We start from the raw sequence: 144,179 nt of genomic DNA, 5'->3' as shown, positions 1-144,179 counted from the left end.
GGACAGCACACAGTAGAAGACTGCAAGCAATTAAAGTTAAAAGCAGTCATAAATGCATTTTTACTTAACCTGATTTTTACCTATTGGCTGAGAGCAGATTTTTACATGTTTCTGTAGAGCAGAAAACCTGAGCATTTCACAGTGTTCCTGTTAAGAGCATACTGAGTTACTTAGAGTTTGGGTTTTCTGGTCAGTTACTGAAGAAAAAAGAGAAGGTGAAGAAAGAAGTGTGGCTGTTAGAATAGAGCTTTTCTTTCATGGTCATATCTCTGTGGTTGTGATACAGCATATGTCAGGGTTTGTGTACTTGCCTCTTGCTTTGCATGATGAATGTGTTTTACTTGAGTAATGGCAGTGAAGCTAATTGGTTGTATTTCACTCTTACTTGTAGATTCCAACAAAGTATACTGCTTGGTGTGTGAATGTATTGTAAAAATTTTGGCCCAGGAGCTGAGTCTGTATCAGTGACACAGGCTTTTAGGGACTGCACACAGTTACACGTAATAGAACTTGTCAACATGAGGCTGATTGTGGCTGGCTGACCAGCCAGTGTATGCAAGGATGAGTGATGTTTCATATTGTATCTGTTTGCCCTCATGACATAGCAACTGGTTGCATTTACCTGAGATGAGGCTGAACAAGCAGAGCCTTGGTCTGCATGGACAAATGAAGCCAATGACTGTACAGCTAACTATTTTCAGGGTTTGGTTTGGTTTTGGTTGTGTGTTTTTTTAAGAAATGAGTTGAAAGTCAACTGGTGTAAATAAAACTAGTCTTTGTTGATTTCAGGTGCTAACCGTGTGACCCTGGAGGACTCCAACATCCTTCAGCCGATGGGACTCACTGTGCTGGGGAATCACTTGTATTGGATTGATCGTCAGCAGCAGATGATTGAAAGAGTGGAGAAAATGAATGGGTACAAAAGGACTAGAATTCAAGGCCGAATTGCTCACCTGACAGGCATTCATGCTGTGGAAGAGCTTGATATGGAGGAATTTTGTGAGTTTTTTTCAATATCTGATATCTGTCACTCTTGGTCACTGTCTCTCAAAGTCCTCATCCAGCTGAATATTGTAATAACATTGCCCAGTGGGCTTCAAGTAAGCCATGGAGTGCTTTCAACTTGGCCAGTCGGGATTCTAGAAGAGGAAGAGAAACAAGTTCCTCGTTCTTGTCCAGAGGAGTATTTCTGTACAGCCAGAATATGTGATTTCATGGCACTTAGTTATCTGCTTTGCACACAGTCACATGATACTGAATTCACTCTAAAAGCTACTTATAATTATGGTTGTTAATTTTTTGAGTACAACCAAGTAATAAGACTTGGAAAAACCTTTAAAAGGAAAGAAAAGGATTGTACTTGCCTTTTCTCCAGGGGTTTCAGACCCCTGTGTAAAGCATGACTGGTTTGACTCAGCACATCGATGATGTAAAAGCCTCGAGGGAGGGAGGGAGAATGGGCAGGAAGCTCCTACAATGAATTATTGTGGATGTGGAAATTCTCTCCCATCAGAGGTGGAGCCATTTTAGGTGCTCCCTTCTGAAAGGGCTCATGCATGCAGGACTTTCTTTTTCTGGACTGGTGGCCCAAGTTCCTGTGGTCTGAGGGAGAGTGCAGAAACCTCTTAAAGTAGTCAGTCCTCAAAGTGACAACCTACAGCTCCTGCTTAACAGGAATATAAAAGAGAATATAAGAGCACAAACAAGATGTGGGAAACAGCTAATCACAGTGGCCTCTTTAAACTTTGTTGCCTGTGATGAGCTGTCTTTTATAGGGAGGGTACATTTCTGTATAATGCTTTAATTTTCAGAAGAAATTATTCCATTTTGCAACCCTCTGTGCCACTTACATTAGTTTCTGTGATAGCTGGAAGTATTTTCAAACTTGCCTATGTGGGTAAGCTGTTACAAATAAGGGAGCGTAAGTATTTAAAATGTAGTAGGTTCTATGTGCTAATCCTCATCCAGATGTTTGTTTTTTTCTTTCACAACAGCCAGTTTTTCTTCTGTGCCATTTCTCATATTTTTAGTATATTTCAAACATAATACTAAATAATGGAAAAAGAATTTTTTAATTCTCAGCACTGTTAAAAAAAAAGATTACTTTATATCCCATGTGTTTTTTAAAAATGTTTATTTTTTATGGTAAGAGTACTGTTCTAAGTCACACTGAAAGGAATCACCTTTTGCAGCAGAAAACTATCCTACGTAGGTGACTTCTGATAAAACAGGCGAGTAAAAACATATATGCACATGTGAATGCCCACACAAGTATACATGCATGCACTTTTTCTGCTAGCAACCCATGCCTCAAACAGTAGTGTCTCCAACACTGTATTAAATTAATGAATTTGTTAAAGCTGAAAGCAGGTCGCTGAGAAGCCTGGACAGATACTGTTTCTTCCCTGTGGAAATTCTTCGTCCTTCCTAGTAGTAAAGAATGCACTGATCAGCAGGATCACAAATAACCCAGGCTATAGCCCCATAGATCACTCCAGCAGATGCTCAGCTGTCAGCTGGAATAAGCAGACAGGAGACTGGGTCTCTTCTTGTTGGGCTGGGGTCCTCAGACAGTGACCTCACTTCTCTGTGCCTGTTTCTTATCCACCTAATGTTCATTTAGAGTGATTCTATTAGGAGCACTCAGGTATTCAGTGCTTCTGGGTAACTGATTTGGGAACACAACCATGTAGCTTCCTGTCTTTTAAAAAAAAAAATCAACTCTGTGTGCTTATATTGCAGTTTTGTGAGTAACAGGGAAGTGGAGGGGCTACATATTAGCTCTGTAAGATTAAAGGAGAATTCCTGAGGATTTTGGGTGTTGGTATTCTTCAGCAACATATGTTAAGGAATGCGGGTGGGATGTCTAGGTATGCTGTAAATGCAACCTTCTCAAATCTGCCTTCTCATTCCTCTTCACCTGAGCTCCCAAATTATTTTTAGAAGTCCTTTAAAGGTCTCCATATCACTGTAACTGGGAGAAACATAGTCCTCATGAAGTAGTAAATCAGCTTTTGAGCACTGAACTGAAAATCCTGCATTTATCTTCATATTAATTTGTAGTGAAATCTTGTTTACTCAAACAGAAGTGGTTTGTGAGTAGTTTTGTGAGTTTGCCCTAGCTAGGAGTAGTTACGATTTCTTTTATGCTGTCTAATACTCTTTTCTGTGTGTTTCTCCAGCTGTCCATCCATGCTCCCGTGACAATGGTGGGTGTTCACACATATGCATTGCCAAAGGGGATGGGACTCCAAGATGTTCGTGCCCCGAGCACCTTGTGCTTCTACAGAATCTCTTAACATGTGGAGGTGTGTGAAGTTTAACAGTACTGCTAAGCAGTTTACATCAAAAAAGATGGGGGTTGAGGTTGCATTCTAATCCAAAATGTGGATTTACACACAGTGTTTTCCTACACATGGTGTGTTGCATCATGTGTTAAATTGACCTTTGATTCTTCTACCAGCTGTTTGCTGCTTCAGTTTTGGGACGTATGTGACTTTCATTTTGAGCAGAATATTCTTGTTTGACCTTAAAATACTTGCATCTTCTACTGAGATTTTTATAAATGTATGATGTGACAGGTTTGTGCTTTAAACAAATGCTTATAAGATGATGTTGCATCAATTTGTGGTGACCTAGCAGCAGAAATTGTGCATATGATTCCCACAGTGTGATACCGCAGTCTTTTAAATGAAATTGGCCTCATAACATTAAACACTGTACTGTCTAGTTATGAAATGTAGGCCAAAAGCTCCATTGCAATCCTTTTTAATTAAGGTAGCTCTCCTCTTTCCACATGGTAGACTTTTTCTTTAGAATTCTCTTTCACAATCCCAGGATTTTTGAAAATTGTTACATTAAACTTGCAGAGGGGATTAAAAACAAAACAAAAAAACATTGTTTCTTTTTGGGAGGCATCATGTCTTAAATCGTTTGGCTCTGTTGGTCCTCTTGACTTCTTTTTATGTATTCATTTTGCTGTGGATTTCATTTTCTGGCTGAACTCTGACCTCCCATGGGACAGTCATTTCCATGATAAACTGTTTTCTTTCCCATGACCACAACATGCTATGTGGTTTTAGAATAGCAGTGGTTACATCTGCAGGGGGGGGAAGGAAATCAATCTACTTATATTTCTTGCTGTACTGTTGTTGCACAACATGGCCAACAAGAGATTATTACGTCCCACTCCTTTGTTATCTTCAGCTATAAATCTAAAAATTAAGAGGCTTCCATTTTAGTGTCTCTTTTTATTATTCTAATCCTTCACAGAGCCTGCAACAGCATTTTAACCTATCTTGTCTGCCATAGTAGCAGCCAATAGCCAGTATTTCAAAATAGATTAATAGGTATTTTGGCTGGAGAACATTTGTCCATGTACCCTTATGAATGCTCTTGACAAGCTTTTAAATGCAAGCTTGTGCCTGCCAAGTGCAACCATAATGCAACATTAAATGTGGCTCTAAATGCAGAAGTAGTAATCTGTCTGTTGAATTATCTAAACAGCACACTAACATCAAAATTTAATTCAAGAATTATCTTAATGTGTCTATCTGGCATCTTTATCTTACCTACAGCTGTCAGGTCACTGGCTACATTTTTAATTCTCATATTGCTACACCAAATAATCATAAGTCAGAAACTTAAAAATTATAAAAATTTGAAAAATTGGATTCATTTAGATTTTTATTTACATTTTGCTTTCCAAGCTCTTGACTATACTTGAGTCTTGTTCTTGAACATTTCTCCCTAATGAAGGAAGGACAGCAGCACTTTAAAAATGGTTTGCATGTAATTGCATAGCTCTAGGATCTGTAACACCTCCCTCAGGAGAAAAATACTCATACAAAAGTCTTGTTATTGGTTACAACTGAGAAGCTTTCCTTATACTGGGTTCTTTGCGAAGTCCATTCCTGAGCCTGAATGTTAATAAAAGCTCATTGGATTTCCAGAGGGGTGTTACCATCCAGCGTCAGAGCACACCTCCAGCTTGCTCAATATTGTTGTCATAGACAGGGTATGATGTGGTACTCTGTTAATCCAAGTGGTAAAGCATCTCAGAGCATTAGCTGGCAACAGCAGCTGTGGGGATTAGTGACTGTCTGTGTTAACTGATTTAACTACATCACAGGGATTTGACCCAGCAACTTTTGAAATCAGTGGAAATGTATGTTTGCTGCAGCAGTGTTTTGAGATGGCCCCCTCATTTTGAACATAACTAACTGCTACTGATAACACCTGAAGGGACTTATACATTGACTGTTTCTTTCATTGATACTAATGGTGAAAAAGTGTGTGCTAATTTGCTGTATTTAGCAATTGGGAGCATTTTTTTCAGTAGATTCTTGATCTGGATTGTCTTTGTCTTTTGACATTCTGAAGAAAGCAACTGTGAATGCCTTATTACAGCATAATTGTTGCATCTCTACATGAGGTTCTAGCTGCTGCTTAATGCTATCAGTGTGTGATTGCAACTTGAGCAATAGTGTGGATGTGGAATGGATTGATGCCAGGATCTTGGGGTCCGTGAAAAGTCAAATTTGAAGGAAGTCCCAGCATTCTTAGGTCCAACAAATATAAAAATGGCTGTGCAGAAGGTCCAGTGTTATGTCTCTGACTGTAGTGAAAGAATATAAGATCAGGGCAGGCCTACAGTGCTCCTCAGACTGCTTTCTGAACCTCCACTAACCTGCAGCCCAGAGACTTTCCAGCAAGAGGACTTAGCTTAATGTTGAACAGGCCTTTACAGATACTTTTTCTCCATTCATATTTTTCAATTCATATCTGACTCGGAAATTTGTTTGTGGAGAAACTACTAGAAAAATAGAGAAACAGATATTGTAGAAGCCAATGTTACATGTTTTAGGTGTACTCATTGCCAATGAACCCAATGCGCCAGTTGTTTTAATGAAGAATTGTTCCAGGCTAATATAATTGCAGGAATTAGAATTGTGTAGAATGTGGTTTGCAATCAGAAATTGAGTATTCATTTGAATTTATGTGTATGACAGTGTCTTCCGAAAGGTGGCTGTTAGAGCTAAAGTATTTGTAGTTCCTGTCCTTAGTTCAGTGCTTGCCTGCTAGAGTATGCTTCTTCAATTAGCATGCATCCACGTTTTGTTTTGAAGTTGGCAAAATTTCATTCCCTATGCAAAATCATGTTTTCCTCTTTGCTGGAATCTTAATATTGTCACAGAAGAACTACAGTCCAGACATGTGTGTTTTTCTTGAAAAAGTCTGTCACATTTTTACTCTGTTGTAAGAGCTAAAATTCAATATACAAATGTGATTTGTTTTCTCTTTCTCCAGAACCTCCAACTTGTTCCCCAGACCAGTTTACCTGTGCAACTGGAGAGATTGACTGTATCCCAATGGCATGGCGGTGTGATGGATTTCCAGAGTGTGATGACCAGAGTGATGAAGATAGTTGTCCCATATGCTCTGCATCCCAGTTCCAGTGTGAGAAAGGACAGTGTATCGATGCACACTTGCGGTGTAATGGAGAAATTGACTGCCAAGATAAATCTGATGAAGTGGACTGTGATAGTAAGATTAGTTTTCCTGAACTCATGGTTCTAACATAAGCATCCATTTTTTATTCTAACTGTTCTAGATATATATATATGATTTTTAATTTCAAATGGGGAAAAACAGCCTTAACCATAAGCCTAACTAATCTATCCACTGATGCTGTTTTTCTTTCCCTCTTTCTTGCTCAAATTAAACTTCTCTGTAGCTACATAAATTGTTAACCATGTAACTATAGATGTGGGGGAGGTTGGGGAGAGTATCTTTATTCCATATTCAGAATGAAAACAGGAAAGAAACTGGCAGAGCTTACCACATGCTTTTTTTTCCTGCATAATTACCATTTTGGCTTGCACTGTTTCCACGGTGTTCACTTCACCTTCGGACAGTGCTCACTGCAAGGTGACACAGGGAGGAAGAGACGGATTACTCCTGCGGCTGAATTGGCTGTTCTGAGAGTTCACTCTTAGCAAGCTGATGCTTATAATCCTGGATGTACCTTTCTGTGAAAAATCTGGAATGATGTCCAAGGAACTCTTGCTGCTGCAGCTGCTTTGTATGCAGTCAGCCGTAGGATCTGGGTCCAAGAGAGAAGCATGGATGGGCGCATTTGCATCATCCTTTGGGTGATGGGAAAACTTGCATAGTCTGTGTCTAGTGTCAAGGCATAGCTGAAACAAGACACTTTACTATGATCTGGCACCACGGCTTCTTATTGCTGTACAAAATTTCAGGAGCTTATTCAGTAGGGTGGCTCTTGTCTGTGAAGCCTCAGGACCCTTGGCTCTACCCACTTAGTGGCTAACCATTGCCACTGGACCAGCAGGGTAGATTTTTGTGGACATTTCAATGAGCAATTTTGTGGATTTGCAATGTCTTCTGTAACTCTGAGCCTGGACACCAGAACACCAGTACCTTCTCTGCAAACAAGAAGAGCATCAGCCATGTCTAACTTCCTGTCTTTCTTGTGGGAGATGGTACTTACTACCTGTACTGCTTCCTTAAAAGGCTCTGCTTTGCCCACCGCGCAGCCCATGTGCAGTGTAATGGTGCCGTTACCATTCCACAGAGTCAAAGTGGAACGTGCATTTGGTCATCTCCATGTGAAATGGTGTGCACTGCTAAGCAAACAGTCACAATGTTCTTGGCCTCGTACGAACTGTAGGCACCTGTACTGCCCTGCACAGCCCCTTTGAGGGCACAGATGTGCCTTCCCGTCTGGTCTAGAATAGTTGAAGACACGTTTCTTCAGCAGTTGAATGCTCAGTGGTTGTATGCCTAGTCCTCTGCAAGAACTTGGGCCATCCAAGACTAGACTTTTGTCCAGGATGCTGTCTGACACTTCCCTAGAAGGGCTACAAACATACTCAGTGTCCAGGCTTAGACTGAGGGAGATGTGGCAAATGTGGCCTCTATTCCTCAGGAATCTTTACAGGCCAAGGCCTGAGTGGGTTCCTAAGAAAAATAAAACCAATAGGCCTTTCTTATCCCTTAGCATGTGCCAGCCTATAACCCACTGTGTTTTGGGAAGAGAAGGTGGCATATAGTACATTCTTGTTCTTTATGTGAGGTTTATTAAGGTGGTGAGGCTAACTGGGCTTAACAGAACTTTCCTACTATACCTCATGCATCAGAGGAATTGCCTTCTGGTCAGAGCAGTGGTAATCACTGCCTTTCCACAGGTCTGAGTTCAATGCCTTGATTCTGTCAGAAGCTGTTTCTCCTGTCTCCTGGTTTTCCAAGGCATGCTTTTGGAGAGTTGAATCTGAAGCATTGGCACAGGGGTCGCAGACTATGACTGGAAGTGGCCAAAGAAATGTCCCTGGATATGTTCGTGGTTCTTGTCCCACATCTTCAATCAAGACTGTGCCTTTCATCTTCTTGAATTTATTGTGGCATTGCTAGCTGGTCCTCTCATACCCAGTGGAAGTCACAAGGTTAACAGTCTTGATATTGCAACTGGATTACCATGCCACTGAAGAAACTTCATCTCCTGTACAATACAGGTTCAGTTCTCCAAGTTGTCCGTTGCTGCATCAAGAAGAAACAAGGAGGCCAGCAAGGCAGGACAGCAACAGAAGATACGGCATGTAAGAAGGGAAAGGATATTAAGACAGAAGTCTTGATGGAAAACAAAGGAGCAGCAGACAGTTGCAAGAATAACTAGAGGGCTGGTAGTCATTGGCAAATAGAAAGGTGCACACAGAACTTGGCCCTTCTCATAGTGCAAGAACGTAAGTGGTATGGTGGGAGCTCTAGATGCTGTCTGTGTTTTGTATGCACTGCAGGACCTTGTGGAACTGTATCCAACTTACTGGGGGCATAACAGTCCAAATCAGGAGCTGCTGCATTTGGAGCTTCTAGCTAAGTTTTTTCTCTGTAGAAATAATAATTTATTATATAATTTAGTTCTCTTACACAAGAACTGCTCTGCAAACTGGACCATGGCAAAGTAAGTATGGCTATTCAGAAGGTCCACTTCACAACACCACCAGTGCTGTAATCCAAAACATGAATGTGGGTCTTCTCCTCCAGAAGAAAAGAATCTTTCTTCTTTTTGCATTGAATAACCTACACTGTGAACCTTCCAGGATTGATGGTTACTAGTCCTCGTAAGACAGTTTCTTTACTGATAATTTAATATGCTTTGACTTGACAGAGATTCCAAAGTTAATTAACAAGTTGTTTTTGCTGAAACAGAGGCTTCTGAATATAGATAAGAAATTTAGCAGTTATTTGCAAGGTTATATTATACAGGGCTACATAAGATAGTATAGGCTATATAAGGTTTTATAATATGCTGAGTTACTACATTTTGTTAACATGTCAGGTGATCAGCTACACTTTGTTAGTTATTGTAAAAGATTCTTGCTGATTTGATCCTTGGTTTGCCCCAACAGGACTGATTTGACAAAGGATGGGGAGTTACTGGGATCAGAATTTTATTTTAGCCCTACTGGGTAGGATATATAACAAGAAGGAAGAATCAGAGAAATGCAGACTTGCATTTTACCCACAGTAGCAAAGCAGGTGTTCTGGTGCCTACCTGGTCATAATATAAAATGCACAGTGGCTTCATGTTTCACTTCTTTTGGTTTTCTTAAGATGCTCAAATGCTCCCATGCAAGTAGTACTTAATCTTTTCTTTCTTTCTGTGCAGCAATTTGTCTACCCAATCAGTTCCGATGTGCAAGTGGCCAGTGCATCCTCCTGAAGCAACAGTGTGACTCCTTTCCAGATTGCATTGACGGTTCTGATGAGCTTATGTGTGGTGAGACGTCTTTCCTTGAGATTCAAGTGCTGTGTTTAGGAGTAATGTCCTACATCCCTATGCAGATCCCCAGTCTTTGCATAGTAATATTCTTTCAGGGAAGCGCAGTGAATCTTGGCCAAATACTCTCACAGTTGTATTTGGCTGCTAAATATAGTCATGCTTTTCCATTGGTCTGTGCAGCAAAAGAGTGTGAGCTTGCAGCATGTTGTAGCAAGTCTGTAATGCTATTATTCCAGGTCATGCAGGAGCAGCAGTAGTGAAGATGAACTGAAAACCCAATGTTAACTTCAAGCTAGTTCTAAAATGCTGTTTGGGATACAACGCTGCCTTGTTTAGATGGGCGTTCAGACCTATACCCAGGGGGACCTGATTCTACTACGCTCAGAACCTTGGAACTTGCAGAGCTGCTGCTAAGCTTGGGGTGGCTTTTAAAAATGCACAGCCCTATCCACTGCAATTACAGGGTCAAGCGGCGGGGCTAATTATGTGGAGGAACTAAAATGCAATGAGCAAGTTCCACAAAAGACCACAAGCTGGTCTCTTAAAGTGCAGGTAGGAAAAGAATATAAGGAGAGACCTTGATTTTTCTGGGCGAAATGTTACTTTGAATTCTCATGGCAGTAGGTATATGCAAGTTACAGGCATACTGATGGCAGTTGCTGTATTTAGTCCTTAGTGGGTTCTGTTATTTTGCAGTCCAAAGTGGACAGTAACTTACTTGTGCTCTGCTTGCAATTTCCCTCTTTTTGCACCATTGGGGTGACTAGTGCATGAAGTTTTCAGGCAATGGGGCAGATAAAGGGAGCATTTAGTAGCTCACGAGTGGTTTAGCAAAATAGTTGAAACATAGCATTTTAGAACAAAAGCAAATAGATGTGCTGATCTGTCGGTAATTCATTCTGAACAAATACCTTGTGTTGTGTTTGTGTAGAGAAATGCTGCACTTTGCTTAGTAATTGTACCTATAGGACCTTGGCTAATTGCAAGGTGTTTAATATCTTAGAGTCTTGTCAGGTTTTAAAGCACCAGTTGTCAGAAGCTGTGCCACTGATGGGGTGAGAGGAGGGGTCACCAGGTCTGGTCAGGGTAACCTTGTTTCTTCCTTCCATCCTCACGGTGGAAGCAAGTGTATTTCATGAGCAAGAATGGTGAAAGGAACCCAAGTAGTGAATAGAAGAAAAGGCTAAAAGAATGGTGACAACAACTGTTTAGCTGTCCTGGTGGAAATTTCAGACTGAACATGCTTGTCCTGCTTCTTCCACATCTTCCATTTATCTCCCAGCTCTCGCCCAGTTCCCCCAATTCCCTGGATAATGTAAAGCCACTTCTTCCTTTTTTTTTTAGTTTATTTTCTTTGTGCACTTGGCAAACTTTTGTGCTGCCAAGTTAATGCAGCCATTTCCTGTTTGCACTTTGGCTCCAGTCCTGCAATTAGGTCTTCACTGATTTCAGTGTGTCTTTATGTAGATATAAGACATCTCCTCCAGAGTCTCTTTGTGGAACAGAGTATTCTCTGGTTTCTTGCTTGACTGAGGGAAAGAACTGAAGTAGGGAATAAAAATGATTGCTACTTTCTAGATAAGGATCTTGCATTCAAAAGAAGCTAGGTTTAACCAAAATGAGAATTGTGTGTTTTAATTTAGCTGATTTGGGAACATGTTTTAATTTTGGCTTTGCTTTTTTCTGGTATCATATCTGAACTAATCTGACTATTTGAAAGTTAGAGCCTTAGCTGACATAAAAGTTGTCAGGCACTAATAAGTGTGAAAAGTAGATAAAGACTTTAAGACTGAAATGAACTCCTGATGCTAAGATGTTAAGAGTTTATTTCTAGATCTTTGTATTTCATTTATCTTCCCTCTCAAATTTTTGTTGTTTTTCATTCCCTTCCACTGAAGGGAATGAAACCAGAACCACTGGAGAAAAATTTCATGAAGTGAAGGCCATTTCACTTCTTACAACTTCATTAAAGGGGGAAAGGGCTATATAGTTTGATCTGAACATGTAAAATTTATAGGCTTTGGCCAAGATTATTTTGATTTTTTTTTTCAATTTATGAATATATGTATTTGTGTATGTAAAAAAAAATCATAAATGTTGTGTGAATCATGGAAAAATAATTTTCACTGAAGAATGTCATATATGCGAAAAACATAGAGGTGTCAGGTTTATTTGGCAAAAATTTTGAATGCGTTACCCATAATCGGGGAGATGTGATACATAGCTCATCCCAAATACAGCCGCACTTTTTATTATTTAGCATTGGGCTATACAGGGGAAGAAGAAATAAGAAGTAGAAAGTATTTGGGATATTCTGGACTGTGTTTTCTTTCCAATTTGTTAGGGTTTTTTTTTTAGAAAGCAAGTCATATTTTAGGAAGGAAGAGTATTCTGTTTTAGGGCCTATATTAGCTAGGAAGACATCCACTGCTTAATACATATGGTAGCTTCCCTACTGGTAAAACATTTTAATTTTTTAATGTTATTGCTAGCCCAAATGACTTTTGAGGGAGCAGATGCCTCTCTCATTAAGGACTTCATGTTTTCAAGTGTCCTATATCCTTAACCCGTAGACTTTGTGGGGGCAAGAAAAGGAAACTTTCTAGGCTGTTGTTATATCAAGATGATAAGTAATCCTGTTACGAGATGAATTGCTAGACAGAAAGGAGAGTACCTTGCTCATACTGCTTTATGTACACGGGGGGGAAGAGGAGGCATGAAGTCTTGTGCATTGAATCAGAATATATGGAGTTATAGATGCCCTAGTTTGATGCAGATACTTTCAGAGACACTGTGTGAATGACTGTGAGCTGACTGATTTGCTACATAAGCTCCAGAACAGCAACATATATATTGCTCCATGTTTAATGACCTCTATTATTTTCTCCTCTCTTTCCAGAAAAAACAAAGCCAGCCTCAGATGAGTCACAGCCACACAGTAGTGCCATCGGTCCTGTCATTGGTATAATACTGTCACTTTTTGTCATGGGAGGAATGTACTTTGTTTGCCAACGAGTCGTGTGTCAGCGCTATGCCGGGCCCAATAGTCCTTTTCCACATGAGTATGTCAGTGGCACGCCTCACGTCCCTCTTAATTTTATTGCTCCAGGAAGTTCTCAACATGGCACTTTTACTGGTAAGGATGGTAAGAACCTGCATCTAATCAGTACCATTACATTGTCTGGATTTGGAGTTTTACAGGTAATTAAGAGTGCTAGATGCAGAGTTTTCAAAAAGCAGAAATTAGATGTTGTTGAGCTGCTCAGTGTTTTGGTATAAATCTTGTCATTTGGATCAGATATGCAAAAACTGTTAGATGCATTTCATCAGGCATCTTGCCAGATTTTCAAATGCAATTTTCATGCTAGGCTGCATCTGCACAGGTATCTATCTTTTTGATACAAGATCTACAGTATTTTGCCAGTGAAAATATCATCTTTAAATAGTTCATTCTGGTGTATGTAATAAAGCCTGGGTTTTGCATAGTACTTGCAAAACACTATAAATAGTAGTGAACCACATGCAATATTGGAAACTAAGAATGCACATGCCATTCAGTGTTCTAGTAGGAGCTCTGTTGAGTTGTTCTTTGTGTCTTGTACTCAGCTGTCCTTGTGTCTGTCCTGTCCATCAAAGGTCTTTACACAGTTTTGTCCTGTCTGCTCCGGATGGATAAGCTATTCCACAGTGGAAAGAAGCAGAGGAGAGAAGTGAAGCAGCTTAGTTTACTATAATACAAAAAAGCAGGGGATAGACATCCCTTCCCCAAAGTTACAACAGCAAATGTGGAAGAACACAAGCAGTCTGGGTGTGGGTTTGTAGTCTGGCTGCTTGTTGCCTGAAGTGTAATGAAAACATCCCCTTTGGTTTAGCCCATCTCTGAGACAGCTTTCCTGTTTGCTTTTGGACAAAGTATTTATTCTCTCTGTGTCTTAGTCCTTCATCTGTAAAACAGCAAAGTTTCTCTACCTCGCAAAGAACTCAAAGCATCCATTTGGAGAAGTGCATACAGCTACGATGCTGAGATCGAAGGAGGACTTGAAGTATACATAAAAGCTCAGGATATTCAGCTAATAGATAAGAACCCAGAAACCTCATATAGACGTCAAAGTAAACACTTAAGTGATGTACCTCAAATTATTTTACAAATGTAAAATAGACCTGTCATAGAGGAAATAGCAAATTCTTAACTACAAAGCCCTGAGAAGAAAGAATATCTCTTCATGTTGTTCAGGAAGCTGCAAAGTAAATGTGTGCCTGTAAACCTGCCAGACAGGGTCAGAATACAAGAAATCCATACTTCAGAGTGCTTGGAGTCTGTTTTTCATGTTAGCTGAAAATCAGATAGATGATAAACTTAAAGACAAATGAAAAGATGTGGCACTTCTTCGTATTAAACAAGTTTTTGAGATGTGCTAATTGTTGTTTTCTTCTAGCCATGGCTTTGAAGGTAGCCAGATACAACTCAGGTTTAGCCTTTCTTGCACTTTAATGACTGTGGTCAGCTGTTCCTGCTTAAATTACATTTTTATGGTTATCAAGAGGTTTTTGTGGTAGGAAATAAAATTTGAGGATGAAATCATTGCAGGTGAAATCTTTGCAGTGGTGTTTTAAATTGGACTTCACACTAAAGCTTTTTTAATTAAAGCAAGTATCAGTGGTTTTCATCTGTACCTCTGTAGGTGCTAAACTAAGCTGTCATTCCGATTCTCATTCGTATTTGTTGGCTTTTTCTAATCCATACTGCTGTGACAAGTTACAACAGCTGAAAATATTACTATTGATGTCAATTCTAAAGAAAAGACATAGGTTCTTAATACCATGGCATTTCCAAAAAAGATAAATAGTCATGAATGATGATCACAACTAGAGTCATTCTGCTTGTAATAAATATTTCCTGCATCTGAAAAACCTCTGAAAACTTCCCAAACTAAACTCTTCCATTAGCACTGAATAGTCTGACAGGAAGAAACTAAAAATGTATTGTCTGATTTAAGTGTATATTGGAGTAAAACCGATTGGAGAATGTTGTCCTCCCTTTTCCTGTCACCCAGGTTTCCTTCCTTTTGCCTCTGCTGATTTTTATTTTAGGCAGTGATTTTTCAATAAAAATAATTAATTTTTGCTGTTGTTCATATACTTGCAATTGAATTTCTGTGGATGGAAATGAAAAGATTGGAGGTCTCTAGCTTGTTTTTCTTTGGCAATAATATATAATGCTTTTTTTGCAAATGCCTGAGTTTGCTTAATTGGAAAATTTCTCAGTTAACGATTTGGGTGAAAAGTTTGGATCAAATGTTCTGGAGATTCCTTTCTCAGCAGAGTGTGAGAGGAGGTTGTGAGGAATTCAGTGCTGCAGTGAGACAATAGGTGGTCTGGGGATGAGATGTTTTCTTTACAAAATATGTCGTTCCTTGTAATCCTGAAGTTTTTACATAAAACACTGTTCCCAAAGGACAACCAGTAGCGTTGCATGGGTTTGCCAAGCTGTGGATTTGTTTTCTGTTTTGCATTGGTAGATAAAATTGTGGTTTACCTAACCTTGTTTTCCTCTCTGTCTCACTGCAGGCATCTCTTGTGGAAAGTCCATGATTAGCTCCATGAGTCTCATGGGAGGAAGCAGTGGTGCCCCCTTATATGACAGAAACCATGTTACTGGAGCCTCTTCAAGTAGCTCATCCAGCACTAAAGCCACTTTCTACCCACAGGTATGTCTTGAAAATATACCTGTGAGTTAGGTATCTTTTATTTCTGAAGAAAATGAAGATGAAAATTTGTGCTGCTAAATAGAGCGTTAATAACAGTTGTTCTTGGGTGTTACTGCTTATGATAAACAGGCCCAGTCTGACACCCACTGAACTTCACAAAAGGGCTTTGTTGCAGTCCATCAGGATTACACAATGCCATATGGTGTCTAAAATGTTTTGTTATTAGTGATACTCAGCTGGGTTGTTCCTGGGCACTTCTGTTCTTCTGTCTTGACTCCCTTGGAGATGCCACCTCCTTTGTTCTTTGTAAACTCTGATGTCAATGGCCCAATGACATTTTGCACTGTCATGCTGCAGGCACACATGGAATAAAAAGACAAGACGCGACAGGACTGGAATGCAAACACATAAGAAATAAGCTTTGCTTGCTGTTTAGATAAAGTGTCAATTGTTGATTCAGAAAACCAAGTGCATGCACTGGGAGAAAACACTGGTACCAGCAGAAGTTGCTATGCTGGGGTTTTTTAGCTGTAATTTAGCTCCATTTCTGGCTTTTAACTGTTGGAAGTGACAGGATTTTAGATGCCATATCAGAGTTTTATTAATTCAAAGATGTATAGTATGAATGGAAATGATTCTCTAAGAACAGGTAGGAGACACATACAAAGGTTACTGTTTACCAGCATTTTGTCATATGACAGTTTTTTTCCTTAGTGCTTCTCAGCAATACATACATTCACTCTTCTTCACACAAGCTTGCAGAGTCAATCTGCTAGCTATTGACGTGATTCTTCAGCAGTATTTAATCAGGACCCCACCTACTGGGTGGCTGTATGTGCACTTGTGTTTACAGGTAAATTGTTATGCTGTGTATGGGCATTTTGATCGATTGTGTTTTGACCAGTGGCAAATGTGGTCTTTCTCCCCTTTAAGAAGGACAAAGACGGAACAGAGAGGCTTGTGAGTTTATCTTTTGATAAGGTAAAATTGTTCATTTCGCATTACCTTCTCAATGAAGCCATCAAGAAGCTAGACACAGCTAGCAGATGTTTGGAACTCAGCAGCCCTCCTAATTTACCTTGTCTCATGCTTCACCAGTGTCTCTGTAACATGCTGAACAATTTCATGCTAGTACCTGATTGATGTGTCTGTGCCACACTAAAAAGGATGAACAGAAAAAAAATAGCTGAATTTATATTAAAAAATGTATCTAAAAAAAGGAAAGAAGCCGAAGAGCTGATCTGCCTGTGCCATTCTGTGGGATCTGTGTCGGCCAAAAGATCAACTCTTCCGTTGGACTTCTGGCCTAAGCTAATCTGACTGTTACTGAAAATTCTTTAACTTTCCACTCTGGACTATGTCAGCCAGGGCCTGCAGGGATGATATCCTTCAGGAAAGGCAGGCAGGATTCTTAGAAGGAAGCTGTTGCAAGGGCTTTGTTACATTAAAGTTACTGCTTAATCGAAATATTTTGGTCAGTTCTACCTGGTAGCTAATTACCCAGCTTCAGGTTAATAACAAAAAGGAGAGCTCTGAGCATCTAGTTGTCTTGGCTTTTTTGTTTTGTTTTGTTTTAACACATCTTGGTGGTACTGAGAGATGGTGTAGTGAATAGAGACTAGGAAAGAATTTATGTCATTGGAGTTATGCCAGTTTATATACCTGAGAACCTGGCCATGGGCATCCTGACTGACACTCACACTTAATCTCAATGCAAAGTGATGTTGATGCAGCTCAGGGTGCTAGTAGGAGAGAATCCAGAAGTAGCATGCCGTGCTCCTCCAAGGAAGAGGATTTCTGGAAGATACTCTTGGGGCAATTACTCATCACCTGCCACAGCTGGCAATGGGTGATATTCAAGGTTGTCTCCCCTCACATGAATCTGGATGCAGGGCTTGTCAGTATTTGTAATGATGAGCTCGACTCAATGACCAGGAATCATTTTGCTAGATGCTGCACAGTGAAGTCCAAAACAATGATCTCCACTGCAGTGATTTTACAGTATTATTTTAAGAGAAGAGCAGAGGCAGAGGAGGAAGGATGCTATCATGGTCACCGTGGCAGGCCATGGCGTGGCAGAATGCCCAGGACAGGCTATGTACAAGATGCTCACATCAGTAGCAAGGCCCTACCATCAACAGCAATGCTGTAATTTTCCACATTGGAAGGGATGAAGTGCTCTCCTTGTTTTTAGGCCAAAGTCCTGCTGGCCATGTCAGGGGTTCTGCTTCCTGCTGGGGGAAGAATCCTAAAGGATTCTGACGCATAATAAACTGTTTTCCTAGTGTGGGGGTTACCAGCAACCGTGTATATGCACACACAGGCTAGGGCAGACTATAACTATTTTTAGCTCTTAGGCTCTTTGCATTGTGACCTGTGCCAGAATGTTATGTTTACAGAATGGCAGCAAAAAGGAAGTATTTATGGAAGGATGGAGTTGTGTTAGTTATAGTAAAGGAACTTGGCCTCCTGACCCTACTATTGACTGGGAGTATGTTTAGGGGCTGGGAGTGGAACAGACTTTATTTCCCATTAGCATCTGCTGAGGGTGATATCAGTCCTTATATCCAAGGAAGTGCACTGAGATTCAGCAAAACTGGGTCTAATTTCCAGCTTTACCCGAGCTTTCCACCATAATAACAGATGTGGCAAGGAAGGAAATTCCCTGTACTGTGAGAACTTTGAAGGCCTCCAGTGTACCTAAGCCCAGAGTGAAGTCTCATAATGGACTTCTGTCATCTTTAAAAATGCATTAACCCACCCAAGCAGCAAGAGGAGGAATCTAAAATAAGGATGAGTGACAGGGTAAAGGCATAAATAATATTTTCAAAAGAAGTAGAGTTGTATAATTAACCTAAACATTTGCACTGCTTTTTCCTATTCTTCCTAGATCTTGAACCCACCTCCTTCCCCAGCTACCGATCGCTCCCTGTATAATGCAGAGATGTTTTATTCCTCAAACATTCCTTCAACCACGAGATCTTACAGGTACAGCTCAGATAAAAAGGTTTGATAAATCTGCTATTGATCTGTCCTCCAGTTTTGGATCTTAAGCAAAATGTTCTTGTTCAGACTTTACCTTGTTTAAAAAAACCTTTACCTCTCTTAATAAATGACCATTCAAATGGACATTATGCCAGTTTTGATGTTAAACATTGGCTTTGTGTTCTTATTTTGACACAATAGTGTTCAGCACCTTTCAATATACAGTGTTGCTGAGTAATAATGCAATATGTGTGAGTTACATTGCTACGTAACAGTCACTTAGCATCCTGTATAGAGAAGTTTGGTGTTTTCTGTTCAGTTCCTCAAGCTTATCTTAAAACTCTTTGATGAGTCAACCTGTTTGTTAGTGACTGGGCTAAATGGTCATGGTGGTCTCCTCTGGCTGGTCAGGGGCTGGAAGAATGCACTGCTGGCTGAAGGTAGTTGTTGCATTCAAATTTAACACAGTTCAGGTACTTCTTGTTGGGTTCCAATGAAAACCTGAATTAAGGCTCACATAGTATTAATGAGCAGGCATTTTGACTGAGGACACAGAGCTGTTAATTTTCAGTCTCTTTCTTTCTTTTTTTTCCCCAGATTGCAACTAATGCATGTCCTTTTTTTTTTCCTGCAGGCCATACCTTATACGAGGGATAGCTCCACCCACAACTCCATGCAGCACAGATGTTTGTGACAGTGACTATACTACTAGTCGATGGAAGGCCAACAAATACTATATAGATTTAAATTCAGACTCAGACCCTTATCCCCCTCCACCCACACCTCGCAGTCAGTACATGTCGGCAGAAGAAAGTTGCCCTCCGTCTCCTGCCACAGAACGAAGCTATTTTCACCTCTATCCCCCTCCACCTTCTCCTTGTACAGACTCCTCATGACCTCAACAGAAGGAACTTTTCCTGTAAATATTTTAAAATATGAACAGATTTAAAATATATATTTTATGATTTAAAAATAAATCGGGGTGGGAATTTAAAAAAAGAAATGTGAATAAAAATGGGTGGGAGGGATGGGGCTGTGAAAAATTGTACAGAGGAAGAATATTTATAAAATTGATTTTTTTAACTTAATTTCCATTCTTTTGTGCCATATTTGCCTTTTTGAAGTCATGAAAATGACTCAATCTCCAAAGGATTTGGGGAGGGAATGTTGAGCCTTTTTGCAATTTTTAGTCACCTTTTTACATGCAAACTGTAAGTCATTCTTTTTATTAATGTGAGACAAGAAAGCAAAGTGGCTTGTGGGAGCACGAGTCTAAAGAAAGGTGTAAGTTTATTCACAGAGAAGAAAAACACGTTTAAATAAAATTGTCAGTATCTCATCCCTTTACCACCACTAGAGAAAACATGCAAAGATCACAACCCTCAGATGCTCCTGTGTGCAAGTGAGCTGAATGCTTCCCAGCAGAACTTGTATGCTGAGACCTGGATTTCAAACCTCCGTCTCTATTTGCTTAACATCAAACTGGAAGAACACTTCTTTTGGCCAAACCTTCAGCTTAAGTAGGCCCACAGGCATCATGCCCTACCTCATGTCAGTGCCACTCTGCACGTGGCCAATTCTGGAACTGATTCAAGCTAAAAAAGATAACCAGCCCTAAAGAACTTGGTTTAGCTCCAATCAGTTTCCCCCTTGGCTGGGTGAATGGTAGCAGAAGTAGTTGTTTTGACCTGTGGGTGAGAGCAAGGGGCAAGTTTAAAGTGGTATTTAAGCTAAGAAAAATGCCTGACAAAATGCAGATTTGGTCAGACTTACCATCTTAATGTGATGAAACCAAGCTCCTTCATCCTTCCTTGTGAGGCTTTGATGACTGTCTGGCAAGAGGCTGTAACAGTCAGCTGCTTCTCAAAATACAGTGCTAGTTCTCTTTTTCCCAAAAGTCCAGTAATTCACTGTGCCAGGCCTCTGAGATGTTCACCTCTGTTGACTTGATCAGAGAATTGCTTCATCTCTAATGTTCCTTTTCCAAAGTGGAATGATATGGTCACTTGTATTCATTTAAATGAGGAAAGTTGTTTGGTTTTTAACTGGTGTTTGTAGAAAATGGTATTTGCATAGCTCAAAACAAAAACATCTGCCATTCAAACAGTTTAGTCATATCTCATACAAATTTGCCACAAAATAAGTTCAGGTTTAGAAATAGACAGAAAAAGCAGAGGGGAGGAAGGAGAGGAGACAAATACTTTCTAATTGTGTTGAAAAAAAAAAGATAAACTCTCATACAAACTGCTGTAACCTAAGGACATCATGATCAGCAAAGTGCTCATGTTCCCAACTCCTACCAAACCCCCCCCCTTTGGGAATGGCGGGGGGCGGGTTAGGATCAGTCCCTTTCAAAATACAGAACATAATTTTTTGGTTTGATTGCTCTCTTGCTGTAACAAAAGGGATTGGGCATTGTATGGCACTTTATAAATTCAGCTCTGGTGATGACAATGTGAATGCCTAGTTGGGACATCTGAGGGAAGTTCTGAATATGCAGACTCGCACCTGTTTCTGCAGCTGCTGAATAACAGATGTGTTGGGCCTTTGACGGCCTTAATATTGTTGGAAACAATGAAAACTCTTTTCTTGTTTGAACTTAAATTGTACTTGGTTTGGGGTCTTTTTAACAAGTTATTTGAGAGCACATCAGAGGAACCCTACAACTCCGGGACAGAGGTCTTTATTGTGGTGGTAGAGGGGCTGGGACCATAGTGTTCTGATCCAGTTTGTGTTTTCAGATTTATTAGTCCAGATATGTTCTTCCTATCTACATTATTCAAAGATAGGATTTGTGCTGTCACTGGTGTGTTACTAAAACTCTTAAAGTAATTTTTACAACCTTCATGTCTAAATTTTCACTTGAGAGACTGAGCACAAAGAAGATGCCCACCATTTTTCATGGAGAAAAATACAAAATTGGAGAATAGAGCATTGGGATTTTAAGAATGGGTTTTTTCCCCATCCCCTATCAACATTAGTAATTCTGTAGTATGCCAAGAGGGGCAAGGTCAGAGTGTGTTACTCTTAGAGTGACTTGGCAGATCTCTGAACAAGTGTTAATGATTTGGTAAAACAAAGCAATTCTCATGTGATCATGTTTCAGTGAACTAAATTAGGAATATAGATCCACAGGATATTTTATGTACCACATTGATCATGTAAAGGAGTACTTCTGCTGTATTACAGCAGTTAGTAGTCCAGTTTTATATCATATGTAATTTTGTGCAAGATAACTATTCACCATTTATAATGAATTCATTAGTTTAGTTGTTTTGTGTTACAGTTCTAGCTGAGACATACTACATCAATTTTCCTGTATTCCTATGATGACACTGGATGCAACATTACATTGATTTTTTTTTTTCATTAAATCCCTGATCTTTTTAAAGAGCCACAACTGTAACAATCCTAACAACTTCATCTGAAGACTTGTATTCTATTACGAAGTTTGGAATCGAGTCCAAGAAAATTGGCATTCTTGCTGAGAGCTAAACTGTCTTAAGAGTCAAATTCTTTTGGAGCTTAGGTATTCAGAAGTAAGGAAGCACTTGCTGATGGGATGAATTAAGCATGTACATTTTTGTTTCAGTTGGACATTCATAGCCTCTTACTGCTGATGTTTGCTGAAAAATTGCCTCCTCTGAGGCATGTGAATTTTGGTGATCAGAATCTAAGACACACATTGCTCCATAATACTGACTTTAAAAGCCTCTTCTAAAAAGAATTTGTGTAGAAATTTAGCATATTATCATTTAAATATTAAATATTCTTTTTGATTGCTGTAGACTATATATTTTAAAAGGATTAGTGTACTCCTGATGCTAGAAAAGACCAGAAAGAAAATTTGAGTGACAAGAACTACTTCTCTCCACAAATATCTTCAGTGTGCTCTTAGTGGTTTCCATCCTGTGAACTTTCAGGCTAAAATGTAGAAAATAGGTGCTATTTTCTTCTAGATCAGGATGAGAGAAAGAGTTGCAGGGAATTAGTGAATGCATATGGCAAGTTGTGGCAGTTTGGGGCTGAATAGGAAATAAGCGGGGGAAAGTTGTATTTTGGTGAGGTTTAGGCACAGTTTTAATAGTGCAAAAGTTTTCTATGAGAAAGCTGACTGAAATATTGTGAGAGTTCTCCCCTGAGAACCGGAAGGGGTTGTGTGATTGGACTACCTGTGTGAGCTTGTGAGTACTTACTTGAATCAGTGTTTTCAACCACTGTTTCCCAAGCCTGTTATGACTGCATATTAGCACTTGAAACAGCTCAGGGTGTAATATAGAACTGTGTCTGGAGAGCAGCTAGTAACAGGCAAATGATATGGTTGATTCTATGTTACATTTAAAGGACAGATGTCCTAGCAGAAAGCAGCTTACCTGCCTTCCAGTGCAGTCATGAAAGCAGCTACTCAGGTCGTCTTGTCTTTTGTAGAATTTGTCTTATCTACAGGACAGATGTAGCAGCAGTGTGAAGCTGTAAGGTAAATGGACAAGTACATGGCAAGTACATGATCTTTGACAGTGAAGTATTCTTTAATTTCAAGCAAAAGTTTTGTGTAAATTACAGCTTGACTTTACTTCAGCTAGACTGGTCAACAGTCACTGCACCCTGAAATTTGCAGTGGAGCTCATTTGTTCATTATTGCTGGATGATTTTAAGGAAACTTCGTTAGCGCTATCCCAACAGTCTTGCTGGTTCAGTTTTCTTCTGTCTGGACAGATCACTAAAGAGCATTTAGGCCAAGATTAAGCTAAATCTGCATGTATGACAAATAATGTTTTCCTTAGGATAGTGTCATAGTACAAAACGTCCTATGTCTAAAAATGAGACTGTGCCATTATCACATTATCCTCTAAAGAGGAAGGCACAAATGAGTGGAAACAAGTTTCTTCTTTTGGAATAATGGGTTTGATTTTCAGTAATAAACCTTAATGTCTCTGGTTTGCAAAGGGTGCAAGCACTTCCCTAAAAGCTCTGATTCTTTTCAAAATAACAACAAAATGGCCTTTTTCCTCAACACGTGTTCTGCATACCTAGGATAGGCCTTCTGGAAATCTCCAGGCCCTTTTATCCTAGATCTGTTTTCCATCTGATACCTAGGAGGTCATATGCTAGATCTAGGACAATGTTCTCCCCATTTTTATGCCAATTAGTGCCTCTTGGATTCTGGGGCTTTTGAAATTCTGAAGCTCTGTGCACAGCAGTGAAAAAGGATTTGGAAGCAGGAGCATGCAGTAAGGGCTGGTCACACTGGGCTGATGTGCCAGTCAGAAGGACGTTCCTCCATTGCCTGCAGGGTCAGATCCCTTTGCTAGGAAGAGCTCCTGTGCTACCCTTCATCAGAGCCTCTGGAGCATGTTGTACTACTTCATGAGTGTGGTCAGTCAAACTTCAGAAAAGTTGTGTGTCCTGTTTGCTTCAAGCATTTTCAGAAGCAGATCTTCCTGATGTCAGTCATTTTGTTGGGGTATATGTTAAGTCAGTCCAAATGAGTAGCTGTGCTTGTAATTGTACTACAAGTGATATCCATTAATGTCAGGAAATGAAAACAGAAGGCAAGCATGTTCCCAATAATTAGTAACACACAAGAGTGCCTGGCATGGAGCCCTGAATTGCAAGAAACATTTTTTCTGTTACAGTGCTGAAGGACATTTTTTAAATGTCCATGTTTGGACAGAGCCTTAGACAAGCCACAGTCAAAGATGATAGTTGTTTACAGATCAGTTATTCAGTTGTTTCTGTGTTTTTATAATGTCTCCATTATGAATGATGAGTACAGTCCTCACCATAAATTTGGCTTGTCTGTAGAAGATCCAGTAAAGTCTGAATCCTAAATTCTGAGAGGTGTCTGCTGGTTCTGCTGCTGTTCCCTTAGGTACCGCAACACTTTCTGTGCATCACTAAATGTAAAAACCCCTTTCTTCAGCTATTATTGTAAGTTTAGCTAAACAGCTTATGGTATTTACTACATGTTAAAAGACATATTAATATACATAGATATTTTCAATCCTGTCATGTCTTCTAGCTTTCCTTCCTGAGAACACTTACTCTAGTTTTTGTAAAGGGTATTTTTCTTTAATTTGTTTATTTTGAGGTTGGCCAACTATGTTGTGGGCCTTTTTACATAAGATCGTACTCCCTGGAGGGAAAAAAGGAAAAATTGGTTTTAAATCAATGTTAAGCCTGCTGATATGAATGATGAAACCCAGTCTGATACAAATGGCTTCTGCATTCCACAACAAAATCCTTCAAAATGCTATGTCCTGAAATACTAACAGTGCTCCCAGCCACACATGACATCAAGCTGCCACATCCCGGCTGTTCCCAGCATGAGCCACAACCCTTGCTGCAGCCCACCTCTGGAGTCAGGCTGAGTTCTCTCCAGCCAACACAGAATCCTGGTGGATAGAAGACCACAATGGCAATTCCTAAATGGGTCACTTTATATTGACAAAATATGTGCTGAGAATGTGCTTAGAAGGACTTATCAGAAGAGAAAAGCAAGTTTGACAGCTACAGTAAGTGACAGACTAATTCCCCGGCATTCACATCTTTGAAAAGCAAGTAGTCCCGCTGACACACCTTTCTCTAAATAAGAATGACGCTACTCCTGTGTCAGCATTCCCAGGGTAGCTGTGTTTGACTGACAAGGGAAGCAATATTCCAGTTTGATTTGTACAGAGATCCCGCAGTGTGTAAATAAGTATGAAAGTATTTTGGTTGTGACTACAAACACAATAGTTGTAAATGGAATTCATCAGCCTATTGAGATAAAACAAAAGCTGTTGAAAACGGGAGGACTGCTTTGCTGTTATACGTGAAATTTGGAGGGCATCATAAACAAAACTCTTAACCCAGACCGCTTTCTTACTTACCTAATTGTATTGCAATTGCTGCTATTGTAAATGTACATGAATATTAAAAGAGTACCAAGAATTTTTATGATAAAACCCCCACACAGTCTTTTTTATATTTATATTAAAATGTATATTCTGCAAACAGCCTAATAATTACAGCTTTATATGTGTATCAGTTTGTAGCAATTGTTACTACAAAAGACAACCAAACCAATACTTCAGTGCCTTGCATATTTTAAACAGTTCAGCATATTAACTGAGGAAAAAAGTAAAGCCTTAAATCACAAGTGCCCCCAGAATCATACGTAGATTGTACTCCACTGGTTTAACAAAGCTTTGTATCATTGTTAGGGTTCTCGTCAGTTAAAATACATACATCCACAAGTTGTGGAACTAACTGAAACTGACAGCTTCTGAATTTTTTAGAGCGTGCATGTCTTGAATTTGTAATATATTGGAATTTCTCTCATGCATTATTTCAAGTGAACTTTGATTTATATATTCATATCTATTTCAACAGAAATCTTGATACCTGTTGAAAATACCTAACATTAAAAAAAAAAAAAATGCCAGTAACTGACACTTAATGTATTTGGGGATTAAATTTACTCTATTTTCAGATTGTCACTACCATACTTTTCATTAGAGCCATAAAATCTTCGTTGTGTTACAGAAAGTCTTTACCAATTATTTTTCCAAGCATGGCCTTCTAGCATACAAATGAACTTGGTAATACTATCTTAAGAAAAACTTCTTTGAGGCTTTCATCACTTCAGAACATTATACATTAACAATTTTCTGGTCATGAAACTGCAATGTTTCTTTACGTTAACAAAACCAAAGTCTTGTTTGAAGTAACTGGTATTTTGTATAAATATCTGTACAGATAACAGACTCTGCATTTGTACTATAGATTCTGAGGATTTTGTTTTATAATAAATACTTTTAAAAGATTTGATTAGCAGCCCTTTTTATGAGCGAAGCTGTTTTGTCACCTACAGTAGCACAATTGGTTTAGCTACTATTTAAGATAAAGATAGTGTAGCTGTCTCCTTGTTTTTAATTTTATAATGTACAATAACAGCAAGAGCAAGGAGGTGCAGAAGTTGATTGGAAAACTGGTCACCTTTAGAATAACAATTGTTAGCTAGCTATAGAACTTACCACAAATTTGTCAGCATCATGACCTTATAAAAAATGTTACACTCCATAGGAATAATCTGTGTTTTGACCAGATCAGATCTGTATTTCTTTTTTTAATTGTATGGTATCTCTTAAATTGATGCTATAGGATGTCAAAGTAATTAACTAATGACTTCTTTTTAAATGGTGAACATACTTTTTTTTATGGTGAACATACTTGAAAACTCCATTAAGTCTAGTTTGTTCTTGATTTCTGCAGGCAGTATTGGTGGTCTTGGGTTTGTGAATTTACCATCTTAATCTAAAAGTCAAAATAATCTTTAATCAAGATATCCTTTCTCCTGTGTGCTGATTAGATGAGACTCTGAATGAAGGAAATCTTTCTGAGCAGTCATCAAGCAGTCCTGGTGATGTCTAGTTCCATTTCTTTGGATTTTTCCAGGGCAGAAAAAAATCTAGCATACAAACTCAGAGACATGCTTCTGTTTCCTACAAAGTCCTTCCAGGTTTTGTATTGTACTGAACCAGAAAATGTAGACAAATTTTTTCACTTAGCCACATTACCCTTGCTGATAATGCTTAATATAAATGGACCCTGGACCAGCCATGTGATGACTGCCTAACCCTAGTGATTTATTCCATCACTATGATTAAGATACACTTGTAGTTTGAGGGAAAAAACCTGAAGGATCTGGACTTCTGGTGCTGTGCACAGCCTGGAAGCAGCCATCCATGATCTTATTGTGTTAGAAACATTGGACCAAATTACCCAGAAGAACAGAAAACTTTTTAGGATTTTGTATGGCATGAAGCAGAGTGGCCCCACTCTTCTTTCCAGAACTGCTGGCTGTAGCTGGGCTTTCTCACCTGGGAAGATGCACAAGGTCTTCATGTCTTGGAGTGGACCCTGACTGACACAGTGGCTTGTTGCAGGGAGGTGTTTGATATACATATCCCACACAAGGAATACAGATTTCTACATGGCATACCTATTATTCCTATGCCTTAATCCCAGATGTTTCAGGGTCTCTCTTAAAACTGCAGGAGACAGTATTTGCTTTTTGCTCCAGAAAAGCTTGCTCAGCTGTCTGACTGGATCTTTGTAGCCTTACACTCACTCAGCTTACAGATTCCTTAATGCATTAATTGGGAAATACAGCTCTGTTGTATCATTTGTCCCAGTGGAATCTGTATGTGTTACCAGGACCAAACCTGTGGTCACAGGGAGCGATGCCTAATTCTAAATCCACTGGTCTTGATCTTTTACAAAATTGCCCCAGCTGTTATTGTCCATGGCAGGGCAGATCAAGGTGTTCTCCTCAGCAGGACAGGGAGGGCAGAAAATAAGACAGAACAAAAGTTGTGGGTCAAGACAAAGGCAGTTTGATAAAGTGAAAGCAAAGATTGTGTGTGGAAGCAAAGGAATAAAAAAAATTTATTCTCTACTTCCTATCAGCAGGCGATGTCCAGCAACTACCCAGGAAGCAGGGCTTCAGTACAAGCAGTTGCTCCAGAAGACAAACATCATCAATAATGAATGCCCTCCCTTCCTCCTCCTTTCTCTTAGCTTTTATTGCTGAGCAGATACCATACAGTATGGAACATCCCTTTGGTCAGTTTGGGTCAGCTGTTCTGGCTATGTCCCTTCCCAAGACCTTGCCCACCCCAGCCTACTGGTGGGGGAGTGTGAGAATGTTGGAGAGACAGCCTTGATGCTGTGGGCGCACTGCTCAGCAGTAGCCAAAACACTGGTGTGTTATCAACACTTTTCTAGCTACCAGTACAAAGCACAGCACTGTGAGGGCTGCTATGGGGAAAATTTAACTCCATCTCAGCCAGACCCAGTGGCCATGTGCTGCCAAAAAGCCCACACAGCATTATGGGGAGAAAGATCTTCGTGCAAAACTAATGCTTTTTAGGACAGGTATTCCCCAGGTATGTTGCCTTTCACCCACCTGTTCTCTGAGGGGTTTTACATGGGTTGTCCTGTGAGAGGCCAGGGAATGGTGGTGCAGCCTTTTAGGCAGTGCGTACTGCTGTGGAGAGCAGGGTGGAGGGAAGGCAATCGAACACACAGGCTCTGTAGCTTCCACAAGAGTGACTGACCACAGCAGGCTGCCCACAACCCTGCTAACAACACAGAGCACTACGTACCACAAACTTTCTCGGAAGAGTCCAGGTGGTTGCTGGAATTTGCTCAAAAAGCACAGATAGGAAGAGGGTTGGTGTGCACAGGAGCCAATGCTGTTGTAGTTTAGGCAGTACGAAAGGGCCCCTGCCTATAATTAAGATTGCAGACAAAGCTAGTGTTTGGGAAATGAAGGCTTGATGAGCCAGGCTAATTGCTGGAGATTGAATATATTGCAGGAATGAGATGAGGCTAGTAACTGCAAGGGGTATTGCCAGATCAGCTGGCTAAGATCATAGCTACAGTGAAGATTAGGACAAGCACTTTACCTGGGTCTTCCCAGTTTGGATTTTTGATGGATTCCTCATGGTACACAAGAATTGGAAGAGGGATGGCAGGGGCAGGATAAGGTCTTGAATTTCCTCTTACAATTAGTGATTGGTCTCCTGTCTGTAATTAATATGAGTAGTAGGCTTGAGGCTAGCATTGGCTTTTGGGATAGGAAGATACCAACAGCTTACATATATTCTGGACAGCCTGCAAAGACAGGATCTGGGCTTGCCTTAATTGAGGCTAATACCTTCTGTTACACTTTCCCGAAGGGAGAGCTACTTTGGCAGTAAATCTGTTTTAAGGGATAGCAACAGCTTTAATAATCTATTGCTCAGGGAGTAATGTTTGTTACTGAACTTTGCATGGCCTAGAAAGGTATGAGAAGGACTCATGAGAACATGGCCAATGCTTTCTCTTGTATTTTAATTTAGCTCATTAGGCTATCGTTACAAGTTCGATTGGGGCTTAATTCTTAGATGATCTCTTGCTCATAGAGATCTGAATTCCTCCTAGGTTGTAGAGAAATAGATTTAGTGCTTACATTCCCTTTACTGTAGGCATTGTACTATACATAGGCAGTCACTAAAACTGAGAAGCGTTCAAAATAGAATTTGGAAATCTCAGGCTCAAGAAGTTACACTCAGTTGCCATATTATACATAGCCTGCAGCATTAGGAAGGGTTGGTATCCTTAGGTTCTCTTTTCTATTGTAGGTTATGGTACAAAAAGCCCATGTATTGGGAACAATAGAGTGGTAAGAGTTCAGTTGCTGGATTCCCTGGAGCTAGAGTTGGGAGAAATGCTCATCATGTAGGTGAGACTGTGCCCTTAGCTTCTCTTGCACAGAAGGTGTCTATCCTTTGCCTATAGTTACAGGGAAGTGAGCAGGTTTAGGGATTAAAATAGTAAACCTATTGTTTGATTCAGCAGGATCCTGGAGCCAGGAAGGGTGCTGACTGATAGTGGCAAGCAACTGGTCTCTCAAAGCTTTTGGTTCCCTAGCACTACATTAACCTAAATGTTGAGAACTGATCATAGCAAAAAAAAAAAAAAAAGAAGAAGAAAATAGCTCCCATTGAGTTCAATCCTTCTTTTTCACTCCTGATATGCTACAGGAGCCAGCAATAAACTGAAGCCCAGGTGTTTTACATTTCTCAACGTGAACACTAATCCTATCCCTAACAGGAAGGCTGACAAGGGATCCTAGCAGAGAGGTGAGCATCTCATGAGCTCTAGTCCTCACCCTTACCCCTTTTCTCTGCAGTTCTGGCAGGTGTATCCAGGAAATACTGAAGCATAAAGTTAAGGGAGAGGTATGCATGCATTCAGAGGACCTGTTTGTCACACAGTTCTACCCAGTTCCTAGAGAACGTTTCCTGTGTTTGTTCACATACAGCATTCATCCCTCATGTAGAATTAAACAGGGTTAGGGAAAGTTCAAAGTTTGGGAATTCAAAATGTAGAGAGTATACTGCTGTGTCCGTACAGGATCAGGCAGTGCACTTAAAATGAAAGCTCGACTGAATAGGAACTCACTTCTCTTTACTAGTAGACCTGCTTGGAGGATCAGACCTGAAAAAAATCAGGAATTGGTGATGAAAGAGATTGAGGAATATGTGCATTCTGGAGCCCATTCTCCTAACCTGGGCCTTGTGAGAGATAGTGTTCACTGCGACAAGTATTTTGTCTCTTTTATAAATTGGTATCTTTTTTCCACCTACAACTAAGGCTAGGTTTTGTGAATTGAGCACTTGAAGAGTCCAGTTTATTTCCAGATCCTGCTGGATTTCTAGAGATGCAACCAACAAGGAAATGCTTAGAATCCCTAGGACCACCATCTTCAGTCTTGCTCCAGAAGTGCTTCTCAGAGATCAGGCATTGTAAAGACAGCAACAGATGTAGGGACAAATGCTTCTCAGTCTTACAACAGAAGATTAGATTTTGTTGCCATAACCTGAGTAACACTTATGATTGCAGTTAAGATTGGGGAAGGAAGACTTGAAGAGGCATAGGATGGCTTTCCAGCTTGCTCACAAAAAAAGGGAGAGGGCAGGTGTCAAAGGGACAGCATCTCTTCTTCCAATTTTGCTAAAAGGTTATTTTTCCTTATATATTTCCTTATATATTATAAAGAAATAACAGTGACAGTAATTTTAAAAGGAATTTTCCATTCCTTTATATGTTCTGTGTCATTCAAAGTTGTTTCAAACACTTTGAATTACTTCTTTTGAAGATGGATTAGTGGTGGTGTTTTGTTGTGTTTTTTTTTTTTTAATTGGAGTGGCATGTTCTGTCCCACATTCTTGTATCAACCACTTTTGGGTTTAGGAACCTGTTGAATTCTACTTCTTAAGATTTACAACCAGACAGGATGATTCTGCAGTATTTTCTCTGCAGAAGTGGTATTCTGTAGCCTGTAACGTAAGAGATCAGACAATTCATATTTCCCTAACACATGTGTGAACAGAAACACAGAAACATCCATCTTCCAAAAATCAATCCTGTGTGTCTAGAAAGACTGAAATCATCAGTATTACCAACAATTTGTCTCATTTAAGTCAAGCAGTTTAGTTACAATCAGCTTAAATTGTATGTAACAACTGGCCTCTTGCCTTATTGGTCCCCTTTCTTTCTTTGTTACAAAGCCAGTGTCTATCTGTGATGTTTACATAAATGAAAGTGAAGTGGCATTGAAAGTCAGTGGGTCTGATAAGCTTTGACAAGGTAACACTGAGTTCTCAGTATTAAACATCACCTGTTTTCCAAAGGTCCCAGTGCGCCTCTGATTTAATAGAAAATAGATTAAGGATTTATGAGAATAATTAGTTCTGTTTATTTGTTTGTTAGTTTCTAACTGTGGAGTAAGGGAGAACTGACTGTAGAAAAAAGCCTAGGGAGAAGACATAAATCAAAAGGAAAGACCTTGATGTCCATAAGATGGGTACTTCAAAGACCAGTCAGGTAAGTCAACAGCCTGGAGAGAGCAGACAATCCCCCAAGATATGCAAATAACATCCATCTCAGGTCAAGACCTGCAGTTATGGCAGAATCATTCTGCTAAAACAGTCATAACTTCTCCCATTTCAAAGACTGGGATCACACAGCCAAAATTCATACTTAAATCTGCTTACAAGCATTTAACATTTTAGATAATAATGTCAGAGTGTTGCATGTATTTAGATAGTGAGCTTCTTAGTAGAGTGATTTCTTCTTTCTCTTCCTCTTTGAAAGAACTCACAAATTAACATTATTCTGTAGTAAAAATAGCTCATATGCTTTCACAAGTTAATAGTTCTAACAACAAATGACTTATTTGTAAAGTCTCTGAGTGTCAGCAATATTTGGAGTTACAGAGATAAGAATCTGGATTTGGATTTCAAAAAACTCTAGCATGATAGCATATGAAACCCAGGCTTGGAGATAGAAAAGTTACTTAAAAAGCTTGGGGGGGATGAAACATATGAGTAGGAAAGAACAGATTTTTTTTAACAAAAATCAAGTTACAGGGATCAAAAGGGCAAAACCCATCTAGGCCAGGAATCTACAACCAACTGCCCATGGACCAAATGTAGTAGTTCAGCAAGTGTAGGGCTGGCCTGTGCCATGTACAGGTATACAGAGGTTCAATGATTTGCCCAAGATTGGGTAAAAGAGGAAGACCAGGAACAGAATACTTTCTCCAGGGTCCTGATGCAGAAACAAGATTCTCCTTTTGCTTAAAGGCTGTATCAGCCTTGTTAGAAGGACCATTTCATATTGACACAAACAGCAGGTGTAAACTTGTGATCACCACAGAAGGTGTCCACTGGTGGGATTTAAACCCCACAAGTGGTTCCAAGTGATCTTTGATAAAACTTCCAGTGTGGCTTTCAGTCTGGAGAAGGACAGTGGGAAGAAACTAGTTGTGTGAAGCTCCTAGGAGATGTCAATGTGTGTCAGTGGCAGTCTTATTTGAAAGTGGAAATTTTATCAGTAAATTCTGTAAATCTTTAAACATCACAAGACATGAGAGGTTGGAAATACATCACCCTTTAAAGTCTCAGCTGCAGTGGGACAGATACATTCAAACAAAGGTCAGTGCACAGCTTGTCTCCTGACTGGCTGTGACACCTGGTGGCATCTGTTGATGTTGTGGTTTTTTTTTTTTTCTTCCTAAAGTTAGCTAATTAGAATGAAGAAATTCATCCTCCTCTTAGAGAAATGTAGGAGTGATTTTTTTTGGTTTTTGCTGCTCTCACTATCTGTAATCAAAGTTGCCAAGGGCAGCCAAGCCCTCTACTCACTATCTGGCTGCTTAGTTACCTAAACAACAAAAGGAGTTAATGGCAGTTTAATTCCTCCTGCCAATCTTATGTGTCAACACTACTTAGGACAAGCCAGTGGCACATGTCAGAGAGAAGAGATTGGTCTTTGAGTGTTCAGTATCATTTGGTAGCACTGCAAGCCAAGAGATCTTGTGGCTTTTCTTCGTTTTGCAATTGATCTGGATCTGTGACCTTACTTCATGGGTTGCATCACTTCTGTGTTTCTGCTGGCCTTTCCTCCCTTCATCTGACATGGAGATAGGTCAGACTGCCTCTATCCATGCACAAAGTCTGATCCCAGGGACCCTCCTCTTTAAGCTCAAGGCCACCAAAACAGATGCTGGCCTTCTTCTTATAGAGCTCTCCATCTGTGCCCTCCTCAGATGCAGCAGGATCCAGCTGGTGCAGGCAGGCTGGGCATTAAGGATGCATCTGCTTGAGCAAAAGCAGCATAGAGATGATCTGTGACGGTGCCTCTGCTGTCAAGGTACTAGCATTTCAGGTGACTTCTATTAAAAAACAATGGCAGTGACCAAAGGTTATCTAACATTGAAGATTTCAGGTTAAGTACCACCAAGAATAAACTGCCCTGCCTCCAGTGTAGCAGACAACTACTCATTTCAAGTGTTTTCCCCTCCCTTTAGGCTGGTAGGTTGAATTGGGCGTATGGGCAGACTGATATGGGATGGTAGGACCAACAAATGTAAAGTTATTAGAGCTGACTCTTGACTTCTACTGCCTTTCTTGCAGTACTACTGGGCATTTTTTTTTTCTTGCTGTTTCAATAGATCTGGCATTTACAGGGACACATCCATGTCAAAAAACGTAAATAAATACTTTAGAGCTTAGCACTAACCAAAGCCACAAGGTGGCACAGTCATCTGCTGTGAAGCATTGCTCACCAAACTTCATTTCCCAAAGGAAACACAGCTCCAGGGCTGCCCTTTTCAGCAGGGAATTATTCTGTCTCCTTCCCTTGCACTAAGTTTCATAGAGTAAACACTGATGGTGGGTGTAGCTTTTCTCAGAGTGCGATTTTTAGTATAGAATAAATGCTTACCATGGAAATGATTACATGGCAATAAACATTTTGCTGCTATTGCTAATTTTCCTCAGCCCCAGAAAATCTGTAACAGTAGAACCCCCCTTTTTGCTGGTGGAAGCAGCATCTCTGCTAGGCAGCTTTATCTGTGTAGCTATAGCAGCAATTTGTTTGGTGCCTGACTTCAGCTTTAATATCATGAGGCCAATGCAGGTTTTTGGAACAAAGTTAACCAATCTATCTCCTGCCTTCTCTTCTTTGGAGGGAAACATGGAATGTATGGAAATCCAGAGATGAGAATCAGGAAAAGGCAAATGCCCAGAGGGATCAAAGGATCTTTGGGAAAAAAAGAGGCTGTCCTTATATTCCTTGTTTGCAGAGACACCTGCATGGGGCAGGGGGAGGATTTAGCATTGCCAGGAAGAAGCAACACAGTAAAGGGAAGCATCAGCATGTCTATCTTTCCCTCTATTCTTCTCACTGACCATAGGGTAAGTGCAGACACTTGGAGCTACTTTTGTTTGCAGACTGTGTGCTGTTTCACAGCAGGTGGAAATAATTTCTCTCATGTAGACTGTTTTGCTTGTCTCTAATAGGAATACGCCAGTGCCTGACCTACCCACAGACAGCCTGGTCCTTTGGCCTGGAGCAGCCCATGTTTTGCTGTTCACTTCTAACAGAAAGACACCCAGCAATGATGTGTCTCTTGACTAGTGCTTGGTGCTTAAACAGGTGGGACAACTGATCCTTTGGTGTTGTTTAAAACAGATATCTGTCTATACATATATACATACCCATTTGCTTCCCTGTCCCTCACTTCTGTACTGTCACTTTTGTACTGTCCCTTTTTTGAGGTTATATATGTAATATCTCTACATACATTGTATCTCTCTAGATATATATTTAAAATTTCTACATATGCTTAGATGTGATTGCTTGGGAATCCGGGGATTTAACTAACTCCCCTTGACTCTCTCCAATTGAAATCAACTTCTGCGTACACCCCAAGCCAAGCCAGATTCCCAGGAAGAAAATGTACATTTATTCCCCTGTCCCTCACTTCTGTACTGTCCCTTTTTTGAGCTTTGCTCCATGTCACAGGCCTAAATGTTGTGCTGAGCCTCCTGTCCTTTGTGAAGGCTTCATGCATGGGACAGATCAGGTGTGGGGGACACAAGTGTGATTCTGTGAGGACCCAAGACTGCTGAAGGAGCTGGGGAGAGGCAGACTTGGTGCTGGCTGCTTGGAAATCTGACCAAGCTAAGCCTGCCCTAGACTGTGCTCTTTGTCATGCAGTTGCATAAGCCCAGAGTTTATTTCAACAAGAATGAGATCAAATTTCAGGAGCTGCTTTGCTTCTCCTGTCCAGAGGGCAAGGATTTGCTTTGAGTAGCCTTTCTTTTATAATTAATGAAATACCTGGAGAATTCCTCCTCCTTGCATGGGAAATCAGAAGCTTGAAATGTCTGTGAACTCACACTCTGTACACAAGGCATATGGGGATGCAGCATCCAACTCATTACTTAAAAGAGAACAGGTAAGTAATTCGAGCCCAGTGTCCACTCCTGGCCCCTATTGTTATTTCCTTCCATACATTGTGTGGGCTTTCACCATCAACCTCACCAAAAGTCTGGAAGGCAACAGCAGTGCATCAGTATGGGCAAATTCCAATGGCAAAATGGATATATTCTCACTCCATCCCACGAGCTGAGGTGCCTGAGCACCTTCATCTGGGCTGCTGCAAAGGGAAATGCTACCCATCCCCTCCTGTTGGACCATCACTAGAAAAGGAGGCAGGACTGCCCAGCCAGAATTGATCTTTTCAGTGGCAGCTTGAAGTTATTATGAAAAATTAGTGAAAAGGCATCTCTACGGCATTATTTCTTTCCCAATCCCTGTGCACCTTCCTGTGCCCCCAGAGCCTGACAGAACACATACATTCTTGATCCAAACATGCCACCTGCTGTTTGTCAGAAGGGAGACAGTGTATATTCCATAAAACCAGTGCATAAATTAACCAAACTCAAAGCATATTTGCATTGCAAAACCAGTCAAAGGATCTGGGTACCACAGGTTAGAGTCTGCTCTCCACCACTGTGCAAGAATCACCCTGCAACACTACGCTCTTAACCTGCAAATCTGCAAATGCAATGGAGCAGCAAGGCCAGAGCCTGGACAAGGTTACAGACTACCACCATACTATCTAGAGCCAAGGCACAGAATTGGCACTGCCTGAAAAAGCTGCAATGCAAGCAAACACCACTGCTGCCTCCTGCTGAGGGTTTCTAACACAGGGCAGGGAAGGGGCTAGCAAGGACAGGACAAACTGGTGTTGAAGCGGATTGCAAGGCAACACTCAAGGGCTGTTTCCTAAGAGCAGTGATAGCAGAGGAGGCCTCTGGGAAGCAGCAGTGCCTCTGTGAAAGGGAAAATTCTGAATGGAGAGACTTCAAAACATGCTTTAACTTTTGGTCAGCCCTGAAGTGGTCAGGCAGTTGTAGGTCTCATCCAACTGAGCTATTCCATTATATTTATGAGAAGCAGGATGAATATTTGATTTTTACCCCATGGGTGCTGCTGAGCAAACATAGCATCCCTGTTCAGCATAGGGAATAAGTTTGTGGGGGAGCATAAGTCTCTCTCAACACTGGGCCGAGGAACCTCCACTCAGGTGGAGACTGTCTCAGGGTCTGGGGGGCTTATGTGAACCAGGCAAGGAGAGCCTTTCCTTTGTTCCCAGGCTGCAGCCAACCCTGCAGCCCTCTCCTGTTCCCCTGCTACCTCCCCTAACAGGCAGTGGCCTTGGTGTGGAGGGCTCGGCTGGTGAGGGAGGGAGGGAGCAGCGGGGGGCTCCCTACGGTGCTCTCCCAGTGCGGTGGGAAGCCAGGTGTGCCCCAGGCCTCCCACCTCAACACCTCAGCCCCACCACTACTTGCTGCTGAGCCGAGCCTGGGAGGAACTGCCTGCTGCTGATGGGCTGGATCCAGATCCCATGGGAAACTTGTCCAGCAACACCGCAGCGCCAGCAGCAGGAGGCCTGGCTGGGTCACCAGCATGTGAAGAGGAGGTGAGGTGCCCCTGGACTTTCCAGCTGGTACCTGGGCCCAGACAGCTTTGGGGATGCTACTGGGGTGACCTGTGGCACAGAGGCAGAACTGCAACCCTCTGATGTCATGCGTATAACCCCACTTCAGCACTGCCTTCTGGATTATCTGCCTGTCGCTGCAGAGGGATCGCCCCAGTCCTAAAGCAGAGGCAGAGAGGGAGGGAAGAAGGGGTTAAAGGACAGAGGGAGGGATGGGCTACAGTTAGCAGATGTCCAGGGCTGAAAAGTAGGTCACCTATTTCTGCCGGGGGGTGGGGGGGTGGCTTTGAAAATCGACACTACATCAATGCACAAACAAAGCCAAGTAATACAGCAAGGAATAAAACTGAGCCTTAGAAGACTGACAGAAATCCTCCAAGTACACACAGCTTCTCTAACACACCATACACAGCTATTAATTAAGATTGTCTAATTTAAAAAAAATGTATTTTTACCTACATATATATATATATATATATAGCCACACAAGAGGCTAGTGAAATTAAAAAAAAAAACAAACTTCAAAACCTAAAACCCAAGAAAAGCAGAAATTCTCTTATTACCCATGAACAAGGCTTGGACAGATATGCACTTAATTCCAGGTTTTTCTCAGCAGCCTTAGGCACATTATTTAGGCCTAGATTCCCAAGGCTCAGTACTAACTCCTTTTGATGCCTTTGTGAGTCCTTGGAAGACAGACACTTGCAAATATTTCTGAGGTTGTGGTCCTTGGTGTCTCTCAATATAAAAAGGTTTAAATAGCATTGCCCAAGCAGGTCATGAGGTCTCTGCACGGCATTTGCTATCTCAGATGTTGGAACTATGTGAACAGTTAATTGCAATCACACACACTTTTTAGGAACCTAATCCCTTTGACTGACTGGCACCCCTCATGCTTGCATACATGTACCATGCTATAGGGGCACCAGGTCAGGAGAGACTGGAAGAGAGGGAGATGAGATACAGAAAGTTAGGTGCATTTCTCTGGCCAGGTCAGGGTAGAGTCACTCAGTAAGTATTTATAGTCTCTAATTTATTCAGAAAAAATAAATTTGAGGACAAATTCGATTGACATAAAAGCAGCCTCCAGCACATACTAATCTCTCCTGACACCACATTATCACCAAAGGTTGAGAGGTATTTGACTTACTGCAACACAAAAGATCTTTCAGGTAGAAAGAAATGGACTCTTTACTTTGTACAATTTGTTCAGAAAAAAAAGAATATTTCATAACTTCCACAGAGTTTTAAAAGCAGTCTGGGCATTCTGAAATATTTTAAATGCTGCAGAAGGCATGTAGGTGGGTTTTTTTTATTTGTTTGGGGGTATCACAGAACAGTTATCAGGCACTCTTTAGAGCTCTCTCTTGCAGGATGTTCCAAGCCCAGCTTCAAAATATTTATCCATTGATGTGCTTCTATTTCTTTCACACCAACAGCCAAATTACTCTTGGGAGAGAATCTGTTAGATGAAATCCTTAAGCGCAAGGGATTAAATCCGCTACCTAAAGCCCAGACTGGGGGCGGGGGGGGAGGCAGGGGGATGTTTCACATTTGCTACAAGTCAAGTCCTTAGTGAGATCAATTGTGTTTAGAGATATTTGCTCATGAAAGTCTCAAACAGAGGCTGGAAAACTACCCCTTGCATTCTGGTCTCTGTCTTAATCCATCCCAAGGTTAGCTCAAGCCCTGTTTAGCCTGGATATGGCGTCCTTTGTGTGCCTGTGCCTCTTCCTGCACTTAAAAAGCATTAAATAGCATTGCTCAAGTGGGTCATCAGGTCTCCCAAGGCATTTCCTATCTCAGAGGTGGGAACTACCTGCACAGTTAATTCCAATCACTTACACTTTTCAGGAGCCTAATGCCTTTGTCTGGCACTCCTCAAGTTTTGCATACATGTACCATACTATGAAGACAGCAGGTTAGGAGAGATAAGAAGAAAAGGGGGCTGAGATAAAGAAAGCATCTTTGTTTTCCTAGAAGTACTTTGAAGGTAATTTCTCCACCTTGTTTTTCCTGTGCTCATTTAATCATCTTAGCTACCAAAAGATGAGCTAGCTGATAATAGTTGTCCTTTCTGGCCTTCAAACAGGGAAACACCTTGTCTTTCCTCTGTTCCTTCCTATCCAGTGGAACAAGGGGGGTAAAACCAGAGTTTGGCTCTGTATTTCAAGGTTGCAATATTTAAACTCTGTACAGGTTTCCATCTTGACCCATTTGGGGGATGACACAACCTTTTGGTGGTGGAATTGGAGGGGAAGAAAGAGAAGGGAAAGCTTAAAGCAAAAATAAATTGCAACAGTTGCTTATGACATACACCTAATTAGATAGCTATTCCCTGTGCTCACAAGTTTGCCTGGGTGATCCAGCCTGTTTCTATCATCTCTTCCAGTCCTGTGCTACAGTTTGAAAGAAATGTGAACTCAGTAGTTACTAGGCAGCTGTATCTTGGCCGGTTGGGAAATGACATGAGACATGCACTTTGCACGCTTGGAAAGCACCTTAATTTTCCTAGGAGAAGTACCATGAAGGTAATTTCTCTAACTTGTTTTTCCTCTGTGCTAGTTTAATCAGCTTAGCTATTAAAAGATAACATGGGTTTAGGACTATCATTAGTCCAGAGTGGTCATGTGGTTATGCTGGTAATTAGCATTGCTGCTAAACTCGGTGTTACTTTTTTTTTTTTTTAATAGGTAACTACATAACAAAACCACTGCACATCTAAAGAAGTAAAAGAAAAATGAACACTCTCTCTTCCTGAATCTGTATTCAATTATTTGTTTAGCAGCTTTCTTCCCTTTTTTCTCCTCTTTGATATTAGTATCTATAACTAAAGCATTTAACTACTTGAAATGGGATTAAGACACTTCAGTCTAAAATTGCAATCCTGCAATCCTCCCGCTCAGTTGCTATGTAAACTTTAAGGTATCGGGCTTTCAGAGGGCCAAGCAGCTACATCCAAATCATGATGCAGAAACTCTGTCTTGCTTGGCCTGGGTCCCCAGGAGTTCAGTTTGGTCAGCATCCCAAGTCCTAGGCATGCTTCCAGGATGCTGGACTCTCCACAACTCACAGTCCTTGGCTATGTTTTCTTCTGAAGCACAGCCAGAGGGAAAAGAAATGGAGATGGGTGCTCCTTACATACAACAGTCTAGGGCTTAGCCCACTTAATGAGGCTGCAGGCTACCAAGCTCCCATTCTCTTCTTTGCCCATGGGAATTTCAACCTGCACCTCTCAAGTGTACCTATAACCACCAGATTACAAGCTCTCCGAGGATAGGAATGTCTTGCCATCCTCCTGTCAGGCCAGGAACACCAGAGAAAGATGAGCACTGCTGTAGTCCAGTCATTGAAGGCAACTTCTCTCTCTGCTCTGGGTGCTGCAAGTGTATCTTGTCTGGTGAGTGTTTAATGGAAATTTAATTAAGTTTTGCTCACCTTTATCCCTAGACTTAGGGTTTAGCCTCAAATGTTTGTTGGAAACTATACTTCATTATTTCTTCTGCTTACAGTACAACCTGTTTTATTATTAGAACATTATTTGGTTCTGATATTAATAATTGATGTAACCAGATCTTCCCCTGTTCCTCATGATTTCTAATTAACAGTGTTGTGTTTGGATGGGAGATAAACACTAAACATCCAACCCTTTTATCTGGCCAAAAATACACAGGTCATTGCTCAAGGGAAACAACCCTGACATATACACAGAGTCAGTGGTAGCACCAGGGAGCAATGTTCAGGATCATCAGGCTTCCATTTCTGCACCCATTTTACCACGTAATAAGGTACAGGGAGTTTCCAACAAACTACATTAAGTTGCCTTGTGCTGCACAAACAGCTTTTGACCATGCTCTGCCCAGTACATCACTGTTTCACCTGCTTTTTTAGAAAATGAATGGGAAGAAATTTTAAGAGGAATCCACGTTTCCTAGTTGTGTAATAGAGGCAAGAAAGACCACACATACAGATGTATATAGGTGCACACAACACAGCATGGAAACACAAAGATACCTCAGAGAGCTCAAACCATTTAAAAGGACCATATACTACACATGTGGCAATAGGACAGAGTCAAACCTGAGAGAATATTCCTCACAGCTCTTTACTACAGTCAAATTCACTGTTCTTAGCACATTGTGCAGCCCTTACGCTTATCAGATAAAAGACATCATGGTCCCTAATCCTCTGAGAATTTTCTACAGGTGTATAAGACATATTGATACTTGCAGGCATTTATCAATGGCAATGTAATTGCTATTCATCTGAGCACAGCTGGAGAAGGGGAAACATGATTTTGAACAGCCCTTTAGCTCCTGGTAAAGGGGTTTCTTGCCTCTGTGGAGATGACAGTCCTGTTGTAGAGCTCAGTAACTTTTCCTGTATTTTTCACTCTTAACAAACTTTTTATTTGCTTCCTCTCAAGGCAGACTTTCCTCTCCTACAGGGCTCGCTGAAAGACTTTGATGCTAAAACAGGGATATATTTCTCCTGAGACACTTGTGAATCTCTTTACCCTTTCCTGCCAAAGCTACCCGCTTGATCACTGCAATACTTTTGGGGGAGAGAAGACCAGCACCTTCTACTTCCCCGTGTGCTGCTCATCTATGAGAAAGTTCAAATTTCCCCCTCATGTACAATAAATTATTCTTGATGACTTCAGAGCACTTGGAGCCCTAACCAGAGTCTGCCTCAAACTCACTTATGCTCTCAATAAATCGCAGCTGTGAACTTCACCGGTCCTTCATTGATTTCCAACTTTTCCATTTGCAAAACGTCCCAGAGAGAGGGCATACATTCCTATCAATCTCATGTAAGCAACAACCTTGTCCAGTCACATCCCAGACCCAAGCAACCTATAATTCCTGTAGGTTATTATTTCCTTTTTAGCTTCCCTCCATACTCCTTACCAAGCTCTTTACAATTAGGCCTCATTGCCTCAGGAATCTCCTTGCTGCTGCTCCCTTACTTGCTCCCCCAAACTGCCCTTTCCTCCCCTCAGACCAACACCTCCTCCAGCAGGAGCAGCACAGAGGCCATACTAGTGAGCTCAGTTGAGCTTATTAGGAATTTGCTCAGTGCTTTGCCCATACCTCTGGTACACCTTGCCAGCCTCCAACATCCTCTGAGAAAATATGAGAACCATCCTGCCAAGAGGGATGGATCTGGTTAGCCAGGACAGCTGTCCTGTAGGGCCACCCACACTGTGTACCTCACTGGCAGATCACGAAAGCTAAGAAGTTCTCTTTGCTTTTTGCTCCCAGGTGACATGCCATGATTGCTAGTGCTGGGCAGGTGGGAGATAATATGTGAGGAGAGAGGAGGATGACCAGTACTGATATAAGCCTTCCTATGCTGATGGAAGGGGGATGGCTAAAGCACTCAAGGCACAGGTAAAAATCAAGTGGGTTGGTGCCAAAGCTTCCCTCCATGCCTATGCTCTTTCCAGCAGGGCCACAGGGATGGTATGGAGGTCCCATCCTACTACCCAGCAGTTTTGCCTTAGAAATGCTAATAGGATCAGTGCTGGGAATGAGATTAGAAAACTGAATTTGAACATTTTGTTTCAACTAAATGGATTAACTTGTGGGTTTGGTACAGCCAAACATCCATGTTCAGCCTCAGGAGCATAACCATGAAGTCATTGTTTAGAAATGCTCCTTCCCTCTTCTTAAAGCTACTTAGATTTCACAATTTTAATAAGATGTTGGGCTAAACATTAAGCCATTAAAATTCTTTAAAGGGCTTTATTCTCTCATGAACTATGAGGGGGAGAAAGAATTTTGTAAGGACTATGGTTAAATCAGAGGTGGTTTTGTCTCAGCTGACCTTACTCTACAAATATTCATTCAGTGTTAACACAGCTGCGGACTCTCTGGTGCAAGGCACCCAATTGTCCCACTCTTTGTAGTTCTGTTTCCTAACTGTGACTTGTCAGTGCTCAGAAGAGTTAACTACAATCAGATTAAAACCAATTTAGACTATGGCTTCATTTTATGCCTGAGGTGATCAAATGGCCAGATGTTGCCAGTGGGGCAGTTCAGCTCCAGACCTGTATGCAGGTGCTCCCACTGCCTTGCAGGCACTGGCACTTCCCTGTTCCTGCAGGGAAACCCAAGTCTGCAAGCTGGGCAAACTGGAAACAAATAACTCTTCATAGGGTCCCTCAGCTAGTTCCTCCCCTGCCCTGCCTGGATGGGCAAAGGGAAGACAACACGTTGGTAGGGACACGACTATAGTCATCCTGGTGGAGCTGAAGCAGAAGTACACCCCACATGCTCACAGTCTGACATTATGGCTATGAAGCTGCAGCAGCTAGTTGTGAAATGCTGCTGAAAGGGTACAGTCCTGCCTCCCCTTCTCTGGTGTCACATCTAGCAATTGCAGACCCATGGGATGAGCTGGCCTGGCAGGCTATGTCACTGCTTGGGAAGACAAGCTTGTTCTCCAAGGTGTGGCAGAGCTGCTGAGTCACAGCAGCCCCTAGCAAATGCTCCCCCTGGCACTTGTGCAGCGGGGTCCACCAGCCCCCACCAGTTTCAGGAGGTGGTAGCAGCTATGGCTGAGGGGTTAACGGTGCACAGTGAGGAACCACGCTCAGCATTGGCTGATGGGGTGATGGTGACTGAGGCAGGCTGATTTTTTTTTTTTTATTTGCATACCACTTTATGTTGAGGAAGTGGCTGACTCAGAGGAATCCGTCAGAAGTGGCTGTCTCTGGAAGTACCCCAGGCACCAGCCATCACAAAGTTAACATACTAACATTTGTGATACTAGCAACAACCCACTTAGTAAAACACTATCAAGCTTCAGGTCACAGACCATGCCTATAAGTTCTCAGTTTCCCTGCCAGCAATTAAATACTACACCCACCCAAACAGACTAGAGTTTTTTTCAGATTTGCCTGTAATCACAGTATAGGAATAGTGTGCAGGTCTTCAGATTTGCACACAACTCCCAGGGATAAAGCACTGGGATTTCAGTATTTTGCATCTGGTTTAGCTTACTGTGTGACACCGGGCAAACTGCGTAACCTCCTCATTTCCCCTAACTGTTCAGTAGCGCTTTAAGATCCAACTTGTAGACGTGAAGTGTTTCTACCTTGAGGTAGTAGCACCCTAGCATTATCAACTAATATGGTCATGGTAGTATCATCTGGACAGTTGTAGTTTTAAAAAATAATTACACAAAATCAAGATTTAGAAATATATTAACAGGAACTCTATAAGACAAAACCAGTGCCTGTGATGTCCCAAACCTTTCCGGAATTGAGATGGCAGTGATAATGCCCTTGAAAATCAGACGTGTGCCAGTGCAAACATCATTGTGCCCCTTCTGAGTTGAGATCCATCCCTTACATCCAGGGCACATTTGCTCAGGATGTAGGATGTGTCAACAGCAGCACAGTTTAAAATACTTTGTTATGAAGACAAGCTTTATGCTTACAGAAACTATACTAAATAGTTGACTATTTTACTGCTGTAGCTGTTCTACACTCAAACTATTAATTCCCTCTCCACATACTGCCTCTGGTGCTTGCTAAAGCTTATAATCTCATCATCCTTTTAACAACTTAGTTCCTTGTCCTGAGAATGCCATTTAACATTGTACTCTCATTTATCCATTATTTAAACCCATAGATGATTCTTTCTTATTATCTCCCTGCTCACAGTTTCCAGTGCAATGTCTTTCCTACAGACTGTCATTGACAACTGACAATACAACCAGAACTGCCTCTGTACACTTTATATTGTGAAATCTCCATTTGCTGTAGTCAGTGCAGGTACTCACTGCCAGAACATGCAAGTGGCATGACATAAACAAAACAAAACAAAAACCAGACACAGTGAAAGAAAAGAAAGAGGAGACAGCTAAAACAAATGTAAGACAAATACAGTCTAGAGAGCTTTCTGGACTGAGCACCAGCTGAAATACTGAAAAAAGAAACAATGTCCCATTTTATGTTGATTGTTTTGAGGATAAACATTTTCTTTTGCACATTTTACTAAATAAATCTGCTTGCATGAAAAAGAAAACAAAACCAGGCTCTACACTCAGAGACGTCACCGTGCAACTCTGTGGATCAGCAAATACATTTCATGCTGCTGTGTTTTTACCATGTGTTTGCGACACATTAAGATCACATGCATCCATAATTGCTGCAACTCTACTAACTTATTCAGGCAGAAAAAGATGATCATGTGTCTGAGCTGGCAGCCAACAATCTCCTCCTAATGGAAGCAACCCACTGGGCTCACGGCTTGGGGAGGGCTTCTCTTCACAGAGGTTCTGTGAAATAAGGATGTGCAGATACATTATTCAAAGTGAAGTTGCTTTATGCTAGACTGCTGATTCATAACAAAGTCAAAGAAATGCATTGTTTTCCCCTTCCTTTGGTATATGAAATAAACACAGGGATCTGTGCTACCCTTCAGTTTTCATGTGCTCTACAAGCCCGCAAGAACTACCCTATAACTAAACTATCTTTTCAGCTCTGTTGTTTCTTCCCCCATTGTAAATAAATAAATAGGTCCTTGTCTTAATCATAATATACCTGTTTCTCTTAAATGTATTATGACCAGTAACTATCAGAATGAATAGATGTAAATATAAAAAGAATCACCTAATGCATGATTCATAATTACTCATTACAAAACAGAGCTCGCTCTCTGCCACCATTCACAGAAAACACACACTACCCTCAATAATGGGCAAGGCAAATGCTAGCATGATGGAAAATTAGCTTTGGTGAGCCTGGACTGCACCATACCCACTTCAGCTACTTGCTTACACACATTGATGAAGACCTGCTAATGCCATGCTGTCATGGTATGCAAATGATGTCCCCACAGAGCAAGCCTCTGAGAAAGGGAGTGTTTTACAAGTCCATGATGTCAGTTGATAAGGAGAACAACAGGCTTTCCTGGCTCTGTTACTACATTGGGAAGAGACACCAAGAAGACGGAGGTACGGGACCTGAGACAGGCGGTCTCCCTTTGCTCTAGGAGGTGACTCCCCCCTCTGCACCTTCATTCACAGATAGGCAGACATTTTATATATACAAACAGCATTGGCAACTCTAAACTTTTTTTAAAAACCCCAAACACACAAAATGTAAACGGCAGAACTGTCATGCTGGGTCAGGCATGGTGGCTCGGGCTCAGCAGAGCCCCCTTCAGCTGCACCTTGCCTCCCAGGAAAACCGAGGTGGGTGCAGGGACGGGGGTACCAAAACCAGTTGCAGGTGGTGACCGGGCCAGTACTGCTGCCCCAGGGTGCAACCAGCCATTTTTGGCACCATCCGCCTTGCTGGTGCCACCTCCAATCAGCAGACCCTCCCCAGTTCTTCAAGAGCCATGCACAGCAGAAACCAGTCAAAACCACATTGAAACCAGGCAAAAGGCCACCAAGACCAGACAAAACCTGTTGAAACTAGGCAAGGCGGTTACCTGATGGCAGCTCTGCTGCTCACAGGCAAAGTGCTGTTGACTACAGCCAGGTGGTCTCCTCCAGGGACTCCTGCCAAGTGACATTTCAAAACCTGGAGGGCTGCCCTGAGGGGTGAAGGGGAGCAGCCAGAGGGGTCACTGCCATTTTGGGCGAAGGTAATTCAGGAGGCTTTGTGAGGGAAGGCCGCAGGCACCCTGGCTAGCCAGAATGTGTTCGTGCCTTTAAGACACAGGCTGTGAACACCCCATCGTAGGTGGTTTTTTTGCCAGTTGTGGGGCACACGAGGCCGCCTGTTCAGCTGTCACCTGAGCTTTCAAGCAGAGGTCCTTGTCATTGGGGTTTGGCCAAGCAGCTTTGCAAAGTTGCCACCTCCGCCAGCAGCACTGCAGGTGATGTGCAGGCAGGGTTACCAGGGCCAGGGCACAGTGCTCCCCCTGGTTTTCACACACGTTTATTCTGCTGCACTTTGGTTAAAAAATACTGCCAGTTCTTAGGTAGAATTGGAGGTCCCACGGGCGCCCGCCCGGAAGCTCAGAAAAAAATTAAACCCCGCTCGTCAAAGCTACAGGCATCGATCCCACAACCTTTCGCACACGAAGCGACCACTCTACCGCCCGAGCCAATTCCCTTCTCAGCGGTGCCTCCCCTCCTCTCCTCTGTAGGCTGCCATATCGCACACCCTCCGCGCGCGCCACCGACTTGTTGTCAGGCAGTTTGGCGCCCGCACCGCGCCCTGAGGGGCGTGACTACCCGCGCTGGCCAATGGCGAGGCGTAAGGGGCAAGGCTATGGTGAGATCGCCACCACTGGCGCCCACACCTCCCGCCGTGGCCTCCTGCCGGGTCTGAACACCTCAGCTCTGGATTGGACGGAAAGGGTTTATTTTTAAAAGGAACCTGCTCTTTCTACTGGGCGAGGGAAACGCCTGTCAGGGTGACGTTTCCTTGTTGCTACGTCGGGAAGGCGGGAAGCGAGATGTACCCGCCCCATCCGTTGACTGGCCAACAGGAAGCCGTTCGACCCTGTTGCAGTCCCATACCTGAGTAACTGGCACCCGCCAGACTGCCAGTGAGAGGCCGAGCTCCGCACACCGCCCAATAGAAAGGCGCGAACCGAGGAGGAAGGTGGTGCCGGGGCAGTATGATTGGCAGGCGGGGCGGAGGGAGAGGAGGGCTCGCAGGAGCTGATATGTCCGCCATCTTGGAGAGTCGGTGATGGTGGCAAGTGGTGGCTTTCCCGCCTGAGCGGAGGCAGCCTGGGGCCTGTGGCGGGGGGACGCGCTTGCTGAGGTACGGGCGGGATAGTGGTGAGCTCTCCACTGCCGCCGCTTCGAGCGGGCCGGCGCTCCGGTAGCGGCTCTTCTGCGGCGGCGCGGGTCTAGTGCCTGCTGCCCTCCGCGCAGGGGTCTCCGGGCGCTTCTCAAGCGCCGCCGGTTCGGGGCACGGCGGGGCTGTTGGGGCCTGTCGTGTGCCCCCACCCCTCCCCACCCCCTCACACGCACCACTAAGCCCGGAGCGCCCGGGCCAGGCGCGGCGGGCGACGGCGCGGCCGCAGGGCGCCGCGGGGAAGGCCTGGGCCGCGCTGGACGGAGCCCTGCCCGCCCGCTGCCTCTTTCTTCCCGTGGCCGTGACGGTGGGTTCTTCGGCAGCTGCCCAAAGCTTCTTCCTGGCGTCCCTGGCTGTTCATCTCGGGTGGGGAGCCGGCTGGCAGGCGCGGAGGGGCGACGCCGCCGCGGCCGTTCCACGGCAGCTTTTGGGCTCGGAGCGTTGGCGGCCTGGTGCGGTGCGGAGTGGGTCGCGGCTGGGTTGGGTGCGGTGGGCGGCGCATTGTTCCCGGTAGACCGGTGGCGCTCTGAACTGGGTGAAGTGTTTGTGGAAATAGGGGAAGCTGTCTGCACTGCTCCCTCCCCCGGCAGTCACTTGTGTTGTTGCTGTAACTTACAGAAGTTTACTGTGGCTTCACTGATATCTCTCGGATAATAAAACAGATAAGCCTTGCTGATAGCTAATTTTACATTCACTTCCTTTCTTTAAAATCAGTGCCTCAGTATTTCTGCGAGGACGCTGCCCTTTTGGGGGGGATTGGGGGTTGGTGTTTAGGGGGGGTTCTTTTTTTTTGTTTGTTTTTAACAAGGCAGCTTCTCTCAATTATTTTTTTAAGAGCATAGCAGTGTTTGGGTAAGCTTTAACTGCTGTTAAATACATTTGGCAAAATCTGACTTTTAAGCCACCAGTTCTTTTGGTTAGTTCTGCGTTATTTGCCAAGAACTTCTCAATGTGTAAGAGGGAATTAGTGTTGTAGTCTTGTGTCTTGTATGACATAAATACAACTGAGGCTAAAGATCGTCTCTGTCAGGATAAATGTTATTTAAGATAGAGCAGTAGGATAGTTTGAATAGGTGTGTTGCTATTTTAAAAAACTATTCTGAGTGGAAGAGTATGGAAAACTTGTGACTGGGATAGCTTTAGGAAGTGTTCCTTGTGAGATGTTGACAACTTAAAAATGAAAAGTTGTGTCACTGCTAGTGATACTACTTAGGTTTAAAATCTCCTTCAGTGGAAGGAATCTAAATGTACTCTAATAGTGCAGTGTGTGTTTGGTTTGGGTTTGTTGGTTTGTTTTTTTGGTTTTTTTTTTTGTTGTTGTTGTTATTTGATGCATATTTAGCTGGTTTGAAATTTTCAGGTAGTATATAAAGTAGCTTGTGAACTGCACAAATAACGTGTGCTTTTTTTTTTTCTGGAATGCTGAAAGATAGGAAGTCTCCCTGTTTCAGTGTTCCAAATGATGGAACTGCAGTTATGTGAACTGCAGTGTGTATTTTCAGTACAACATACATTCTATTAAGAGTCTGTGATTACTTAGTTCTGGGCTATTTATGTTTTCAGTAGTGAGGCATCGACTAACTGTAACTTGCAAGAATCTTTATTATACAAATATAAAAGAACACTGCAGAACTATCTTTTGGTATATAACTTGTTAATGAGACTTCATGCAAATGTGGTATCCAGTCTGCATTGTGTATTTCTTGACAGTTTGTAGTTCTAAGTGCTTGTTTAAGTTCACTTAAGTGATTTGTTTCCTTCATCTGTGATATTGCTTGAACATAGGTGATACTTCTATTTACTTTCTGTGTGAAAAGCAGAATGTGTATGCAGTACTGAATCCTGCACTGTCTGAGTTAGTAAAGGAATTTATCTTCTAACACTGTTACAAGATTTTATTTTGGCCAGAAGAACTGCTGAAGAGGTCTGTTTACAACGAGCTTAAGGAAAACACTGAGTTAAAGTGAAAGTTGTACTTTAGAAATTCAGGAAAAGCAGCCTGTTTAACAGGAATGTCTTTAAGTAGGGTAGTGCATTATAGTATCTTTGCAGGCAAGTTAGATTTATATGTAAACTGCTCTGACTCCAATATCTTTGCATTCTTTTAAATATAAATCAACTAGCCATTATTATTCCCTTATGGAATTAATGATACTAAATAGTTTGTGTGTCTCTTCACAATACTGCCTGCAAACTGTTCACTCTACTTCTGTTGACTTCCTAAAGTGAGAAAAATGTGACTGTTTCCTTCAGAACCTTTCTCTCTTGCACTTAACAGAGGTGATGCTATAGCCTGTATACCACTCAGAATGAGGTGATGTTCTAAGAGTGAAATTCAAGTGAATTAATAGAACAGAATCTGAGTTTAGCAGTATTAAAGCAGAAAATTATGTATTTAGTTTTAGTATTAACAGATGGCTAGAGAGTGAACTCTATTGTTATGGCTCAACAGCTTTGCTTCTCTACTCAGCTTTAAGCTTGAAATGCATGTACTATGAAACGCTAAAGAGCTGGCTCAAAAACAACTAGTATGGGATTGAAACTGTCAGAATGGAGAAACACTTTGAAGAACTGTCTGGTCCTCTCTCCTTTCTCTCCATTGATGTCCTCTTTTGTCCAAATGCTTAAAAGGCCTTAAAATATTTACTTAACTGCAGTTAGTTAAGATCACTCTGTATCAGTATATTGCAATAAGACTTTTTCTAGCTTCAGTATTCCAGCATACTATACAACATCTTTGTAGGTAGGAGGCTTGCATATTCACTTCTCACATATGACTGGGTTAATTTATGGCCTTTGGAAGTTATGATGGAAACCATGGCTTTTCTGCTTAGGCAGAAGAGGCACTAGTATGAGCATAGTGATCTGTTTCTGTAGTAAGGTAGGATGTCTTAAGCATATTGTCTTCCATCTAGATTTGGCTCTCATAGTGGCACCTTCATCTATGACCCTTAAGATTGCTCTCTACTCTGTTATTTCATATGCCAGGTTTAGGAATAGTGTGTTATCCCAAAGTAGACACCATATCCAAATTCTAGAAGACCAGATGTCTGGATTATCCTGAGAGCAAGTTGTGAAGCCATTGTTTTTGGCAAAACTTTCCACAATAATAAAACAAGTAGGGATAAATGAGAAATAATATGTTGCTTGTCTCATATTGTCAAGTTGGAGGAAGAGAGCAAAGAACTTGGGAAACTATTTAGTGATCATGTTTGATCCTGGTATTTTTGGGGTGGGAGGCAAGCCTGAAAGATCAATCAGAAAATAGGTAGAGAATATGAACATAATGTTGAAAGCTTTGCATAGCATGTCTAATTGGTTTTGTGGTGTGTCAGGGTGCCAGCACCTGTTTTGGAAACCATATGCTACTAAGCAACTAAAGTAAAATGTTTTTCTACTCTTGGATATTATATGCAGCTCTATAGCAAGCTTGGGACACTTCTCAGGAAATGGGATAGACCAAATAGATAGGATCAGGAAGACATTTGGTATAAACTGTTAACAGCTTGCTTGTTTATGGAATAGTTCTTCACACAGTATCAGGAAAAAATCTGTTACTGTAAAATACAAGACTCTTCATGACCTTTATTTATTTAATAACTTCCATAAAGTGCCAAGAAGCATGTTTGAAGTGGTATATGCAATTTGGAGTCGGTGAAGAAGTTCCTGACTAAACCCTTTGACTGTTCTTTCTTCTTGCTGTTACTCTGTATAGTCATCCTTGAATCCTGTTAAATGGATGTATCTTTTCCTTTTCCATGTGACTTAAAAACTTGGAATGCTCAGTGACAGAACCTATGCAATGTGTTGCATGGCAGCAGTGGAAAAGAATACCAAAAGGACCTCAGTGTATAACTGTATGGAACTGTGAAGCTGTAATACACTTTACTGGAGTGGTGGTATATGTTGTTAGGCATGTTGGCAAAATGGCTAAGAGCACCTATGAAATTGGTAGTGAGGATTTGGTTAAAGATGTGAAGGGAGGCAGAATTGAGTAAAAAACACTCTGCACAAGCAGAAACTGCCTCATAGAGAGACTTGAGGGTTAGTTAGTTTCCTTGGAGGAAGTTTTGAGAACGTTCCTATTTCAGTTTGAATGATTCCAAGCACTTGCACAGAGTCTTAAGTTGCGCATCTACAAGGAGATGGAGTATGTGGCCTAGTGGTCTCCATCCTGTGTCCACTGGGTGTTTTGGAAAATAAGCACTGAAAGACTATAGGCCAGCTCTTGTCAGTTATGCCAAAAAATACTCCTAAATATGAAGAAATCTAAAGTCTTTTTATGATGACCAAGCAGGTCCTGGGTAAGGCTTGTGAAAGGGCCACGTGATTTCCAGTTTGGTAACAAAGCATGGTTGGGATTGAGGATGGAAACTTCCAACTTTTTTTAGTAAAAACCAATGACTTGTTTCTGATTTTATTAAATATGTTCTAGAATATAGCAATTCCAATACTAAAAATATTTTCATTGTTACTATGTATCAAGTGAATCCTAGGCCTCTTATCACTGCTAGTAGTGACATAGTCCCCACCTTCAGTGACCATATGCAAAACATCTAACTGGATCTGAATATATAAAGTTAGGTTCTATTGTGCAAATCTAACTTCTACTAGAGGTTTTTGGAGTGAATCTCATTATTTCCCAAACTAGGAGTAGAGAGAAAGATGCTTTCTGTAAATGTATATTATGCTTCTCTAGAAGAGTGAAGCATAAGATAAGACCCCAGTCCCCAGTTAGGTGATGCACATTTCTCACTTGTAGTAGTGCCCTAATTGATAGATAAATCAAAAGCAAGTTAATAAAATTTCAAGTAGTGCTTTATACAGTGGCTGTAGGCAATGCTAGTAGAGATGTGATTGCATCTTTTTTTTTTTCATTGTACTCTAACTTGTTTGAGCAGTTGAGTTAGCGAAGAAAACAAGGGAGTAATAGACATTTCTAAAGGCATGGCTTGCTACAAATTGATATTACTTCAATGCTACTTGCATTTGTGAAAGGAGTATCAGCCAGTGCCTCCACAGGGTGGATTTTTGCATCTTTGTACCAGAGTGGTTATACAGTTAGTGTTTCTCATATAGAAACTGTAAAAAATACAATGCTATTTGCTTTTATTTTGCATAAGTGTAGTGGAAACCAAGTCATGTGTGGCACTTTTTTTGTTGTTTTGGTTTTTAACTGAGTTACAGTAGGGCAAAATTACAGGTAAGGTCTTGGTGAAAAAACCCTCTTTCTTTGAAACGCACTGTAACTTTACCTTTAAAGCACATCTGGGGTTCTCTTCATAATCTGTTCTTAATTACTGTGTACTAATTTGACCAATCTCCAATCTAAAGAGCCCAGCTGGAAAATTTAGGACTGGTTTGAACTATAGTAATTCACATTATTTCCAGATATCCAAGTATCTTTGGAAGCTAACTTTTCTGGAAAATAGTTAGTAGATTATATTTGTTTGAGAAGTTTAGCTGCTGTCACCAAACATCTTGAGAAAGAATGGAAAGTCTAGAGACTGCTATAACAAAGCTGTAGTAGTGGCAGGAGCAGACCCCCCTCTGGGTTTCATGCTGGTGTTGTAAGTGGCTTGCTTCTATAGGAAACCAACTTCCATTTCATGTTGATATTGGTCAGCATGCATTCCAGATGGAAGTCCGTTTGAAAATTGCAACAGCATAGGGGTTGTATTCCCATCTTCCATGTTTGTCTTTGTGTTCTTTCTGGCTCTTGTGAAGGAGGAGTTTGTCACTGCTCACAGCTGTTCTGAGGGCTAGCATTTTGGTAAGTGTTTTTTTTTTTTTTCCTGCCTGTGGGTGACAGCTGTAGAAGTTAGACTGAACTGGCTATGAAGTAGTCAGTTCTTCCTTTTGGCTGTGACAAGCAAACATTCATCAAAGGATCCTTGTGTGTGTACTTGATGCTGATGATGGGCTCGTTGTTATAGGTTCAAGCCACATTTAATGGCAGAAAGATGTATGCTGAACACTGTATTTAGATGAAATTTGTCTGATAAAGGAGGTGGTACAGATAATGTTAGTGAGGGGTCTGCATTTCTTAATGGTCAGCATAAAAAACTAAATGCATCCTTTCATGCCGCTTGCCTTTACCGTAGTGATCAATGTGCTGTTTTCATTTTAACAAGGTTTTTTTTTTCCCCTTCCTTTCAAAGAATGGAAATTGAGGAAGATTTAAAGGCAATGCAGATAGAAATACATTGATTGGTGATGTAAGATCACTGCATAACTTGAGCTCTGCAGGTTATAAGAAAAGCTAATTGTCATCATGGCTGTGACTTGATAATAGTATTCAGTGCTTAATTTTAATTAACTGTTAGACACTTGTAGAACTTTGCAATTCCTTTTGATATAACTGAGTCCTTCCTGTTGCTTTACTAGTGAGTGTTATGGGATGCCTTTCCCCATTTAAAAGGGATCTACTTTGCCATCAGATTATGAAAGCTGTGTCTGTAATTCTGTAGCTTTATTGTTTTTCAGGCTAAGGCTGTCTTCTAGAGTCACTTATAATCCAAAAGTCTAAAAAGTCTGTTGTGAGACCAGTAATGTGTGACTGGGGACTGAATTTGCAACTTTACTCTTTTTCAACCCATTACAAATGTCTGATTGCTTTTATTTCTCAGTAGTTATGCCAGGTGCAGTTGTCTTAGTATCATTTCAGTCATAGATGGGCACATACTATTTTGTTGTGGTTGTCTGTTCCTGTATGCTTGTCTGCTGTGATTAAGTATTATTTATTTATTTTGAGAGAAAAAAAAAAAAAAAGAACCTTGAGATGGCTGAACTGAGTACCAGCCACACTTGGCTTGGATGCTCTCCTTCGAAAATGCAGTTTATAAATACATATTAATCCCTAACTTTCCAGTTACTGAATAGGGAATTTACAATTCCAATCTGGGCAAATAGAGATGGGAATACTGAAGGCAGACCAAAAAAAAAAAAAAATCTGAATCTCTTATGTATGTGGGTGTCTGTGAAAAAAGATTAATAGTCTGAAAAACCCATAGGTTGTTTGATATCTTTTGTAATATAGGAAACACCTGTGTGTGACTGAGATGTTTTTCATTATAGGAAACCAGCTTCCTTCTAGGGCACAACAGAAAGCAATTATGTTAATGATTGTACAATAGCTTTTTCTCTGAAATACACTGGTCCAATCCTCCCCTTCTCCAGACTCAGGAATTCTGAAGTTTAACTCTCACTCCTCAGAATAATATGGTAGCCATAAGGCTGGAGACTAGAATGCAGTGGGGTTGGTTTTTTCCCTCCCATGTAGCCAAGAATGAAATTATTAATAGATACAATAGAAAATTTATAACTACATTACTGATCTCATCCTCATGAGAGGGAGGGATTATAGACAATCTCAATGTCTATAATTTTTTAAATTTATCGGAGATTGTGAAGATTGAGTGTGAAGATTAAGGTCATATCTGAAATGTGAATTGGTAACTGATGTTACATAGTTACTAAGCAGCAGAATGCAAGTAAAAATGGTAAACCTTTAAATGGGTTTTTGTGGAGAAAAATGTGATCTCAGTTTTTTTTATTATAGGAAAACCTGCAAGCAACAGCCAGTGAATCCATACCCCCCAAAACTAAAAGTAAACTGGCAGTTGAAAATAAAGAAAGAAAAGTTGGAGAGGGAAAGAGATGAAGTTATCTTTCTTTTTTTGGTTGTTTTAATTGCAGCTAAACCACCTATAAAGTTTTGTTTGTAGACTTTCAAGCATTTCAAAGTAAGTTAATTTCTGTGCCACTTGCCACACTAGTGACTTAACTTTATGGAATGGTAATAAGAGTTAACTTGACAAAATCTGTGTGGAACCCTAAATGTTACTTAAAAGGATAGAAGGCTCAAGTTCAGGTCTTAAGTAAATTGACTTCTAAGTTTTGCTCAGCAGGGTATTTCTTTTTAGGGCCATATCATGTAATGCTGTTATAAATAGCAATTTAAGTTCTGAGCTAGCATTTGAAATGGTTTGGTTTCTCTGAAACTTTATTCTTCAAATCCTGTGAGTAGGCATACAGCACAGAGGTATCAGTGTAGTTTTTGGTAACTATTTGTCTTGTATTTGGATTAATTATAACATTGTTATTTCAGTAATTACTAAGTTAGTAAAGTAATGCTTCTTGGTGAGAGTCGAGACCTCTTCTTGCAGTGGGAGAAAACTGCTGACATGTATTGGTAGCTAGAGAAGGGACTTGTAGGAAACAATGGATGCTAGAAATATTTTAGTGAATTACTGTTGTGTAGCCCTGTCTTGAAAAGGCATGAAGAAAAAGAGAGAGGAAACATAGCCAGTTGAAATAAGGGTCACTACAAAACAATTTATCCCTAAACTATGGCATGTTGGTTAAATGCCTTTTTTAAACTCTTTTTGCGTATATATATATTAGTACACTTACAATATTGCACAGATGATGATCACTTCAGTGTAAAGATTTAGAATATGAAAGTAATCTCCCTTTGAAAACAGTTTTCTTAAGAAATGCTACTAAATCTTTGAAGTAGACTTGCCCTGTAGTTTGCTACTTGCAACTATGATTGTTTTGAGAGACACAAATATACTCTGCTGCTGCTCCAGAGAGAAGCATTGAAGTACAGCTTTAAAAGTTTTTTTTGAAGATTACAGAGAAAACAGAGTAGGTTTGGTATTTCCGTATAAAACTTCGGCTTTTTCTTCATAAGTAGGATGTGTGTTGCAGTTGGAAGAAGGTGGTTTATTCTGTTAGGCAATCTTGGTTGTTTTTTTTTTTTCTAGTATGGTCCATCAAAATAGAGGAGTTCCATGGGGAAGGCATACTTCTGTTCAGTGGAGACACCAGAGGCATCTGTGCCTGAAAAATGTGGTGTAACTGCAATGTGTGTGGTTTGTAAAGGCATAGCATGGCAAAACTTGGTTTACTGGAGTGATTTCCTCCATAATATAAATTGCCTGGGAGGTGGGGGAAGGAGGAAGAAAGGTAATGTTACCTTAATAGCCACTTCAAACTCTTACGTGCAAAATGCCTTCTAGTGACCTTTCATTATTTTGCTGGGTTTCTAATTTCTCTTCTAGAACTTGTTTTTGCATATACTCAAATAAAAATGATAGTAGTTCATTAAATTTATGTAGTGAAACTTGGTGAAATGTTCTCATTCAAAACAGTTTTTTTTCTTAGTTTTGTAAGCTGATTCTCTCAGAAAAGTAAAGCCTTTATCTGTAGTTTCACTGTGTAGTGGTAAGTGCTCATTGTTAAATAACATGGGGTAGGGGGTTTTCTAGCACTTCATATTACAAAAAATGGTGGTAAAATGCTTGTGAAGGATATTGAATCTCTCTTCAGTTACCTTATCACTCGAAGGTTAAGACAACCCAACTGTTTGGCTTTCAGTACTTTAATACATATGGAATGTCAAGTATTTTTCTTTTCCAATATCTAACTTCATCCTTAGGATATCTGCAGAGATGGAGAAACAGTTGTATAGACTATTTTCCCGAATATATGAAGTATGTTCTGTGAAGGAAAGGAGGGTGTTCTTACTTGGTTAAAGGCTCAACTAAAACCATAACATTGGCACAAAACTAGGGAAGATTCCAGATGGCACTAAAGCATTTGTCTAAATGCAGATTTAAATAAGCAAGTATGGTAAAGTATCATCACTTCCTTTGTGTTCAGGTGCTGCTGCTGTATTTTATTTTTCTTTCTTGATATTGGAATAACTTTTCTACTTTTGTCCTAGAGGTTGTGTTGATAAACATGAAAATTTAGGGATTGTAGAAATAAGTATAGATGGGGCTTAAGCTTTTTCGTAAATGAAGTCAAATTAGTAATCTTTCCCCAACAGTAAATCAAAATCAAAGACTTATTTTAAACTGCTTAAATTGAAGATATTTGCTCTTTTAATCTTTAATTTTTCTTTTCATGCTGTTGTGGTTTAAGCCCAGCCAAGGCTGCTTGCTCACTCCTCCCCCTGATGGGATGGGGAGGAGAAAATATAAAGAAAAGCTTGTGGGTCGAGACAAGGGCAGGGAGGGATCACTCACCAATTATCGTCATGGGCAAAAAACAGACTCAACTTGAGGAAGAAACAAAATCAATTTAACTTACTACCAATCAAATCAAAACAAGGATAATGACAAGTAAAATGAGAAGTAAAACCCAGATCTTAAAACAACTTCCCCCCACCCCTCCCTCCTTCCTGGGCTCAACTCTACTGATTTCTCCACCTCCTCCCGCCAGTGGCACAGGGGGATGGGGAATGGGGGTTGGGGTCAGTTCATCACATGTCTCTGCTGCTCCTTCCTCCTCAGGGGCAGGACTCCTTGCTTATCCCCTGCTCCAGTGTGGGGTCTCTCCCACGAGAGACAGTTCTCCATGAGCTTCTGCAGCATGAGTCCTTCCTATGGGCTGCAGTTCTTCACGACCTGTTTTAGTGTGGGTCCTTTCCGTGGACTGTAGTTCTTCAGGTACAGGCTGCTGCAGCACAGGTTTTCCCATGGAGTCACGGCCATCTTCGGGGGCATCCCCGTGCTCCGGCGTGGGCTCCTCCCTAGGCTGCAGGTGGGCATCTGCTCCCCTGCTCCCCTCCATGGCCTGCAGGGGGACAGCCTGCCGTCTCCCCATGGGCTGCAGGGGCATCCCTCCTCCAGCGCACCTCTTCCCCCTCCTTCTTCACTGACCTTGCTGTCTGCACAGGGCTTTCTCTCACATCCCACTGCTCTCCTCCACTGCAGGTTTCCCCTTCCTAAATGCGTTATTGCAGAGGTGCTACCACTCTTGCTGATGGGCTTGGGCTTGGCCTTGGCCAGAGGTGGGTTTGACTTGGAGCCAGGGAAGCTTCTAGCAGCTTCTCACAAGAGCTGCCCCTGTAGCCCCTCCCCTGCTACCAAAACCCTGCCACACAAACCCAAAACATGCTATTGGACCTGCACACTCTTTGAAGAGTGTTAAGGATTCCAACTTCCAGTTTGAAAAGCAAAACATGTTTTTGCGATACTGTCATGTTAGGGGAGTATTAGGCTGTATATGCATGCAGGGTGGGTTGATCAGTTCTGTCAGTTTTCACAGGATATGGTAACACAGAAATAATAGGTAGTATATTTAGTGGCTCAGTTTTTTATCCCCTAAATAAAAGGGCAGTCCTGCCTGACATGTTGAAAATGTGTAGCTGTCAAAACTTATTTTAATAGTTCTGTAAACCTTAGTATGAAGAAAAGCAGGAAGATAATCTTGCCCACAGCCTTTAACTATTGCAGTTCAGGTAACATGCAATGAAAATGCATGTTACCTGAACAACAGGTCCAAGGAACCTTTGATGAAAGTGAAGAGTGACAGACAGCTTTAGATTAAATTTTGAAGTTGCTATCTTGATGTAAGAGTCCACTCTAATTCTGGCAGCAGCTATAGCTGACTGGAGCTTCAGGAGGCAAAACATTGGCAGGCTCCTAGAGGCTGCCGACATCCACTTCTGAACTGCAAAAGATCTTAAGTATTCCTTTTAACAAGACTAAGATTTTGCATAAATAAAAAAAAAAGCTTGTAAGACTTGAATGCACTGTCTATACAGAAAGCACTCTGGTGTCCTGGTTAGAAGTTGCTGAAGTAAGCAGCTTTCTTCTGTCTCCATGTATTTTCATGTGTCTCAGCATTTGATTTGCATCCAACTTTCAAGGTTTAATCAACAAGGTGAAAAGGAGGATGAACTTGTTTATTTGAACAGTTAAAGGTTCTTCAGAGAAAATGGGTGTGTTTACATGATACCCTACAATGCCTTGCTAGAAATGTCCAAGCCAGTTATGCATATGCTTTTGTTTAGTGTGCCATGCCAAGCAGTGATTCGGGTTCAAAAGCTGTGTGGCCAGTTAGCATGTTATACTCAGGTTAATTAAGGGAAGTGAGAAACAGCGCTGAGTAGCTTTGGTACAGCAAAGTGTCTGATGCAGCTGTATCGCCTTCTAGTAGCACTGCTTCTGGTACTAGCTTAGGGAACTCTTTATCATACTATTGCCAAATACTGGTAAGCATGTTCAAACAGTAGTCTTATCTCGAGCGTGCTCTTTTTCAGCAGTGTTCCGTCTGGTTGGGGTGGAGTGCGGCAGATTGAGTGAAATGCTGAAAATTGAAGTTGTGGCTGAAGTCGTGCACAGTACCAGTGCAGCCATGGTAACTGTATCCCTGTGATCTGCTGGTAGTGTCTTAGACTTGGGAAAAAAAAAAATCCAAACCCACACACTTTTTGAGTACTGACTGGAACAGAACAGAATAAATGCTTAAGAAAAAGAAATCTCTGCTAAAATTCATACATCTAATCTTAAGGCTGTCTCCTTAAGTTACAATAGTTTTTCCTTAAATGTTCAAACAAAAAAGGAAAAGTGTACTGCTGAAGCAGTCAGCCAGCATTACTGATTTTTACATTTCCAGAGTATTAGTACAGGAATTCAGGACTCATTTATGCTTGCAGATTATCAGGTCGTTGAGACAATAGTAGAACTGATGTTGAATTGTCCAAATACAGCCTTACATGTCTTGTTCTTACTTACCAGATTCGGGAGAACTTTTACTCTGCAGTCGTGCAGCAGGTCTAAGGTGATATAATTTGAGGCAAAGATGGAAGAGACAAATCCTGGTTGCCCTGTCCCTAATGGTGTGTTCCTTCTTCCTTGGCCATGCTGGCCCTGGTTGATTGACAGACCCTTTGAGCTGTGTCACCATGTGGACTTGGCAGAAAAATGCCTTCCCTTCTTCCCCCCCCAACTGCATTTGTCACCTCTTAAAGTATGTTTTTCACTCATAAATGACTTGGCAGAAGTTTGACCAGTGTCAGGAAGCCAACAGAGGGAGACTGCACAGCAAGGGGTAGCGCAGAGCTGCTTTGCATAGCCAGCTTAGCTGCCCTCCTGTAGCCCTCCTGTCAGACTGGATGGAATTGCAATCCTGGTCCTCATTCTGAGCATGGATGGTGACATTTCAGCATACAAATGTGCCTTCTAAGCAAGGTCTTTGAAACTGATAGGCAAAGCATTCAAAGCTTTAAGTCCTAGCATAAGTGAGCCACTTCTTACAGTGTTTAAAAGTTGCCTTGGTCATCGTGCACGTTTTTTATAAATGTCACTGTTCACAAATTAGAATTCTGGACTCAATCAGATGCACTGATTTCTCTGCCCTTCAGCTGTCTCCACCCTACCAAATTCATGGTGGTGGACAACATTTTAAGGCCAAGTTTCTTTTTTTTTTTTAAAGACCATCTGTTCAAGGGGTTGCTTAAACAAAAGTTTTTGGGAAGAGATGTTCCTGATTAACTTCTGTAGTAAGCCCTAAGACATGACTGTTCTAAGGAGGACACATTATTATTTTTAATTTTCCCATCAGACATTTGGAGAGGTGTGGTAAGGAGCAATGATGAGTCTTAAATGATGATTTCACAGTGCTCTGCCTTGAGCATTAATGTTAAACAGTTTTGTATTGGTAGACTAACTTCACTGTGGAATCTTTCTGGGCCAATAAGCCAGTGGAAAAAGGGGAAAAAAATCTGCTATTTCTTACTTAAGCACAGTGTTGTATAAAAACACTTGCACTTTTTCTGAGTACAATATGGTCCAAAGAGGGAATAGAACTAAACCGTGCAGAGGCCTATGTTTCCCATTATTAATTGCAGCCCAGACACCTTCATTCTTCCTGAAGAGATGCTGCTGTTCTGCTAATGGTTTTGTCAAACCGATTGCCCCTGTGATGGTGTGGTGGCTAGAAAATGAAACTTGAATTTTTTCACTGAAGTTTTTTATATCGCAAAAAAATAATCTTATATAACAACTTTATTTCAGATATAGTAGGTTATATAAGTTACTGTTTTGAATGCATGGAATGAATTACTGTAAGAGCAGCACAACTCAGTAGCTTGCAGTTCTTGCACTTTATCAGGATGCATAAATGTTGTGTTGGTTTCTATAAGCAGAGACCTGTCTAGTTGCAGTGTTTGGGCCAATAGAGATGCATGGGAATGGTTCTAGAAGTAGACATATCCCAGTCCATGCAGCATTAATATAATTTGTTTAGTCCTGTTTATGGCAGCTGATTACATAGTGGTTAACTTCTCTAAAAAAGTGTAAAGTTCATCAGATAATACTTTAGAATGGGCTCTACCACGCTGTTGCACTCCACATGAAGATGCATGCTACCCTGGATATTGTGCCTTGCTTTATTTTTCAGGTGTATCAGGCAAACGTGTGAGCGTGGATATATGTTCTAGTGGTGATGAGTTCCATAGTTTTATGTTTGAATGTAATATGTGTATATGACAACGCTTCCATCCTGCCTTTGCATGTTATTTTCAGGTTTAAAGTTCTGATACCTTCCATCATGGCCCCACTGCTCCCTGACAAAAGTACCATGTTAATGTGGCTGAACTATTGCTGGATGCGAGCCATCCCTGGATGTAGGAAAGCCAGATTTAAATAGACTTGAACCTCATCCAGTCAGTTGATTCTTTTCCTTATTATTTTAAGGGAAGAACCCTGTGGTTTTTCTTTTTTTCCTTTATCCATACTGCAGGCCCTTTCAATACCTAATCTGTGCTGTGGAAGGGAACAGTCTGAGCCAATAAACTATCTGTACCGCTGAAAGTCATTCTTTAAACCAAACTCTCTACTCTTGTAGATTCTGAGGTGAACTGAAAAAGTCCTGACTGACCAGAGCAGGCTTCTGGTGGAACACCCTTCCCAGGGTATGCTACAATACTTGCACTGCTAGTATCTTGTTAATTTTGATTACACTAGTGTTTTTATTTTCCTATATAGTCCTACTGTATTTAATTCAGAAGCTGACTGTTCTGGTGCTAAACAATGGTATTTAGACACTGAAGTTTTCTTTTCAAACAGAAAGAGGAATAGAGAAATATCAGAAAGACGTCCTTGTAAGGGGAATAATAATAGTGGTTTTCATTTGGATAGTTTTATTGGCAATTGAAATCTCTGTGGACAATATCTTAAGAATTTGTAAACTCTTCTGAAAGTGCTTTAAGCTAAGCAGGCTTCTTATCTTGCTTCCACATGACATAATTGAGGAAGTTATGTTCTCTCCCTTCTTAGATCTTTACTTCTGAACTTAGGTGTGCATTTGAAATGCAGAAATGATAACGAAGGAAACTTTAGCAGAGCAAATGAAGTCCAGTAAACTTCTTTTCCTGCTCTAGTTAGTCACTTGACTCACGAGGGATTGGCAAATCTACTTGACATGTAGACCTGAAGGTCTACGGATGAAAAACACCTGTGACCTTTGAAAGTATTATGGTCAGTGTATTACACTGGCCTTCAGTTCATGTGTATGTTTGTTATTAAAATAGCCTTAGAGAAAGTTGTGTTTAGTGTTTGTGTATGTTAAGGCTTGGAGTCTTTGTGCTGTTGTGAATAAAAAGCAAATGTGGCTTTTGGTTCCAGAACTGCTGGAGATAACAAACATGGTATTTCAAGCCACAAAACCTACTAGCCCTAACATAGCTAAGAAAAAAACACTTTTATTGCATGATTGTTTAACTAGAATGCAAGAGTTTCTTTTAGTTCAAGAGGAATTTATTTGTAGTATATATCTTTAGGTTGACAGAGGCTATCTAAAAATCACCTGAAAAGATCAAGAAACAGCTTTGGAGACACAGCTGCTTTAACATGGAAGGTGTAAAGTTAAATCATTCTTCTCTTTGGCAGAATACTTGAAATGCTTTTGAGGTGCATAGTTTGGTTGTTTTGGTGTTTTTAGCTGAAGACACATTTGTGACAAACTCTGATAGCAGAGCTTTTCAGCCAAATACTAGGTAGTCACTGACATGAATTAATGAACGTGCTACTATATTTGCTACCCTTCTTAGTTGCTAGTACTTCTGCTTTTTTTTCATGAACAGTATTACCCATGTTCCCAAAAGAAACAAAACTCTTGTCTTGCTCGAAACCTGCATTAAAAAGCAAAATCAAAAAGCCATCTCTAACTGGTAGAAAGGGAAGGTGAATTTTTGTATTAGAAATTCATCTTACAACTGCCAGAAACAGCTACATCAGAAAGAAGCATCAATTGATAGGATGCTTTTTCTTGCCTATTTTGGTGTTGACCAAGGCACAGGCAGGTAAGTGTCACTCTGAAGCCAGTTATGGGTATCTAATTAAGCTCTTTAATGTTACTTTGCTTTACACTGAAAGAATTAAACTGTCAAAAGCAGAGATTGTCTTAGTGATGAATTTTAGGTGACTGAATGCTGTCTTAAAACAGCTGGTTACTTTGTAAGTTTGTATGTGGATTGAATTTTCTTCTAAGTTAAACTGATTTCAAATTGAAACTGGCTGAATTGCTTATATAGACTTATGCCAAAATAACGGGCTTTCTTAATGCTTGTACATTTATTCCTGTGCAGATTTGTGGATAAATCAGATGTTAATATAGTAAGAGAATAGTTATGAGAATAGAAGAGACTGCTGTAAATAACTCTAGTAATGGGTATTTCAGATCTTTTAGATCTGTAGACACTACTTCATATGAAATTGCTAATAGTTTATAAAAAAGAAAAAAGTCTGGATTTGTGTTAGATTGCACAGTCAAGTGCAGATCATACAGGCAGTTTTATTTTAGTGAGGCAATGAATTTTTTTCCTTTGTCTCCCAAAAGTAAAGGGGAATGTTTAATTAAAGTTGATTTAAAAATAAGTAAGTCTTTCAGATGACAAGCTGCTTTTGAATTTATTCTCAGAGTATACTGCACTGAACTGACACTCTTCTTCCTAGCAAGTTGTTTTCTCCTTCAGTTCATATGTCTTATTCCCTGCAAAGCAATGCTTAGTATTCATGCAGTTGTTGAGCTATTGAATAGAAGCTGTTAACAGTATTAAATTTATTTGTTTTTTGTTGTAGGAAGGAATCTGCTTCATCTAATTCAATCCTAATTCAGTCCTGCTAATCTGCTAATACTGTAGATTGAAAGATTTTTTGCTGTTGCCAGGATACCCTGTAATGGGCAAGGAGCCTGAGAGAATACAAATCGTTCTGTTTTTTTAACTTTAAAAAACTTTTGTGTTTTAACAGGTAAGAAACTATTAAACTTCACCTACAGCAGTAGATTTAGCTTCTGCATCTATAAAGCCTTATCTTAAATTTTAAGTGGTTCCTGAATGCTTTAAGTTTTTCATGTCCCTGATGTCCACTAAAGGCTTATTTACCTGATTTCTGTAGGTTCATATTTACTACCTCTAAGCTGCTCTTTCTTCTGCAGTTCAGACTTTGTGGCCATTCCTTCCTTTTCCTTGTAGCTTTTTTCTGACTACTTTGTAGCTGGCTGTTTCTAACTTCATCTTTTAACTCACCCTGCTGTTGTGCTGTCTTCTTTTTCTGCCCCGCTTTGATCTTACAATGAGAATCAAGGGTCATCTAGATACACTGTTGTGGTTATTCTATTTGTTTTACAGGGAACATGTTTTAAAGTATTTTGGTTTTGTGCCAGGAGGTGTATCTGCTGCCCAGCCTCCAATTCTTTGGAAGAGTTTCAAAGCAAATGTGTTCATGAACTGACATACATTAGGTATGAATGATGTTTAGCACTAGAGGTTATTATATTGAAGTATGGTAATAATGTCTTCTGCAATTGAATTTTTGGTACTAAACTGCATGCTTCAGTGTAAAACTGTCTTCTGGGTAGCTATACATTGTTGAGCTTGCTTCTTATAATATTATGGAACCATCTGCTTTTCTCAGTACATAAATATCTTCTCCCAATTATCTTCAAAATGGAAATGAATTCAAAATACGAAGAATCTAACAATTCTGTGACCAATGAATATTTTAAATACGTAAATGTTTGGCTGTTGAAGTGGAGTTACTAGAAAATTATTCATCTTTTCTCCTTGGGCAGGAGAGATCAGTGTCTAATTTGTAGTTATTGCAGGTAATTAAGATCTACATTTATTAACACTTACTAACCCGTGGTTTGAGATAGAGTGTAGGAATTGATAAGGATATTCTTGTTGCTTGGTATAAAATTGCAAACTGTAGATTTCAGCTAATTTTTGTACTTTTGCTGGATGGTTATGGGCCTTGAATTTTGAGGGATTGGTGTCTTTGAGTAAACATTAACTAGTTTGGACTTGTTTATGTACTTCAATGTGTCAAAGCGATTGATTATTGTGGCATTCAGTCATAATAGGTGCTGTGTGTATATGCATATGATGGATATATATTATCTATATGTTGTGTAAAAACCATAGATTTATAGTTCTGATCTAGATAGAAGAGCAGCTAGTGCGCATAAATAAGGGAGGCTAATGTGATAAATAAGGGTGAAAGTGATTTCACTTCTATCTCAATTCTTAACTGTTCTGCAACCATAGCAGGCTCCCTCTTCCATTGTCTGATAGTAAAAATCCCTACTTATTAGATAACTTGCCTCCTCATTAGGAGGAGGTGGCAGCTGTTAAATAGGATGTTATGAAAATTACTGTGTCGTCATACAGTCTTCCGATGTGTTTCTCTCCCAGTCAAGAAAGGACTACCACTTGGTGTCTCTTTCGCCCAATCAAGAAAGGACTACCACATCGTGTCTTTTGCTTGCATTTCACTCAAGAGTATGTAGGTACCCTCTGAAAGTATAGTAGTTAGCTGAGGAGCATATGTTCTGTAAATAAGTATAATGGCTGGAAGGAATTGTATATGTAGTACAAGCTAAAATTGTACAGTAGTCAGCGAACATGCTGAAGTGTTTCTTTTGCATTCTGAAACATCGTTTGGTTACCCAGGAATTCTTGATACTATCTGGGAGAAGGTGCAGAGTTTTGTTTTTTGGTAAGTGAAACTTCACCTGCAAATAGTTCAAAACATTGAAATGTTGCTAGCTTCTGTTCAAGGAATGCTCCCCCACAATTTCTGGATCTTGCAACTTAATGATGGTAAGGTCTTACTAAGATGATGATAGAGTAATAGAATGGTTTGGGTTGGAGGGGACCTTTAAAGGTCATCTAGTCCACCCCCCCTGCAATGAACAGGGACATCTTCCACTAGATTGGGTTGCTCAGAGCCCCGTCCAGCCTGACCTTGAATGTTTCCAGGGATGGGGCATCTACTACCTCTCTGGGCAACCTCTTCCAGTGTTTCACCACCCTCATTGTAAAAAATTTCTTCCGCATATCTAGTCTGAATCTACCCTTTTTCAGTTTAAAACCATTACCCCTTGTCCTATTGCAACAGACCCTATTAATAAGTCTGTCCCAACCTTTCTTATGAGCCCCGTTTAACTATTGAAAGGCTGCAGTAAGGTCTCCCTGGAGCCTTCTCTTCTCCAGGCTGAACAACCCCAACTCTCTCAGCCTTTCTTCATAGATGTGTTCCAGCCCTCTGATCATTTTTTGTGGCCCTCCTCTGGACCTGCTCCAACAGGTCCATGTCTTTTCCTGTATTGAGGACTCCAGAGCTTGATGCAGTACTGCAGGTGGGGTCCTACCAGTGTGGTGTAGAGCAGCAGAATTGCCTCCCTCGACCTGCTGGCCATGCTTCTCTTGATGTAGCCCAGGATATGGTTGGCCACCTGGGCTGCAAGCGCCCATTGCTGGCTCATGTCCACATCCACTAGTACCTCCAAGTCCTTCACAGGGCTGCTCTGAACCCCTTCAGCACCCAGCCTGTATTGATAACTGGGGATTGCCCTGACCCAGGTGCAGGACCTTGCACTTGGCCTTGTTGAACCTCATGGGGTTCACATGGGTCCACTTCCTGAGCTTGTCCAGGTCCCTCTGAATGGCATCCTGTCCCTCAGGTGTGTCAACTGCACCACTCAGCTTGGAGTCATTGCAAATTTGCTGAAGGTCCACTAAATCCAACTGTGTATGTCGTTGATGAAGATATTAAACAGTATTCAGTAGCTCTTCCCTTACCTGCTGATGTAGTCATCATGGAAGGCCACTAAGTTGGTCAGGCAAGGCTTGCCCTTGGTGAAGTCATGCTGGCTGTCTCAAATCACCTCAGCTTCTAGGAGGATCTGTTCCATGATCTTCCCAGACACACAGGTGAGGCTGACGGGTATGCTTCAACAGATCAGGTTGCTCAAAGCCCCAGCCAACCTGACCTTGAACACTTCCAGAGATGGAGCATCCAAGGCTCTGGGCAGCCTGCTCCAGTGTCTCACCGCCCTCATGACCAGAGACCGTTCCCTCAGCCTGCCGTTGTGTGCCCTTGCCCCTCACCATCTTGAAGGCCCTGGGCTGGGGCCACACCCCATGCATCAGTGTAGTTCCTGAACTAGGGAGACCAGGAGGGGACAGAGGAGTCCAGATGCAGTCACCAAATAAGAGAAGAAAGCATTTTTACTGTTATCTTCTTGTTTTATTGTTTTGGGTTTTTTAAGTTGTTTATTGCCCAGCCTTGAAAAGACCTACTTATGAAGCAGCTAGAAGGGACCTTAATGCTTCAGGCCAGCACTTCTTCCTGGCAGAACTGCAGTCTTCTGCTTCTTTAAAGGAATAACTGTCTCTAACTTCTTTGCTTGATCTGTTGCTATTCTTCGTGCACCACTGTGGAGGGTCTGCCTTCAACTTCAACCACCCATCAGATAGCCTTCTTGTCCTCAGATTGAAGAAACCCCACTTCCAGGCCCCAGGGACCTTGGTGGCCCTCCGAAGGGCTCCTCCTGGTGCAGCAGCCTGGTGGAAGCCAGGTTGTCTCATCCCCTTTTCTTGGGGCTTAGGGCAGAGGAGATGGCACCCCTTCAGGAGGCATGGGGGATAGGAAAGAGAAGGGCTCACACCACCTGTGGCAATCAACAAAATAATTGTTAATGCTGGGAGATGGAATGAGTGAGCCTGCAGGACAACCAGGTGCAGAGGCTGGGTCTCCCAGCTAATGCCAGGTGCAGAGGCTGGGCTGGTGGTAGGGTGTTGGCTAGGTGCTCCTGTGATGCCATGTTGATGGTGCATTGGAGGGGAGCCCTGGTATGGTGTAATGGTGCCAGAGGAGCCATACTGGAGGTGGATCCACTTCCACTGGTTCTTCTCGATCTTTGGCTGGATCCACCTCCATGGGCTCAGCCACATGGCCATTGCTACCATATGGTTGATAGTGTCCCCTCTCTGATGCTGCCTCTTCCTCTGTGTCTCCTGCAACCACCTATCTGCCTTCCCATGTGTAAGTGGGCAGCCACTTGCCTTGCTCCTGTGGGACCTCTTTGTTCCTATCATCCTTGGAATCTGAGGACTTCGAAGCTCAGCGAATTGTAGGCCAGCTGCCTGTGTCCCTGTATTTATAGGGCCCAGAACAGAAGGCAGTAAGGTAGCTCATGATATTAGGAGGCCACTGGGATGGCTATGCATGTGGCCGAATGTGGCTGTTCTGGGAGTTGAGGGGGCTGTGGCCTGAAAGATGGCCTCATGTGGCAGAAGGAGGAGGGTCGGGGGTGCCGAGGGCCCCTTTCCTGGGGATTGCTCCCCTGTGCTATTCTGCTGCTCCTTGGGCACAGGGACTGCCCTCTACCTCTTCTCCTGTGCCTGGGCTCCAGCCCCCTCCTCATCCCCTGCTTGGGGTCCAGGGGATGAGGTAGTGGCAACAGTGTTGCAGGGGGGTCGGGGGTGGCCTGAGTGGCCTCACATCAAGTAGCGCAGCCCCCTGTGCCCAGCAGTGGCTGAGAGGAGGCAAAGCATCCAGATGTCCTGCAGGTGGGAAAGGGAGGTGCACCCAGCCTGCACAAGGACTCCCAGTACTCTGTAAAAGGATTGCTGATTAATGGATTTTGTTTCTCTTTTAGTATCTTTACTAGTGTGTTATGCCCTTTTGGAAATGGGAGGACTAGGACTGTATGCAGTATTTGAAATACGGGTGTGATATGTATTGAACTGTTGAGGTAAAGGTGTTTGTATTTTGTGTTTTATTTGATTCCTTTTAACTTCCAACCATCTATTGGCTCCCTCTTCCACAAAGCTTCTTTGAAACTTCACTAGTTTATAATAAAGTCTAATTGTTAGTGTAAGCAATGGAGTATTTCTCAAAAATTAATTTCTACTAGGGCTCACATTTGTGGCCTGAACAGGCTGTTCCAACACTGAAGAGAGTGCTATATCTTACTTTGTGTTCACAGGAGATTTTTATTCTTTGTCAAACTCATCTTACATTTTGTTTAAAAAATGTAGAAACTGTACCATAAAACCACTCCTGTGTAACTGATATTATTTTTTTATTTGTGATTGCTCGATATAATGTAATATAGTTAAATCTACGGACTTGGAACAGTAATTTATATCTTTCTAGCTAATAACACAACAAATGTCACAGCTTTAATTTAAAATAAATTTATTTTCAAATAGGTTATAGGGTAAGTATGGTCTCTTGTATTTGAAGTATTTAGAAATTAAGGAATAATTAAGGGCAGAGTTTTTACACTACTTAAAACCAATACTATTTTAATAGGATAGAAGATAAAGAATTACTTATTTTTCCCCGACCTCTCAGTGCAGAAGCAGCAATGTAAGTGTGTTGCTGCATGTGAGAGATTCTTGCATTCATCAAGTGGAAAAAGTGGGGAATTCAGTTATGGCATGATTGTGTATTGCTATAAATAATCATTACTGTACAGAAGAGAACTGCTTTGGTCCAGATCTTCAAGCTGGAATGCAGGTATCTTATTTTTTTGTATTTTATTCAAATTGCCCTCAGTTCCAGACTAGATGCATAAGTGCTTAATTTTCCCGTTTAATATGTCATGGGATATTTAATACTTTGAGGAATTGTGCCCCAGCCTGCAAAGGACAGGCAGTTGTAGACAGCAGGTTTACAATGGGTAGTGTTCTGGTTGAGTGAAATAAGCAGTTTAAAAAGTAGCTACTAGAATGTCGTGTTTGTAAATTTGGGTGACTGGTAATTCTGTTTAGCTCTAAATATTTCCAGGCGTCCACTCGTGCTTAGCTTTATTTTGAACAGATGGTCCATTTCCAGTGTCAAAATAAGCACTTTATAAATGTTAGTATGCTGTCTAATTACTGTCCATTGTTTGGAGAAAGAATAAAAAAAAAAAACAAAAAAACACCAAAACTGGAAACTGATTAAATATACCAAGGGACTAACTGGTTGAGGTTATGTGAAGCTGGCAGAAGGGCATCCTTAGCATTTTGAAGAAATCACTTAATGCATTTAAAGGTTTTTAAAATGTTGGTAAATTCTTTTTTAATAATAAAAGCATAAGAATTTATCTTCACTATTACTTTGTCCTTCCCCAAACCTACCTACCTCTTTGGTTTTTAGAAGGCAATGGATTGTTTGCATTGAAAATACTTCTATCATTAAGGAATGTAAGACCTTCTTGAAAGCCTGTGGTGGCACCAAGGACTCCTTTGGTGGTTGCTCTCCTTGCATCCACCAACTAAGTTGTCTTTTGCTACACAGCTGTAAAAAACCAAAAACCTGTTTTGTTCAAGTAGGCTACATAATTCAGCATGTGTTTCAATCATGGAAAAGTTTATTGGTGCAAAAGTAACTGAGTTTTTTGTTTTATCTGTGCACTTGAACCCTGTAGTAAGAAATACGATGGTACATAAAGAAAATTGACAGTTATGTTCTGAGTTTAGTTTTTTATAATCTGATCCTTGTTACAACTTCCTATGTGGCATTTCTCAGACTGTCATATATTACAGAATCTTCAGCTTGACACTGATATACTTTTTTTTTTTTTAAAAAAAGTTTCTCTTCCTTGAAAAATGAAACTGGTTATTGCTGTAAAAATCTGTGAGGTTCATACCTATTTTAACATCCAGTTGTCAGGTAAAAGAGCCTTCAGCTGGCTAGCTGAGGCCCTTTTAGTTTTCTTTCTGCACTGGTCTAGATCCCCATGTCTACTTGCAGCTACCACCACTCAACTCTTAGGTAGAAGTATGATGTACCAAGTTGGAACTTGCGAAGTATGTTTCTCATGTTTGTTTTACCTAAGTACAATGCTTAAAAGTTTACCTTAAATGAGTAGCTTACTTCTGTGAAGAAAATAAGAAAACTATTGTTTTCTTATTTACTGAAGGGATTTCTGGATGCCTTAAAGTAACAAGTCTGTTTTGTAACGGGTTCAGTAGAGGAGACATTGTCCAAAATTAAACTATGTGCTTGTCTGACTGGAATTCACATCTTCATCCTGTAGCTTGAAAACAGCAACGTCTGTATTCAGGAAAGGTGTTTGACAGCTATGTCAACTGGAAGCTACAGAGAAACTTACTGATAGAATTGTTACCAGCTTTTTTTTGATGGAGATGCCAATTAAGTGTTTGGCCACTAGAAAGAACCACGGACTATTACCGTTAAAGTATATAGTGTGGTTTTCTTCAGCTGTGGTAGGCAGATGACTTCCATTTTTTTTCTGGTCTGAAAGGATTGCTTCTAAGCTTTATTTCTTCCCTTTAGCAAACAATTCAATTGAGAATTTTAGCTACCTGTATCTCAGAGCAGTTGACAGGCTTCTTCATTTTGGTGAACTGTTTTCTTTCCTTTCAGATTTAAGTCAGGTGTTTTACATAGAATGTTATTTCACCATTCATTCAGAGAAGCATATTAACTAAGAAAACAAAGCAATATTTTTCTGAATGCTAGGTGTTCCTTAGAATCTTGAATTATCATAACTTGTACATCAGCAAGTTGATGTAAACTTTCAGAAGTACTCTTTACATGAACTGGAAGTCTGTTAGTCTTGCTTGCTGGGAACTTTCAGAGATAACAGAATGCTAACTCAAGTTACAAAAGACAGTCAAATATCTGCAGCAGCTTTACCATCTTTAACACAATTTTTCTTTCCACATCTGAGAGGCTTTAGTATTATCTTGGATTATTTGCATCTTGTAGTATCTAGTCTTGAGCATGTCTTGTATTTGGCAGTCTTTTGCATCTTGCACTGAATCCAAATGTGATTTTTTTGTTGTTGTTTTGTTTTGTTTTCTGCTCATATTGGCAGTGGAGTTCAACACTGGGAGTAACAATGCAATTGACCTGTGGAGTTTGTTGTAAATTTACAGATAGTAAAATTTTGGGAGGAGCACTCCTGATTTGCGGACATAAGGCCTTATTCTGATTCTGTTAATGGGACTGAAATTTGAAAAAGCATGAGGATAATCCAAAATTTCAGAATTGGTAGGTTTGGGGAGGGAAGGTAGAACAGTAGGCTGTGAGAAGAATAACAATAACTTTTTGTTTTTAAAACTTTTAATTCAGAACTATAGTAGGCTGATCTTAGATTATTGCCCATGGTAACACCTAAGAAAATTCTCTTCAGGGTTCCGACTTCCTCTTTGGCACATTTTATGTTGTTTATTTTTCCTTATTTCAAAGGACCTGGGCTCCTGTTGAAAAGTGATGGAATAATCTCTGGCCGGCACCTGACAGTTGAGGGAGCACCCCCTAAAAGAGCTTGCCTGGGAGACAGTTTGTGAAATAACGCAGTAACATGTTTGCAGTAGTATGCCTCTTTTTTTTTTGTTGTTGTTGCTGTTTTCCATTGTTGAATTTCTCTTGAAATAAGTAACTGAGAAATACATCGATACTACTAAAATGAGCTTTAATCGCTGCAGAGAGATTTACATCTGGAATTAGCATTGATAGTGGTTACTTGCAAAGATGCTACTTTCACTAATTGGGGCGGGGGGGGGGGATTTGATGTACTTTCTAGAAACCCAAACAAAAAATATCCTGTGACTTTAATGCACTAGTTTCACTTGCTTACAGTAAGTGTGTGTAGCCTGAATACCCACAAGCTAGTGTTTTTAATAACAACTCTGTATAATTTGATTTAAGCTAATTTGTGAGATCAGGTATTTTGAACCCTGCTTATAGGTTCACTAGTACTTTTAGCAGAAAAGAATTTTTTTGGTTGATTTTTAACCACTTAATCCTTGTATGGGATCTCAGATGACTATAAGTACTGATACTGCAATTGAAATTATCCGTATGTTTTCCTGATTGATTTGGACTCCCATATCTTTAAACAGAAAGCTATGTAATCTAGGGGCAGTTATGTATGCTTACAACTTCTGACAAAAGGCTAAACAAAGTAAAGTGGTATTAAGTGATCAGTGTGTAACGGTTAAAGCAACAATGAAAACCCTAAAAGCAATTAAAACTTTTTCATAGTGAGTATGCCAGGCTTTTCAATATTTTGGCCAAATACTGGAAGTCTTGCTAATGAAGAGTCATAAGGGTTTTGCTGGATCCTTTTGCTGTATCTGTTTTCTAAACTGCTCAAGTACTAAATTTGATGCTTCACTGTTCTAAGTAGCTGTACTGTGCATGCTGAATCCACTTTAACTTGGAAATAACTGCTTCAAGCTGTCTACCTCTTAGTCTGCATAAGAATTAGATATTTCTATTTTAGGTTTTGTAGGTTTTTATAATAGCATATGACAAAAGCATAGTTTGATTGTCTTTAAACTTGCTCCTGCATACAGCCTGCAGCTTACAGAAGTGTTTTTGCTAAAATAGTACTATTCACCTACATTCTCTGTAGTAACTATGTGTCCTCACAGCTGATGATGTTGCTAATGCACAACAGTAATTAATGTATTGAATTAATCCTTCACACTTGGAAGGCAGTTACTAAAGGAGCAAAAGGAGTGTTTCTTTCCTTATTTAAATGAGTACTGCACAAAAGCATGCTGCTTCCAATTACAAGGAAAGAAAAGTTTCTCTAGTATCTGTTGTATCTCTTTCAATCCACTTAAATTCTGCATTCACATAAGACCAGCTGATACCGTGTCAGAGGTTAAATGGAGAGGGGAATGGAGCGAATGCTTCTACTGAGCTTGAGAGGTGAAAGCAGGAGTATACTGGATCTATCATAGACTGAAATATTCTTTTCTGATAGCACAGTTGTCTTGGTAGCAACTGTTTGCGAGGTGTCTTAGAGCAACAGAATTAACATGGAGGTGCCAAAGCATTTTATAAGGAAAGATGAAGTTGCTCATCCTTATACATTCCTGTTACAGCCTTTTACAATATTTCAGTGGTTGTGGCTACTGCCCTTTCATGTGTTTGCATAAGATTTTTTATTGTCCCTTGTTTTTCCTCCTGTGCCAAGTTTGTGGAGGGAGGTACAGTGACAGAGTAGGTCCTGTGTTGAAATTAGCTCCAGTACTTAGATGTGCGCTGCCTGCAAGTTAAAATTATTATAATTCCTGTACCTTTATAGCTGTTTTCTTCAATGGTAGGGGTGGTACTCTAGTGCATTTATGTAGTGCCTGTTTTATCTTCTCCCAGCTCTATTAATTGCTAAGCAAGTTGTTCTGAATCTGAGACTTGGTGCATAGGTTAAAAATGAAGGTTGGGAAGAGCAAATTCAATAAACTTACAACCAAAGTTGTCCTTTTTTCTTTAATGCAGATTAGCATGTTACATTCATGTAAGTAAAACCCTGGAGCTGCCTAACTTTATCTTTGGATGTTAGAATATTGGCTGTTGCTAAAGGTACAAAAATTACTATGGAGTGTTCAGTCATCTTTAATCAAGCCTGATTCTGTAGCTTTTGATCATCAGCATCTACTGTTGTTTCTCATTTGAATTTTAGAAAGTTTCTGTGCATGCAGGTACCTCTGGGGTTAGAAGCTATAAAATACTACTGTGAAGTGTTACTACAAATACTGCTTAAATAGATTTGTAAACTTAATGCTTTGTGTATATTCTTCTCATCCAGACCAGCATGTTTTGGAAATTTGATCTCCATTCATCATCCCACATAGATACACTTCTAGAGAGAGAAGATGTAACACTGAAGGAATTGATGGATGAAGAGGATGTTCTGCAAGAGTGCAAGGCTCAGAATCGCAAACTTATAGAGTTTCTGCTGAAGTCAGAATGTTTGGAAGACTTAGTTTCATTTATTATTGAAGAGCCACCTCAAGACATGGATGAAAAAATTCGATATAAGTAGGAAAACTTCTGGGGGTGGAGGGGAGACTTGGGAAGGTGGAAAGGGGTAGATTACTACAGTTAATCTGATAGTGTATTTTGAATTCCTGCATTCTGGTGTGTAGTACAGTACTGGTATCTTTAGAGTAAGGGGCTTTTGTTTTCCAGGGGCTTTGTAACCTTTTAAATAAATCATTCTAATATTTGCATGTTTTTCAAAAAGAAGACTCTTATCCATAAATGCTTCCAAATTCAATTGCTGGCCAAAGGAGGCTTACAAAAAAAAATAATCGGAACTCACATAAAGAATCTTGTAGTAGTGATTATTAAGAAAATAGTTGAATGAAATGCCCTATTTGGGTAATAGTTTTAAATGCTTAGCTTTGTTTTATTGATGATTGGTGAGATGTTTTGAAGATGCTTATTAGAAGGTCTGTAGCACTCCTTGGAAGAATGTACTTAATATCTAATTGCTGGTGTTTTCCTTTGCAGACCTAGAACTATAAGAATTGGGTATGGCCATGACTTCAGCTAGCTTGCTGAGAAGTTTTAAACTCAACAGTCAACACAGCAATTTGTATAAAAGCACTTCTGCCATTTTTGGCCTATTTCAGAGTTGTCTATGCAGAAAGCTGCTTTTTTTTCTTAAAACAGTATGTAAAAAAATAATGTGAAATAAGCTACACTCTTAGTTGCAGCACTTCACCATTTCTGGTAAACCAAGCCTCCTGTAGGTGTTTCTAGTATAGTTTGAAATTGAAGCATCTTTCACTTAGAAACCTTAAGCTGCTGATGCTGTCAAAATTACCTTTAGTGTGAGTGGGTGATAGTACTGTCAAAAGCAGGAAATTACTGGTCTTGATGGCCTCTTTGTTTAATTGCTCAATGTTCTGAACGGTACTTCTGGCTCTGTGTCATGAAGCAGTGCTAGCTAGTTTTGCAGGCTTTGTCAGATTTTGACTAGTTTATTGAATTTCTACATAATTGCAATATATATATATAAAAATACATAAAATATGTGTGTGTGTATATATATGTATATAAAACTCCTGAAGCCATTCCTTTTGACCTTTTAAATATAAACCCTGTTATATTAGAAAGGGCAAACACACTGTTTCCTCCCCAGTATCGGTCTAGTACTATCAGTCTGCTTAACTTCTTGGTAACTATTTTTCCCTTCAAAAAAAGAAGCGGCTTCTGAAATGAGACATCAGTACTTGAACAGATGGATTTAACAATAAAACAGATGGATTTAACAATAGATCTTAAAATAAAAGCTTGCCCTTTCCTTTCCCCACTTCCCTAGTGTTGTCCTATTGCTACCGAAGAACAGAGTAGTCCATTTCTTAAATACAACAACAGAGCTTGTAGGCTGAATGTGTAGTTGTGTTATCTTGCAATAGTTTGCTGCTTTAATTAGTCCAGACCAACCCTGCTTGAAAACTTGGCCAGAAGCCTTACCAAGTTCTGAATTCAGAGCTGGAAGTATGACAACTTTGAAGTATGAGTGATGGATAATTTTTTTCCTTTTCCCCAGATATCCAAACATATCATGTGAGTTGCTTACATCAGATGTCTCACAGATCAATGATAGGCTGGGAGAAGAAGAATCCTTACTTATGAAACTGTACAGCTTCCTCTTAAATGAATCTCCTCTAAACCCTTTACTGGCCAGTTTCTTCAGCAAGGTGCTAAGTATTCTTATAAGCAGAAAACCAGAACAGGTAAATACTTACAAGCTCTCCAATTTAACAAGTGCTCTAATAAAGTTGTAGTACTCAGCAATGCTGCTTTAAGACTACACATTTGAGGGATAGCAGCTGAGTCAAAAAAGAGCATTCAGCTTCCATACTAGCTGAAGACACTTTTTATATGGTATGCAGAGGATTAAAAAAAATATGTCTGGATGAGTTAGATGTATTTGTTTTGCCTGAGCTATTTGTGAAATCACTGTGTGAGTGCTTACCTTTTGGCTTAGCTTAGCTCAGTATTTTATATGGTGATATTTGCATTAATTGCTGTTAGAGGTGAACATAAGCGAATTGAATCAGTGGGAGTGGGTCCCATTTGGTGTGAAAAATTGTTAGAGAACAAAGTGAGAGGTATTTGGAGTCCTTGTTCAGAAGTGTTGTTGTACTCTGCGTTCATGTGGCCCAATGCTGCAAACAGCTGCAAGGACTGGCTCTCATACCTGAGCAAATTAAGTTTGACTCTGTTCTGTATCTTTTATTTAGCAAGCTCTGCCTTTGCCTGTATTATGTTAAGGTTTTGCTGTGTTGAGCTTTGCTCACTAAGCAGGGATGAGAGGAACTCGTACCAAAAAGGAAAACTGACTGTGCATTGGATTATGAGTAGTTTATGGTCAGCAAGTTGGGCTTGAGAGGAGGCCCAGGACACACTGTCCTGTCTCACTTTTGCTACTCTATACATGTATATTATTTTATCTTGCCTCGTACTGTAAGCTTTAAGTGGCAAAAGTGTTTAAGAAGTTCTCATTTATTTTCTCCCTTTGGTAGGAGAGAGAAACTAAAACTGCGTGGTGTAATTTACCATGTAAAATACAGATAAGCAAGTGTAAGCTTACTTCTTTTTAATTTCTAGATTGTGGATTTTTTAAAGAGAAAACATGATTTTGTAGACCTCATTATTAAGCACATAGGGACCTCTGCTATCATGGACTTGTTGCTCAGGCTGCTGACTTGTATAGAACCACCACAGCCCCGGCAAGAAGTGTTAAATGTAAGTAAAATGTCTCAAAGGACTCTTGTCTGATGTGTAAACTGTAAGATGGCTTATCTTCTGCTGATTTTACTAAGTTTATTTCTTAACTGTGCTGAAATTAAATATGTGAGGGTTTTTTTTGCTTGGAGCTGCCAATACTTTTCCACTGGAGCCACAGCGCTGGTGGGGACAACTTAGAACCTGAGTGGCTGGTCTCTTTCCCTGTTTTTTAATATCTACCTTAAAACTGACAGATGCAGTTTTAAAAATGTTTTGGACCTTACTGAACACTTTTTTTCTGGCGTCAGAAAGTTTATTTAAGAATTATACCCAAGGCTTTCTTCTTTACAGTTGTTCAGAAACACTAACTTTACTTTTTTCCTTTTTTTCTGAAGTATTGTTAGTGCTTGTTTAGAAATATTGACAGTATGACTCATGGCAATTGTCAAATGACTAATTTTAATTTTGTTAATTTTAAGTCATTCACTTGGATAACATTCTTACTAACACCCATAAGCACTTTTACAGTGGCTCAATGAGGAGAGAATTATCCAGCGGCTTGTGGAAATTGTACATCCATCTCAGGATGAAGATGTAAGTATTGGTCTGACACTATTCTGGGTCTATGTTCAGCAAGTTGCTGTACAACATAGTGTTAGAACTTTCAGTTTTACTGTTTTGTGCTTGTTTCTTTGAGTAAGCTGATTGCAGTATTTTAAGTGTGGTCATTTGAGGGAAGGTGTGTGGTTCACCCCACCCCTTATCAGATCCAGGTCAAAGCCTTATGCATACTCAGTGTTGTTTAAAGATTCAACTCTAATGTTTTGCCACCTTAATATTGGAAGTAGTTTCTTGCCTTGTGCCTCAAGGTTTTTTTTTTGTGTTGTTAATATTTAGTTATGACATAAAGCTATTGCCTGAATGTTGTTTGGGTAGGAGAGACTCTTGTCCAAGTTGAAACTTTTGCCTTTTTTAACTGAAGAATTACAGTCCAGCATGTTATTACTCTTATACTGAAAAGCTATGTTTTTCTGTTCCAGAGGCATTCAAATGCATCACAGTCACTCTGTGAAATTATTCGTCTAAGCAGAGACCAGATGTTACAAGTACAGAACAGTTCAGAACCAGACCCACTGCTTGCAAGTCTAGAGAAGTAAGTTGTTTTCCTAAACTTCTGATTTTATTTTCAGTTCATAAAAACCATAGTTTTCAACTTTTGACCTTGAAAACCTCTAGAAATGGCAAGCTGTGCTTTCCAGGTGAATTTTCTTGGCTACCTGTCATCTGTGTAATTTAAAATAACTCAGCAAGTAAGCAGAGCCCACCTGGAGGACTTCCTTGGGGGGGGGGGTCTGATTAAAGTATTTCCTGTGCTGCCAAAGTTAGTGGGATCAGACATGTGGAGGTCAGCTTGATACTGTGCAGAGTACCCATGGGAGACTTTGGCTTTGATCTGTTACTTGGTTTAAGTTAATCTAAGTGTGTGTTTCTGCCACAGAAGATTCTCCTGTATTCCCTTCTTCCTTTTGCTGGTTTGTGTGGCCATTCTGGCAAGCTGAATCAGGTTTTCGATCTGAAGGAAAACTCCCTTGTTGTAGCGTTGGTTGTCAGGAAAAAAAAATAGATCAATGGAAGGAATAGGAAGATATGACTGGGGCAGCGAGGATGGGAGTGATTGTCCTAGTGGTACCTGCTAGCTCGAAATAGCTACTGGTTTTCTTTGTATTATCCCCTTATTAATTTTACGTGGGCAAATGGTAGCTACTTCTGTTGACAGATGTATCCTGAAGTAGTGTTGTATCTGATGCCAGTGTTCTTCTTTTCAGACAAGAAATCATAGAGCAGCTGCTGTCTAATATTTTTCATAGAGAAAAAAATGAATCTGCAATAGTCAGTGCAATCCAAATACTATTGACCTTACTTGAGACAAGACGACAGACGTAAGTCTTCTTATTTTGCTTAAATTATGCCTGCATAATTTAACTGAACTACTGTTCAGCAATAGCAAGTGCCTTCCATGTACTTACAACTGAACTGTTTTTGTAGCCTGTTGTAGATGGACAAGTAAAAGAGCAAGGTGGTTGGCATTACTACACTTTCACCAAATGACTGGTCTTTCTGCAGTTCTTTCTAGAAGCTAGTTTAAGTGCCACTTCACAGATCAGACTAATTACACTTCATCAGTTTGTTTCTGGATACAAGGGATAGAGTAAATATGTACAGTGCAGTGAGTGGGTATTGACTTTTCAAAAAGTTACGTGGAATTTTATTATAACTTTACTTTGAGAAACCGCTGAACAGATCTCTGTGGTACATTCAACTTGTTTATGCTGTTCAGGATAGATGAGTGAAGCTCTTTATCTGCCTCAAAAGAGGAAAAAGAACAGCTGTAATGTTTACTCTCAAAACCATATTGGAGATTTCAAGCACAATAAACCTAAAAATACTAGAGCCAGTGTTCGGAAAAACCTTGTTCAACTATTACTTCACACTTAATTTATATTTGTATATAAAACCTTGTTTTTACTTGCCTCTTCATTCTTTTCACATGCCTTCAGAACTGTGACACTCTCAAAATCATCTCTTAAACATGTTTTACAACTAGTTTTGATATTAATTATCAGATTTTACTTGTGTGTGTTTTAGATTTGAAGGCCATATAGAGATCTGTCCTCCAGGCATAAGCAATTCAACATATTCTGTCAACAAAAGTGTTTTAGAAGCCATAAAAGCACGTCTTTCATCATTCCATGAACTCCTACTTGAGCCTCCAAAAGTAAGTGAAACCTTGTGTTACCAAATTAATTGAAACAAGACTGTCACTGTGTGACTGTATTTTAGGCAGCAAACAAAACCCAGTTTGACAACTTTCGGGCAAGTGCCCAGGCTCCTTCCCAACCTGTTGTGAGCTTTGCTGTTCATTATTGTTGTCCCTGAGCCAACATGTTGTGCTAATTGATATGCTTTTCCAGCTTAAACTTTGTTTAATTGGCAAGATAGCCTTGAAGCAATTAGTTTCTGAAAGCAATGAAAAGAGATTTGCTATATGTTCTCAAGGTGGGTCCTGTTTTCTGCTTGGAAGTCCTATCTGGATAGGAAATATGGACTATGGATGCTTCAGTTGTGGAACTTTGCCATTGCCCATGTGAGGCCTGCGCAGTTCCTCTAGACTTGCCCAGGACACAAGTAGACCAGCCCATGGCATGCACCCTGTACTCTACGCACGTTAAATTCTTTGATTTAAGCAACTTATCTATGTCATGCTGTTGCAAAAGATAAATACAAGATGTATAAATAGGGGGTTTACCTATGATCCATTTATATTTTTCCACCCAAATTTTCACTGGTAGAATTTCAGCTGGAGGACTGCACCCTGAACTGGGTGCCACAGTCCATAAGAGAGAAGGACCTGTGGGCCAAAGTGAAAACAAAGACCGGAGGTGTATAAAATACCAGATGGGGGGGGGGGGGGGCAGGGGGGCGTTGAAGTTTATTTTAGCCTGGAGAAGATGAGACCTCAAGATTTCCAAATGCAGAAGAGGTAATAAAATGCACAGAAACTGTCTTGTCTTTGTTGCAACAACATGGCAAGACACAGGTCTATATTACAGTAAAAGCAGGGTCACATAAGATGCTGAAGTTTTCTGATGGTTGGACATACTTAGCATTTGAATAAGTCATCTAGTGAAGTTATTGAATCTGTTGCTTATTCTGAGCACTAGTTAAATGAGCATCCTTAGGTTTTTTTTCCTTACGTAAGGAATGGACTAAATGAACTAGCAGGATGTCAGTCATCTTTTTTCTGATGCAAGGGTGGTGCTGGTCAGGCAAAAATGTCATCCAGTGTTACAGAAGGCAGCGGTGGTCTCCTTGTCAAAATGTGTTTGTGCCTTAAGATAGGAAGATGTTTTCACTGTGAATTCCCCTGCTGGTTGCATATTTGCTACTAGATTTTTAGCTTTTAATGGTAGCTAATACCAGGTTTTTCTTATTGGCTGGCATTTAGTTATGTGACAACAGTTCTGGTTTGTTAACCAGCTAAATTTCAATGTAAGAACCCTGAAGCTTATGATTGTAATAACAAGGACCCATTAGTGCATGGAAAGAGATTCTTGCTGTGTTGCAAGTAACTCTTTCAAAGACTACAGATGGAGCTTTTTTCATGTGTAACACCAGAATAAGACACCAGAGAAGCTTGTTGCTTGTATGAAATTGTTTTCAAGTATATGAAGTTAGCATTGTTGAGGCATTTAATATACTTAGGGACTGTCTACCTACCTGCGTATGTTGTAGCAATGTAGACTATAGTTGTACATGGACTAACCAGTGAGAAGCATTGTCTGGGAAGTATCTCCTAATTCCTTTCAAGGGTGGGTAGAATGCATCTACTTTGAGATCCTGTCTGTAGTTTACAATCAATTTTTACAATGTCATTGGTTTCATGTGGCTGTTTTTAGTGCTTCCTGTCTGTGGACTTAAAATAAGCTATAGTGTTCAGAACTAAAAATTGCTTTTTTGCAGGGTGAAGGCAAGACTGTTGCTGAAGGCCTGATTCTATATATTTTTAAGCACTACCCTGTCATTTTGCATGGTAATGATGAGCTGTTTTTTTAAAGATATTTTAATGGGGTTTATGTATGTACCCTTTTCTTTTTCAGAAAACTGTCATGAAGACAACCTGGGGTGTATTGGATCCACCTGTGGGAAACACACGTTTAAATGTGATTAGATTAATATCTAGCCTTTTGCAGACAAATACAAGCAGTGTGAATCAGGAGCTTATAGAGCTTAACAGCATAGGAGTAATACTGGTAAGAACTTTATGCTGCTGCCTTTATTTTTATGGATTGCTGTTAAGATCTTGTCTTTTTTCTGTCACTGCAGATAATTTGTAGTAAGTGTTCCAGCCTAACTTTTCAGTCTGTGTTATGGCTTCTATTGCACTGTTTAGGAACTTTTTTAATATTGGATTTTACTGTTAAATTCATCTGTCTGAACTCAGCGTTTTCCTGTGATCACTTGAATGATTCTTATTCTCTACACCTTCATAAATATATAGTGGTTTTCTTAAGCTTCTTTTTTTCATCTGTGTGTTCTCAAGTTTTCAGCCATGTTCAAGGCTTCCCTGCTGTTTTCATTCTTTTCCTAAGTTGTTCCCTCAAAACACCTTTTCCTCTCTTAATAATATATGTCACACCAAATGGTATCTTAGCACTGTCCTATAAAGAGACAGTTATTCTTAGTAGCTCACATGCCTTCAAACCTCTGAAAGCAAGATGTTGTACAGCAAACTTTCAGTCAGTTAACTCGCTGCTTTTTGCTAATGTGGAATGTGTACTTTTAGTGCTTCCTATCTCATAATTCAACTACAGCAGGACATGTTCTTTGTGTTTAGGTTGACCAAAAAGTTTAAATGGTGGAATCAGTTAAAAAATAACTAGCAAAACATGCTAGAACTTATACTACAGTTTCTGAAAACAATATGTAAACTTCTGCTTCTAAGCAGGCAGTTGCAAACTTAAAATGTAAATATTTTTCTCTGCCCTGAATTGGTTTAGTCTAAAATCCCTTTTTCCTTAATACAGCTGTGGCTATAATGTCTTCGTCTCAATTTCTCTGCAAAACTTGGGTTTGCAGACAGGTGTTAACTTGTATACAAATAGTTAACTTCACTGTAACTGAAGTTTTTCCTAGATGGGTTGTCTAAGGGAATGTTCATGCTATGAACATGTGCATGTTCTTATAAGTAGATTATTTTGTAAACTAAATTCAGTGAGGTTTGAACTTGCTTTTCTGTTGCAGGTTTTGCATAAGGATAAAAAAGTAATTATAGCCATATAAAGTTCTTGGTGCTTCATGCTGTTTGCTGAAACAGTACATGCTTTACTGTGCAGACTTGACTGTTAGGAAGAGTAATTGTCTAGTTCCAGTAGCATATCTTTATGGGATGATGTCACTAGTTTAGGAGGACTGAAGGAAAGTTGGAGATCTTCAGCTGTATTTTGAATGAGACTTAAATTGTTTAATACTGTTCTAATCACTGCACATATTTCCATAATTAATTTTACTTTACCAGTGACAGCAATTATTTGACTTTTGCAGTAAGAAGTAGTCTAAAATAACTGGACATAAAGCTTGAAAAAATATTTCCTATGTTTAAGAGGAATAATGTGGAGAACCAGGAACATGACTCAATGAACGCTGTTTATTGTACCTCAACCTCAGTATTTCTGTCTTGTGTAAGGTGTTTAATAATCTTAAACTGCATCTAGATTATCTGAGGTAGGTTTCTGTAATGGAAGAATAAAATTAGATGACAGGTTCAAAACAGGTAGATATGATGTTGTAAGGAATCTCACTGAAGCGAGGAGCGCATAATAAACGGTGTGGTAGATGCTAGAAGTTTAAGTGAACTCAAAGCAAGCTGTCAAGGGTTACTAAGGTCATAAATAACACTTCTGACTCTGGGACCTTCTGGGCTGCAGCTAGCAGAAAGAATATAAGTAGGGAGTGTCACTCCTCCCTGTCTTTGTTCTCTGAAAGTGTATTATTGGTTACCCCCAGGATAAATCCACTTACAGTTGAGTTTTTGTTCTGATTCGATATGATAGTCCTTGTGTTCAGATAATGGCAAGCACAAGGATTAACTTTTTTGTAGGTCACAAATTTTCTCTTGCATGATAATACTTACTCTAAAACTTAAAGAATTTGTTCCAGTGTAGTCATTCGAATGACTTGCTGGGTTCAGACTGTTGGTTACGTTTAACGAAAAGACCTTGGTTTGTGTAAACCTTGTTGAATTTGTTTTTCAGGACATGTTCTTTAAGTATACATGGAATAACTTCTTGCATACTCAAGTAGAAATCTGTATTGCATTGATTCTTGCAAGTCCTCTTGAAAGCACAGAAAATGGCACAATTACAGATCAGGATTCCACTGGGGACAATCTCTTACTGAAACACGTAAGTTGTGGGCTTTGGGGAATCTCTTGAATTTTTCTGTCTCCAGCTTATTGTAGCAGTTACTCTTAAACAAAATATACCCCAGTTTTATTTATGTGTGGAATGAACAGGAATATTTTCCTGTTTTTTCTTAAAATGTCAGTTCAGGGTGTTAAACCTGAAAGTGCCATAGAGTAGATTTTTGCTGCCCTGAAGTGAGCATGTATACAGAGCTGCAAGTATTTATTTTCCTTGAAAGAAAAGTTCCTCTTACTTTTAAGAATTAAAATTGCTATTTTAATAGCTTTATGCTACTACAACTCTGCAGCTATAAAGAGAAGTAGAATTAATATAGGTTTAGCTTTTAGGCTTGTGGTTGGGATCTGACTGCTGCTTCTGAACTTTAAACCCTTAATGAAAGTATTTATCCTCAACCTGAAATTAGGTGTCTTGTAAGACTTTAGTATTTGTTAAAATGAACTGTAAAATGTATAATAGTGTTCTACTTTACTGCTACTAAGCATATTTTGCTTTTTTTGATAGCTCTTCCTTAAGTGCCAATTAATAGAACGAATACTTGAAGCGTGGGAGATGAATGAGAAGAAACAGTGAGTAACTAGTTTTCTAATTCCCTGCAATTTTCTACATAGGACTTGAATTGTGAAATGAATGTATGACCAATTCATAACTGATCTGGCCAGTTCCAAAAACACTCATATGTTAATATTTGGATTAAAGCTTTCTCTCGTACTGCTTTTTGGTAGCATTCTAATGCTTTTTCCCATGACCGTTTGAGAATACAATAGTTTTTCATTCTTGCCATGTATAAGATATTACTATGATCTTTAAAGTCTACCGATCTTCAAGTACAGAAACATACCATAAGTTTTGAGAGGACAGGAAATACTTTTCTCCAGTAAGCAGTTTAAGATTATTTATAAACACATCAAAGCATATTACATATTGGGGAGCGACAGACTCCTAAGTAGGAAAAGCCAAGTCCTCAGCAATGGAGTAACTTCTAAAAGTGTTTGTGGAAAGGATGGAAGTTTCAAGTAGCTAACACTTTCTCCTGCTATGAACAGAGTTTCAGACAAAAACCTCAATCTTTACCTGAGGGAGTAATACAGCTCTCTGAAGCCTCATAAGTTTGGCTCAGGAGATGCTGAACAGTAAATGTTAGAGCTAACTTGTCAAAATACTGAATTAACTGACTGGGATAATGTTGCTGGTTTGCTGGTGTATTGTTTGAAACAGTTCTACTCCCCAAAATATTCCTCTTCCTATTTGATATGAATCGGATGGTAAATATATGGCTAACGTAACTGACCTGAAAATAAGGATGTTGAAGTAGTTGAAGAGGGTGGTACAAAGAAAAGGAATGTGACTTAAATTAACTGTAGAAAACATGCACTCCCAAATGTCTTCTATTTCATATCATATTGTCCTGAGGTTACAGAGAATTGCCAACTTTATCAGCAATTAGACTCTCGTAGGAGAAAAGTGTGGAAAGTTATTTCCGTAGATCCAGCCTAAAACTATTCTTTGGTTGGATAAGAATGTACTTGATCTGGTGCTTACCATATGGATGAATTAATTAAATATTTAGTCTCATGTTTGCAAATACTAATGTGGAAAATATTGTTGCAAACCTCAGATTGTGCTTTTATCTGGAAAGAATTGATTTTTATTTGTGAGAAACAAGCAGGCTGTTGTTAGTAATTCATGCTTTTATCCAATTTTGTACAGCTATGACTCCAAATATAAAATATAAGTCCTTAAGATAATCTAAAGGTATTTTTAGCTTAGCTGCTTCAGGAGATGGATTTTTTTTTTTATGCTTTTTTATTCTGTCAGTTAATGTTGTTTCGAGAAGCTGTAGAAGCCTGAGGGTGACTGCTTTCTGCTGGTGAAAATTTGACGTAGTAAAAAGCTGTTTGATTCACTGGGATTAATAAGCATTTGCTAGCAGAAGGTACAGTTGTATTGTAGACTTTTTGGCTAGGCAATGACAAGTCAGTCCACTTTGTCAAATACAAGCACTCTATGGCATATCCTGTATTAGAAATTCTAATCTTTGCCATCATCACGTGTTGCTTGTTTTGAGTGTACTTGTTATCTAAGCAGTTGAAATTAGACAGGAATCTCTCTCAAGTTGTTCCTGTAAACAGTGTGGTACTGTTTCATTCATGACATCTTGCACTGGCATAACATAATTTCAGTTACCTTGTGTTAGATGATGGTGGTGGAAAAATAAAGTGATGTGATTTGTGTTTGCATAACATAAACTACTTCCTGAACTGCTGTCACTTTACAAAGATTTCAGTCAACTTCATAGGAGGTTTGTCTAGCCAATTGAGTGGGTCTGTCTTGATTTTTCATTTAAAAAGCACAAAACCTTAAAAAGCTGTCACAGCAAATGTCTGGTTAGCTTGCAGCTAAATGCTAGAAATTCAGTCCAAGTTGGAGCTCTCACTTGTAGCTCTTTAGTCAGATACAGAATGGTTCTAGCTGATGATAGCTACTCAAAGCACTACTCTAAAACCTGGTAATTCCTGTTTCTACAAAGGAGTTCTGTCACATTAAAAAAAATATATATTTGAACCACCTTGTAATTGTATCTTCGGTATGCACTTAAATGTCATTCCTAAACTTCAGGAAGGCAATGATCCTAACTTAAATCTCAGTTGGTCATACCATTCCAGCTCTGTATGCTAAAGGTAATGTTAAGAAACTCTGCAGTACTAGAGCACACTTAGGATTTAAGAATTTTTTTCTCTTTTGATCAGCTACTCAAAGCTCTGAGAGAATGTTCAGTGTATTGGGGTTTTGAAAATACTCTCAGCAACAGAAATTCCCTAAAAACTGTGGATCCATTGTTAATTTTGTCAGTATCTCGATAATGCTGTATACTTTTCTTTCTACACACAGAAAAGTGAAAGCAGAATTAATCTGTTTGGATACTGTGCACTTCTTTCTTGGTAGTTTACATGCTTTTTAAGTCTTCTAAACTGTCTCAGTGTAGTCAAACCAGTTGGTATCTTAAATTCTTGAGTACTTTTGTGAACCTTTGGTTTCAGGATGCAACTCTTCTGCTTAAGAACTGTTATGCTATTTGTCTTGTGTAACTTCTTGACTCTGGTGGAGCTTTGTAATGAACAGTAGCACAGTTGCTCTGAGTGTGGGCAGTTGAATTCCTTTTGTCTCTTGTAGGGCTGAAGGAGGAAGACGGCATGGCTATATGGGTCACCTGACAAGGATAGCAAACTGTATTGTGCATAGTACAGATAAGGGGCCAAACAGTACACTAGTCCAACAGTTCATTAAAGGTAATGTTAATGGTCTTAAGTTTGTCTTCATGGCTTTCATTATCAAATTTTGATGAAATGAATCAAGCTTAAATTAAAAGCCAGCTGTTGGATAAAAGAAGAAAATACTGATTATTTCTGATGCATTCAATTTAAAACCAGCCATCCTTAAACATATGCTTAAGTCTTTTTCCCCAAACAGTATCAAAGCTCTCTGAAATAAATGCAAAGAGATGCTGATCTGCTTAATTTGGACTTGTTTGCTAGATGGAGTAATCCGTATGGATTTAGAAGGATATATATGTTCTTTGCAGTATTTCTGCTAGAGCAGAAGAGAACAATTAAAAATTAAGTGATGCTCCATTGTTGATAGTATCAAATTGGATTTTTTCCTGTTTCCTACACTAGAGCTTCCAGAGGAGGTCAGAGAGCGATGGGAGACATTCTGCACAAGCTCTTTAGGAGAAACTAACAAGAGGAACACGGTGGACCTGGTAAGTAGTGATGGGTAAGGTATCAAAATTGCTGCTGTTTACTTGGGCCCCAGTTTCTTCTCGTTAGCAGCACAACCAATCTTCCCAGCTACCATGTACTTGTGTCAAGAAGTACATCTAGTTGCTGAGCTGTGGAACTGATAATTCTTTAATTTACTTTTCAGCTAAAGCCATACCATTAATATTTTGCACAGGCATCTTGCAGTAGCTCAGTTTGTATAGCTTATCCCAGACAGTTGCCAAGAAGGAATATTTCTTTACAGCTTCAAGTTAGTGTCGTTGAAAGCTCCTGTCTGCTTGAAGAGTACAAACTAAAACTGCAGGAGCTGGTGTTAATTGTTTTATCTACAGTATGTAAATGAGCCTATGTAAGTTTAATGGAAAAATGCTACCTGCGTCCCACTGCATATGTTACTGACCTTGCTTAAGTCAAGTAACTTTGCATACTTTTGTTGTGCACCTGTCAAATTTCTTCTGCACACAGCAGCAGTGATTACACTTATAGAAAAAAGCTAAACTTAAGTAGAAGTACAAAGAGGTTTTGTGTAATCATGTTAAACATAGTTTAAGAGTAATCACTTGGAGACTTTAATAAGCAGAGGCTGTTTCCAATGGCAGCAGACCAGTTAAAGAATTTTAATATACCTGACTTCTCCAGAGATGCAGTGCTTTGCATGTGGCTTCATTAACTTGTGCTGGTGCCATATTAATTGGGCTATAAGATGAATAGACTGTTAGATTTGCTATTTCAACATAATACAGCAACTGGAACATAATGCTAACATGATGTGTATGGCAGTAGAAGCAATAGGAAATTAATCTGAAACTTGTGCATAGGACCAAATGATGTACACATCGTATTTTTTCCATGAGCCTGTGAATGCAAAGAAGTTCATAGTGCTTGTAGAATAATGATATTTTCCTCTTGTTAGAAACTACTTCTTGGTCAAGGCCAAGAGAAAAGTCCTCTAGAGAGGCAGAATTTTAAGCTGATTTATAATTAATAACATTGTAATTAGCTCTTTAGATATGTAATCATTTAGTTGGACATACTTGATGTAACAACAGTAAAACCTCATTTAAAACACATCTCTAAACTCCACAATATTCAGTTGAATAGAAATACGAAGCATTAAAACAAATTCTTGTATCTAAAATGCCATCTGGAAAATACTGTGTCTTTGAATTTCTAAAGTTATAGGCTTTGTTTCTGCTTGCGTGATCAATTCTCATGAGCTTTGGATTAGCATGTAGTTCAAAGATAAGCAGTAATGGGCAGTACTCCTGCAATGGTGCAGGAGATATTAAAAGACTGATCTTACAGAAAACTCAGCTTGTTGTTTTACTTAGTCAAGTTTAAGTTATAGTTATTGTATGGGTGTATCCTCAAAGCACAGCCCCATGGTATTTCTTCCCAGTCATACTGTCCCCTAATACCCATGCTTTTGATCTGTGCTTTGCTCTCCATAGACCTGTCCTCTTCATCTATAAACCCGGACAACCTGGTATGTCTGAGTGTTTGAGCTCTTCTGTAAGTTGATGAAAGCATCCTGGGTTAAAGCAACAGCTTATCAGAACTAGTGTTTATACCTGAGAAATTATATACCTGATATAAAGTGCAGATTTTCAAGGTCCCCAGAGCAAGATCTTAAGCACACTTTTCTTAATTTTCTGTGGGTTAGCCTTATATTTATTGCTGGGTAGATGAATAGACTTAGTTACTTGGTAAGGTTACTTACTTCAAGGTTTTCCTGTCCTAAGCAAGCTGTTGAACAGAATCTAGTCATGGGCGAAATAATAGTTAAGCACACAGTTCCTGACCTCAATGACAGAGCTGTGGTTTACTGTTACACTTGATCTTCTTCAGTTAACTTACTGGATTTACTAAGATCAGATGATCTGATCTTTGTGTATGCATACTCTTATGATGTGAAGTTCATTAAAAAGTATGTAAATAAGTTCACTGTGTGAAGGCTATGGAAATAACTGATCTTGTGAGTACTTCGAATGCTTCAGTCATTTGGTGCTCAACAAAGAGAGCTCTTTTACTATAATGGAACAAGGTATGTGGTCTTGGGGTCCCATGCATAATGAACTGCTTCTGCAGCCATAAGACTATTCTTTTTCAGTTGTTTTACATCAGGGATGTTGATTGTAAATCTATCAACACTTCACCCCTCTCATTTTCTTTCTCCCTCTATAGGCTTCTCTGTCTTTCAAACAAGTTCTTGTTACATTTTCTAAAACAACAGTAACTACAGACTTAGAAGTGAGCGTGTAGCAGCACTATCTCAGAGTTTCCCCAAAACACTTTACAGACTTTATATGAAGCTTATTTTTGTTTTCCATTGCTAATTGTCCTTCTGGTAGAAGGTAGGCAGTATTGCACTAAGCTTACCTACTTACACTTACCTACCTGAAGTTTAAACAAATGTGGAGTAATTGTTCATTTTCACTTTTGACAGGGTGCATTAATGATGCTGGCACAGTGAAGAATGCTATACAATTTGTAATACTAGGTTTGTACAAGAGACTTTGTATAACTTCAGATGTGTCTCTTTGGCATCCTTCCAATATTAGTCATGACATTGAATGTTCATTAGGTGTGCTTAGACTAGGTGAGGAGAATATACCTCCCCTAAGCCTAAAAATATGTCTACAGGACAAACTGTTCATGGTTGCCTTAATCACCATATAGTTCCTTTCTCTTAAGGGAAGTCCTTCTCAGTATTACCAGGAAATGAGGGAAAAAATGCCACACATTAGAATGAGTTATTGTGAAAAGTGCCTGTGCTGTGTGTTAGTGTTAGAAAGCAACTGGTCTGAACAGTAAGGAGCTTGCTTAAGTAAAGAATTAATTGCTGGAATTTGCAGTGGTCATTCCCACTCCCTTCCCTGGCATAATTCTGCCATTTATTTATTAGGGTGGAGTAATACTAGTTTCTTCTTCCAGGTTTATGCTTCAACTAAAGCAGCTGTCAGAAAACAAGAGAAGTAACTCATTTATCTTAAGCCTGGTATCTTATCTGCTGGTTGCCAAAGGGAGAGTTTGGGGAAGAAGACACTATGTCTAGCTAAGAGTCCTGAGCTCCTTTCTGTTACAGTAGTAAGGGCAGGATTTCTACTGGGGATTAACTTGTTCATTAGTAGTAACTAAAACTAAATAAACAACTTCTTACTTGGGTTTGGGTGTCTTTTTCCCCAACAAATTGCAGTTGTAGAAGGAGTAGGTACATTAACTTTTGTCCTCTCAAAAACTGCCCACATGGGGGGGTGGTTTATAGGGCATCTCAGGTTGTGGTATGAAATGCCATATAATCACCTTGAAGTGTGCAGACTTTGCAAGAATATTTTCATAAATATACACTGAGCACTAACCTTCAATAGACTTGGTCTGTCATTTGATATAACAGTTCTTCTCCAGACACAGCAAGTCCAGAGATCACTTGGTGCATTCCTATTCTTCCCACTTATTGACAGTTTTAGTGTTGATAGGTTGGGTTTCCTTCAGAAATTCACTAACTTGAAGTCAGGGTACTTCTAGTATGCAAATTGCAGTGCAGGGCTGAATGGTAGATGTGCAAGAATAAAGCACTCCCAATTATTTTTTTTAAATAAGTGTTATACTAACAGAGGAAAATGCATAAAAGCAGAATATACTTCAGCTAACAACTTCATTTCTCTCTTGTACATGTGTCCTGAGTAGCACTGTCCTGTGATATTTGTGGAAGCATAGAAAGGTGTCTGTCTTGTATGAAGCCTTGTATGTGTTTCAGTACTCCTTTTGTATAAACTTGTATTTTCTTCAAAAAATAAAGAATCCATGAACCACCTGACTTAACTTGAGAATCTGTAACAAGGAGCTCTAGGGGTTTGTAGAAAAATGCATTATATTATAGTGCAGTATAAATTTTGTCATCTGTAGATTGCTTTATACTAGTGATCCTTCATAGAGTATGTCTTAAGGGTCAGCTGTCACTGCTGTTACTTTAGATAATTGCTGTCCCAGCTAAAACTACTTTTGGAGTGCTGTTCTGATTGAAGATGAGTACTTCCAAGAACATGTTGCTTAGATAGCAGTGTCACTGAACAAACTATTCCCACTAGTTCTGTGTCAGATCATCAAAAAAATCTCTAATTTCAAGGGTAAAAGTATACAATATAAAACAGTGGTGGCTGTGGCAACAGCTCCCTGTTTGTTTCTGCAAGTACACATTGGTTATGAATTTCTGAAGTTTAATTCTTTTGTCTTTTTGTAAATAGTGTAGATATGCAAGACAGTTTCCCTTTAATTTTTATATATTTTATATATAGGAAAGGAGGACGATCTCTGTATATAATCTAGTATTTTGGTGACTATTAATTCATGTGCTGTTCAATATATTTTGTGCAGTACAAAGACAAGATGCAAGTTTTGTCTCATTTTGTTTTAGATAACTGTCAGCTGTAGGACTGGCTTTTTTATGTTAAATAGTCATTCTGAAGTAGTCAAAAGTTTTGGCTTTTTTGGTATCTAATCCTCATGTATGTATTAATGCTGTTGAAATATTTCAGGGACTGTTTTATGTGATATAGCAGTTGGGAAAACTAAAAATAATTCAGTTTGTTTCTTGTTTTGATGTGAAACTGAAGATTCAGCCAGGTAGTGTGAGTATACTTGAGTGGCTGTCACATACTATGCAAATGACTAAATTCCTTTGTATAGGTTACTACCTGCCACATTCATTCTTCCAGTGATGATGAAATTGACTTTAAAGAAACTGGCTTCTCACAGGATTCTTCTTTGCAGCAGGTGAGTTGAATTCTTTTAACAGTGTAAGTTGCTCTTTCTGTAAAAATAAGAAGTTTTAAAAAAAGCAGTGGAACTTCTATTTCTGTCACAAGCAAATACAAATCTAGGAAGTTTAAAATAAAACTTAGGCATGTGTGCATGCGCACAACTGTGGTTTGTCAAACCCAGAGGTATGGTTTTCAACACAAGTCAATCTCTTGGTGTGCCTTCCGGATTTTAGTCTTTGATCATGCTGTGTATGCAGATTTCTACTCATTATGCCTAAGAACACATTTTATGTGCCAGCCGTCTGGCTAAGTTGAACACAGTCTCTATATTAACTTTAGTTATTGCTTAGATGTAGAAGTTTGAAATGGTGGCTTCTAATTGTGTTTTCTGGCAAGTGTGAATTGCTATAAAAGTGAATACGGGTTTTTGTTTGGTTTTGCTAATAGTTTTTTTTTTTAAATGTTGACCTTATTTTGATGAGGAAACAAGGATGATTGGCTATTCATTGTTAAATGTTTTTAGTTTTTGGCAAAATACTAAACTCTGCAGCTGTCACAGCAGTACAAATGAAGAGCAAAGTATGCTACTGTGACAGGTTGTATCTAGCAGCTCGAATGCTTTTAACTTTATAGGCCATTGATACCTGGCAAGTGTATGTAGCCAAATCTTCCTGAACTAAATTTCAAATGAACTTGATCACTTATTTTTAAATTCAGTATATGCTTTTGACAACTCATTTGTGAGTGTTTCAAAGATAATTTCATCTTTGGTTTAATGAAAAAAAAATTTTAGAATGCCTAGGGAATTTTCAGATCAACCAGACTGAAAGCTTAAGTCAAAGCTGTGTCCACCTTGAAGTTTTAATGCTTTCATAGCTGACTAATTGATAATGATGCAGTGTTTACTATGGTTATGGTATTAGAGTATTTTTGCGATGAGTGATTATGGAGAACATTGGTGCCATTTTGATGAAGAACGATGACATTTCTATAATAGTAGTCCTATCTGCAATATGCATATCTTTCTATTCTTTCACTGGTGGTGAAAGAGTGGGAGCCGTGTGGCACAAGACTGCCGATAGATCCCTTATATGGAACGCATTACTAACCAAAATCTTTCAGCTCACACTCACAGCTATGTAGTAACTACCTAGTCTAAGACTGGCTTTGGTACTTCATGCATCTTATGTAGTTTTTATAATAAGTAATTACTTGTCTAAGTTTGAATTGTGGGTGGTGGCTCAAATTTTAAGAATCTGATGCATGTGATTTTTGTGCATATAAGGTGCACCTGAATACAAACTTGGTAAGTTGAGTGCTATTTGTAGCAGCTCTAGTGAGAAAATAAGATCTTCAAATATCTCTGTGCTTTTCATGCATCCCCTTAGTGACCTGCTGTGCCTAGGCAATCCAAGTTGATCTGGAAATATGCAGGTGGTCCAGTGCTGTTTCTTTCAACTTCATCACCATTTTCTTAGTCTTTTTTTTTTTTTCCCTAAGCTAAGCTAGTGAAATATACTTTCTAAAGTGGTCTCATGAGGAAAGCATGATACTAGACAAGACAAATCACTGATGGGAAATGTATTGAAATTACTTAAAGCATTCTTCAGCTGCACAAATTCATTCATAAAGGTGTGTCTGACTTAAGCTAGAATACATTCTAGACCAATAGTTAAAGGAGGAAACAGGAGGTAAATTTCCAGAATTCAAGTGGACCCATTAGGAATTGGATAAGGGAGGAAAATACCAAGGGACCTATTAATTTTTGGTTTATTTTTGTCAAATTCAACTTCAGCCTGTGCAGAATTATATTTGCTATGACTTTCTTCTGGCATCAAAATCTAGTTAAATACTGTTTTCCAATGAAGACCCTTTGTTCCAGAAGGGAAGGTTTCTTTTTTTTCCCCCCTTTTTCTCAGAAACACTTTTTATGTAAGTTTCTGAATAACACTTCAAAACTGACATCTTTGAAGAAGTGTTCTGTCACCTAGTTCTGGGTTGTAAGGTTTCTCATGCCAGCAGTATTTAATGTACTCTCTTGCTGTGGCTCTGGAAGCTTTTACTCCAGGAAAGCATTGTTCTGTTCTCCACCAGCTTAGTACCACTTTTTGTCTCTAAAGCATACTGAAAATATATTGGAGAACAGGATAGAGCTGTCTAGGGTCTGAGATACACTAGCAGTTTATAACTGCATTTTTATATACTTGTAGACAATTTTGATGTAGTGATAAGATTTCACACTAGTTTGATAACTAGCTGATGTCATAAACCTCATGTCTTAATTTTTCTGTTTATCCTGGTGAGTGGTGGTCTTAATGGTTGTACCTTTCGTAAACAGAACAAGTCTGTTTAACTTCTTTCGGTTTGTTTTCTTTCCATGGAGGTAATTCACTAATTGCTTTGTTACATTTGTTTTTTAATACCCATAGTAGTAAAAATACTCTACAGGAATGGAGAGCTCAGTAACCAGTGTAAAGCAGAGTAATTATTTTATAGGGAGGACAGCCAGTAATTGATTGTCTACCTGTGTAATGTTGATATACTAACTGTGTTAGTATTAAATCCTGAAGATTTTTAGAACTAACTGTCAGATCTTAAAATTTAGGATCAAAACGTAGAAGAGGTCTTGCTTTGGCCTTGCTTAGTGTGATGACCCTACTAGTCATGAATGTTTTTCAGACCCACTCCCAGCCCTGATAGTGTCTTGCTGTATATCGTCCTTCTGTATCTCCTTTCTTTTTCTTCCAGTTTTCATAATGCCTTAATCCAAACTTGCCTTTTTTTTTGACCATTCTCTTGTTTTCTTTCCATATTCACTTTGGTCAGCTTGACCACCTTCTTCAAAGGTTTTGTCTGTGTACTGTGTCCCTTTAGCTACCTGGGCAAGAGACCAAGAGAGTTGTTGTGACAGCTGTATTTCATAGAATATCTTAGCATTGGCTTACTTTACACATGGAAATAACACTGTTAAAAGTCCCTAGAGAATGTGTGATAATTATAGTCCAGGGAAGTAAGGGACAAAAACTATTGTTATGGATAAGAGAAGATGCCCATGTGTACCTTAATGTGTATATACCCACCTGCTGGCAGTTGACGCTGTGTTGTGGTTCCAGCCCAGCCGGTAACAAAGGACCACGCAGCTGCTCGCTCACTCCTCCCGCCCCCCTCCGGTGGGATAGGGAGGAGACGGAGGAGAGAAAATTAAAAAAAAAACCTGGAACCTCGAGGGTTGAGATAAAGACAGTTTACTGGGACAACACAAAAAAGGTTATAACAACAACGGTACTAATGTGAAAGAGTATACAAAAAGAATGATGCACAGTGCAACTGCTCACCAGCCGGAACCTGATGCTCCGCCACTTCCCCCACCGAAAGTCCAGAGGACCCCCTGGCCCGCTCCCCATTTATATGTGACATCATACTCAGCATGGTATGGAATAGCTCCTTGGCTAGTTCAGGTCAGCTGCCCTGGCTATGCCCCCTGACCCCCAACCACCTCCCAGGTTCTTGTAAAAAATTAACTCTGTCCCAGCTGAACCCAGGACACACTGGCATCTTTAAATCTAAAAAAGAAGAATAAAAAAAAAAAGTACAGTTGAGTCGGTGACACTGTATTGAGATGTTGGTTAGACGCTGCTGGTGTGTGTGCCTGAGACTGATATTTCTAGTGCTAACTATATGATAAATATGCAACTGTGTTTTAGTATCTGTATATAATGTACTTTTCTGGTTCTTACATGTTATTTTGAGCAAAGATAGCTTTTTTTCTAGTATACTGTGTTGTTTCACTGTTTCTTTGGGGTGCATTTGGAAGGGTGCTAATTAATATGTGGTTAAACTAGAGATTTAACTTCCTTATTGAGAGCTGCTATTAGACTGGCTTTAAAGTCAGTAAATGTTAGTAGGTGTGTAGTCAGTGTTACCGTTTAAAATTCAAAGGTTAAGACAAATCCTTTTCCTGCCCTTTATGTTTAGATTAGAGAGACTTTTATTTCTTTGGAGCAAAATGGGCAAATAGGATTTAGAGTATTATTAGAATCATTATATCACTGTCATTGGTCCTGGGGTTGCCAGGCCTTTTCTGATTATCAGATGCAACAAATGACGTCCAATTTTATTGACCAGTTTGGCTTCAACGATGAGAAGTTTGCTGATCAAGATGACATTGGCAAGTGAGTATAATATTATACTGGCTTTGATTGTAGTCTCGGGAGCTTCCTTTCTTATTGTGTATTTGGCTGTGGTTCTGTTGATGATAAATATAAGCCTTTACTGATGTGAGGCAGTTGCCAATCAGTCCTGTTTTTTTGTATCATCTGTGTTCATTGATAGAAGCCTCCCTGAACAGTTTACAGAGGAAAGCCACAGCTTATATTCCTTTTTCTAATGGTTGTGCCAGCACGAGAACAGAGTGCTTGTGAATAAATAACTAAATTATAACTCTGCTTTTTAAAGCTATGTCTAGGCAACGATATGGCATTGTTGGGGGCACTTTCACTTTCTCTGTGCCTCAAAGTGATTTTCTCCTCATCCCTCTGCATCTATGTACCAGACCAGATGAATAGTTCTACTTTTAAGCTTTCCGGGAAAAGATGACGGGAATAACACATCTGTGAGTGTACTTTTCTGTAGGGGACAGTAAGGAAGGGCATCGTAAATCTACCTTTGTTTTCAAGGTCAAGGCAGTTAAGACTCATTTCTACAAATATGGTAAGTGATGAGGAAATGAGAACAATCATGGTCAGGTAAAAAAAACAAAAAACAACAACCACTCCCCCCCCCCCCCCAACACCCACAACAAAAACACCCCCCAGAAAAACTGATATCTTTCTTCATTTCTAAGTAAACTGATGCCTTAATGGGAAAAAGAAAGAATAGGGGTTCTCGCTGAAAATAAAGTTGATCTTGACTTTGGTAAGAATTCATGTCTTGGGATGCAAGAACATGCAGATGAGAGTAGAAAGCATTACTTGAAGATGGCTTCTAGAAGGGTAAAATACAATAAAATGTCTCAGTGCTCTTCTGTAAGATGTTCAGTAAGTGATAATTGACTGAAGTTTGCATATGCTGTCTAAGAAGCATTGCTGCCTTTTTATACCACATAATGTGCTGAGATTAGATTAAGATATAGTGGGAGAGGAAGCCACTCAGGATAGTCTTTAACTTTGTTAGAAGCAAGTGGATTTTGGCAAGGATAGGAGTGGGAATTCCTTTAAGGTCATGCCTTTGGTAGTATATGGTCTTGGTGGAAAGAAGATGACTACTTGTGTAAGCAGATCTCTTGAGATTTGTAATAGGTATACTGATGATGTACTCATGAGTTGAATTAAGCTGTACATAAAGTTACTTTAAAGTTATGCCTTTTGTGCAAGAATCAATTACAGCTTAAATTACCTGCCTACTGTTGTACAGTAATTTAGATGGTTACTTCAGTAATTCAGTTACACTTGAAACTTACGTTCCTTTAGACCATTTACCTTGTTCCCTACTTTGTAATGCAATGAGGATTAGAGGAAGAGTAGTACTGCTCTGCTGAATGCACTGCTATATGTGGCTAGAGGAAGAAAATATTAACTCTTCTGAAAGTGGTAGTATTTCCCATCTTCTTCTCCTCTGTTTCTTTTTGCTTCCCCTAAAGATTTGGTTTGCCTAATGCTATTTTTAGTCAAAGACATGTTTGTAATTAGTTTAGTGAAACTGCTCAATAACTTAATATGTGAAGATGTGTAAAGCCTAATACTTCGTTTTCAGTTTGGAAAAAAACTTCAGTGATTGGTTTAAAAAAAAGATTCATTTTTCTGTTTAGGAAACAGAAGTTGATATTACATTTTTCACTTTCTTCCTGTTGAGTGTTGAAATCGGTTAGAAGGTATAAGAACTGCTAATGCAGATCTTTGCAGGATTTCGAGCTGTATCTTGGTAGACCATAGTCATATTAGGCATTCTTTAGACCTACATTTTTTCTCCAGTGCATAACAGTACAGTGTTTTATACTTGCGTATATCATTTCAGTTATGCTTGCTTAGGCTTGTTGCATCTTCACTACTAACTATAGGGTAGAGACAACATTGTTTTGTATTTTTGTTTAAAAAAAATTTCACAGTTACAAAAATCACATGAATGCCAGGCCTCCTCAATGTGGAATTTGACTGTTTTATGTTGGAAACTACTTTGGTTTTAATCTTATGTTTTTAGATTATTGGAAAATGAGACACCTAAGAGAAATGAAATGTCTTCCATGTCATAATACAACATCTTGTTTTATTGCATGCGTCTGCTTTTTTTGTAGCGTTTCTTTTGATCGGGTTTCAGACATCAACTTTACCCTCAATACAAATGAAAGTGTAAGTATGTGTTCTTGTACTGTCAGAAAAATTACTGTCTTTTAAACTTTGGTGTGACCTCAGCGTTTTGGTGGTGGTTGTTATATTTACTCCTTTGATGTGTAATCTTTGAAAAATAACTACCCTACCTTGTTCCTGTGTCATGAGATTTTTCTAATTGGAAGACACGATTATTGTTCCTTGTGATCAGTATTAAACAGAATTGTTTCTAATTTGTATGGCCAGGTTCAAAAACAAGCTAGGATCTGATTTGTGCATATTGCACACTTGTGTTTTATCAGTAGAAGTTATTTCAGTCTTCCAGTGAGATTGTGGTGATAGGAAAGTAAGGCCAGAGACTTTAACCCTAGATGTTATTTGTCAGTTGAGCTGAAATGAACTCCACTACAGAAAATAACGCTAGGGTACTTGGTGGTCTGGTTATGTGAAAAACTGTTCAAAGTCATTTGTGCATGCCATTCTTAAACATGATCGAAACTCCTAGCTGTTCTTTGATGGTCCACTCAACTTATTAGCTTAGTAAAACAAACACCACTGAATGTTTTCTTGACAAGCTTTAAGTTGTTAAGACATTCGGATTTTCTGCTGCTTTTAGAGAAATGTTGTTTGTTTCTCCCCCCCAGTAGTTTAAGATTCTCTTCTGAATAGTCATATATTTTCAAAATATTTACTAATGGGAGCAAAATGATTAATCATAAATACAGATTTTATACTTTTTGCTGTATTTAGGGCAATATAGCCTTGTTTGAGGCATGCTGTAAGGAGCGGATACAGCAGTTTGATGATGGTGGCTCTGATGAAGAAGACATTTGGGAAGAAAAACATATTGCATTTACACCAGAATCCCAGAGGCGTTCCAGGTAAGAAATGTTTTTCATTCAAATGGCAGTATAGTGAGCCCTCAATACTGAGCATGTCTTTTGGTTCAGACTGACTGTTAGCACAGGCTGTCCAGCATAACTAGCTATTTCTTTTCTGTGGAGAAATGACTAGAGGGATAGCTCTAGTGGCCGTCTCCCAGCCATAATTTGCAGAAGATGGCAACAGCTGCCCTGCCTACTCAGCTCTTCCTGCACTTCAGCTTTTGTAGCTTGTTTTTTCCTGCTTCTTATTCTTTCCCTCTGCTTTTAAACCTGCTTAGCCATTCTTGCCTTGGACAATGCAGTCCCGCTAGACACCTCTGTAGATGTTGCTGTCCTTCCTCTCTACAGTACCATTGTGGTTGTGGACAAAACTGCATAGGAAGCTACGTTGAGGGGAAGGAGCATCTGATCCCCAAAACTCTCAGGGCTGTGCAGCCTCCCTTGATATCTACTGAATTTTGTCCTAGGGTAGTCTTGGCTTTTCTGACCTTCTTGTGGCTTGAGTCACAAACCCAATCTCTTCTTCCCTTGCGGCCTTTGAAATGCAAGTTGCTAATATATTCTGTACAAAACCAATTATTCTGTCTGATGATGTCATGGTTGCTTAATGTGGTGTGTTTCAAGGACATCCTTACCTTCTCATGTTACCTTGCTTTTTGTGTTAGTTGCACTCACCAGGAAGGGAGAGATGCCCCTAGGGTTTAAAGTATATGTGAAGTTAAAGAGGATGGACTGGAATACAGTTGGGGAGATTTTAAAATAGATTTGTTGTTAGATTTTTAAAATAAATCAAGTTATATCTTGTTAGAATGGTGTTGAAGAGTTTTGTATTTCAGCATTTCCATTTAGTGTGAAGAGACCAAATAGGCCAACAACCTCTGTACACAGATCTGATTCTTTACTTGCCTGTTCTGCTCCCTTTTGCATGACAGGAGTAAAACCAATCTTTGTCTTTTAAATGCAAATGGAGGAAAAAGATAGCCTCTTTACATGATTAAGTGAAAACTTAAACTCTGGGGGTTTGGGGAGAAATGTGGGGAATGCTAACAGCTAACAAATTACACCTTAGTTAATCTATCAGAAATGATAGCTGTTGTAATGTTCTTTAGCCTCAAACTTGCTGGTATTTCATTGTGCGCAGGGTCTGATACTAAATACTGAATGTAAACTATCTCTTTGTATTTTAAGTTCGGGCAGTACAGACAGTGAAGAAAGTACTGATTCTGAAGAAGAGGATGGAACAAAACAAGAGTTGTTTGAATCACACACCAATACAGAGGACAAAATGGAAGTAGACTTAAGTGAACGTACGTAGCTTTTCTCCCAGCTGCTTTGAGTTACAGGAAAGCGTTAGATCTAGCAGTCTTACTTTGCAGTTTTCCTTGTTTACTGTTTCTATTCAACTATCTTAATAAAGTAGTCTTTCCCACTGTAAAGACTGCTTGCAACAGAGCATGCAAATGTTGGGAAGTTTGAATTCCTTTATGTATCTTGAGTCAAGTTACTGAGTCTTTCTAAAATTCATGTTTCTGCTCTTCAAGAGGGAAAAAAAGGAGGAGGAATCAGAAAGGGGAGGATGAAATGTAATCATTTATGCATCTTGAATGCCTGCAAAACTAATAGGTGGTTAATCTCCAAACCTAAAATATGGTTATTTTTACTGGAAGCCTTTCAGACCAACATTTCATCTAACAATGCTGTTTTAAAAGACTTTCTACAGAAGCCAAGGGAATTTGCATTGGTCTGGTTTCATGTGTGAGTGAAAGATGCGCATCAGGAGACTCTTATGTGGAAACTTAACTGATGTAATTGGTTTAAAAGTTTTCACATTCAAGTCACAGTAGACTAAACTAGCTTTAGTTAAACTGGCAGTATTTGTAGGTAAAAGCCCTGTGTTTAGACTGTAAGAAATTAAAATAGAAGGAAACGTTAAGGGTTTTCTTTTCTTTTGTCAGATTGGTGTCGTTGGCATCTGTGTGTCAAACAAGTTTTGATCCATGTGGGTCTCCTCCCATATCTGCCTGGGTTGGAATTTCTAATTGCTAGTCAGAGCTTCCTTTTCAGCCTGTTTTTTTGTATGTAAGTGTTAATGACAAATATGTTTCCCCTTGGGTAGGTGAAGTATTTTGAATTGACCTATCCTAAATTAGATGCTGTTAAGTCACAGTTGCTCCAAAAATTAAAATCCCAATAAATATTTTAAGTTGTAAAAAGCCTTAAACTTTTCTGAAACTTAGCAGTGGTGTTAGTGCATGAAAAATTTAGAGACTGCCCATACCTAAGTTGACATGCTCATTTTCTGTGTTCAGGAAAATGTGCGTAGGAAACTGAAAAAGGGATGAAAACTCTTGAGATTTTTATTATTATTATTACAGAAATTAATTTTGAAAAATGATAACAAATGTTGATGTTAGTTTATAGAATAAAGTGGGATGATACTTGTGATCTGGTATGGCTTATTGGTTTTGTTCTTCAGATAAACTATCAATTTTTAGCAGAATACTCTTGAGTTACTGTTTTTAAAATTCTGCCTTACTAGCAGAATTTCTGTTTTAGGGAATGCATTCATTTTTTTAACAGTATATAGAGGATTTTTCTGCATGTGCTTTAAAGTCTAGTTATGAATTTTGCTGCTCTTTTTAGAATGTACATATAGAGAATCAGTGCGTTAGGCATATGTGCACTCATATTCTTTATTTAAATTTGTTCCTAATGAACTTGTTGGTGGTTTTTCAGCACCAAACTGGTCAGCTAACTTTGATATACCCATGGAGACTGCGCATGGTGCCAATCTGGAATCTGTTGGGTCTGATGTGTGGAGTACAGAAGAACCTGTGCCAGCAAAAGAAACTGGCTGGGCTTCCTTTTCTGAATTCACGTCCTCCTTGAGGTAAGAATGTTAGTGATTCAGGGCAAGTTCTTCGCTACTAAATGTAATAGCATCTGCCATTTGATGGTGGATAGAAAAGTGACTGACTTTTGAGCTCCTTCAGAATGAAAAACGTGTAGCTATACTGTATATGCAATTAATAAAATCACTTCTGTTGTGGATGATGAGGACTGCGTTGGTAGTCTCAGCAGAGAACCATCTTTCAAGTTACAAAGAGTACATTTAGAAAGTCAGTTAAAAATACTGGAAATGCTACAAGGACCCAGTGATACTTGTTTGCCTTATTTAGCAGGAACATGCCCACTAATAATTGTAATCAAACCAAATAAAACAAGTAAAAATAAAACCACCACCAAATATGCTCAGTCAGCTCTGTTCTGGTGGATTTTGCATTACTAAACTTCTGTTTAGCACATCTTCCCAAGACTACTACAAACAAACTTGTCATTCAGTTTCAGTAGAGTTCTAGGACTCATAGCCTTGATATAGAACTAAAAATACTGTTTTAAGAACACTTTCATTCTGCTATTCAGAAATGTCTCTAAAGCTTTCTTTACTTTGTATTTGAAGCTCAAAAGATTCCTTAAGAAGTAATTCTCCTGTGGAAATGGAAACAAACACAGACCCAATTGATCCCTTGAGTGCAAACATAACTGCTCTTGCAACACAGCTAGAGAGTAAGTACTCTGCATTCAGAAATGCAAAGATTGATTTTAAGACTTGTACTTGAGAAAGATTTCCCTGAACTTTAAAATTTAGGCTTCCAGAGACTTCTTATCTGGCTCTACTGCTGTTCTGCCAGGTAATGAAAATGACTTGTGTCATGGTTTAACCCCAGCCAGCAACGAAGCACCACACAGCTGCTCACTCACTTCCCCCCCACCCAGTGGGATGGGGGAGAGAATCAGGAAAAGTAAGACTCGTGGGTTGAGATAAGATCAGTTTAATGGAACAGAAAAGAAGAAACTAATGATGATAATGATAACACTAATAAAATGAAAATAGTAATCTAAAAGGATTGGGATGTACAAGTGATGCACAATGCAATCGCTCGCCACCTATCGACCGATGCCCAGTTAGTCCCTGAGCAGCGATCCCGCCCACCCCCACTCCCCCCAGTTTATATACTAGATGTGATGTCACGTGGTATGGAATACCCCTTTGGTCAGTTTGGGTCAGCTGTCCTGGCTGTGTCCCCGCCCAACTCCTTGTGCCCCTCCAGCCTTCTTGCTGGCTGGGCATCAGAAGCTGAAAAATCCTTGACTTTAGACTAAACATTACTTAGCAACAACTGAAAACATCAGTATTATCAACATTCTTCTCATACTTAACTCAAAAACGTAGCACTGTGCCGGCTACTAGGAAGACAACTAGCTCTATCCCAGCTGAAACCAGGACAACTTGTCAGAGAATTTCTGAACTATTTAAAATAGTTTCCTATTTAAAACAGGAGTCAGTGTTACTATTTCCTCTAAAAAGCCTGCACATCGTGAACAGAAAAAGCATTACAAAGAAGCTAAGTGTGTTCTGTTAGAGAATCCTCACCTGTCTCAGCACTTAGTTAGCTGAGCTGATGCCTGAGAAGACTGGTAGCTTCTAGTCTCTTCCTATGTGGCAATAGGCCAGTAGGCTCAGTGTGTTCAAATTTCCCCTTCCTGCTTGTTCCTTTCCAGGTTACCTTCACTATGCATGCACTAATTCTTTCTTCTACATGTATGAACTGGTTGAAGGCCAAACATGTGCTAATTAGGTTTTTGTATATATTATTAACAGGCAGAACAAGAAGTGCAGATGAGAAGTCTAGGGAGACTGGACTTCCCAAAGGCTTGTCTGTACTTGGAAACTCACTGTCAAGTTTGTGCTGTGTGGGCTTGTGTAATGAATTTGACTGTACAGAAAAATAATACATCACTGTAATCCTACTAAAGTCTTGTTCAGGCAAACCTGTTGCAGTAACATCTAAATCACTAAGTGGCTTGCAAAATTAAAAAAAAATTAGTTATGGAATGCGACTTAAGCCATCTGTAGGAAGTATTTACGCTCTATATATGTGTAGAGTGGGGGTTGCAGAAAGGTGACTGTGTGTAAGGAAGAATTCAAGAAGTGTACAAAAACTGCAAAATTATTGTTCTGGTTATATTGGCTTGTATGCTTGCTCATGAAATAGAAACATAACCAGCCAGGTATTAAATTACTTCTATATATCTAGCCCCGGGAAGTGTTGCTATGGAGGCCAGCTCAGATGGAGAGGATGATGTAGAAAATGCAGACAAGGTAACTGAAACAGTAATGAACGGCAGCATGAAAGAGACACTGAGCCTTACTGTAGATGCTAAAACTGAAACGGCTGTTTTCAAAAGGTGAGAATACCTATTTGTCTTCCTACCTTTGTAAAATAAGCACTGTTGATGGAACACTACCTGTCATCAGAAAGAGTTCTTTGCAAGTGATAATTCCTGATGATTTAACTAGAAATCTTCTCCCAAAGTAATTGTTCTGAAACTTCCAGTTAGTTACTGTAATGTGTGATTTTCCTTAGCAAGCCTTAATTTCAGTGGAAGACTGACTCAATAACTTTTGACCCTGATGCATGTTACTGTGCGTTTTTTTTATGTACAATTATTCTTGTAACATACAGTTAATTGCATGTCAAAGCTAAGCTTTTTAAATTTTGCACGGAATTTAGATTTGGATTGGAATTCTACTCCCCCCCATCCAGGAGGATGGAGGATAGAAGCTGGCAGCCAAGTACTGCTTTTGAGAGTAACTCATCAGACATTTGGGGTGATCACTCTTGGTGGTATGGATGGTGGTGTCAAATCTGTTCTGGACTACAGGTGGCACATAGAATTCTAGAATAACTGGAAGAACAAACTCCTTAGTTTTGGTATCTTCTGATACAAAGTGTTTGATTTGGGAATAACTGTCTTATATCTAATATGGACTATAACCATATTTATCAACAATGTGATCCTTTTATGGGAATAAAGCACACTTGCATTTCATCTGTTTGAGATAGTGTATACTAAGATCTTGTGATCTTAGATTTAATGATCAAGTGGTTTTTATTTGGTATCAAATCGTTATATAAGGAAATAGAGGCTACAAACAGTCTGACCTGCAAAAATAATTTTGCCTTCATTAACTGAAGCTGGTGTGTTGTCCCCCGCCCCAATCTTGACAAATCAGAACATAATACTAGCATTTTAGCATGCAACCCTCTTCTCATTCTTTTAGAATAATTTCCTAGTATCTGTCCCTATTCTGGCTTTAGTTATTGAAAAGGAATTGTCCATATGTCTTGGAAGCTGCTTTGAAAAATCCCAGTCCATTTCAGTAGAAAAAACTTTCCAGTGTTAGTCCTTATATTGCCCTTCTTTTAAATTAATTTTACTTTGTCCCATTAGTGGTAGTGCTGTTGATGTTGGATCATTCAGGAATTGAAATCTAACAGCTTTCAGTCACTTTTGCTTCCATCCTTTTGATTATTGAAGGAATAAATACCAACTCTAACCTCTTTTGCACCTGACTTCTGATGTTTTGCACTATGGAGGAGGAAGCATTTATGGCTGCACAGTGCTTATAAATCAAATGGCATTGTTAGAGGAAATGAACCAAAGCAGTTTAGAGGAAGATTATGACTTGGTGCAGACTGAGGTGGCATGGAACCATAGTGCCTTGCTGACTTAGTAAATGATGCATCTGCTCTCCAGTTTATTCTGTATTTTGGGGAATTCTTTATATGGTCGGCACTCCTATTGTGTTAGATGTTTACAGTTGGATTTAGTTATCCATGGTGTTTTTAAACGTTTCCTTAAACTGCTTTAGTTCACACGCACTTTAAAGTTCTGTGACTTCTGATACTGGTGCAAAAACTAGTATGAGGAGGCAGCATGTTGTGGCAGTGCCTGCCTGCCTTCATGGAATTACCTGCCTTAGCTGTGGAGTATGCATTTCAATTCTTGTAGTTAAAAGGATGCAGAGGTGCAAAGGAAGGCAATATCATAGAATTGCCCAGGTCAGAAGGGACCTCAAAAGATCATCTGGTCTAACCTTTTGTGGGAATGGGAGCCCAGATGAGATTATCTAGAACTTTGTCCAATCACATCTTGAAAACCTCTAGCAATGGGGACTCAGCATCTTGATTTGGAAAGGGGAAATTAAGGAAATGTAGAAGGAGGCTGAAAGGTGAGTTCTTAAATATGGAGACTGCTCTATTCTGATAGGTATGTGGCGTCATACTAAGTTAATGCTCACGTGGCTTTCTTTAAACCGACTTTTAAATACACCAAAACAAGAAACGGGAGAGAAAAGTAGTATTTCCTTTGGAATAAATACCTAAAACAATGCCAAAAAAAAAGTCTAGATTAAGGGACAGTTAGAGTAGTGAGAGCAGGTCCCACTCTGGCCTGTTTACCTGGCATATGGATGCTTCCAGACTTAAGTTTTATATAGTTTTCTGCCAATAGAAAATTGATGGTGTTGAGGTCAATATTGAGGGGAGGAGGAGCATCATAAGCATGGTAGTTAATTTGTGGAAAACTGAAAATGACAAAAATGTGGTTTCTGAACTTAGTTCACAATGGAGACTGAAAAGGGAAGAATTATGGCAGAGACTACCCGTTTTCAAAAACAACCCCAAAAAAATTAGGAGACCGGTTCTGATGGTGATAGCGACAAGTATTTTATTTTGAATAAATATAAAGAGTATGAAGGCAGATGAGATGGGGAGATCTGATGGGTGTCATGGTTTAGGCCCAGCTGGCAACAAAGCACCATGAGGCTGCTCACTTACTCCTCCCCACTGGTGGGATGTAGAGGAGAAAAATATAACAAAAAGCTTATGAGTCGAGACAAGGACAGGGAGGGATCACTCACCAATTATGGTCATAGGCAAAACAGACTGGATTTGGGGGGGTGAAACCCAATTTAATTTGTTACCAATCAAATCAAAACAAGGATAATGAGAAGTAAATCCCAAATCTTATAACACCTTCCCCCCACCCCTCCCTCCTTCCTGGGCTCAACTCCACTCCTGATTTCTCCACCTTCTCCCACCAGTGGCACAGGGGGATGAGGAATGGAGATTGGGGTCAGTTCATCACATGTCTCTGCCGCTCCTTCCTCCTCAGGGGGAGGACTCCTCACTCTTCCCCTGCTCCAGTGTGGGGTCCCTCCCGCGGGAGACAGTTCTCCACAAACTTCTGCAGCGTGAGCCCTTCCTATGGGCTGCAGTTCTTCACGAGCTGTTCTAGTGTGGGTCCTTTCCGTGGGCTGCAGTCCTTCAGGTACAGGCTGCTGCAGCACAGGGTTTCCCATGGAGTCACGGCCATCTTCAGGGGCATCCCTGTGCTCCGGTATGGGCTCCTTCCTAGGCTGCAGGTGGGCATCTGCTGCTCCCCCACTCCCCTCCATGGGCTGCAGGGGGACAGCCTGCCGTCTCTCCATGGGCTGCAGGGGCATCCCTCCTCCAGCGCACCTTTTCCCCCTCCTTCTTCACTGACCTTGCTGTCTGCACAGGGCTTTCTCTCACATCCCACTGCCCGCCTCCACTGCAGGTTTCCCCTTCTTAAATGCATTATTGCAGAGGTGCTACCACTGTTGCTGATGGGCTCGGCCTTGGCCAGAGGTGGATTTGACTTGGAGCTGGGGAAGCTTCTAGCAGCTTCTCACAAGAGCTGCCCCTGTAGCCCCTCCCCTGCTACCAAAACCCTGCCACACAAACCCAATACCATGGGAAAAAATGGATCTTGATGAGAGGTTAAAATGCAAAACCCAATATTTTTACAGGCTCTGCAGATATAAGGAGGCATGGGAGGAAAGAGGGGGATTCACTGAAATTTAAAGGATTGATTGAAAGGAGAACTGTGAGAATAGGAAGAAAAATCAGCAGAGGGGAGTGGCTTTAAAATGTTCCTGACTTCTTGCATAAATAGTTTTGTTGCCACAGAGGTATAAGATTGATGTTTGTGTCTACTTCAGAGCTACTTTATATCTCTTATCTATATATATCTTGCAAGTGTGTGATCAAATTTTTATTTTAGTGCACTCATAATGGTGTGGCTGAGGTGGGAGAGGGTGGAATAGAGAGGCAGAAAAGCTTTGATTAAGAGACAAAACACAAGTATTTGTTTGCTAATGACTTTTGAGGCTGCCTAGTTACATGGTAGTGTCTTATATAGTGAGTGTACTGCTTTTTCACTGAACTATGTTTGGTTTTGTCTCTGAGAGGAAGTTCATTAAATAGACTGGGCTGCAGTCTTAGTACTGCCTAACCCATATATCGTATTTCACTGTGGAGTTATTAGGGAGTTTATTAAAGATGGTGATGAGTTAATGATTCTGCTGATGTGTTTCATGGACAGACTTTAATGCCAGTTTCTGGGGAAATCTTGAATTTCTCTTATACTTTTTTCCTTTTTTGCATACTTCTGGCTTCAGAGTGTTGAAATCCTATCGGTATGTATAGTAAAGGATCACGATTGATTGTTACCACTTCAGGCATCACACACACATTCCTTATTTCCTTTCTGATGTTATTTGTAATCACTATTTCCTGCCCTTTTATCCAGTCAAGTTGTAATGGACGTGAACACCGGTGCATTATTAGGTGTTTGTAAAGTCTAGAGCTGTGTGCTTGTATTCATGTTGCAATCAACTTAAATACATTTGCATGTGAAATATGGACCCATCTCCCAATTTTCTCATGTAGCCTGAAATTTCCTTATAAGTAAACTTAAACTTCTTTCCTTTTGTGTTTTTTTTTAAGTGAGGAAGGAAAATTGTCTACCTCGCAGGATGCTTCTTGTAAATATGTAGTAGAAGAGAATGCAGAGGTTGCAGAAGAGGCTCCTTCAGCTCTGCAGCCTACTAACAGCAGTCCGGAACAGAGGTAACTGCATTCAAGGGTGCTTTCAATCCTCTAAATAGCAGTTTGCATGTTTTTCTAATAGAATTGATCTAAAGAGATTAATGAATTCCTGTTAGTTATCAGTTCTGAGATTAGCTCAATCTAAACATGTGTTTGCATCTATTTTTATAAAATTCTCAAAAGTTATATCTTCTGTTGATTGTAAGACTCTTTGAGTTGTCAAAAATGCATTTGCCTTGTACTATTTGTCTTGCAGGGTGTTGTCAATATCCCAATTCTGGTTTGTGATATGTTATCAAGTTAGAATAGTGAATTGATACACTTAATGAAAGTGATGATAAAAAATAAATAATTAGGGGAATAAGTTTGACTTTGTCCTGAAAATTTGCGTAAGTTAGGTCTACCATTTTTTCATTCTGTATTCTATACTGCAGAACAGTTTGTGGGGAGTCCACTAGTGCAGCTGTATGGAAAGGAAATGGTGCCTTTAAGTCATGCTTGTGTGATTGTGAATCAGTTATTACTTGCACCCTTGTCTTCATCAGGTATTAATCTGAATACTTGTAGATTTGGGGAAGACTTTTTCAAAGTACATAAATAATCTGTTTCAAATAAAACTTGCCTGAAATATGGAGCAGCCTGGATTGCTCAGCATACTTATTGGAGGAAAGAAAAGACGACATTTTTCTTTGGCAGCTTGGCTACTAGTGCAGTCTTAGAGAATAGTAATTCAGGATACAATTCTGAGGGGAGTACTACCAGAGAAAGCTGCTCTTGCATAAGTTTTTCTCTTAAATTGTCAGGTAGTACTCCTTTCTCCGAAAAAAGGCATTTGACAAAGGCAATTTCTCCTGTGACAGTATTTCTCCTGTTTCATTTCCTGTTGAAGTACTCATTTGGGTTTTTTTTTTGCCTCCCAAGTTACAATGGTATGGAAATGTACACAATCAACTCCAGGTCTAGTATGGCATCACCAAAATCAAATGCATGTAGGGTGACATTAATCACCAAGTGTTAGAAATGCTTAATGCAGGTGTTTCATATCTGCACTAGTTTCTAGACTTCAGTCAGAGCAAGATTCATCTTTATCTTAAAAGCCTAAAACAAGACTTTAAGGTAGGTGAGAAGATTTCCACCCTTGAAGGCAGTATTTAGTGAAGACCTTGCTCTGGAATTTAGGTATTCATAAGTACTTTAAAATTAATATCTAGGCAAGAGTTTACTGGTTTCCTAGCAAACTAATGGCTTGTTGAACATCAGGTACAATCCCACAGGCTTGATTCTTGGTGTTAAGGCAAAGGGTGGTATGCTGCCATTTCCTGGTTTGGATGTAATTCGAGGGTGACCAGAGGAACTGTGCTGTCTCAAAGAAAACCATTGTAAAAGGAAAACCTAAATGTGTATTTACTAAACCCTGAGTAATACGTAGGGTCTGCTCCTCTTTCTAGGAGGGCAGGGCTTGGGGGATCAGAGCTGTGCATGCTGCCTTCTTGTTGAGGAGCTGAGGATGTTCTGAATGGGAGCATGTTCTGAAGGGAGAGAGGATTTTGCTTAATTAAAAGGAATTCTAGGAGTCACTTTAGCCTTGCAGTATAAACAGGGGTATGATTCTGAAAATCAGAATTCAGAATATACATACACACACATATATTTTCTGAATGTGTATTTAAATACTTGTTTTAATAGTTCAAAAGCTGTTGTGTTTCTTGACTTCAATAGATTTTAAACTATTATTAGAGAAATGTCTTTTTCACACAAATCCTGTGAAAGAAGTAATCTTTTTTAAGACTTTGTGGATGCTATATTCTATATCTAGCTTTCTAGTGAAGACAAAATTTAAATGCTTTTGTAAGCAAAGATTTAGAGTATAGCTCTACATGCAACACAGAACTCTGCTGCATGTTCTGATTATGCTGTATGCAGACTAAGAAAGATGCAAGCATGTTCGACAAATTTAGATTTTATTTTTTAGACTTGTTTATGAGCTAGTATGTCTAACCTCTGTGGTACTGGGTGTTACACTACAACACTGCTACCTTTTCCTGTAAGCCAGAACTTTCTGCTCTGCATAAATTCCATAAATTTAATCAAGAAGTGGATTCTAAGAAAAAAAACCCAACCCTGTATACTTAGTTGAAGTGGGAAACCCAGAAACTGTCTTTCACAGCCTCTTCTTTACTGGAGGTACTGTTTTTATCAAGACAATGTTTTTAATGCTGATAAGCATTAAAATGTAGGGAAGAAGTCTTTGGGTACTAGGTGATTGCCTTTTGAGTAAAGGTGCTTGTCTAAACCAATAGAGGGCCCTCAGAGCTAGCAGTTCTTTGGATTGCTTTTGAGTTGCAGGAAATTTCAAGAACACCTTTCATTGAATCCATCTGGCTTCAGCAAAGCTCAGTACTTTCTCTAAAGGTGGCTGTCACAGCAGATCCTTATATAAGCGCAGTATAAATATCAAGATAAACATAATTGTGGTTTTGGGGCTCCATGCATGTATGACTAGTGGGAGGAGTCCCCTAGGTAGGTCTTTGGCTGGTGGCCAGCAGTAGTAATCTCTGCTAGGAGCCCTGTTCTGTCATGGACTTTTTTTCCAGTTAATAAATGACTTACTGCTGTGTGGACTGTCAGACTTCCTGTCCACGCAGCACTTGTTTCTTACCTTCCAGGTTTCTCTAAGAAGTGTTTACTTTTGTCTAGTGCTGTCTGTCTTTTCTCTAATGTGTATATATTTTTTTAAAAAGTGTTTTTAGAGCATAGCAGCCAAAGACTTAGCTAGGGGACTCCTGCTGGTCATGTGCATGTAGAGCACGGACCCAAGAGTGGCTTCTCTGTGATGTACACCATCAGAGAACAGGAGTTACAGGTAACTTTTCTCATGTGTAGTTCCAAATGGTATTTATATTCTTTAAGGGAGTTTTCAAAAGTATTCAGTAGACTTCCGCTGAATGGAAGTTGAGATTTTTTGCCTTTGTTGCTTGCAATTCTCTAATGTTCTCATGCACTACTGATTTGATCTCTTTATTTGTGTTAGTCCAGAGCAATTGAGCCCACTTTTACACTAAGTTTCTTATCTGGAAATGTATATACTATTATTGTTTTCACTGTTGTAGGTTTGCTCCTTACTTTTCTCCATACTTGCTGAAATTTTCATGCTAATGGACTCATTTCCAAAGTATATGTGAAATGCCAGTTTGTAGATTAGATTAGTAACTAAAGCAGTTTTTTTAAGACACTCTTGGTTTTCGTGTTGTGTCTTAGCTGCTTACTTTCAAATGCAACTTTAAATACTCCTGATACCGCATTTTGTCTCTCAGAATAAGATTTGGAGAAGTATCAGAAATGTGCTTTTTATTAGCTGTTCTCTTGGAGATACCACATCTCTGGAGATCATTTAATAGCTCAGTTAACAAAGATCAAACACTCTTCAATGGTGTGCTCAGTTAATTAAAGTGCTATGCTTAATTAGGCAACGAAAACTCCAGAAATGCTGGACTCCAGAAAATAAATGGGATGAGCATGTTATTAGCTTGTGTTTCCTCTCTCCAGCTCAGGGGTCATGCTCCACATGATCTGGGACAGTTTGGTTTTGGGGTTTTTTTTTTTTTTGTACCTACCCGAATTTGTTTTGGACTATTCTTGTTTCTTGTATAATTACATCTCTTTTTTTGGCCTCTTAGGACTGATCAACACACTCATTTAGGAGAGGCGTCTGTTAATGGCCCTGTATGATATGTGATGTCTACTACCTTGGCTGAAGAAAATGAACTGATATCCAGGTGTTTGAGTGTTTCTTGAGGATTTCATCTAGAACCTGTTGAAGCCAGTCACTGCTGCACTAATTTCGCAAGGGATCAGGACCAGCAACATTTATATTCTAGATTTTAAGACATTGTACAGAAATTCATAAGTGTAAAAATATTGCACATTGAGAAATACCAATAATTTTTGCGTATGTTTATATTGTATTGTTCTAAATAATGGGTGGCCTGTGAAATAAGATCCTGCTACCCATGTAATGATGACAGTAGTGTTACTATAGTTAAAATGGCTGTAAGAATAGTTTTATAAAAAGTGAATACACAAATCTAATGTATTTGAGACATAACTATTTGACGATTAGTGTGACCAAAGTATTTAGCAGTTTTCATACATTTTTCACCTTGTAAAAAGAAAAGAAAAAAATTAATTCATGTTTCTTCTGAAACTGAAATGCCCTATAAATGTTATTTTGGTTGTTTTAGCTTACAAAAGTGATTTAAATGAAAATTTTTTGGTGTTCAACATTTTACAACAGTTTTTTTAATTGGTAATTGTTTTCCGTATTGTTTAAAACAGATCAAAAATGTAAGTCTATTGATAGAGGTTTTAAGTATTTATTGCTACAACTTAGTTGACAAATTGATGTTACTGTAAAGCCATATGTTCTGTTAAGTCTTGTTTGCTTGAAACAGTACCTTACAGGTGAAACACTAGAATATTTGAAGTGCACATAGCTTGTTGTGTTTAAGTGATTCACCTGCCTTTTAACCCATTCACCAAGATTTAGTTTAATACAATGCATTATACAATGGAACATTTCAGAACAATCTGCGTATTTAAAACGCTATAATCCTTTTAGACAAGTCAAGTAAATTAAATGCCCGTGCTGCTAATGTAATTACAGTACATGCATTTTAAAAGTATATAGTGTTTTTAATACAAATTTTGGCAGCAGAGCATGTTAATTGTTACTTTCACTGTACTGATCTGTGTGAGGCTTTCATTTGTATGTTCTAAACCAGTTTTTTCACAGCTGGTTTGTGTATATATATATAGTGATTATGGAAACTAATTCTGTGTAATTTATAATTTTCTATGTCAGTGTAAAATTCCAACAGCCTTCTCAAACAAACAGAAGCAATATACTGTATATTGCCACATTGTCTGGTGAAAGGGTTAAAGTACTTCACCTCCTGCACTTTTAGATACAAATTCATTTTTGTTTCTGTAATAGTTATATTCATTTATTTTTTACATAATTTGTTTTCCTGACCAGTATTTAAAGCCAAAAGGATACTCTAAACAATGGCCAATGATTTATTTTAGAAGGTGTCCCAAGCAACGTGCCTAAACATTACATTGCATACAGAAATAAAAAAAAAAAAAACCACATACGTATAATGGCATTGCCCTTATTGTTTCCTCTTGCATTTTCTGCAGCAAATTTGTGGCACTCGTCATTGCAAATTGTTAACTGATCAGTTGTGTGAAAATTGAGGGGAAAAACACTGTCATAGGTGGAATTGGTAACTATTTTATTTATTTGCCCTTTTATTTGTACTTTATAAATGATGGAATTCAGTCAGTTTCTAAGTTTTCTTCTTCAGTTCAGAATTGCTTCCAGATCAGCTTGACCAAAAATGTTTTGTATATTAGCTTTAAGGTTGGCAGCTGTCCTTTTATCACTTTCTGATCTGTTATTGAACAATTAAGGAAATTATTGAGCAATTGTGGAAACAAAACCACTTATTTCAACACATGACTTGCAGTCCAGGTAAAGCAATGTGTTGTCTTACGTAAGTTTGATGCTTTTAAGGAATGAAACTTTTGTCCTTTCCAGTGCAGCTATTTTTTCCCTTGCTAACAAGTTGAATTTACTAGCTACATAGCCATGAAAAGTGAAGGAGATGCTGGCAGCAAATTAGTTGAAACTGTATTTCAGCCCTGTTGTCTGCAGTTCAACAAAGTCTTCTAGTATGTTGTCCTTCCCTCCGTTAATGAACTGTCTTATCAGTCCACTATCCAGTTCATACTGAGCTTAAAATTGAAAAAGGAGTATTTTGTCCCCCTTCCCTCCATTCCTGATAAGTAATATCAGTTGGCATGAGGTGTGAGAAGTGGTGGTGAGTGGAATTCACCCTTCAGTGTAGTTTGCCTTCTAATTAAAGGGTGCAACAGAGGTAAACTAGGTTGGCTTACCTCATGCTGATTCCGGTGGTCTTGAGGGTGTTTCCTTACTATTGCATTTATTGTTAGTTTTAACAGCTTGTGTGGGAGGTGAGTTTAAGCCTGGGATTTAACCTAGATTTGACGTAGTGTGAGCTTGTTCTGGGGAGGTGTAGGGTGTGTTTTACCCACTAACTGTATTACTTGTACAAGGAACCCTGAACTTGAAGGGAAAGCTTTGGAGATGTGTTTTTGGGGAGGGTGTATGGGGGCATGTACACACACCACCCCCACCCCCACACCTTTTGCCATCTTTTACCAACACTTTTATGCTGCTCACATATGCTTACAAACGTTTGAACATACTTGGAAGGTTCTTCTGAATGGCTGTGTTACCCAGCCTGTTTAATCAAATTTGACTTGCATGCAATGGAATTTATAGTTGTCTTTATTAAAAGGTACTTCAATGCATTTGTGAGATGGACTGAAGTCTAGTACCTTTGTACAGGTTTGACTTCCTACGGTGTATTTAGCAGCAGTTAGGATGAAATAAGCTTGCTTTGAATGGCTCATGCTGAATAATATACACATTGCCACATTTCCAGTCATTTCAACGAGCACTGTGAGGCTTAGTCATCTGAAAGTGAGGAATAATGATGTCAGTTGATATCAAAGGGCAATGGATTTAACCCTCAGGACTTCTCTGGTAAAGGATTTTTACTCAAGAGCATGTTGCAAAAGTGGCTAGACCAGCAATATGTGCAATATCTCATTGTGTCTTCAGGCCTGTGTCTCTGTTACCTGGTGGAGTGGATGAATCATGTCTTCTTGACCAGTTAAACCATTATTTTTAAGTAAAAGTGTGAGGCGTTGTCTTGACTACAGTTGCTGTTATTAATTAAGCAAGCATTGCCCCTGTTCTGTGAGTTGACAGGTAGTCACTGAGAAGACAAGAAGATAGTTGAAACAATCTCATTATATCATTGTAAATGCAAGCCAGTGTGACCAGGCTCTTGAGTGAAACGTACCTTTTTGCTCCCGTTAAGCCTAGTATCTACCTCTTGAAAACAGTGAGTTCTATATTGTCATCTGCACACTCCTGTGGAAACTTGCTGTGACATTCATTCTTTGTATGAAATCCACTGAGGAGTTATGAAAGACTTATGAGGAAGATGAATCAGGTTATTACTACGCTCGTTATAAACTTATTATCCTGTTTAAATTAGCTTTGATTTCCTTGGAGATTGTTTTGTTTTCTGACATACATCTTACACAATTATATCAGGAAGTATTTATTGTATATAATTGATGGCTCTATTGATACACTTAAACAATCACTTCTGATTCTCAGAATAAATAGTGCTTCAGGTTTCTTCATAAAAGTGTCTGTATTGTTTCCCAAACCAAGATGGAAAATGGAATTTAATGCAGCAGCAACAAGCCCTTTTTGTGAAGTATTTAACTTCTTTTAGTTTCTGCATCTTGCTTCCTAACAGGTAAGGATTTGGCATTCTTCTGTGCCATTGTTGTTTGAATATGTAAGGTTACAGCAAGGAGGAAGACTAAGGCAATAAAATTAAAATAAAAAATATTCTTAGTATAAAAATAGAGGCATCTTCCTGCCTGCTTTTGCTAGGATACTTCATGAAATCTTTTGGACTTGCCCAGACCTGGCTTGGCTTTCTGTTTCAGATTGTTCCAAGCCTGTGATTTGCCCTGTGCCTAGACTTATGTGTTTACACTTCTCTTAATGACATCATAGGGAAGTCAGTGTGTGCTTCTTACTCTTCTGCCACAAGCTGAAGCAGTAACGAGAACTGAACTGTACATTGTGTTTTGCTAGTAGTATCTTTCAGAACTTCTCTCTAGTGGATGAATCTGGGCTTAGTGTTTGATGCATCTTTTTCCACCGGAGAGGGGAACTTTTTCTGCATTTTATTTTCTCTAAATCAGTAAGTACCTTGCAAAATGAGGTAGGATTCCCTTTAGTTCATCTTTCTGGCCATAGCTTAAGTACTGCAATTCTGATTCTAGGATCTTCTTCAGGAGTGTTCTCCCTTCTCATTCCAGATCTCTTCTGAGTGGTGTGGGTGCTTTTCTGTGATCAATGTTCTCTGCATGTCAAAACATGGATTCTGAAGACTGTAACTTAGATCATGATTGTCTGTTGGCATACAGTCATCCAGATTAAGAGAACCAAATCTTGCCTAGCTGTCATTGAGTAGATTTTGTCACTCATGTCTCATGAGATTCAGCTTACCCACTTTGCTCAGGTAAAGTTTGATTGTCTCACTACTTTAGTGTGTGGATGATAATTAGGTAGATTGGTGGTTGATCCTCAAGGGCATAATAGAGGTACTTCACTTTTTCAGATGGATCCTGGACCTGTTACTTACAGATCCCTTGGGACTGCTTTTGAACTCCACTATGTGCTACTCTTCCTGTCTTTCTTACCTCGGGGCGGTGTCCTGGTTTCAGCTGGGATGGAGTTAGTTTTCAGAGGAAGCTGGGAGGGGGCACAGCCAGGACAGCTGACCTGAACTAGCCATACATACCATATGACATCATGCCCAGTATCTGACTGGGGAGCAGGCTGGGGAGGGGGATGGGGGGGCTGTCACGTTGCAGGTGGTGAGCAATTGCATTGCACATCACTTGTTTTGTCTATCTGTTTATTAGTACTACTGTTATTGTTTCTTCTCTCCTTGTGTTGTCCCAGTAAACTGTCCTTATCTCAACCCATGAGGCTCTACCTTTTTTTTTTTTTCCTTTTCTGATTCTCTCTGCATCCTACCAGAGAGGAGGGGAGGAGTGAGCGAGCAGCCATCTGGTGCTTTGGTGCTGGCTGGGCTGAAACCACAACAGGGGGGTTCTTCCCCTCTTACCTACACCAATTATCTGTCAAAGGTTGTCACAATTACATCTTGGGTAATAAATTAACCTAGTTCTTTCGCAGGGGCACTGGAGCCTCACTGCATGCATTGCAAATAAAACCTGTTTTTCCGTACACCAAACAGAATTAGGTGTTTGGAAAATCCCTCTTTGCTGTTTTTTTCAAATAAAAGATACAAAGGGTTGACTGACTGTCTTCTACTGGCTCTTGTATTAGTGGCACAAGATTGCTGAGATAAGCCTACCAACTCTGCTAAAACGCAAGTGACCTTGTTTCTGTTGTTGGAGTTCTCCACAGCACCTTTCCTGCTATACCTTTATAGAAACACTTGCTGTTAATGCTGTATTTGTTAAAAAGGTTCGTTCTTCTGTAGTCACAGCTAAACCATCGTTCTGCAGTGTGCTTTCAAATGAGAAGGGTTCTGGTTTGGAAAGAGCCATAGTGGACTGTGCACATTGATCAGCTAGCATTCAAAAGAGAAGAGGTAGTAACTAGGAATTGTGAGATTTTCATGGGACTATGGTGTCCTTTCTCTGTAGTCCTTTCAGAATTAAGTAGCTTGAAAAGATATAAGGGCTGAGGAAGTGTGCAGCACTTTTTTTTTAATGCTGGTACTGTGCATGTCTAGTTTGAAGTACTCTAAAGATAAGTCTGAACTTGGGAAGTGGTGGGTGACTTCTTGATAACTACATTGTTTCAAGTGTGTTATTTACATGATTCATACATAATTCATATTGATTGCGATGTCCAAGCACTTAAGACAATTTTTAACTAAGCTGTATAAATAAATGTATAGATACGTGCTTGTGTGCACACACATCAATAGGTAGGGTATATTCTCTTAAGAAGGCTGACCGCAGTGTGCATGGTGCATTTCCTAAATGCACTGAACTGTAGAACACTAGGAAGAAGAAAGAGGTACTTGTGCATATGGTACAGCCCATTCGGAAGCACTTCAGTAAATCTAAAATGTTTTTAAGCTCCTGGCTCTGCACACGTAGACATTATCCGTGGTCGCTGGCCAGCCTGAGTGTAATTTGACTGGAGGAGGAACTGGTGCCTCTGATTTCTTGAGGCCAACTTCAACTTTTGTCAAAGAAGATTTCTCTGCTTCTCTCATAGTCCAACTGCTTGATATGTTTGAGCTTTTTTGTTGACATATTTATAGCTTCCCAGGAACCAAGGCAAGAACTTGTATTTGTGATTATTGAATCAACACTGTTCACTTCAGCCAAAAGTAGTTCATCTGTAAACTTGTACTGATGCAGTTAATCTGTTAACTTCTATGCTTCTGCATGCTGCATTGAATTCTTGATACAATGGTGAGATCTAGCTGCTTCAGCAACTGTCACCAGTACTGTCCTCAAGAACACACCGAAAGACTGACTGCAGCTTTGAATTTGGTGTTCCACAGATGTAAACCATCATAACATCTTGTGTGAGAAAGTGTCCTGGGTTCAGCTGGGATAGAGTTAATTTTTACATGAACAGAAAGGTAGGGTCTCTCTGATGTGGTGGAACAAGCCTCCAGCTGCTCTAAGGAGTGGTCTAATGCATCCTGAAAACAGTCTGAAGGAAGCAAACTCACCTGCGTGGTTACCTGCTGTTCATTTGGAGCTTCCTGGTCTCTGCTGGAGGAACAAATTGCCCTTGAATTTATATTAAGCCCAGAGAACAGTGGCTACAGATAGTGCCTGCAGGACCTGCCCCCAGCCATCCTGGCATCTGAGCTGAGCATGCTGCACAGAAAGGTCTTTGCAGAGGACTCGGCTCTGAAGGAAGCTTTCATACCTAGTGGGAGTCTCCAATTATGTACAATGGAGTATCTCAGAAGAAGGCTTTCGTTGCAAAACTAGGTGCAGGTTATGTTAAGCTTGATTGTGCATATGAGGGTGCTTGGTGCTCTTTCATCTGAGCTATTCTCCAACATCCTTTTCTGTCATATGAGAAAGCATGGACTATGTTCTAAATGACTAACTGATATTGAAAAGCTGGTCGAAAAAACTCTCTAAGACTCATTTTGGAGTTTTAGAAAGCAGGCATTCTTTATTGCAGCGTTGGATGCACGGGGGATAATTCCACCTAGTGTGCATGCCACAGCTTTAGCACAAACAGGTTATATAGAATAACTAATTGCATATTAATCAGATTAGTATACATAGACTTAAAAATGATTGCAACTGATTATCGTAGTACTGCCTACATCCGATCATGTGCAATGAAGGATCCATTTGAGTCGAAGGGCTGCTTTTGTGACCACCGACCCATTTGAAGTTCTTGCTGGCTGTCCTTGAAGTCTTTATTCTTGTCTTTATTCTTTGATCTTGAAACTTAATGCAGTTTCAATCACATGTGGTCAGTTTCAACATTGTTCTCATCTAGTGTACAGGAACATCTAGTCATAAGAGCAAAGAACTGCAAAACTTAGGAATAACTACCTCTACTAGTTAATTGCTTGGCTATACTTTTATCTATTGTTTCAATCATAGTGTTAGTATAAGATTTCTAATAATTATTTACCAAATCTCACTTTTACAGTCATCTAGCAGCAAACCAGTTTCCACAGCTGGTACAAAATATTAAAACCATCAAAATATTTAGATGTGCCATACAGAATGTATGGAAATATGCTATCATAACCAGTTCCTTCAGTGAGGGGTAGTTGCTACTTCTAGTGCATTCTTGGTGCCAAGTGGCTGGAGAGGAATAAGGAAAGCGGTGTTGGGGTAGTGTGACAGATTCATACAGAGACTAGATCACCCAGTTGCACTGAAACATTCTTATTGGGAGCAAGAAATTCTTTATGTTCACAAATGTGCAAAGTCTGTCACCAAAAGTTTATAGGTAGGCAACAGAGTCAAATGGGAAGATCTCTATTGCACATGTCAAGATATGGCCTGAAAGAAATAAAGCAGATAAATGACAAAGTTAAGCTTTGAGAGCAGGGGAAGGGGATTCGGAGTTCTTAATCTCAAGCAAGCTCTTGTTTATCTTTTTGGTCATTGCAATTTTGGTCATTCAGTGAGCTAGAAAAAGAAGGTTAAATCTTTCTAGTTGGCTAACTGCCTGCAAAATAATGGACTGCTATGAACAAGAACATCTGAATGACCTTGTGCTCCTGGGAGAATTTTTTTTTCAACTAGTTCATGGCCATGATTCCTGTGTCAAGTTAATAATGAGGGAAAAAGATGAAGTTGTGAGTTGCACTAGAAGAAAGAAGCAGGATGCACAGTAACCAAATCCTCTGAAGAAGTTGTTAATATGAAGTCAGAATTTATACTGATGGTGTGGGCTGAGTATTATGTACTGAAATATGACTCTGGAATGTGAAGATTCAGAAACTCAAATGATTGCTGCTGCTAAACAAAAATCACGAGGTTATTAGTTTTTTATTGACATCATTTGTCTTAAGAGACTTCTGTCTAGACTTGCTATGAGGACTGCAGATTTAGTTTTCACTTACATGTAACAGACTGATAATATGGCATGTTTGAAGGGGTAATTAGTTCATTTTTAAGATTATTTTTGAGACTGTTGTAACACCCAACCATATGTGTTGTCAAGGTATTCCACAGGCTCTTATCTGACTCTAGGACTTATCAAAAGTCCAGAGGCCATGTTATGCTCCAGCTTTGATCCAAACTAGTATGTCTCTGTTTGATTACTGCTTCCTTTGACAATCTTCACTGTGTGTTCTCATAACAGAAAAGCTTTTTTAACCTCAGAGTGGAAAGGGTAACAGGGCAAGAAAGATTTTTTTTGTAAACAATGTATGGCCTTGATGTGTGCTACAAACCTGTAAGAATATTTAGAAACTGAAAAATGAGCATAAGCTTTTCTATTAGCTACAGCTTTTCTGTTGAGGAGGAATAAAGGTAATGATGTTTACTACTAAGCTGATATGCATTTATTAGGTCTTCAGCTTACTGAATATATGTGTAAGGATTGCTCACTGCTTTTCTGCTGACATAGCAGCTTCTCTAGTGGCTGTGGATGGAACTGATGAAACACTGCAGTAATTATAGTGCATGTATAGTATTTGAACTTTGAAACAAACTGCTCTTACTCTAAGAAGTGAAGGAGAGAGCAAACTCTATGTCAATACTGTCTAATACTCTTCACTGTAAGAGACTTGTATCCATTTTGCCTAAGAGCTTTATCGTCAGGATAGTTTCTTGCAGAACTTAAGGAAAAGGAACAGTGCTGGAGATGAGGGGTTTTTGTATGCTCAAAAGATGATAATTACAAATAGGGTAACAGATAAATGATTCTAGCTTTTGAATTATTTTTTACAGTACAAAAGTAGCTCTTGCTTTCTATGCATTAAGAATCCTGGCAGCGTTGTATTTGGCATTCTCTTTTGCCTGATGTCTCATGGAAGATGTCACAGAACTGAGATTTGGGACTGTGCAAAGGTAGAATGAACTGTTATTAAAGCTGCAAAAATCACATACTCAAGGCAAGTATTTATGAAGTAAATGTTCCTTTTTCATAGATGTTAGAAGCTAAATAGAGATGAAGGCTGATAAGTAAAAGCATGTATGTCTAAAGCTGAGAGAGGCAATTCAAAACATCTGTTCCACAAATCTGTGTAACAAAGAATGGCATTTCACTTCATTCCTAGTGCTATTGCTTTGAGTCCAGTAATTTGCCTCTGACTGGTGAATTATATTAGTTAGTTATATTATATAGGTAGTTATATTAATTGATGTCTCTTAATAGATCTGGATAAAGTAACTTACTGGTAGCAATCAAAAAAGCACACCATTTTAGTAGCCTTGCTTGATAGTGGGTCTAAAATTCAGAAGTGGCATATATTATATAAATCAAGGCAGTAGATCTAACTGAAATAAAAAAGCTGTTCTTACCCCATACCTGAGGAGTTAAATGATGCAGAAAAAAGGTTTTACATCTGTCTTCAGCTTACTAGCTACCCATACAACTGCAGTGCCTTGCATCTGAAATCAGATTTTTGCAAAAGCAAAAATTAAGTACATCACATCTACAGTATGATGCATCACACTTACACCCTTTTTTGGGGGATATCAGTTAGTATACTGCAATTTTAATTGTTTTGTTTGCCACAGTGAGGAACTAGGACAGAATTGCTTAGTTTATTTCTAGTAGTAATGTGAAATATAACTAACTTCTAAGCACTGATTGGGAGTCTTAGCAACCCAAAACTCATCTACTGTTGAGCCTTTAGACTCAAACTTCTTGTAGCCTTGTTGCCCTATGTGGTTGGTCTTGGTTTGTTTGGTTTGGGGTTTTTTTTTTCCACCCCCTCTAATCCACTTAAGCATGCTAGATCAGCTTGAACTGTGTGTCTGTCACATGCTCTGTGACTAGCTCTGTTTATATACAGTGTAATTCCAGATCATCTATGCTTAAATTCTTGTTCTATTTCTCCTCCCTCCCCTTGCCCACTTCTTGAGAACTGGCAAAACAGTAGAAATCCAAATCAGAAGTGTTTTTCCTCTCTGGAATGCTGAAGCCTGCCTCTCTGAGGAGAAGAAAAGGGCCTATTCCGCTGCAAGAGGAGTAAGAACTGACAGCTGGGCAGTGAGAAGAGGCTTGCTTGAGATCTGATGCCCAAGATGATGCAGAACACTTAAGGGGCAACAGAGTCCCCAGATTTCCAGCCCCCATGGCTGTCAGTGCTCAGTATGAGTCTTAATTTGCAGGGTCCCCATGCCTTGCAGAAGGTAAGGCTCAGTAAAATTCAGTATCTCTCTTTGATAGTAGCCAACACTTCAAAACCTTACAAGCTGCACAGCCAAGTTGCATTGTAACCAGAAGGGAAACCATGACCACTTATCCCATCCCATGTAGTTTGGTTTTTTCCACTATGCATATCTACCCATTTTCTAAGGATTTAAAAGATACCAAAGCATTTCCTATAATATATTTTACTACTGTCACTATCTTTAAAGCAAGACATTTGTTCAGTTTAAAAATACAAACTTGTTTTTAATAGATTACAGGTGTTAGAATATGAATGCTTAAATAGCTTTGAGATCAAAGCTTTTGTTTTTTTCATCAAGTTTTAGTGGTGGCATGTTCTCAGACAGCTGTTAATGTGATATTAAAAAGACGTAGCTGCCCTTTCAAAAACAGTACAGGGAAAAAATGCCCCCTTTTCATAGATTTGAGCACAGCTAATGAACAGCATAGTAAAACTCATCAATTACATGTATTGTCCATTACACTGATCACTAATATAAATCTCTGACTGTTGTGCCCATGAAAAAATAAGGTAGGAAAAGCTGGACAATTTTATCTTACAAGAAAAGTTTTTAAATTCTTAATGATGAAGTATACCATCTTAGTAGTGCGGACTAACTCCATATTAAAAAAAAAAAGTAGAAAAAACCCAATAAAATAAAAATCAGCAGTCTTGGCTGTAGTACTGGGATTCTGTTGAATTTGTAATGCTCCCCATGCACTTTAAATAAATAAAAACTCTAACAAGTCATTAAACTGACATTTAGTCAGAATTGGGCACTTTTCTATTGGTGAAACATTTGCTGTAGAAAATGCATTTGAATGATGACCACAATAACACTTTTTTGGTAAGTTACTAGTACTGCGTTGTCGACATAAGACTATCTTGAATTTTTAACATCTAAAACTTAGATTGGCTGTACCCATCTATTAACACCTTCTTATATTTATTTTGTCTGAAAGAAGTGACTCAATTGTTGTTTATATTTGAGAAGGCAGCATTCCTGAGATGCAATAGGTGGATCCAGAGTGTTCCTCTAGAGGAACCTGGCTCTCTAATGATTATCAGGAAAGCCTAGGCAAACAGCTGGCTCATGTAGCCATGTTAACTAAAATTGAATGATACAGGTAGTCCTTTATCAAAAATGGTTTGGGTTTCCTTTCCCTATAATATTCCTTACTCCTATTCCACCAGCCTTTTGATGATAGACTGACTTAGTATCTATGTTGGGGAAGGTGAGAGGATGACCAGCTTCATAGTTAGACTTGCAAATTTTTTGCTTACTTGTCAGAAGAACAATGAATACAAATAAAATTCAAGTGATATTCTTTGGCATTGGACAGTAGTTACGTAGGTAGCAGTGTATTGCATTTCTTTGAGGCAGGTCAGCTTGCCCCTTACTGGTCTACTTATCTGTTAGACCAGTAAATTATAACTTTGTAGGATGTAAAATCCAAAGTGAGGGCAAGAACCATAAAGCTTTTAAATGGCAAAAAGACAAAACTTCAAACTGAGATGGGTTACATGAAGAAGCAGTAACAAGAAAAATGCTAAGGGATTAAGTAACTATCCTATGACTTCTTCAAGTAGCACCATACAAATGAAGTGCCTCAGATGCATATTCTGATCAGTTATTTAAATAATTTGAATTTAAAAGTAAGTTTCATTTCTATTATGAAGATTAGCTTTCCAGGGCACAACTCCATTTGTAACACTGTATCTCATAGACTTGTGAGGCACAACTTCCCATTAACTTCCCACCTTTGCCAAAAAGATCACATTTATCTACTTATTTTCTAATTTTATTCCTTATTACAATCTCTGCTTACTTGGTCTCCTTAAAAACACCTAAAAATAGGCCCTATTTTTACAACTTTCCATGCTTCTAGTACAAAGTAGCGTTTATCTTCTTGTACCAAGAGCAGTTATTCTCTATTTTGCCCTTGACAGGCAGCACTGAGGCTGGAGGACTTCTCTTTTGCGTGAACCTCTTGGAGACAAATACAGCAACATTAACATCGCTATACTAACTGCTGCAGAGTCTCCACCCAAATCCCTGAGGGGGAACATGAGAAACTTTAGACTTTTTCCTTTTCATTACTGTCCCTCCTTTGGTTACAGGCTAAATGGTTTCTCCTCATAATCAGTCCATGAGGTCTCAAGATAGTTGGGTTTTGGTTTTGGTTTTTTTTTGTGGTTGCATCATATTTCATCATGTCTGCTCTCTTCATCTCTTTTCAGAAACATTTTCTGTCAGTCATACCAGGAAATGATCTCCCTGTTGGGTTCACTGACCAGGTAGTGGTAGTATACTTCTGTAACAGATGAAACAGCATCTAAACTTGGGTCTTGAAATCTTCAGTTATAAAACGTTCTTTGCAAAGCTTCTATGCCCAGTCATCCCCAAGACTAGGTGCCCTAACTGTGCTCCCTGGGCAGGGTTTGTAAGTATCTGAGTTCACCATATTGCATAGAAAGGATGAACTGTTTTTAGTGGTGGTGATGAGCTCTGAAAACAAATACAGAGTACTTTTGGGCATAACAGGTGAAAGCTTGAGGCTTTTTTTTAGAGATTTCACAGAGCTGGGTTACTGATTTTATGTGTCCGAACAAACAGTATGACTATTTCTTATGAACACAAGTACTGCTGCCATTACGAAGGAGTTGGGTACTTGTAAAGTTATCTAAGCGGTCAAAATTTAAAAATCTCCCGAGTCTATTTGGACCACTCTGGCTTCTCAGAAATGGGAAGATTTTGCTAACTAAGCCAATTAAAAGTTAAAGAATATTTTCTGAAATCTGGAAGCCTAGGTAAAAGTGAGCCAATATGATAACTATCCTCTGAGCTCACAAACAAGTCGCTCAGATCTTTTGAACAAGATATGAAGTTTGTGTTGTCTGCTGATAAAATGAAAGTTAGTATTTGCAGTTCTAGATGCAATTTCAGATTTGTATCTTTTATTTCTACTGGTTCTCTCAAAAAAAAAAAAAACCCCAAACCAACAAAACAAAACCATTTGTGGTCTATATAGGCAAAAACAATCAAAGAAATTGAACCTGATTAAGAATTTGATGCTTTGATATGGTTAAGAATCAGGTTCCTTATATCTTTACAATAAAGTTATTTTGTGAAACTTAAGACTATTCTGTGAAAGAGTGAGGGTACTGACATTAATGTCACATTAACCACAGAGGCAGGTCATAGTGATGCATATAATTCATATGAGTAATATCATGGCGAATTCCAAAATTATGAGGATTTTTATGAGGAGATCTGGAACTTAGTCTTAGAAAATTAAGAATGATGAAAAAAACTCATGATCTGATCATACTCTGAAATGGGATTGAAAAAAAATTCACAAGCAACTAGACAACTTTGAGTAATGGAGGTATACCTGAAACCTGAAGTGGAAAAAGCCAGCTAAATTGCTGTAAAACAAGAGGGGATCACCAGAGCTGTTCAAAGAACACATGTTGCCTTTACTTTTATCTGTGCATCTCTCTGTAAAAACATAGAGCTATCATATCACCTCAGGATCAGTAAAGGCAAACCAGCTGGTCTCAACTTACACACAGTCAATGAAGCTGTGAGGCATAAGGCCAAACATCAGCTGAACATAAATCAGTAATTCCAAGCAGCTGGATAAAAGCAAACTAAGAAGTGTAGCAAACAAAGTAACACATGAAATGGTTACTCCATCCAGCACTGGCAAAAAGCCTTAGCTGGAGAACCTGAAAACACCTTCGTGGTTTTAGAAAAATGTACCCATTTGGACAGAGAACGTAGAAAGCTATGTGAACTAGAGAGGTCTAATAAATGTAACTTATGAAAAACAATTGTAGAAATTATTGGTTAGCTGTTTGAAAACTGAAGGGAGAAGGAAATCTTCAAATAGAAAAAAAGACTGCTGCAATAAAACTAAGTAGTAAATTTTGGTTTCTAAGGCTGCGTCTTCAGCTACCTGATTCTTGATAATTTAATGTCTGCCCTTTTTTTGGATTGACACAGCAAATAATTATTGTTCTACTTACAGCTAAAGAGTTTATAATAAATGGTGCAAAAGCCTGGAAAGTTTGTCTTCCTGATAACAACTTCTTGCAAATTTCCAAAATAAATACAAAATGGATCTTTTGACTCATCTGTTTTACTGTGAAATATGGGTTGTGGTCTAAATTTATTAGATTAATGTTCTGTTGCAAATAATCTACCTCCTGTAGAAGGGGATATCAGACTATATGCAAAAGACAGAAAATGCAGATTTATTAATTTAGCTGAAATCAAACACTTATTTCAGAATAAGTGACTTGGAAATGCTTCTTATCTTGTTCTCTACTGTGCAGTTCTTTGTTTGAAAAAGAAAATCAATTTTTCTGTCATCTATTGTAGTAAAAGTATCTTTGATACAATAATACAAGAAAGAACACCAATGCAGACAACAGACAAGTGATTTAAAACAGATGTGAAATTCCCTCTATGTAGAAAATTATAGGCACTGGTGATGACATTAGATGCATATGACTAATCACAGTTAATGCTTGCTGTTGCCAATTAGCTTTATTAGCACAAGCAATTTGAGCACAGGATGACATTACTTTAATTACTGTAAGCAGCTTGTTCATTTATTGAGTAGTATGCATTCAGAAAAGGGTTATTCTATCTGCAAATTAATCATAACCCTCTTTATCATTAGAAATTCAGGAACACTGAGGAAAAAAGACTCTACCATGCAAATAGAAAAAAATGGATGATGAAAGTCTGGCAGTAATTTTAGTATTTTACTACTATTTTATTTTTTATAAAAAGACAAAAGCTATTGTATGATTTCTGTCTGAAAGCTGTACATGAGTGAGACAAAATTACTACCATTAGAGCTAAGGCAAGACATTATGACCATTAGGTGGTAGCAATGCAAAAAAAATCTTGTGAAGCTGTACAGCAGAAATAAGCCTAAAGCTATCTAGAAAAAAAACCCCAACCCGTACTCCAAGCTGCACAAGAAACACAAAATTTATTTTCTCCTTTTTTTATCATATGAAGATATGTTTGATCTGTGGGACAGGTATAAATTTTTCATACAAATTTGCATATTGCATATGAGAATGCAATCTTCAAAGGGTGGAATATGTATAATTTCATTAGCAAAATGCACAGAGTCATTGTGCAAGTATGTTTACTCAGAAATGCTATAGCAAATGAAACAGAGCTGCAACTATGAGCTGATTTCATTTGCTCCACCACACTGACTCACAAAACTATTGCTGCAGAAATGTCAAAATCACGTTGATGTTTTGTAAACAAAAATTCAAAATAAGATTTTTTTTCTTTATGGGTTTCTTCTAAGTCTTAGTTATATGCCAGGAATATGTTATTTCTTAATTCAAAAGATAATAGATTCAAAAGACAAAACTTACCTTTCTTATATTTTAAGTCTGTAGATAATTTGATCTTGAATTAGGAATCATATCTCCATGTTTTACAATAACAATTTGCAATTTTCCTTTTAAGCCATCTGTTGCAAATCTTGTTTTGGACAAGATATCCACTGTTCAAAACTGAATTTGGAGGGATCTTAATGAATGACAGAGACCTTAGCAGTTGTTGACTTCTGCACTGTTGTTATTCTTTCCTTTTGTTCATCCATAATTCCTGTAGAAGCAGTACTGCTAGAGAAAGTAGCCAGCCTGTGCCTTGTGTTACGTGGGCTCCTATGGCAAGGACACATCACATAATCAGTTGTGGACTCTGCTATATGTAGGCTGCTAGGGCTTGTGAATCCCTGCTGTGGGACAAAAAAAGAGTGAGGTAGTAAAGGCCAGCAGGGCTGATAACACTGGCTTGCCCTTGGCAGTGCAACTGGTTGAGGCTGGTGAGACACTGGAGGAGGTTGCACAGAGATGTGGAAGTGTCAGGTTGGGTGGAGCTTTGAGCAACCTGGTCTAGTGGAAGATGTCTGTGCCTAAGATAGTGGGGTTGGACCTAGGTGTTCATTAAAGATCCCTTCCAACCCAAACCATTTTGTGATTCTATGAGTCTAAGGTTCATCCTGCAGTGGTGTGGAGGAACTCCTCAGGAGCCACTGTCTCCTTTTGCATGTAAGCTGGTTCTAGAAGTCTTCTCTTCAAGGTAATACATGTGCCTTGCAGGCCTCTAAATCAATTTAATGCTAAATGATTTTAGTAAGCACAATGTCAGGTAAGGAAGGTGCCTTACACTTTGGTTTCCTAGTTGCCTGTGTCCACAAACCTGTGAACTGTCCTTAGAATGAAAGTATACACTCAGGTTACATCACTGTTTTTCACTGCATCATCTGTGTGCAGTGCCCCATGTCTGTCTTTCAGTCCCAGGATATCTGCAACTCAAAATTTCCACTGACTTCTGACAAAACTGTTTTTACTAGCCTAAATTTCTTTTCAGTAGTGTGAATGGCTTTATCATACTGGGATGAAGGTTTAACTCTCCTAATATGCCTGTGTCCATGTCATGGTTTAACCCCAGCCAGCAACTAAGCATCACGCAGCTGCTCGCTCCCCCCCACACCCAGTGGGATGGGGGAGAAAATTGGGAAAAGAAGTAAAACTCGTGGGTTGAGATAAGAACGATTTAATAGAACAGAAAAGAAGAAACTAATAATGATAATGATAGCACTAATAAAATGACAACAGTAGTAATAAAAGGATTGGAATGTACAAATGATGCGCAGGGCCGTTGCTCGCCAACCGACACCCAGCCAGTCCCTGAGCCGTGATTCCCCGCCCCCCCCTTCCCAGTTCCTAAACTAGATGGGATGTCACATGGTATGGAATACACTGTTGGCCAGTTTGGGTCAGGTGCCCTGGCTGGGCATGAGAAGCTGAAAAATCCTTGACTATAGTCTAAACACTACTGAGCAACAACTGAAAACATCAGTGTTATCAACATTCTTCCATACTGAACTCAAAACATAGCACTGTACCAGCTACTAGGAAGACAATCAACTCTATCCCAGCTGAAACCAGGACAGTCTGCAGAAGAACTTTGCTGGTAGAGCATACTGATACTGTATACTGCTACACTTTGTTGTTACGCTAAGCTGGCTGATTGACCCTCAGCCTAAAGGATCTAGCCTTCAAGCCTGCCTTTGCCAACAGCCATCAGTGATAGAACATGAATTGTTTAAAATGCACTTCAGTCTTTTCAAACTTACCTTAGTTGAAAAATAACTGTTCTTCTTTCTCTATAACCTTGATACTGCTTTCCATGTGTGATTTGATTAAAGTAGAAGTCTTCAGCATGCGTGAACTCCTATAAAGTATCTCCCTGAAAAGTAACAAACTCTTGGACAAGTGTACTCTTCGCTGGGTGAAAAAACTGGCTGGCTGGATGACCCCAAAGGGTGGTGGTGAATGGGGTGAAATCCAGTCGGCAGCGGGTCACAAGTGGTGTTCCCCAGGGCTCAGTATTGGGGCCAGTTCTGTTTAATATCTTTATCAGTGATCTGGATGAGGGGATCAAGTGCACCCTCAATAAGTTTGCAGATGACACCAAGTTGGGAGGGGGGTTGATCTGCTGGAGGGTAGGGAGGCTCTACAGAGAGATCTGGACAGGCTGGATCGATGGGCTGAGACCAATTGTATGAGGTTCAACAAGGCCAAGTGCTGGGTCCTGCACTTGGGTCACAACAACCCCATGGAGGGCTACAGGCTTGGGGAAGAGTGGCTGGAAAGCTGCCCGGCAGAAAAAGACCTGGGGGTGCTGGTTGACAGCCGGCTGAATACGAGCCAGCAGTGTGCCCAGGTGGCCAAGGCGTCCAATGGCATCCTGGCCTGTATCAGAAACAGTGTGGCCAGCAGAAGCAGGGAGGTGATTGTTCCCCTATACTCAGCACTGGTGAGGCAGCACCTCGAGTACTGTGTTCAGTTTTGGGCCCCTCACTACAGGAAAGACATCGAGTTGCTGGAGCGTGTCCAGAGAAGGGCAACGGAGCTGGTGAGGGGCCTGGAGCACAAGTCTTATGAGGAGCGGCTGAGGGAACTGGGGTTGTTTAGCCTGGAGAAAAGGAGGCTGAGGGGAGACCTTATCACTCTCTACAACTACCTGAAGGAGGGTTGTAATAAGGTGGATGCTGGTCTCTTCTGTCAGATGGCTGGAGATAGGACAAGAGGAAATGGCCTTAAGTTGTGGCAGGGGAAGTTTAGATAGGATATTAGGAAAAAATTCTTTACTGAGAGGGTTGTCAGGCATTGGAATAGGCTGCCCAGGGAAGTGGTTGAGTCACCATCCCTGGAGGTATTAAAAAAGCGAGTAGACAGGGGAACTCCAGAACATGGTTTAGTGGGTATGGATGATGGTTGGACTCGATGACCTTGAAGGTCTTTTCCAACCTAAGTGATTCTATGATTCTATGAAACCCTTAATTCTCTTCTAGCTTTACATCCATTTTCAACTTATCTTAATGCATTCACCATTCAAAAGCTTTGTAAATGCAGACTTATAGTTGTCTGGACAACATGCTCTGCAGTTCCAGAATGCCTAGGGTACCAGTAGTTGAAATTGCTGAAAACACAGAGTGAATAGGTTTGAAATGTACAGTCTTCATAGCAAGCAACTTAAAGTAGCTCCAGGAAATGAATCAACAGAAGATATACTGCAAGCATAATTCAGATATGCTACCCAAAAATAAACATAAGAAAATAATTTAAATTATTAAATGGTTATATGAATGTTCAGATTTGTGATGTGTTTGATGTCACTACTACATTTAGTTAATCATCTGCCCATGCTCCAATTTCTTCTTGCACATAATGAACTTTTTTTCTCCTTTCTAGAGCAACACTTGGTTATGGCAGACTGCACAACTTATTCCCAGGATGGGTATGTTTCTATTCAGAATGAAGACTCCCTTCTTAGTTCTGTGCTGAAGATTATGCTGTGGAGCTCTCTAGCAGTACATAGAAATTTGTTAAAGGGCAGAGGTGTATATATATACACAGCAATGATTCAAGGGAAATCTTAGGATTTCAAAAAGTGATAGTTTGGCAACGTGTGTCTGACTTGTCAGGTGCTTCCTAATTTTTTTAGGTTTGTTGGGGGGGTGGCATTTTTTTTGTTTGTTGTTCGTTAAGGTCACAATTTGAAAGTTTTTTTCACAGAGTGCATACAGTGTGCAGTATTGCCTGAAATTTGGTGCTTGTCAAAGACTGCAATCACAGCATCATTCTACGAGAACAGCATTAAAATAGTTGGGAGTCAAGGATGAGGTTGAAGAGAAAATATTCTATTTTCCTGGCTGCAGAGAGTAATTTTTATTCTTCATGAAGTCTTTGAATTAACTGGTACTTAGAAAAATGAAAACAATACTGTGTTTTAAACGTAATGCCATGTTTGCATCCTGAAAGATACAAAAAATGCAAGGTATATTTAGCAATGACACACCTGTATTAGCAAACATTGATGGGCACTAAATTTTCCATTGTTGTTGGTTTGGTTTTTTTGAGAAGCAACGAGGATACCATTGCACTGACATTGAGCAATTCTGATCTTGTTCTGGACTCTCCACATTTCTGCTGGGCCACAGGCATTATTGCAAAAAAAAAGACTTGGTCAATGTTCTTTTAGAGCAAAGCCCAAAGGAGAATGAAGTAGCACTTCAGGCTCAGTAGTGTATAAGCCATTTTAATAGGAAAGGGTAGCTGTTTTCTGCAGAGAAGAGAAATGTGGAACAGCACATTCATTTCAACAGATGTTCTTCACTGACTGTGAGCATCCCGAACTGATGAAACACAGCTTGGCATAATAGCTCTGAGAAGATAAAACAGTTCTGTTCTACAGAAAAATATTCCTCTTTCCCCCTCCTCTTCTTGTGACATAGCACTATTCAAAGAAATCTCACTTATATAGGGATTTACAGTGTGTTAGTGACTCATGAAGATGCAATACTGTGTGTGAGGAACCCAGTGAAATCACGGTGCCAAATTTGCATCACTGCAGCATTCCCCACCCTTCCCCCATAGATTAAGCAATATTATTTTGATCAGATGGGGGGGAGGGGGGGAGAAAGGAAGGGGCAATTATGCCACCATAGTTAAAGTTGTTCCTAAATTTGTATTTAGGAAAAAGACCTAGCAATGTTTTTTGAGATTTTGTGATGAGGCATTTACTATGCAAAGGGTATTTTGTTCTGATATGGTCAAAACTAGCTATTGGAGCTATTCCAAGCAAACTTTATTCTCTGTCCTTGCCAATGACTTTCCCCATAATGCTGCCAGCTACAGTATTTAGATTGTTGGTTGGGCCCTTCTGCATTTGGCTAGTTTTGGATTTAGATGTCCCTGTTTCCTAAGTATGGGGAACAGACTCAAACCCTGCAAGTCCTGGCTTTATCTCATAACTATTTGATATGCCCCCGGTAAACTTCTAATTCTTATCAGATTGCGTTTGCACAGGCTATAGGGTTTTTTCAAAGACAGCAGTCAAAGTTTGATTTCCACATTTAGGCTGACAGAAAGAAACAATGTAGAAAAATAGAATTGTTTTCTGTGTTTGTTTCATGATCTGAGGCAGTATTTTAGCTGACTAAAGTAGTCAAATATGCATATCTTATTTCTATATTGGATGCATTTTCTGATGCTGAACTACCCACCATATTCACATTAGAGAGTCACAAATGCTTTTTACTCTAACACACCTAGCCATATTGCTCATGGAACTAATAAGGAGCATTAAGCACAGTTTTGGTAGGGCCTGTTGCGATAGGACAAGGAGTAATGGTTTTAAACTAAAGGAGGGTAGATTCAGACTAGATACAAGGAAGAAATTTTTTATAATGGGGTGGTGAAACACTCTAAGAGGTTGCCCCATCCCTGTAAACATTCAAGGTCAGGTTGGATGGGCCTCTGAGCAACCCGATCTAGTGGAAGATGTCCCTGTTCATTGCAGGGGGGTTGGACTAGATGACCCTTAAAGGTCCCTTCCAACCCAAACCATTCTATGATTCTATATTTCCTTAATACTGCTGATTCTTATATTTCCTTAGTGCTGATCTTTCCAGGGTCTTCTACCATCCTCTATTTTATTTATACAATTTTCTTTGGCTACATTCTTAAAATAAAAATCTAAATAAGCTTGTAAGGTTCAGAACAGTCTGAAATACTGTATCTTAAGCCAGCTTTCATGCAGAGCAGCGGGAACACATGCAAAATGCAAGCACAGAGTAAAGAAAAACATGTAACTCTCAGTCTCAAAATGTTGTGAAGGAAGAGAGCTTAAACTCAAAGCATGTTAAGTATTGTTCAGAACAACCGAGTTATTCTGAGCCAACTATCGAACCAATCTCGTACATTTCTGTGTCAAGCTATTTGCACACAACAGAGTCCAAGCCCTGTTCACATACATCTTCAACTTTGGTTCGTTAGTATGCAGAGCTTTAACTATTGCTCCTCGCAAGGGACAGCTGGTACTGGCTAAGTCTATAGAGTACAGGGACAGCCTGACCACCAGCTACCATGAGATTTTTCTAACTGTAGTGTTTAGACATCTTACTGTTCTGTGAGATTGTATTGGTCTAAAAACAATCTCTTCTCTCTCATTCTCCCTGGTTTTTCACTGTCCTGATTTAATTATATAAGTCAATTATAGCCCCCTCTTAGGAGACATCAAAAATGTATCATTGTTGGACCATTTGAATACATGTCTGCAACCTAAACTATGTTTCTGAGCAGCTCAAGCTACTATCCCCTTCATGAAGAGGATCCTACCTAGGCTACATCTCCACTGACTTTTAAAACATGGTTATCAATTAGTGGAAACTCATACAGAGCTATGATGAGACTGTGTTTTAGCACATTCATGTAATGTAGAAAAGGGCATGCATAGAAAGTTTGTCCTCTAAACTTAAATAGGAGAGCAAAAATGAAAGTAACCTGCAGAGTGTTGCAAAATGATTTCACAATCCTGAATAAAAACAGGCAATAAAATGGCAGATAAAGTGATATGCTTGGGGTTAAAACAACTGACAACATATAGAGAGAATCTTATAATAGGCTCTAATCTAGCTACTGCACTGTGGGAAAAGTCTTGGGATTACTCCTGCAATGTTTTTTAAAATATCAACTTCATGCTGAGGAGGTAGTTAAAAAAGCTAGAAGAATTTTAGGAATTATTAGAAACAAAATAAGAAACTTAACTCTATAAATCCAATTTGCACTTGCATCTAGAATACTGCTCCCCCCACAAACACATAACACAGGATAACAATAAAAGGTACTGACAGCAACAGCAGAGAAGATCAGAAGTCAGAAACAGCATATGTGAAATTGGAGTCTTCTGCACTGAAAAAAGTGACTGAGAACATGATAAAGATATGAATAAAAATGATCAGTTTTCTGTACCACAAGAAGGTCATTGAGCTAAATTACTAAACCACAAATTTAAGAAAAGGAACTAACATAACTAAATAGATACACTCCTCTACTGAGGAAGTCCACGTGCCACAGAATATGATAACTGGGGGGATAACAGGAGCAGTACCTCTGCACTTGTCCTTTTCTTTTTTCTTTCCCCAGACATCTATTACTGTCTCTCTGATTCAGAGCAGCAGTAGATGCCTTCTTGAAAGAGAAAGCTCTGAATCAGATCTTTATTAAAAGAAGGTATTAAAGTGTAAACCATTTCTCATTCCTGTAAACAGACTTGTGTATTAACCATGAAAATACTGGCATAAGCGGACATTTCAAAGTACAAATGGAAATTTTCTATCAGCAGGTTTCAGATTTATTAGATGAGGTATTAATAGCACTCTAGCAGCATTCCCAGCTAGGGGGAAAGAGTCCCAAAGCAATCTGCCTATTCATTGTTGTGTTTTCATACAGTACATCTACAGGGATAAAAAGTGTCTTGAAAGTCAAGGCTGGGTTTAGAATCACCAGATTAATCACAGATACAATCCTTTTTTATCAGTTGGTTGATTTTGTCAACTACAGCTGAAGAAATATTTCAGTTTGAAAGTTAGAGCTCGCTAACACTTCATACCCTTTCCTTACACTTGAGTTTAATAGGTACTTAGAGTAAATCATGCCATTGTGATAGTAAGTTAACTGTGCCAAAATTTGGATAAATTGGTATAAAAACTAGTTTTAAAACACTGTTTCTTACCCTTAAGAAAGTTTCCCCATGCTTTATGTCCTCTCTGAGACTCTAAATACTGGTTAGAATTTGGAATAATTATTACAATATACTTCTGTCCTGGTTTCAGCTGGGATAGAGTTAATTGTCTTCCTAGTAGCTGGTACAGAGCTATGTTTTTGAGTTAAGTATGAGAAGAATGTTGATAACACACTGATGTTTTCAGTTGTTGCTTAGCAGTGTTTAGTCTAAAGTCAAGGATTTTTCAGCTTCTGATGCCCAGTGAGCAAGAAGGCTGGAGGGGCACAAGGAGTTGGGAGGGCACGCAGCCAGGACAGCTGACCCAAACTGGCCAAAGGGATACTCCATACCATGTGATATCATACCCAGTAGATAAACTGGGGGGGAGTTGGCTGGGGGCAGATCGCTGCTCAGGAACTAACTGGGTATTGGTCAGTGAGTGGTGAGCAATTGCATTGTGCATCACTCATATATTCTAATCCTTTTATTATTACTATTTTCATTTTATTAGTGTTATCATTATCATTATTAGTTTCTTCTTTTCTGTTCTATTAAACCATTCTTATCTCAGCCCACGAGTTTTACTTATTTTCCCAATTCTCTCGGGGGGGGGGGGGAATGAGTGAGTGGCTGCGTGGCGCTTAGTTGCTGGCTGGGGTTAAACCACGACAACGTCTTTATAGTACAGTCTGGCTTTATAGCAAACCACACAGCAAGAACCATTTTTTTCCTATTGACAAGTTCTGTATTAGAACAAGACTTACACAAGGCTGATCTTTACACAACAATAATTTTTCTGCTTTTCTCAATGCATATTCCTTTTAATGTGCCAATATCTATCTTTTTGTTCAATAAAAGATTTTCTTATTAAAAATACATTTTATATTTCCATCTATGTGATGCAACCACTATAGAAGTATTATATATTGATATTCAATTGACATGAAATATTTCTTTATTATTCTTATATGCTAAATTGCCAAACATTGTTACAAAGAGTACCTTATATTCTGCTGTAATTAGTATTTACCTAGGCCATAGGAATAGCTATAATTTATGAAGATGAACCCACAGAGTAGTAGAAAGAATTTCCAGAAGTTTTGTTTAAGTATTCTATCCCTTTTTCTAGAAGATATGTCTCTGGGAAGTAGGAGGTATTTTTGATGGTTAAGGACTAGGCAGTAGGCCTAGTTCTTTGCTATCCATCCTGCATTCAGTACATCAAAAAATTAACATTCTTGTTAATTAAATGTATTGCATTTATACATACTGTGTAACTTTGAGTAAGTGAAAGTGTAATCATAAATAAAAATGTTTCTAGTAACTTGGCATCATTCATTTAAATGTCTGTAATTCTTTAAAATATAACTACAGAATAAAAAGAAAATTTACAGCTATGGCTGAGAAGGAAGTATGCTATCAAGAGCAGGTACAATAACAGGTGATAGCTAAACAAAAAGGCAGAATAGGTCAGCATCTGACCTGCAGTCTGGAAAGTGCTGGAAGCAGCTGAGGAAAACACAAGCAGGCAGGCAGGCAGGAAGGAAAGAAGGAAGGAAAGAGGGAAGAGAGGGATGGAGGAAGCCACTTGTATCATCTTGAAGTCAGGGAAGGTAATCTGCCAGATTCTGGCAATATCTTTAAAAAAAAAAAAAAAGAGGAAAAAAAAAGGAGTATCACTAGCATCCACTTTTTTTTTCTTTTTTTTTCCTGAAGAATTATCTGAGCCCAAGATACCATAATTTCATCCTTAAGCCAGGTGATGGAAGCACACTTTTAAACTATTTCAAGAACTACATAGTTAATATTTACTGAAAGGCAATGGACACAGCCTGTTTACCAGTTTTACAGAACCTGAATAGAGATAGCCAGGCCCTTTGGTCTCTAAGCAGTCTCCACACACAAAGACAGGGGAATCATTGCCTGGTTCTGTGGACTCAGTTCTGCTAAAAGAGGTTAATTGTAAATGCTAGTGAAAAGCCATAGCAGCAATTAGGTTGCTAAGCATTTAAGAACTGTCCTGGGGGGTAAGGGTGATACTGAAAATCAGATATACATCACATAGGGTCTCCAACTGGAGGAAAGAGTCTCACCAGACTTCTAAAAAAATTAGGGTTGAAGGGGGAATAAACACCAACTAGCCATCAATAGAAAGGCAATTATCACAGCTGATCCTTCACTGTGCAACTACTCGTCATGAGATACAAGAAGTAACTCAGGATCAGAGCCACCAACATCTTCTCTAATTGCATAAGCTGTCCAACAGGCATGCCATGAAATGGAGGATACTGAGGATGGAATAATTGCATTTCCAGACTTCTCTGTGAACAGACCTGTGAATAGGCACAACAGTGTTGGGGACTGGAGATAACAAAGCTAAGCCTTAAAGCCATCATGTTACTTTTTATGTTCCTGAATGGCAGACGTAGATCATGAAACAGTACCAAGACTGTAGATTTGTCTCTCTGATGAGGCTTACTCATGGAAAACAGAGATCAAGATCTGGTCATAAGCAATCACCTTGGTCAGCAGTATCTGTTACAGGCTCATGTGGATGGAAAATATTGCTTTTCACAACTCATAGCAGTGAGGAATGTCAGCCTATTTTGGGTTACAAGTTGCAGGAAGTCACTCAGATAAAAATGAAGGAGGGTTCAGTACTGGTGCTAGGGATTGTTCACTGTCACATCCCAAGATATTTCTCAAAAAGGTGTTTCTGGATGTGTACCAAAGACATATTAATTTCCTGGGATTTACAGTAACCTGAAGGGGATCTGAATCCAAATCCTCACTTATACAGTACAAACAGTAACAGTGAACCTCTATGGTAGGAATAAGCCCTTAACAGAACGGGCAAAGTTTGAAGACATATATAGGAAATAGAAAAGCCACCAAGCAAAAGACAAAATGAAAAATTAAAGAAAAGGAAAACTGGAAAAGGAAATTTATCTAGCAAAAAAAGATAGCATAGGGCAAAACTGGCATGGAAGACAAGAGCCAGAGGCTCACTGTCAATTTTGTAGGAGAAAAGATGGTAAAAATAAAACATGTAGGGTAAAGGCAGTTTTAAGGGAAAGTCTGCAACACAGCTGGATGACTGGAGGGAACTCAGGACCATACAGCCTGCACAATGGCTGTATTTAGGTTACATGAGGCACAGCTTCATACCTAACACCCACTGCTACGGTAAAAAAGCTACAGCTTACTGCCTGCCAGAGGGTGGATAAGCATACAGCAGATGCTTAAAGGAGTAACTCATGTGGCTGTGTTCTTGAATGAGCTGTTCTGTGTGCCTGCATGCATCAGCATCTCATAATATTCATCACATATATACACCCCAGGCTTGTGTGTCATGTTCAAAGGCCCATCTGAGTAATTATAGTTTATCCCAATTTTCTTGTGCAGTTTCTACTCAGATATGGTTGTCAATAGCCTAACAAAGATGATATATTATGAAATTATGTGCTTTTATGCATGTGCTGCATCAAAGTGAATGTCATGGTTGAAAAAGCAACACCAATGAATGCAATTTATAACATATACCTACATGGGGAACTGAATCCCCACCTGATTTGCCTTCCTAAAAATCTCTACAGGAGGGGAAAGTGAGGAAGAATGGGAGATTCTTATGATGACTTTCCTTCCAAAGCCATATTTAGGGAAGGAACAGCAATCATATGTTTTTGCTTAGATCTGACTGTAACAGTTTTAAATTGCAGGAATTATAAATGTTTGATCAGTGTTACAAGGTAAAACTGCTTGGAGAGGTTTCTTAAATAAGGTTGTATGTATGTTGAAGGTTTCGATTTTTTTTAGTCTGATCCTAACTAAATATAGAACCACAAACATTAAGCACCACAAATTTATGAAGACTTAATATTACAGGCAAATGGATGCAGAAGAAGCTAATTAAAATTTACAGGTAATCAAACTATATTAAGGTGTCCAAATACAGAGTTAGAACCCTAAATTTAGGGTGGTTTATTGTTTTTGGTTTTTTTAATTTAAAAAATATTTAAACACTGCTTAATAGGGAAGCTTGGTGGTTAACACCTCCACATCCTGCATTTGGTATAAGGGTAATGCTTATTTAAAAAGAACTGATGTATGACTGGGACAATAGTTCCACACCCCCCCACCCCTAAGCAGTGTTAATACAGTCTCAAGCCAAGTCTTGCTCAATTCCCTGAAGCTTTATGAACAGTTTCATTGGCAGGGTGCAGTTGTGGAGTGGAGATGGAAAAGCTCAGAACAAATAAAAAAGAAAGGACAAGGCAAAGAGTGAGAACTGTGTCAACAAAATTCAATATGGAGAATATCCAGGGAACCAGACTGAGCAATAAAACAGTATCTAGAAAATAGAATGCTAAGGATACATAAAACTGCACACAAACAAATGTAATTCACATTGCTTACAGTGGAATTATTTTGCCAATGAGAGGACTATTTTAATATTTAATGTTTTCTGAATAGTCTGTGAATTAGTACTTTGTTTTAAAAATGCTGTCTTGAGAAAAGATGAGTCTGCTTCTTAATAGCCCAGAATGACTCACAAGGCTTCATGGTTGACACCAATTGCATTTTAAAAGTCTTCCTTTAGAGAAGTCTAATAAAAAATATTTTAGACACCTCTAAATATTGAAATGGCTTTCAAAGCATTAAAATTTCCCTAAATATCACATACATTCTTCAAATAGGAGTTAATGCAGGAATAAAATGCAAATAAAATAAGCAAGCTAACCATAAATATACAGAAAATGAGTAAATTTCATTTATATAAACTATGAATATAATTTTCTAACTGTAGGCTATACAGTGATAACTGACAGAAAAATGTGATGCTCTCTAAAGATATGGTAACAATTTCTGAAACCAAGAGCAAGATCTCTGTGGTGACAGAAATAATGGAAAGGAAAATGATCTAGCTATTTCTAAAATCTGAGCTTCAGATCAGAAAAAAGAACTGCCACTTCAAAAGGTAAGTTTTTTCTTAGTCTTCAAAAACTGCAGTAATTACTAGTATTATACACACTGTATCTATAGGACCTTTGCAACAGAAGAAACTAGCTATAATACATGGGAAGTTGTGCAGTTTTATGCAGTCAATGAATCTTCAAGCATTTTTTTTTTTTATTAGCTGACATTTTCATACCTGGTTTACAAGTGAAAAAGGAAAACATCACATTTTAACAAGCACATTTTGAAATTTGAAACCACATTCATGAATTGAAAAAATTCAATGAAACCTTAGGACAACACAAAATAAGTTTTTTCAACTTCA

General features: G+C 39.4%; 2 protein-coding genes across 6 annotated transcripts in view; both read left to right on the top strand.

Moving 5' to 3' along the window:
• LRP5 (low density lipoprotein receptor-related protein 5) overlaps positions 1-19,583 on the top strand; it is a 163,910-nt gene extending 144,327 nt beyond the window's left edge. For 2 of the 3 annotated variants that reach the window (XM_010562534.1, XM_010562537.1), the window contains 8 exons: positions 790-999; positions 3,183-3,308; positions 6,310-6,546; positions 9,689-9,799; positions 12,702-12,938; positions 15,371-15,510; positions 18,401-18,498; positions 19,130-19,583. In XM_010562534.1, the coding sequence (XP_010560836.1) occupies positions 790-999; positions 3,183-3,308; positions 6,310-6,546; positions 9,689-9,799; positions 12,702-12,938; positions 15,371-15,510; positions 18,401-18,498; positions 19,130-19,391 (1,421 nt within the window). In that variant the 3' untranslated portion in view covers positions 19,392-19,583. Of the gene's footprint in view, positions 1-789; positions 1,000-3,182; positions 3,309-6,309; positions 6,547-8,816; positions 8,890-9,688; positions 9,800-12,701; positions 12,939-15,370; positions 15,511-18,400; positions 18,499-19,129 lie in introns of those variants that run through there. The other variant, XM_010562535.1, reaches the window with a different exon arrangement.
• Positions 19,584-47,982: 28,399 nt separating this feature from the next.
• Positions 47,983-116,573, top strand: PPP6R3 (protein phosphatase 6, regulatory subunit 3). 3 transcript variants are annotated; one of them, XR_774045.1, is made up of 24 exons: positions 47,997-48,122; positions 65,039-65,209; positions 65,590-65,702; positions 73,457-73,583; positions 75,810-76,042; positions 77,562-77,748; positions 78,626-78,763; positions 79,274-79,339; positions 79,786-79,898; positions 80,572-80,685; positions 81,392-81,521; positions 83,404-83,556; positions 85,558-85,707; positions 86,230-86,294; positions 88,900-89,015; positions 89,403-89,488; positions 94,194-94,280; positions 98,393-98,439; positions 100,557-100,611; positions 101,341-101,471; positions 102,663-102,781; positions 103,430-103,553; positions 104,211-104,364; positions 104,935-105,036. XR_774045.1 is itself a non-coding variant. In XM_010562532.1 (24 exons), the coding sequence occupies exons 2-24, from the start codon at positions 75,816-75,818 to the stop codon at positions 114,962-114,964; spliced, it is 2,640 nt and encodes an 879-aa protein (XP_010560834.1). In that variant the 5' UTR covers positions 48,414-48,465; positions 75,810-75,815; the 3' UTR covers positions 114,965-116,573. The 3 variants fall into 3 exon arrangements, 2 of the variants coding, with proteins under 2 accessions (XP_010560835.1, XP_010560834.1); XM_010562532.1 differs by lacking the exons at positions 47,997-48,122; positions 65,039-65,209; positions 65,590-65,702; positions 73,457-73,583; positions 103,430-103,553 and adding exons at positions 48,414-48,465; positions 106,574-106,724; positions 110,806-110,823; positions 111,134-111,256; positions 114,913-116,573 and having other exon boundaries at positions 98,342-98,439; positions 104,935-105,041; XM_010562533.1 differs by lacking the exons at positions 65,039-65,209; positions 65,590-65,702; positions 73,457-73,583; positions 103,430-103,553 and adding exons at positions 106,574-106,724; positions 111,134-111,256; positions 114,913-116,573 and having other exon boundaries at positions 47,983-48,122; positions 98,342-98,439; positions 104,935-105,041.
• Positions 116,574-144,179: the final 27,606 nt, after the last annotated feature.

The sequence above is a fragment of the Haliaeetus leucocephalus genome, unplaced genomic scaffold (assembly GCF_000737465.1).
Source record: "Haliaeetus leucocephalus isolate CR32 unplaced genomic scaffold, Haliaeetus_leucocephalus-4.0 Scaffold161, whole genome shotgun sequence".
Taxonomy (NCBI): Eukaryota; Metazoa; Chordata; class Aves; order Accipitriformes; family Accipitridae; genus Haliaeetus; species Haliaeetus leucocephalus.
This window is presented reverse-complemented; position numbering and strand designations above follow the sequence as displayed.

What these genes read in the sequence shown, in the direction of transcription:
- PPP6R3 (XM_010562532.1), top strand. Translation starts at nt 75,816, where the DNA reads ATGTTTTGGAAATTTGATCTCCATTCATCATCCCACATAGATACACTT. An exon ending in ACAATCTCTTACTGAAACAC is followed by an intron (nt 85,708 to 86,229) that starts GTAAGTTGTGGG and finishes TTTTTTTGATAG; the next exon opens with CTCTTCCTTAAGTGCCAATT. An exon ending in AGAGGAACACGGTGGACCTG is followed by an intron (nt 89,489 to 94,193) that starts GTAAGTAGTGAT and finishes TCCTTTGTATAG; the next exon opens with GTTACTACCTGCCACATTCA.